This window comes from Astatotilapia calliptera, chromosome 11 (assembly GCF_964374335.1).
Source record: "Astatotilapia calliptera chromosome 11, fAstCal68.1, whole genome shotgun sequence".
NCBI lineage: Eukaryota > Metazoa > Chordata > Actinopteri > Cichliformes > Cichlidae > Astatotilapia > Astatotilapia calliptera.
Window position 1 is genome coordinate 17,190,712 of NC_137432.1, and position 144,179 is coordinate 17,334,890.

The 144,179-nt window shown below is 40.5% G+C and overlaps 2 protein-coding genes and 2 long non-coding RNA genes across 7 annotated transcripts in view; 2 read left to right on the plus strand and 2 right to left on the minus strand.

Annotated features, from left to right (window-relative positions):
• Positions 1 to 450: 450 nt before the first annotated feature.
• On the plus strand, positions 451 to 85,469 carry me1 (malic enzyme 1, NADP(+)-dependent, cytosolic). 2 transcript variants are annotated; one of them, XM_026183894.2, is made up of 14 exons: positions 451 to 728; positions 26,967 to 27,100; positions 32,651 to 32,800; positions 64,209 to 64,284; positions 66,372 to 66,533; positions 72,898 to 73,001; positions 81,586 to 81,695; positions 83,379 to 83,476; positions 83,781 to 83,894; positions 84,014 to 84,119; positions 84,262 to 84,404; positions 84,506 to 84,679; positions 84,776 to 84,874; positions 84,965 to 85,469. In XM_026183894.2, exons 1-14 carry the CDS (start codon positions 600 to 602, stop codon positions 85,130 to 85,132), a joined length of 1,767 nt encoding a protein of 588 aa, XP_026039679.1. In that variant the 5' UTR covers positions 451 to 599; the 3' UTR covers positions 85,133 to 85,469. The 2 variants fall into 2 exon arrangements, with proteins under 2 accessions (XP_026039679.1, XP_080163982.1); XM_080307856.1 differs by lacking the exon at positions 451 to 728 and adding an exon at positions 9,996 to 10,016.
• LOC145431780 (uncharacterized) lies at positions 55,620 to 58,561 on the minus strand. Of its 2 annotated transcripts, XR_013912076.1 has the most exons (5): positions 58,424 to 58,561; positions 57,940 to 57,975; positions 57,429 to 57,581; positions 56,974 to 57,064; positions 55,620 to 56,370 (listed from the first exon to the last, which is right to left on the minus strand). It is a non-coding gene; the product is annotated as an uncharacterized LOC145431780 (long non-coding RNA). The 2 variants fall into 2 exon arrangements; XR_013912075.1 differs by lacking the exon at positions 58,424 to 58,561 and having other exon boundaries at positions 57,940 to 58,078.
• A 30,803-nt stretch (positions 85,470 to 116,272) lies between the features above and the next one.
• Positions 116,273 to 125,253, plus strand: LOC113032692 (uncharacterized). 2 transcript variants are annotated; one of them, XR_013912077.1, is made up of 4 exons: positions 116,273 to 116,637; positions 117,392 to 117,498; positions 123,394 to 123,478; positions 124,723 to 125,253. It is a non-coding gene; the product is annotated as an uncharacterized LOC113032692 (long non-coding RNA). The 2 variants fall into 2 exon arrangements; XR_003273918.2 differs by lacking the exon at positions 123,394 to 123,478 and having other exon boundaries at positions 116,280 to 116,637.
• Positions 125,254 to 142,276: 17,023 nt separating this feature from the next.
• The window catches only part of prdm13 (PR domain containing 13), a 6,742-nt gene continuing 4,839 nt past the window's right edge, over positions 142,277 to 144,179 (minus strand). The window contains exon 4 of the mRNA XM_026185948.2: positions 142,277 to 144,179. This exon is cut by the window's right edge and continues 839 nt beyond it. Coding sequence (XP_026041733.1) covers positions 143,529 to 144,179 — 651 coding nt within the window. The 3' untranslated portion in view covers positions 142,277 to 143,528.

Below are 144,179 nucleotides of genomic sequence, written 5' to 3' on the forward strand. Positions count from 1 at the left end.
ACAACGACCAGGACAGAGAGCCCGGGGATCGAACCGGCGACCTTCCGGTTACAGATGCGATTTCCAACCCCCTGAGCCACGGTCACAAGTGCATTTATCATTTAAACCACGTGCAAATAATAACTACTTATATGAACTGTTTTGCCTGAACTCTATGGCTAATGTATTCTTTACAAAAGGGGAGGTATATCTAACCTTTTTACTGATTTATAAAGAAATGGTCGCATGACTATATGGCTACATTAATAACCTTGCAGTCTTTCCTTAAATAGCCTAATATCGCCTTTATACATAGTCTTAAGATGTGTCACTACGCCAGTTATAAGGGATTACATGATGTCTTCTTATGAGAGTCTGTAACTTTGTTCATGTAACCTGGTAACGGTTGCCAGGTCAGGTAACACGGAGGCACTTTGCTCATAACGAGACCTTCGGTTAATTACGATAAAACACTGATAAAAGAGACTTTGGCTCTTGTTGGGCTGAGAGATTCCCCGAGCGGCAGACGTGAAGACCAGATCTCTGCGGCTGGACCTGCGCATCCACTTGTTGAGTAAACAGCAGTTCACGGGGCTCGCTCTATTTAAAGCGACAACAACATGACACACGGACTAGTCAGACGAGAGTCAGTGGAAACGGAGATGCACAGGTCCGAGGACAAGGGGAAGAACTTCGTTCACACCAAGAAGAGGGGCTACGATGTGACGCGAAACCCCCACCTGAACAAGGTGAGCGCTCGTGCCCCGCGCGCGAGGTTTCAGTTTTCCTGAATGAACAAGGTTAACAAGTTAGCTGATGCCTTCGGGGGCTACGGGAAATATTAGCACCCTAAATACAGCGGGAAAGTTCATTCTCAAAAATCGATATGAACGGGGCGAGGAAACACGGCAACTTATTATTATTATTATTATTATTATTATTATTATTATTATTATTATTATTATTATTATTATTATTTTATTGTGGCAGTGATTTGGTACAAACCCACAACGACTTTTTGGTATTGAGTAATCAAGCTGCTAATATAAAGTTTCACACCTAGCTTAATTGTTTTCTACAATTCGTGTGTCGTTGTTATTTTACTACAAAAGCTCCAGTGTATTTGATATATTTATTTAGTCATATAACAATCTTCGTGATGTGACAGGACCCATGTCGGAGCCATAGGCGAGTAAGTGAATGTAACAGCGGCTAGGCGCTTTAGGTATCAGCTTTAGACGCGGTTATATTTAGATTTAAAGAGACCAAAGGCTTCGCTTACACGGAGAGCCTGGCCTTTTGTTATACTGCCCTGTCACATATCGCTTTACCCGGACAGCCATGGCGGGATATTGCATATATAAGAGTGACTCAGCTCATCCCATTTACTGTAACACTAAAACGTGATTCAGCACATAGTCACAGAAGCTGACACCAAGTAACGAGACATCAAGTTGAAAGCTTGTTTTTTTCTTCTTTGTTTTAAAGTAAAATGAGGAACAGAAAGCTATTGGAAGTTGCTTACTCTTGAAATAATTTGTGCTGAGTTGCTTCTTTTCAGGTCATGAGAAAAAGGGATGACTTTACATTTTAAAGTTTGAAAAACATACCTAACTCAAGCCTTATGACCACCCTTTTGCTGTATCATCAGTAGGATGTACTTGTGTCCATTCCTCCCATAAACACAGTAAACAATGAGGGTCTGGCAGCTTTTGAGCCTTTCCAGTGTTTTCTCCTGGTGTTTGTGGTGAGATGGGGCCCCAGAGGTCAGGCTGTGATGACAGGATCTCTGTCCATGGTGCTGACTGACCTTCAGAATGACTGGCTAAATTCAGGTTCGCTCTTATGTCAAGTGTGCCCCACAACCACTTGACCTTTTTCAGGCTAATTTTAGAACGCTCTTGCTGTCTGTTTTTTCTCTCTGACCTGTTTTTTCTGGCCTCTCAGTAGACGAATATGTCTGACTCTTGGAAACTATCTGAAAATATTCAAAACAGTAGGCCTATCTGAGGTTGACATCTGGGCTGTTTGGATTTATTTGACCAGAATTACAGATACAATATACATAATACACACTGTAAATACGAACACTGCCTGTTTTCTAAATACAAGCTGCTCCGGGCTGATAAACGTTGCAGTTGGTTTACTGCAGATGAAGGAGATGCCAGCCTGGCAACTGATAAGTGAGATAGTGGAGGTCAAACAGGCCAGTGTGTGTGTGTGTGTGTGTGTGTGTGTGTGTGTGTGTGTGTGTGTGTGTGTGTGTGGTTGTGTGAAGTGAGGGGTGGAGAAATGGTGGCTGCACAGAGGCCTGTTTGTTAGGCAGGTTAATCACTCCACTCCTGATAGCACCTCGCGCTGCATGTCAACCCTGTGTATGTGTGTTTAAGTGTGTATAGAGTGGCTGGGCAAAATGAAATGTGTATACACAAATGCAATATGACTAATAAGAATAAATTATGGCACCTTTTGTAATGTGGGTGTGTCCAGCGAGACTCATAAAGGCCATCCTTTGTTGTGTGGTGGTTGTGAGCTTTGAAATAAAGACACAGATTGATCATGTTAGTCTTCCTTTATAAAAGTCCTGTTTGTATATATGTAACCCTGACTGATCTCTGCATGAATGTCAAACAGTGTTTGATAAAATAAACCAGACTGCTGCAGAGTAAACAGGCAACCTTTGTGTCATTTTATGCAGTGTCATGCTTAGTATGAAATCTGTTCAACTGCAATAAATATACTGACATCCTCCTTGTGACAGCAAGTTATATGGTTTATGGGAAATGCTGTGTTGCACAGCTTAATTATAGATCACTTTACCTGCTAAAGGAATAGAAAGTGACAGTCTAAGGTAAAGAACAGGGATGCCAAACTCATTTACGTTGTGGGCTACATTGTCCAGCCCACATAGATCTTAAGTGTCCTGAACCAGTGAAACTCCCCTTTCTGTCAGTGTAAATAAACTTCACTGAAATAAATGTGTAAAATTATAGGTCATTGCAAAGGATGTCCTGTAATTATAAAATGGGTAATATTTGTGAATTGACAGAATATGTGCTTTAAAAAACAAAACTGTAAAGTCATTGGGGGAAAAAATCATGCATTTCCACAGTAAATTAGCTGATTTCAAAACAAAAACACCATGAAGGGTGAGGGTGGAAACGGTGTCACTAATCTCGGAGTGATGTCACTAGGCTACTTTCATCTCATATTAATGAAATAGTGACTTGATGTATATTGAGATATATATTACTATCGACTGATGTGAAAAAAATTGTCATGAATAGATTTTTCCCTTATTGCCCAGTCTTGTGTTTAGTTTTGATACATAAAGCTGCTCAAGCAGGAAGTGGACACCAAATTTAACAATGCTTGAAAGTCGAACAAAAGTTTAACAATGACACAAAATTAAAAGTAATGGTTCCACCAATGAGTCAACCCCTAGTCTCCACTTTACCTCCTCAAGTGGACTTTGCGAGCAGTTTAAAATGTAATATAAGTCATAATCTTTACATCTATACAAGAAAATACATGACACTAATGAAGCTGTTATGAAGTATGAATTGTAGGGGAAAAACATATTTTTGGAGAAAGTCACCAAGCGACCAGACCCACCCGCCTCCTCTCACCAGTTTCCTGTTTGATACTGTCACTACAAATACAAGCCTAAAAGCCAAAAATACAACTTCAGGAGAAATTAAAGTTATAGCTTTCTACACAAAAAGAAGACGGGGACTGCCAGGATAGCTCCCGAGTGGCAACTTTGGTGCTGTCACTGTTGGCCAGCATGCTGTCTGTGTGCTTTACCAAATAGGCATCAAATATTAACATCAGTCCTGGCAGCAATCGACGTGACCAGGGTGAGTCTTGGTTCAGAAATGCTGATTAAATCAGTGGCTCACAAAGCAAACTCTGTTAATACCACAGACATATTGAGGAGATCTTGTGCTGCATTCAAATTGTCAGCCAATTCATTCAAAAACATTTCCACAAAATAAAAAAAGTGTCAGCCATATTTCCGCAGGTTTTCTAACAACTTTAGCCAACTCTTCCTTATATCCCAGATATTATTGTACAGAAAGAATAAAACCTTAGTGTGTGAAGTGTCCCTGTGTTTTAAATATACTCCTTCTTACAATACTACTTCTATGTACTACTAATATATTACTTACAACCATTACGTGTCCATTGCCAAGTTCTGCACTGTTTCTCAGGGTGTCATTATTACAAACAACATCTTGAACATCCAGTTTCATTTTCTCTTACAAAAAATTGAATTTTATTGGTTGAATTTCTCAGAGAACTAATTTGAAATTGTGTGTGTGAGTGTGTGTGTTTTAACCCTTTCTTTATAGTAAGAGGACTGTCATAGAGACCATTGTGGATGCCTGACCCTGTGTTTAGAGCTGACCCAGTAAACTGTTTGACTCAGTTTACACATGTGGGTCTTAAATGGTCGCAGTGTAGGGGAAGGATCGTAAAGAAGGCTGTCTGTCACTTAGCTTGTGGCACTAGTTTGTCTCTTTAAATAAAGGATATGCAAAGACCTTAAACATAGAAATCCAGGCTAAAGTAACACAGAAACACACTTATCTCCATTTTAAAATAATTTCTCTCTCACACTCTTTGCCTACTGCCCTTGTCTTCTTCTTTCTGCACTCTTTCTTTGCAGTGGTGTCAAGGAGGAATGTAACAAGCAGCCCAGTCCTTTGTTCTTTATTTTACTAGATGGCTTTTCATCTCATTTTAAAGTTAGCCATCCCGAATGAGCTCACAGTTTGTGGCGTTATATTGTTTTGGAAGAAAGAATTAATAAGATTCATTATGTGAACACAAAACTTTCAGAAGCAAGCACTGGCAGAGCCTGCTGTGAATGTACTCAGCACAAACATTTTCTCAGAGAGAACTGTTTGGACAAATGTAAACGTTTCAGTTTTAAAATGTTCTTTGCTTGGTGGTTTGGGGAGAAGATAGGACACAAACGCTCCCATACATCATGGTTATAATCTTGGTTAATCTTAATTGGTGGTTGTATGAGGTCAAAGTAACCTTCCCATCAGCTGTCTAACGTTAACCCAAGCACACAAACGCTCAGGTTAGAGTAATATCAGAAAAGAAAATGATGCAGACAGCTAAACTTTTCTCAGTGCTGTACATGACCCGGGGGTCGAGGAAATTGGAGGAAAATCTAGGAAATGACTGTTAAAGCGTGTTAGTGGCCATACACAGGCGTGCTTCTGTGGTTAAGGCAGTGGCACCTTGTTGCCCTCCTCCTGATTTGAGCAAGCCCTGGGGATGAGGTGTGTTTACCTCCCTCAGCTGGCCTGCTTCACCCCAAACAGGAGACAGTCACTGCACAACCTGTTAATTGATGCTGAGGGGACGTAGCGCTGAAAGCAGCCTGTCCTCACATCGACAGGCTTCGATTTCCTTTTAATCTCCCCATACATGCACGTAAGCCTGCGCAGCTGATGTATGGACATACAAACACACACATGCACACACACGCACAAACACGCACAAACACGGCTTCAACTTACTTCATGGTTAATGTTCTCTCTCCAGAGGTGGAACCGGATATTATAGGTGTGTTTTGTGTGTGCGCACCACGCAATAATGAGATGAAGTGGGGTGCGAGAGGTAGAAAGGGTCCTCTGTGGCAGTGAAGAGAGCGCTGGCCTCGCTCCACAGAAGTTCTCTGTCTCTCTGCTTGAACACACTTAAATGAGGCATCTGTGTGAATCTCAGGCACTCAGTGCGTCTCTCTATGACGCTGGTTCCGTCTGCTGCTGCCTCAAAAAAAAAAAAAAAAAAACACAACCCAAAAAAACACAACAACAACAACTACATCCCTAAAAATGCTCTTAGCGCCTAATCAGGGATGCTGTTCCTAACAGATCCTCATTCATGGGATCTGAACGGTCTTTACCTTGTCTGCATAAAAAAACCATCAACCTTAGCAATAGCAGACTCACAAAGACTTGCATTCAAATACAGTTAGCTTCTGAGAGAGAAATTGTGCGCTAAACTTGACGTAAACCTACACTTATCCCCTCGATTAAACAATAATGTTTTGTTTGTTAAGTTCATTAAGATCACTAACATTCTGCATCATTTGAGCCCATGAATACTGAGCAAAATGGAAAGTCCATGTGGATGCTTCATTTGTAACCACAGCCTCCACATATAATGTTGCAAGATGGCCGCTCAGATGGCTGCTGTTTGCTGCTCGCTCAGATTTGGCGAGCAGCAAACAGCAGTCTATCTGATTGGGCATTGAAGATGTCCTGGTATGCCAAAATGGAAACCTTTCTGATAACCCTCAAGCAACTGGAAGTCATTAAGCTCTCATGTTAGATTTTCTCCCATTTGGCTGTAACTTTGTTTCAGCAAAGGATTTTGTTTTTTCCTTCGCCGGGTTTGCATTTTCCTCAAACTGAGACATAAATAAATTTAGCAACTAACGAACAAATGGCAACAAATAAAAACTGCCTTTAATTCGGAAGTGGGAATATTGCTGCTGTTGTCTGGTTCTAAATCCTCTCCTTTGGGCATTTGTCTTGTGCTTTGGTGTTTGTTCCATTTGAAACATAATGAGCTCCAGCTGCTCTGCATCTATATCAAAACCTGATGAGGTTTTCATAAGCCTGCATGCTCTCTAACTGAGTTGTGTCACAGTTCCTTAAAAGAAAACACAGTAATGACATGGCACTGATTTTAGCCAGTGGAGTCTGGAACTTTGATGGCTGCTGATTCACCGTGCCAGTGAGACACGAGGACAGAGTTTGTTTTCTGCACCGTCACGACTTGGAAAAGTTTCATGCTGACAGTTTGCTGTTTTGGGGAAGCATTAGTGTAATGCTTTGTTTGTGCTGCTAGCCAAGGTTCCCATGGACCTTGGGAATTTTTGTGCATTTATCATTACCATAGCTTTCTAGCACCCACCTATTGTAGAATCAACATTTCACATCCTAGGGGAAATCCTTGAGTGTTTGTGATGATAGTGCATTAGGTTTAAATTAGAGCATTTCATGAGGATCTCTTGATGGAAGCAGGAATGAACAAGGAGTACTTACTGTGTTGCCAAATTCTGACAAATGTTAAGTTTTTGCAACATGAGGAGTTCAGAAGTATGGGAATTGCACTGTTTTGCTTCTGTGGATGAGCAGATTGACGGCACCCAGAGTCAAAGACATAAATAAAAGACAAATAAAGACAGCAATGTTTTCCTAGGATGAAGATGAAGAACTCTTAACATCATTTGATTTCTACTCTAGTACGTTTGTATGGTTTGAGGATAGACGGACACAGGATAAATAACTATGTTCTTATTGGTATTATTATGATAATAATACCACCAAAACAAAAATCCCATAAGCCACAGCTGTAATTTTAGCACTAATTAGCAAATGTTAGCATGCTGAAAAGTTAAACCAAGCAAGATGGTAAATAAGCTGATATTAGTGTTTAGCTCAAGCTAAAGTGTTTTAGATGGCAGAATAAGCTACTAGCTGGGCTGTCTCAGGCTTGTTTCTGCATTTTGTAAGACCCAGATAAACTAAGCTTCCTCTAACCATACACAGTATATCAAAGATGGACATAGCTACTGGTTTACAAAGTCCTGGTTTACAAAGTCCTCTTCTGTATCCAGATTAGCATCATAGCTATCATAACTGTCTTTGCTTCTATATTTTTTTCATTTTAATCCTGATCGTATTGTGTGTGAGAAAGTTTGTTGCGTCAATTTGTGTGTGTGTGTGTGTGTGTGTGTGTATGGGAGGGGGGTGTTACAAGCTGTTTAGTGCCTGTCTGTGGTTAAACTAGGGATGATGTTGTCAGTCAGATTACAAGCCTAAGCACTGAAAATAATACAAGAGTTTCAGTGCTAAACTCCATAGTGAGCAGCTACACTTGTTAATGCGCTTCGCTATGCAGATGTGCGTGTGACATGCATGTGTGTGAGTTGTCCCAGGTGTGGCCAGGTGTTTAAGGTCACATCACGGGTGAACAGACATTCCTCTGATAGACTGGAGTGGATCGGGCAGCGAGAGAGAAAGTGGACCCTCGTTTCCCCTCCAGTGATCACCCCGCTAACCTGAGCTTTACACACTCACACGCACACATGTGTGCACACGCAGGGGCGAACACACATGTCTATGCTGTGCTGTTAACCTGCTGCACCATGAGTGCTTTAATCAGTGTTTTCTCCAGGGCTGGCTCAAATAAACTTCGTGTAACGTGATCAGACTGTCAATTCAACTGTCTGCACGCACACACATACACTTCTCGTGTGTGTTTAACAGCAATTCCTTCCAACTAGCGGTCCCTCCTCAGCTCACTTTTTTATGGGGGGGGGAGGGTGTTTGTGTTACTCATTCACATGAGTGCAACGGAGAAGCCATTAGCTTGTCCCAGACAGAAAGAGGGAGACTGTCTGAGCCTCATCACCCTCCTATGAAGCTCATCCCTCCTCTTTCAGCCTGTCGTTTTCCCCTCGCCTCCTCAATGCTGCTTTTGTCTGTTATATTAGCACGCTGGAGGTCTTGTCATGACTTAACAAAGATGCATCAGAATTTAAGAGTAGTGTTTGGTTTCAGTGTTCTGCAGCTTGTGAGTGTATGACCATTATGTGCAAATGTTTTTTTCCAGAGACAGAAGAGATGGCTATCATTATGACTGATGGCATGCAGACTGACAGGCTCTGTGATGTTGCAGCTTCATGAAAAAGGAGGTGCTTAGTTTTAATGCCCTTCAATCAATAGGGTAAAGGCCTGGTCACGCCTGCAGATAGAGTGGTGAAATTGAGCAGCAAAGTCAGTTGATTCCAAAGGAATTGCTGACTTCGCTCAGCAATCAGTGGGTTTCCTCACAAGGGCAAATCCCTTCATACACAGAACAAACTTGATGACACATAAAGTTTACAAAAACTTTGAGTAATTGTGAAATTTATGTGAATTTCCTAAAATTTATTCCACCCTTGATTAAAAAAAACTATGACATTTTTTTAAATGGAAAGACATGTGTTACCTCTGACATCTGACCATGATATATAGCATTATTGATGACCCAATTTTTTTTTAACTGTATCAGTGTTTTTATAGTAAAGAGAGAGGTTAATTACTTTTAGATTTTTTTTAATTTACTAGAGCAGTAGATTCACAGGTGTTTTTTCCCAAAAACAAAAAATGCAAATTCAGGCAGACACTACAAAGGAAACTCAGATCAATAAATAGACCTTAAAATAAATAAAGAGGACACAAATATATGTGACACAGTGACTCACCCAGAGTATACCGTTCTTGTATTTATGACTGCTTTAATTGACTGTTCACAATCTGCTTTTAAAATATATTTGTTCTTCCTTCTGGGTATTGACGGACGAATTAGACAGTTATTTTAGGACAGACTCTGAAATTGGATTGGCCGTCTGTGGGAGATTTCCTGTTCCATTAAGACAGGTCAGCCATCGGACTCTTCAGTAAGACGTGTCTTATTTGTGTTTTCCTGTCTGCATTAATCAGCTTGAGGGTATTACTTGCTTTTTATGGCAGAAAATAAACAGTACAAATGAAGTTTCATAACAGGAGAGTGGCAACACTTGCAGAGTTGCACATTGCTGTCAAGGCTCATGCTGTCACCCAAACGTGTCCGATGAATGCTGCAGTACTAGCTGAAAGTGAACATTTGGACCACAGAGCTGATTTTCTTAAGGGCCTTGGGCATTTTTCCAGGAACTCTCTGGCTCCTAAGGGACCTGGGCTCTGCAGCATGAAAAGGGCTGTCTCAAGGGAACTGGATGTGTTTAAGGAACTCTGCATGTCTGCTGCCTCCACCCACTTTAAGGCTGCCCTCCTTAGGTCAATAGCGGCTCCGCTTTCAAGACTGTTTGACCAACATGTCTCTGCATTCGCAAGTTGGCACCTCCTGATTTAAGGAACTCTGCTTTTGCATATTTGCTTGAGATGGAGGATTTAAGACGACCTTGTTGATCAGTCTCAGAACTCAGGGTTGCTCGGCGGAGTACATGACCCATCAAAGTAAGGAGTGACTCAGAGCTCAGAATTTGTCTGCAGATTTGGGCAAGAGAAATATGTTACTTTACTCCATTTTTAAAAGCTGTGCAATACAGTCCGGTGAAGCCAGTGGAATTAAAAATTAAATTAAAATCGCATATTGCATATGAGAGCATAAGGGTGGGAATGGATGTTTGTATCTGTGTGTGCCTGTTTGTCTGTGTCTATATGTCAGGTCGGGTATCAGACGCCACCTCTTTGGGGACATCCCAGGTCCTCCAAGGTATGGAGGCCTATCTCCCCCACCACTTCCCCTACCAGTGACAGATGCCCTCAGACATCGGTGCGTTGGTGGTTCTTTGTGTCCGGGGATACACCGGTACACACCGGCTCACTCCTTGGTGGCTGCTTATCGGGGCCTGCAGCCTGGGGCTCACTCGGGCCACTTCGGGGGTGGGGTGCCCTCGGCCTCTCTGCCTGGGGCTCGGTCACTCTGGCACAGCTGGTTGCCGGCGGAGCTCACGGGCACTGCAACCCCTCCTGGCTTCTGCTCCGCGGCTGCTGAGTGACCCCTCATCTGGGACTCTCGTCAGCTCCTTCTGGGATAGTGGCACAGCTGCCCCTCTGTTGGTCTTCCGTGGTCTCTTGTGTTCTGGGGGCCTCTGGATGTCTGGAGTCTTGATCTCCTCCATACCTGCTTCATGCCCTGGTGGACGGGGCAGTGGCTCCCCCACACCCTCTAGCAGATCATTACATGAAGGAACCTTTTAAATACAAGCGTGCTCATGCTCACAGGTGTACACACGGGTGCTCACACACACAAACTACACCCTTTTTGGCTCCTACCTCAAAGCACACTGTGCACTGTCGATCTTACGTGCTGCACAATAATGTTTAATATTTAGTATTTATTATTATTTATTATTATATTCCCATATATCATCGTGATGTTGTTTATTCTATTGCTCTCGTTTTCTTCTGCTAGTTTTCTTTTTTCATTCTCAACAGGTGAAATTAAAAAAGTATCTACTATTAGAAAGAAAAAAAAGAAAAAAGAATTACATTAAAATCGAAATATCCAAGGAACCACAAGTAAGCCAGCAGTCGCTGACATAGTACTATGGGGATTTTAAGTTTTCTGAAAGAGTCTGAAAACCTGCATTCTCTTTAGTAGCCAGCGGTGGGTGACTCCCCTGGTTGCAGAAATATTTCCAGTTGTATAGTTTTTTTTTTCCTTCTTACTAGTAGTTTTATTTGAGCACATAAAACCCATACCCAGTGCAAAGTTGCCATTACCCTGCCATTGTCCTTTAGATTAAGGTTTTGATATTAAGTAATGCAACAATTGTTATATGTTTTATATTTTAAAAAAATAAAAATAAAAATCATGGCAGGCATCATGGTTCTATGGGTTTCATTGTGATTTTTACCAAGCACATAACAAACAATCCAATTCTAGCTTATGTCAACAATTTAAGAACATTTTCACATAATAAACTTCTGGTTGTGTAGTGAGGCCTCCACCTGTGTCCATTAATTCCTCATTTTCTTTTCTCAGTCTGCTTTTTCCTCATTGCTTTTCTTTGACAGTATTATTAACAACATGTGGCTAAAATGTTGATATAGAAATCACTAGTTAGCTTTCTGATGGATGCATTTGGGCCACTGAACAAAGTTCGATTGCTAATGAGCAGATCTGATTAGGTGCACATGCATGCCTGACATGGCACATTTGCTGCAAGGTATTTTTTAGGAAAAGCTTAGTCAGGCTGTAAGATCCTGAGAGGAGACAGCTGGGCGCTGATGTGTGCGTTTTGTCTTCCTCCTGAGAGGAAAGGATGGATTTAAAGGGCTTTATTCAGAGGGTAATCCTCTTGAACTCTGCTATGGCTTCCAGTTTAGCAGGAAACAGATGGGGGTATCTGGCCTTTGCTTAGAAACTCAAATGGTAAAGAAAGCTGGTAATGCTCTCTCTACCTTCACACTGAATACAGACATTCAAAAGTGAGAACTTAGATGGGCATAAAAATGACACTGCAGTCTTTAATTTTGGACATTCGCATCTACAACATCAGGTGTTAAAGGTAGTATTTGTTCAAGTCACTGCTCAGTTTTATAAGGCATTGTACAGTCTTTATTTCCACACACTTGCTGCTATGCTCTACAAGTTATGAACTGTCCTTTGGTGTGTTTTAAATTATGTCCATCACCTACACCTTGCTGCAGATTGTCCTGTTGCTTTGATGGAACATGGACAAATAGTGGATGTAAATTTTAGACACGAGCTATAAATTCTAAGCATAGCTGACAGCTGAAAGTAGAGAATTATGAGATACTTTACTTTTTAAACCCAGTCCCACATTTATCTAAAAAGATGTGTATTTTATGTATGTTTAAAAAAGACATTATTGTGTCATACAGGTAGGTTCAAGGGTATTTGGACAGTGAAATTTCTTATTTTTTTGTAATTTTGGGTCTGTACACCAGCACAGCATATTTAAGATTAAGCAGCGATAGAAGTGCAAACTTTCATCTTTAATGCAAATGGTTTACAAACATTTTTTGCATTAACTGTTTAGGAATTACAGCTATCTTTATGTATAGTTCCACATTTTCAGAGGCTCAAAAGTAATTGAACAAACTAACATTATTTTATGAATAATTGTTGTTTTTTAATAATTAGATAGAAACCCTTTTCATTTGTTCTGGACTTCTGCCTGAGGTCTAGCTCGCATCACCAAATCTTCCCTTGAGAAGCTCTGCAAGCCTTCCCTGCAGTCACCTTCAGTTGCTGCTTGTTTGTTAGTCTCACTGCCTTCAGTTTTATCTTCAGCTGAAAGTCCTGCTCTGTGAGGTGCTGGTTACTAGTAACTGGGTGCTGTCCAAACAGTTTGGCAGCTTTTGGCTGAACCTGAGCAGATTGTACAGGTCTGTACACTTCAGAAAACTTCACATCATCAATAAACTAGTGGCCCAGTTCCTCTGGAAGCCATACGTGGCCATGCCATAACACTGCCTCCCCCATGTTTGAAAGATGGTGTGGTATGCTTTAGATCATGAGCTGTTCCTCTCCTTCTCCATACTTTTCTCTTCTCTGCTACAAAGTCATCATGGTTTCATCTATTTTTTTTTCAGAGTTGTGCAGGTTTTATTAGAAGTTTGTTGGGCTTTCCTGTTTCCAGTTGTGGCACAGGGGTCATATAGTTTGTTATTAAGGTGTCTCTTGATTGTGGGCAATTATACTCTTGCTTCCTTGAAAGTGTTCTTGATTTGGTTAGATGTTGTGACGTTGTTTTTCTGAACCATATGAATAACTTTGTCATCATGCACTTTAATTGTCTTCTCTGGTTGTTCAGACCCTTTGGTGCTGCTGAGCAGATCAGTGCATTCCTTGTTTTTAACAATGTAGCAGACTGCTGATTTGAAGGGGTTTTTTTTAGGACCAACATCAACTATATTATGTATGTGATTTTTTTCAACCTGTAAGTTGTAGAAGCTGCCTGTTGTGATTGGGTCCATTCTGTATATTTTGTGGATATACATGGCTCATTGGTCTAGGGGTACAAGTGGTCCCGGGTTCAAATCCCAGACAAGCCTAGCTGAAACTGAGGTAAAATTCTACCTCTCTACCCTGAACAGCTGTAGAAACAAAGATCCTGATAATGGTGTTGTTGGTGAATTAAACTGGGAAAGACAGAACAAAAGGACTGCTGTTCTTGTAAAACCTTAACTTGGTCTAAATTGAAATTTTTATGTAAAATGTCATAAATTTAAACACCACAGAAACCAGAAACAATGAGCTAACTGAGTAAAGTGAGTCTAAATAAAATTTCTGAAATGTAGGAAATGTTACTTCATTTAAAAATAAAAAGGATGTCAACAATTAATTTTTGTGTAGTTTGTGTATTATGTACAGATATAATGTAAAGTGCGCTCAATTTTTGTAAAATTAAAAAAAAAAACGTACAAAACCAAAGAAAGTACCTTACATAAGCCTTATTATGTCCTGCTAAATTAAGCACCTGCAAAGGGATTATAAATATTGTGGTACAGGTCTTATTGGTCTAGGGGTGTGATGAGCACCCCGTGGAACAGTCAGGACTGAAGTGAATCCTGTGTAGAGTCTGTGGAAATCTCTTCCCTCGGCTGTCGAGTATTTTCACAGACACCCAAACAGGAAAAAAATACAATGAGCAGCAGAAACATAAATGTCTTTTCTCTTCACTTTCATGTGGTCAACTTTATGGCACTTGGAGCAAACAATTGTGTTAACATGAAGTGCTCACATAGGATTGATCATGACTATTTGTAATGAAAATTCTACTAAAAGAGGAAACCCCTAACATAGTGTTCACCATACTCAAGATCCTTCTGGAGAGTTTCAGTATTTCCCTCACTATGCCAAGTTGACACATTTTACCTTTCACTTTTCTTACATGGACTCAAATTCATGCACATGCACTCGTTCATACATGCACACACATTCAAGCTTAAATTTCTGCAAGATTTTCCATCCATCAGTGTTACACCTGCAAGTGCAAGGCAGAAGCCATAAATACACTTCCCATTTACACTCTGTGTACTTTTTTATAACCATTTAAGAAACCCTTCACTTTTACTTTTCAGAGGGAGGAAACACTTTAGTGGTCCTCGGGGTGGCCTTTATAAAATGCAGGAAAAGACTGTTACACCTGCTATGTGCTTAACAGAAACCCACTCCTATTTATTGAAGTCCACGGTCGGTCCAGTTAGCCTATAATTATCTGCCATGTGTGGAGTTCTGAAATGAACGAGTGAGCTTTAACTCCACACAGACATCTCTGACCTTTGCCATCACATTCCTGCCTCAGACTTGTTAACTGTCTCCCTGTCCTTTGTTTACTGAGACTAACAGTTTAGCTTGACTGAAGCAAATGTCTAACCACACAGGCTTTTGATGCACTGTGTACATTCTCCAAAATGTACAGGCATTTTAGTAGCTGTTTCCCCCCCCCCTAAACCCAGTGAACATGTGCTAACCTTGTGTCAGTCAAAGTGTTTATGCTTCCCTTCATTTCAGTGGATTCTTTGATTGATTTTTTTTCTTTTGTTTTTCCGAAGCCACACAGGTAATTACAGCTCCTCAGTCAGTCCACTGTCTGAAACAACTTATTTTGGAGCTTTTTAAAACGTACTTTTGGGGCAACGCCAGTCTTCTAATCCAGATTATTTTAAGAGGCATGTTTTAGAGACACATTTAACACATGATGCAGGTTACTGATATGTGCTGCTGCTTATATCAGTGATGAAACAAACATGGACTTATTGGAATTGAGTTAAATAGCAGCACAGACTTCCAGGATTCACCGGCATGCTTTGTTTTTAGAACAGGCCACTTTCAGCCCTTTTCAGTTTTTGCTCGTGTGTGTTCTAGAAGGACTTTTTGTATATTCACCCACAGCTGAGAATAGTCCTCAGCAAATAAGCATTTTTGTCCAGTTTGAGCAATGTGTAGTTAAAAATTCAGCCGGTTTCACAGATGCTTGTTAAAAATTGTTTCTTAAAAAGCAAACTGTAAAGTGCAGACAGTCCTTTTTGAGGACATCTACCAAGGTTTAGTGAGGATCAGGGTGTGGCGTGGTTTTCAGACACAGCTTAGGTCACATTTCTCTAAGAGCAGGCCTTTGTTTCAGGATGCAAGGTTTTCTAATATTGCTGGTGTTTCCACTTGATTGCTGATGCTTATAGAATTTATATGGAAAAGGATGACTCCCCTGGCCATTTTGAACAATGGGTGCAGTGATGCAAGTAGCCTTGCTTCCTCAGAATCAGGAAAGGTATTCTTGTGAAGTATGTTTCCAGTATCCAGCAGGTTTAGGTTTACACTGAGACCTACATCACTTTCCCTTTCTGAAACCCTAGACCATTTATATGCCAACTCCATATGGAGTTTAAATGATGTTCATGCTCTAAAACAGACACACATGCATACACAGACTGCTTGCTTTTTCTAAGACACGCATAGATAAGAAAGAGGAGTCAGATGGGAGGTAAGAGAGAAATTATGAGTGAGGAGGAGGAATGTTTCTAATATTTTTAAAGGAGCCTAGAGTTACAGGGAAAAGGTCATCAGTAGAGTATAAGGGGTCATTATTTGTGTTGGCCAAGAACCAGTCAGTGCACACCTCAATCCAAATTTATGGTTGCTGTATGATTTGCAGTTAAAATGCACAGAGTGAGCAAAAACACACATGCATGCACACGGTGGCATGAATGAATGCATTCATTTAGCCCTTCACTCCTTCTTTCTCTTTTCCTTCTCTTTCATCCCTCATCAATCACACACTTACGCTCTTACAGTGGTGTAAAATATACACAAGAACACCATCACACACCTCTACAGTGCCCCACAGGTTGTTGGCTGTGCACTGCTAGATGCTGAAGACTGCACTATGAAAGGGTATTAACACTTGTTTTTGTTCTCTTTTTCCACCTACTTCCTTTCCAGCTCTAATACTTAAGATCAAAGCTACAGACTACTGTTGAAGTTATAGTGATTAATGCCACAAAGCTTGGAAAAAAAGCTAAATCAGAGAAAGAATGCAGGGCTCACACATTATGTATACGTGTTAGTGAGCCTGCCTAATTTCTTTTAGCTTATTGTCTTCAGTGTAAGTACCATAGGGACAACAGCCAAAGCAAGCTAACAGATTAACATTTAGCAAGATGTCTGCTGAAAATGACTGAAAGAAAGTTACATAAAACTATAGTTTACAAAATGCAAAATACAAAATACATCTTGTCACATTCCTGGGTCTGTTGACCCAGCGTTTTAAGCTTTAGTTTATTTTAATGTTGATGTTTAAGTTCATTACGTTAGCTAAGTTCATTTGTTTTTTAGATTCCTCTTGTGTTTTCTTCCCCTGTATTTAAGTTTCCTTCACCCTTTATGTGCTTCATGCTGCTTGTCTTATGTTATCACGTTCGTGTTATGTCTGCTTTCCATTCTGTTTCCTGTTTTATTGTGAAAGTCCTTGTCCTATGTACGGTGTGTCTAGTTTTGCTTCCCCCGTCTCGTTAGGTCTGATTTGTCCCAGCTGTGGTCCCACCTGTTCCCATCCCCTCATTATCTCTCTGTGTACTTAAGTGCTCTGTCCTCCTTTGTTCAGTGTCAGGTCGTCTGTTGGGCTCCATGCTCCATGCTCCATGCTCCATGCTCCATGCTCCATGCTCCATGCTCCATGCTCCATGCTCCATGCTCCATGCTCCATGCTCCATGCTCCTTTTTAGTTTCGCCAGTTTAGATTACTGTTTATTCTCATCTTTGTTTGCCCCATGTATTATTTTGTGTTTCTCTATCAGCCATATTAAACGACTTGCTTTTTGTTAATTCAAGTTATTTACGCTTATCTTGGTGTCTGCATTTTGGGCCCTTTTTCGTCATCCATACAGTCTGCCTCCCACAGACTGTGACAGAATGACCTGACCATGTTGGACCCAGCGAACATTTATTTCAGTGACTTTTTTTGAATTTAAGATTCGTGTTCCGCAACTTCGCGGACTTTGGATTATTTCCTGTGCAGGGAAGCAGGAGGAGGAGAAGGAGGCTATTCAGGCTCAGCTGACCCAGATAGCCATGGCTAACCCAAGATTTTTGGATTTTCTTTTTGCCTGAGGATATAAAGAACTCTGAAACCCTAGACCATTTATGAGCCAACTCCATATGGAGTTTAAATGATGATCATGCTCTAAAACAGACACACATACATACACAGACTACTTGCTTTTTCTAAGATATGCATAGATAAGAAAGAGGAGTCAGATGGGAGGTAAGAGAGAAATTATGAGTGAGGAGGAGGAATGTTTGTAATATTTTTAAAGGGACTGGAGTTTGGATTTTTATATCAAAATTTGCCCCATGACAGCCTAAGGATGCTTTTGCCACTAACAAGCAGAAGTTTGATGAGTTCAGTTCTGCTTACAGCTCAGCTTATTATAAAATTTCTTTCTCTTTTCCTACGTGGCAGCACCAGAGAGAGGCTGAGCTGAGTGTGTCGGTGGTGGTGGTGGTTAGCTTTGCTGTTATATAACAATCCTGGTCGGCTGACTGATCACAGACTTAAATAGCTGCGACTACTGGCCCATTACATCCAGTGAGCCAGTCACCCCACCAGCCAAACGCTGGCTGCCCCAGCACTCTGCCTTTGACCTCATAAAACAGCAGCCGTGCCCCCTACGTTCTTTCTTTCTTTTCCCGCTCTTTTCCTTGTTTTTGTCACTTTTCCTTGTTTTTCTAATCTTTGGATTCTATCTGCTAATCCCAGCTATGATAACAATGGGATAAATCTGTCATTCCACTGGGATATCTACTGTCTTACCCCCACCAGCTGTTTTCACAGCGTCTAGACATACATGCCGCTATTGATTAAACAAGAGGATGGCACGATGATGACAATGACAATGACAATGACAATGACGACGTCATGCGGCGTGGTTCTTCTCTTGTGGCGAGATTAAACTGACTCACTGCTCATGTTTTTGGGCCTCAAAACCAGGTCTTAGGACAGTTTTGAGTGTGGTGTGTGTGCTTGTGAAGTACGTACAAAACCCTGTGCACATTGTCTGCACAAGCTGTACGTGCTTATGATGATTTTACTTAAATTTGCATTAAAAATCACTATTTCTTTATAGTGTGTGTGTGTATGTGTGTGTTTCTAAACACTGCAACTGTGATGGAGGAAAAGGAGGCGTATGACTCAGTCTTTCCCTCAGCTGTTAGCCAGAGTCTCCCCCGGTGTGGGTCACAGTCAGCCAACCGAATGAACTCATCAGGACGCTTCCCGTGATAGCAAGTTTCTAATTCAGTTTCAGCTGACTCTTGATATTTACCAGTCTCCTGCATGTGTTTTGGAGTCTGAATGGGATTACTCGGCACGTCTGGGGCACATATTGTATTCAGGTTCAGGAATTGAGATGTCTACGTGGGTATTTCTTAAGCTTCAAGGCAACTTTTTTTTTTTTATGCAAGGAAAAGAAACATTGTTTTTGGCTTAGCAGACACATTGACATAGTTAACTAAGGTCCTACTTGCTACTGTAGGCTTCACATCTAACTGTATGAGTCTAAGCTGCATTGTGGGGCGCACACGTGGCAGTAATAGAGGGGTAGAGTAGATGGCGCTGGTGGTGGTGTTTATGGGAACAACCTCAGCAGTCCTCTGTTCCCTGTTTGGTCAGCTGCAGCGAGATCGCTGGTCTGAGGAGCTCTGACATCACCAGCCGAAGTGAATCCAGATCCACTGGTCTATGGTGTAATAGCAGTGTGGGTGAACTTAACCGCTGTAGATGACTTTCTCACAGTGCCGTTTAATGTTACGCAAATGTTACCCCCCTCTGCAGTTTTATTTCAGGTCTATTCAAAGTCAACTTTTGTATTGCCAGCCATTTAAAAAGGGTGTCTTCTTTTTGCCAGGATAAAGTTTTTCTGCTTTTTGCTTTCCAAGTTGTGAAATATATCCTACCACTCTCGCCCACTCACTCACTAAAATGCTAGCAGGGTTCAGGGAAGCAAACCATCCAGCCCAGAACTCTCTAAAAGAAGGAGTTCTGTAAGGGAAACCAGACAAGTTATTGAATGCTTTTCTTGCATTAAAATAATAATTTAGAGAATTTTGAAATTAGTCGATTTGATATTATTATGAGTAAATGCAAATGCGTTTTTTAAATAATGATGTTGTTTATTACAGGACAAAAGCTATCCAAACCTACCTAAGTAATTGTCCCCCTTGTGAAGTATTTATTTATTTCATTTTTTTAGTAAGCTAAATTCAAATAGGATCAGTTAGGTTTGGATAGCTTTTTCCCTTGATAAATAAAATCATAATTTAAAAACTGCATTTTGTGATCTTAACCATCTAAGTGTAACAAATAAGAAAACTTGAAAGGGCCAAATACTTTTTAACAGCACCGTAGTCTCTGAGACAGTCTTTTAAAAGGATTTGAAACTCTACTTTTCAATGACTTGTGGCAAATGAAATGTTATTGACATGTTTAAAATAGCTCCAGTATTTATTTTATTAAAGGGTCAAATAGTGCCAAAACATCAAACCTTTGAGGATCCTGAATACATGCAATTAAAAGATTACTTGATTCCCAGCCCAACCCTCAGATTAGAGACTTACTGTACTTATGACTTGCAAATCAAGCTTACTCTGCCTTAGTTTTCTTTTAAAGACATGCATTAACACCCCATAAACCTCTTTGCCTTTATAGCTTTACAGTGTATATGATGTGGTTTACCTGTTATTATGTACAAACCCTTTTCTGCTCTATTTTTTTTTCACTCTACATTTGCAGCTCTCATAAATACTGCTGAATCATTGCAACAGCAAGAAAAACATTTTTTTTAAAAGGCAGAAAAAAGGATGCAACAGATGGATGAGAGGAAGTGGGGTTAAGATGTCTATCACTATACACCACCTTCATCCAGCAGTTTATGCTGTGCTATGTGCTAAACATGTTGTACATGAAGGCCATGTTGTGTATTGCCTTGGCTCTCCCACACTCCCTCTCCCACACAGCCCTGAATAGAGAAGTGCTCTGTGACCACACACATCTCTGCCAGGTCTTATCTCAGTGCCAAACATTTGAGCCCTTTCCCTGTCGAAGGCCTGTGGGCTTTTGTCCCCCTGTCTGATCTGTGATTGTGGTTGAGAGAGGCTCAATGGGGAAAGGCCTCCGTTTCGTGCTAGGCTCTGGTCACTTTCAATAGGGGCTGTCTCTGCAAGAGAAACATTGAAGCTCAGGGAGCACAATAAGAAATGGAGAAAAATGAAACTCAGTCTGTGTGGCTGGCTATTATTTAAAAATAAAACGTGCGTCTATGATATTAAATGGTGTCGGTACTTGCTACAGCAGATCATCAGCCTCCGTCTCAGCCTGTCCCTAGCATCCTCTTCTGACACACCAATCCTCTGCATGTCATCTTTCACTACATTCGTGAATCTTCTCTGTGGCCTTCCTCTTTTTCTCCAGCCTGACAGCTTCATATTTGACAAAAATGCCAGTAAAAACAATAACACCACAGGCATGGTTGTGAGATTGTGTTCCGCTACACTGAAATATGGGAAAGAGCTGGTGGCACTAACCTGTTACTCAAGCAGTCACATTACTAAAAATGCAGCTTTAACCTGTAATGCAAGTTAAATAAGAGAGTTAAAAAGTCTCCCACATGTACAGATGTCAGAAGGGAGAATTGTTTTTCCTTGTTTGTTTGTTTTTCTGATGTCGTTTTTTGGGTTGCTTCCTCGGTGGGCTTGGTTTTTCAGCTCACATTACAGCTAATACAGAGCTCAATTCCTACATGATTATCTGATTTGGTGGATGTGATGGAAGGCTTTGATTTGTTATGTTCTGTTCACTTCAGCAGCCAGAACTCAGTTTCCCCAAAATGAACTACAACATTACATTTACATTATTAATTATATCACATTGTTTCTTTGCGTAACATAACTGGATCTGATGTTTGTTTATACCTCGGAATATAAGTTAGTTCAAATCAAGTTATCCTTGATGACTCTGTTAAGCTTTAAAATGCTTCGCCTGTCCCAGCAGATACAGCCCTTTTATCAGCCCCATGAGGAAACAGTTGTTTCATATCACACTGCATTGAATGCATGACAGTCATATACTTGTTTCACTCATGTTTGTAATTTGTCATCGTGTGCAGGAAATTCCATCATACAGCATTCACTGCATGCTTTTCACAGTGAAATATCAGTGTGAGAAAGTGTTTCTGGACCGTGTTATTGTTGGGATAAGAAGCCCTCTCCTCTCGTGACATTAAAGAATTTCTACATGAAGGAATAGTTGAAGGCTGTATTGAAGGGAGTGGCTTTACTGTCAACCTTAAAAGCTCAATGTTAGACTGAACTCTGTGTGGTAGTGGCCTGAAGGAAATTAAAAGGCTGAGACAGCAGAATGTTTAGGTTTCTAAATCTTCATGCTGAAAAGTTGCACCAAGCCCACCCTTTGAACTCCATAGGAAGAACAGAAAGGCATTTTATCAGCTTCAAAGGACTTGTACTTTCATCTCTGTTGTTTAGCCTTCTGGCATCTAATTAGATGTTTCCTCTATCCACTGAGTGTTTAGGGGTGGGCATGGCACCAGTCCAAGGTTAAGAGCTGGCACTGCCCAGTGGGTAGATTACAGGTTAAGGTTGCTACTGCGGCTTCTGGAACATGAGGCTGCGGGCATCACATGTGTTGGCACAGGGTGCGGGCACTTCAGATGTGGTTAGGGCCATGTGGAAGCTTTCTAGGGTTTATCCCGCCCAGCCCAGTTTAGGGCTCCCGAACAGCAGCAGTGAAACTCAGAAACCTGTGTTTAGACAAACAAACATAGAGATGGTTTGTGTGTATACACAAGTGTCTACGTTTGTCACTGTACTTTCATTTTAAAGAATATAAACCAAGAAAATATAGTGAAGACAAATGTTGATATTTGTTCTATTAAGAATATGTGGATCTTTTGTTAGCATGCTGCGTCATTTAGTTTGAGACTTTCTTACATAATTAACTGAGCTATATATGTGAGTGACGGTTGAAATTCTTCTGCAAACTTTCGGTTGGACTAAAGGAGAGCAATGGTCCACATTTTTCTCCATGTGCAGCTATCTTAACTTTTCCGCTGTTAGATGAAAGCTCAGGCCACCATTCCTTAAATGTATTTACCCTGGCTCGTGTTGAGAGAACGGTCTTCTTTATACATTATTAGGTCGATCGACAAGCATGTTGAGGGAAAGACAAACAAGACGCCAGGACTGAAGAGATTGGCAGTTCTTGTTGTCATGCTGACAACACGGGTGGTGCAGAGTCAATATTCAAGTCATGAGTCAAAAAGATGTCAAATCTGGTGTTAGTGGTTCCCATGCTTTGCCCTGCCAAACTCTCTGAACCATGTACTGCTAATCCTTCTTACCATAAAGCCATCTTATGCACCCCACCCCTGCACTCTTCTTCTGTTGTCCCAAGTGGCTAGGTCTGACCCGGCCGCTAGGTTTTATCTTTAATCATGAAATGATTCTGGAGCACAGTGTTTCCCCTCTCTGGACTGCTGAGCTGCTCGATCCTTTGTCAGGGATGTTAATTGGTCATTTAAGGCCAGACTTAGTGGATGGTATCTGTTTCACATGTGAAACTGGTTGCCTCTGAACCATGTCGGTAATTATTCTTAATGAAGCGTGGCAATGGGCAAGAGCTGTGATATATTGTACAGTGTAAATTCAATATTTGCTTTTTTCTGGTGTATTTTTCTTTTTCTGTTCTTTTCTCTTTAGACCCTGAGACCTAAAGCGAACAGATTAAGACATTATGCGAAAATTATATTTGATGACCTACTTTTTTATATTTAATTTTATTATCCACCTTAGTAAAGTACGCCGTGCACATCTGACTGCAAAGTTTCCTTCCACACTATTATATCTCTGTCTTTTGTTTCCCTGTCTGCGAACTAGACGAGATGTGGCAGTCTCAACTGCTGTTTCAGCCTGAACCATGCTGAAGTAGTCTTCCAGTAGGTGGACAACTGGTTCATGTGCTGCTTTGCAAAGCTCACCAAGGCAGCAGAGCAGAGTAAGGCAAACATTTATCCTATCCCTCCCTGAGCCTGGTTCTGCTACAGGTTTCTTCCTTTTAAAAGGGAGTTTTCCTTCCCACTGTTGCCAAGTGCGGGCTCATAGGTGGCTGTTCCATTATTGGGGCTTTTCTCTGTATTATTTTTGGCTCTGTGATATAAATAAAACTCAAATGAATTGAACTGGATTAAGTATGCCCATTATAAGCTTGCTGGCTGCCATCAACAGCTGCAGTTCAGTGGAGATACATGCACCAGATTCAACACAAGACTATAAGCACAACTGCTCTGTTACTTTCTAACATTGGAAGTTGTGGAGATACAGAAATTCTTTTATTGCTGCCATATAATCTGCATCATACCCCACTGCTTTATAAGTGTCCACAACATGTATTTTGGTCAAAAGACATATGTTGATGTTTTCTCCAGGCTGTTAATAAACTCAATGTTTGATTGCACTTTTCTGGGGCCTCCGTGGTTTGTGACACTGCTCTACATTGATCGATTTCGCGACAAAGTGCATGCAGGAATGGAGTGCATCCTTTATTAATGTCCACAGTGGATAGCATTCCTCGTACTAAAGGAACAATCAGCTTACTTTAGCATGTAAAAAAAGTTCTTTAGAAGTACCAAAAATAGGTGTCGCTGGGTTTAAGTGCACTAATATGTTGGCTCTTTAAAGTACAGTCTCATGACTGATGTGTATCTGTTGTAAACTGAGGTAAAAATAGAACATGCGTATTGTAAATAGCCTGAAATGAACAACAGCAGAAATGTCCTCAGTCAGGACAAGTTTTGGGCGTGTTTGATTTGAGTCATTAAGCAGCCAAAAACATCACTCAGTTAGCATGCAAATGCTGTTTTAAAACCCTTCCTGCACATACAATCTGACAGTGTGAAAGTGAAATCTAATGAGTCTGAGAGCTGTGAAAGCACTGTGAAAGTAGGACGTAAGCGCACAATTGGGCAGGCTAATTACAGAGCTAGACGTGTGCAAATCTGCTCAGTTAATCTGTGCAAGAAAACCATTTCTCCCAAAGGAAGTGTAAGCCAGCGCAAATAAAGCATGTTTCGGCTAATTAAAGGCTCCCGTTTGTCTGTTTATGTGGGTGTGTGTTGAGTGTTTTTTAACTTTAGTGTTCAAATGTGAGTTGTGTCTAAAGCAGCCAGTCCCCAGAGGACACCAGTGTGTGCTGCAGCCAGTGAATCTCAGCTAATGGAGGAACATTGTGAGGAATCTGATTTTATAGGCTCATATTAAGCTCATTTTGCCGTGTGTATTTTAAGACTCTCGCATAGTCTGCTGCTGCAGACATGTCCAGCTGCTGCTCCAAACTCACATAGAGTCTGATGAGAACAGCTGGCTCTCTGAAAAATAGAAAATCTCTTTTGATAATTGGGGAAGGTTGTAATTCAGAACTGCTTCTGTCCTTTTGAGGTCCGTTAAGTACAGGCTACACAGAGCCTCGGCTAACGACGGACGGATTGGGGTGCATAATTCAGTATCTCAAATGACTGATGCCTTGTTTTTCCCTGAGTCAAGTTTAGATTTAGTACTGTCACTAAAAAAAAGAAAACAGATTTATGAGACTTCATGTTTACATGCTGTTAACTTATGTAGTTACATACAGTAATTCCTGCTTGCTGGTAGGTAATTAAGAAAACACAAAATCCTTTTCTTTCAGATCTCCCGCCAAAAAGGGCAAAGGCGTGTCTTTGCTTGTTTCTTTCGCCTCATTACCCAGAATCATTTAGATTAAATCTAAAACCAACAGTTTGGAAACCATCTGCTTTTTTATTCAAATAATGCAAAGCTAATTTGAAGCGTGTCTGTGGTCAGCACTGATGGTTCACGTGACGTCAAAATTGCAGAATTTTATTATTCTGTGTCTCATGCTTTGCTGCTTTTCTTTAGCAGCGGGTCCTGTGATCAAGTGCCTTTTTTTAACAACTTCAGAACCATTTTAACATAACCAGAAACATAAATGTGCCAGAGGTTTGGCAGGGTTGCATGTAAATAGTTGGTGGCCCGGGGATGGAAACCAGCACAGGGACGTTTACAGCCGGGCTTCGCTTCTGTCTTACTAGTCAGCAACAGTAGCTGGCGTGCTGAAGCTGAGGTTTCTGAGGTCGCTGCACTTTTATGGATTGAAAATGCTCGACGTATCATGCCTCACTTGCAGAGAATAGTCAAAGCTGTTCCAGTCTTAAACGTGGGCTTGATGCTTGTTATGGGTTTTTTGGGGACAGCCATCCTTTCAGAGGAGCTGAAGTATCCAAAGTACCCCACCTCTTTCTACTGTCACTTTAAGATGCATTACTTCTCCTGAGTGTGATCAGTCTCTTCTTTGTATGCTCCACTTATGCATGTTTTTCCAGTATTCCAGTTCAGGTCAGGGGGTGAACAAGATAAAAGCCAACGCAGAGGTCAAAGTTGAAACAGGTCATTAGCCTGAGCCCCGTTATGTACGTGGCTTTGTCAGTAAATGTTGACATCACACCAGAATGTGAGTTAGCAGCGGCATATCTGAGAGTGAGGAGCCCGTCTGAGAGCAAGCAGTCAGCCGGAGCTGAGGACAAGTTTAACCCACCTTAACACAAATAAGTGGTGAATGTGTTCCATAAAATATTCATTTATTCACATTTCACAGCAGTATTGCAACACACACCATGATGATTAGTGCTGCTTTAATTGCAGGACATGCAGAAAAACACAAATAATTCTATCATTTAAAGAAAGTAATTAAGGTTGAACCAATCGATCTACACTCATCTGCTGTTTCAAATGTAATCCATTTCAATTTTTCGGTGCTGCAGAAAGCTGCCTCTGCCTCATACACACAGGTTCCCCAGAGTGAGCTCTCTTTTGGATTAGGAACAGCCATCACGGATCATAGCTAAATATCTTAATCCAAAACTAGAAACAGAGACCATGGCATAAAATGTTTTTATATACACAGTATTGCTGTTTAGGGTCAACAGTAACAGTGTAACAGACACGCACAGTGACTGGTAAGTAAATGTTATTGGAAAAGTTGCTGAGGGTAATGAAAAGTGACAGAGGAGCTGAGTCAGACATGAAGCTCACACATAGGGATGCACTGAGACTGATGCATGAGTGTGTGTCTAAATGGTTCTTATGATTCATTTAGAAAATTCCAAAAATGCCTACCTGCCATTAACGGAGAGTCAAATACTAAGAGCTCAGTAAAACAGACTTTTGCATTCCTGTATGCTTACTATACCAGATAGTTGGGACTCAGTCAGTGGTTTCGCCCAGTCTGAAGGTCATGTGTGTGTGTTATTATGATGGCAGACAGTGGATTTTGATTGTGTGTTTATTTTGTGCCTGTGTGTTTGTAGGGCATGGCTTTCTCCCTGGAGGAGCGTCTCCAGGTGGGGATCCACGGCCTGCTGCCTCCCTGCTTCGCCAGTCAGGACATGCAGCTGCTGCGAGTGCTCAAGAACTATGACATGAAGAGAGATGATCTGGACAGGTGAGACTGGCACAGTCTAACACAGATGGGAAATCTCTTCACAGTCAAGCTGCAATGACTTACCCACCTTATCAGCTTCGAATCAGCAGCCCATGAAGGGTTGAATTTCAACTAATCCTCCTAGTGCACGCAGAGAGTTCCACATCTGGAAGCCTTCAAGACACGGAAGGGATTAGTGATCCACCCCTCTAAAGTCCACATCCATCTCCTAACCCCATAGATGTTACCTAACAAACCTGCACGCTATTCTCCCCATCTCTCCTGCCAGATCTTCTTGTTGTCATACCCTCCATGTGGTCCAAATGAAAAGTGCAGACAGTTTTACATGCTTCATTAGACTCAATGCTGTTACCATTGTGCAATGAAAGTGCCATTTGCAAACATTTCAGTTCGAGCTCTTTGATCAGTCAAAGTCATCGTCTGGTTTACTGTTTTGAATTATCTGCAGCGCACTGAATAATATGTGTTTGTGAAGCTTCCCCTTGCTCTAGTTAGCTGTCACTATAATGCTTGTGAGACAGGATTCAGGGTCAGCAGGAATTACTGTAGATAGCTTCTTAACAGCCTCCTCATTTCTCACCATAGCAACAGTGCAGCGTCAGCATATAAAATCAGTTATTACAAGCCTGACATTGCCATTCCCATGCCCTATCGGTGTCATTTACAATCTCTCCGGGACTTGAGCATCTTCCAAACTATGAGTTTTGCTCTCGTAGATCACAGACTGCTTTTGCCTGTCGTTGCTCGAGCATGCTGTGTTTACATACAGTCTGTCCTGTGACTCTGAATCCTTCTTTGGTGTTTAACGCTAGACGTTGTCATTCATTTTTTTATTGAGCATAACTCAAAATGTCATCTTCCCATACTATTTTAATCCCACGTGTGGAATTTGTCTTGGTTTTGAATTTTTTGAAAAAAGAGAAACGGCACTGTGAGCACATGCGTTTGCCATTTGAGATGATGGAGCGACTCGAATGCTTGCTGTGACTGCACCGTCAACACAGGAAATGGATGTTCAAAGCCTTCGCCAAGCACAATACTGCAGGACATAAAATGGTACAGCTGAAGGGGAACTTCACATCCAGTGATGTTGTTAAAAGGCATTAATAGATTTAAAATGAGCCAAGGCTGAGCAGAGCTTGTTGATCACTCATGCTAAGACAGATAAAGGAAGAGATAGATGAGGTCCTAAGTCAGCTGCCCCACTAGGTTGACTTTAAAGGAAACAATGCATCCAATAAGTCAGCAGGGATACTGCTTTATAAAGCAGTGTGTACTGTAAATATTGCTGTTTCCTGGGTGTGGGAGTGTGCTCCCTTTTAAGGTTAAAAATGGATAAAGAATTTTTTCTTAACATTTGCCAGCATCAGATCAAACCATATCACCCCACAGGAAATTATTAGGATTTTCTATGGAGACGTAACTAGTTGTGTGGTTCTGTTTGATGACTGACAGTCACAATTGAAGTCATTAAAATGTTGAAGAAAAATGTAAAATGTCTATTATTGTGCTCAACTGAAGCTACGTGTCGACGCAGTTTCCACCTTTTTTCTCAGCCGTGCCCTTCTTTGTGTTTCGGGATCTCTGTTGATTTTACTCATGAAGACCAGTTTACTTTCAAATCTTTTACTTTTCTCTCAGCCCACCAAAGAAAGAAAGGATTATATTGTGAAAAGTAACAAATGTGATCATCCCATCTCACTTTTGCCTCTCTTTAAATTCCACACACAATGAAACATACAGTGGGGCAAAAAAGTATTTAGTCAGCCACCAATTGTGCAAGTTCCCCCACCTAAAATGATGACAGAGGTCAGTAATTTGCACCAGAGGTACACTTCAACTGTGAGAGACAGAATGTGAAAAGAAAATCCATGAATTCACATGGTAGGATTTGTAAAGAATTTATTCGTAAATTAGGGTGGAAAATAAGTATTTGGTCACCTCAAACATGGAAAATCTCTGGCTCTCACAGACCTGTAACGTCTTCTGTAAGAAGCTTTTCTGTCCCCCACTCGTTACCTGTATGAATGGCACCTGTTTGAACCCATCATCTGTATAAAAGACACCTGTCCACAGCCTCAAACAGTCAGACTCCAAACTCCGCCATGGCCAAGACCAAAGAGCTTTCGAAGGACACCAGGAAAAGTATTGTAGACCTGCACCAGACTGGGAAGAGTGAATCTACAATAGGCAAGCAGCTTGGTGTGAAAAAATCAACTGTGGGAGCAATCATCAGAAAATGGAAGACATACAAGACCACTGATAATCTCCCTCGATCTGGGGCTCCACGCAAGATCTCATCTCGTGGGGTCAAAATGATCATGAGAACGGTGAGCAAAGATCCCAGAACCACACGGGGGGACCTGGTGAATGACCTGCAGAGAGCTGGGACCAAAGTAACAAAGGTCACCATCAGTAACACACTACAACGGCAGGGAATCAAATCCCGCAGTGCCAGACGTGTTCCGCTGCTGAAGCCAGTGCATGTCCAGGCCCGTCTGAAGTTTGCCAGAGAGCACATGGATGATACAGCAGAGGATTGGGAGAATGTCATGTGGTCAGATGAAACCAAAGTAGAACTTTTTGGTATAAACTCAACTCGTCGTGTTTGGAGGACGAAGAATACTGAGTTGCATCCCAAGAACACCATACCTACTGTGAAGCATGGGGGTGGAAACATCATGCTATGGGGCTGTTTTTCTGCCAAGGGGACAGGACGACTGATCCGTGTTAAGGACAGAATAAATGGGGCCATGTATCGTGAGATTTTGAGCCAAAACCTCCTTCCATCAGTGAGAACTTTGAAGATGAAACGAGGCTGGGTCTTCCAACATGACAATGATCCAAAACACACCGCCCGGGCAACAAAGGAGTGGCTCCGTAAGAAGCATTTGAAAGTCCTGGAGTGGCCTAGCCAGTCTCCAGACCTCAACCCCATAGAAAATCTGTGGCGGGAGTTGAAAGTCCGTGTTGCTCGGCGACAGCCCCAAAACATGACTGCTCTCCAGAAGATCTGCATGGAGGAATGGGCCAAAATACCAGCTACTGTGTGTGCAAACCTGGTAAAGACCTATAGTAAACGTTTGACCTCTGTTATTGCCAACAAAGGTTATGTTACAAAGTATTGAGTTGTATTTTTGTTATTGACCAAATACTTATTTCCCACCCTGATTTACGAATAAATTCTTTACAAATCCTACCATGTGGATTCATGGATTTTTTTTTCACATTCTGTCTCTCACAGTTGAAGTGTACCTCTGGTGCAAATTACTGACCTCTGTCATCATTTTAGGTGGGGGAACTTGCACAATCGGTGGCTGACTAAATACTTTTTTGCCCCACTGTACATGGAAATACAGTGTATAAGGCAAAAGCAGAACTTGAGAGTCAATATTTTGCATGAACTTTATTCAACACCTGAACTCTCTGAGGCAGCTTTCTTGTCATTTCTTTAAGTAGTCTTGAGGAATAGTTCACCGGGCTTCTTGAAGGACATTTAAAACTCTTCATTAGCTGCTTTTTGTTCTGTTCTCTGTCAAGATCCAACACTGCTTTAATAATGTCGAGCTCCGGGCTCTGGGGAGGCCCATCCATGACTGACAGTGCTCCATTGTGTGTTTTTCTACCCAGGTATGCTCTTACTGCAGGGCCAGTGGGTTTGTGTTGATGAAAACTGGAGCCAATTAGACACTTTCTAGAAAGCTTTCTAGAAAAGAATAATAATAATAATAATGATAATAACTTTATTGACTCCAGAGGGAAATTTATATATCTGACACAGCTTATCTGCTATTTGCATGAAACTGAAAAACCTGATGAGTGTGAATGATTTTCTGTAACTCTAAAAACTAATTTACATAGCTTTAATCTCAGCCATTGCTTAAATTTTCTTTTAAAAGGAAATCTTTTAATTTCCTTTTTTACAAGTCCATAATTTACTCTCTACTTTTCCCCCTGGCACTGATGTGGGTTCTGTACTGTTCCATAGCAGCTTTTGAAGGTAAAAATAAATATTCACATGTTATCAGCAAATGACATTACTAACGGCTATTTATATGAGTATAAAAACATTTCAGTGTCTTTTAAGTGTGGACCATAGACTGTGTCAGCACACCTGCCAATTAATGAATTGCAGTTGGTAACCTCTGGGTACCAACCGGTCACCCATCATGCAACACCCTCAGGCTGTGGGTGACTTGCTTTAAATTGCAAGGCGATAAAGCAAGTCACCTGGTGGGAAGCAACCTGTCTTCAGTTAGTCAAGGTCAAATTGGACTGACTGCAATCATTCTCAAAGAGATTGGTGAAAGGTTGCCAATGTTTCAACCAGTCTGCTAAGCAGGAAATCATTTTGCAGAAACTGTCACTATTTATGGAGGAATTTCTGTTGCAAATCTGTGAGCTTTTACGTGAAAGTCTGTTGGAATCAGCTCTTCTGGAATTGCAGCTTTTGGCACTTCCAAGTTCTCTTCATTTTCAGCCCTAGAGATTGCCATTAGTATAAACTAGAACAAACCATTCACAACTGTTTTGTCACCATTTCCTTTTCCCTTTAAAAAGACAGACTCTCTTTCTAGTGTTTCAGCAACAGAGACAAGCTTTCATCATGCCACTCTGGCCAGACAAAGAGCCCCAGAGTAACATTTTCCACTCTCTTTTTTTAGTACTGTGAGTTTTGAAGTTTTGAATCTGTCATTTCGCCTGAAACAAATCCATTGAGCAAAAACCCCCAGAAAACCTCAAGGGCAGCTTTTTTTCCTGTAGTTTTTGGTTCTCCTCAGCAGATCATGTTTGCTCAGGTGTCATGGACACGGTTTCATCACTTTGGTTCTTACTGTAGGAAACAGATACATACGGTTTTTGAGTCTTCAGTAAATAACACATTGAAGGCTACATTAATTAAACTTTTTTTAATTATATGATACTGCAAAAGCAAGCCGTTCTATGGTTATATTTGGGTTAATCAATATGAAAACACATCTCTTCAAGAGCAGCTGTCAGCACCGTGCATTGTGCAGGTGCTGTGGCCTAACCTATAGCAGAGAGGCCATGCATGCTTTTTATCATCTCAACAAGAGGCACCCTTGTGCTCTTGACTTCATGGAAACTTCTGTGATCAGGAGTAGAGCCCTTTCAGGCATGCTCTGCTTAATTTGGTTCAAATGCAAACCTTCAGTTCCCAGTAAATCTATAATCACAGTCAAAAGCTTGTGTAGGTTATCTGAGAACTATTTTTTATTCTCTTTATTTGTTTCAGTCATTTGGAACACAAGTAAAAAATTTCTTCACAAATCAGGTTTTAGGGGGAATACTTCTCTTCTTTTCCTTCTTTCTCGTTTTTTTTCAGTAGCTTCAGTTCCTTTAATCTCCCTGGTTTGTGCACTGTTGCAGCCAGGTGAACACAGTGTTCTCTCATCCCTCAGTCTCCTTGATAGTCTCTCGCAAACATCCAGGATTTAACATCTGACTTCAATAAGCTTAGGTTAGCAGCTACCATTTGTCAAGATGCTTAAGATTAACATGCTCTGTTTTCTTCTCTGTCACTCCCAGATATGTGTTCCTAATGGGGCTCCAGGACCACAACGAGAAGCTCTTCTATCGGGTGCTCTTGTCAGACATCGAAAGGTTTATGCCCATCATTTACACCCCCACTGTGGGTCTGGCCTGCCAACAGTATAGCCTCATATTCCAAAGGCCTAGGTGAGTCACTCTCACAGTGTTTTTCTTCCTCTTATATTGTGAAATGGTACATTCCTAAACCAATAAACCCACTTAACATTACATTTATTATCAGCTTATTTCAGGCAATGTTGTTATCCCTCAGTTGGTCTTTTAACACTCAGTTATTAAGTGTTTTATGGTACTGGTTGTTGTGCTCAGTATCAGCCAGTATTTCTTTCTGTCTTTTTCTTACTGCTGGCTGTGTGGCATCTATATTTCACTGCTTCAGGCTGCCCTTTTACACACCGAGTCCCACTGAAAAGAAGTGCTTGGTCACAGGTGTCAGCTAGTAACATACCATAGACTGATGGTATAAGGATAAAGGCAAAATGCAATCTAAATGCACATGGCAGATAGATTATGGTGTTCAAAAAGGATGAGAGATTCACTGGAGAGACAATATGCTAAAAAAGTTGACAGGCAGCAACAATAATATTGTTGAATAGCACAATCTGGGATTTAATCAATTGTGTAGATCATTATTTCACCCAAGGCTAAAAGCCATATAAATGTTCAAGCATGTGTGCCAACAAATGACTGGTTGTACTGTAACAAAACCAGAAGCTCAAAGACTCTTAACCTATGTGTATGCTATGTTGGAACTGGACTCTTTGATGCTATAAAATCTGAAACAAACTTGGAGGTTGCGGTAGGCCTTAAAGTTGTAGTTTGGTTGGACTGCTCAGCTTGAGGCAAAACCGCAGTAAGCTGTTGAAATCAGTCCAGCATTTACCTTGACTGGATCTCTGCTCCTTGCAGACAGACATTCACAGGTTTCCCTTTCTTCTCTACTGTAAACGCACACACGCACATGCACACACATTTCTCTGATTGTATCTGTTTTCTTTCACCTAGGTTCATCTGGTCCAAGTCTCTCACTATCTGACAAATAAATTCCCTGAGCAGCTACTACTAGATATTGAGCTGATACTGCTTTCACTCTCGTTCTGTTTTTCTTGGATCCTTCTCCTTGCATTTAACCTTTTTCAGGTGGTTACAAGTGCTCTGTTTGCTTCCCACTGAAAAAGGCCACCATTTTACTGTCCTCCACAGGCCCTTAACCTCACTTAACTGGAATTATAATTATTGACTCTGTTCAGCCTCAAGCAACCAAGCAATTTTAACTACTAAAATGACAGGAGTGGGGTCATTTATGACAGTTTATATTTTCAAGTGGAATGCTTCTCAATGGCTTTATTTGTGTTTATCAAAGCTCTAGCCATTCTTACAACACATGTTGTAACTGTTCTGTTTTCCATGATTTCAGTCATTTTTAAGGCAAAACAAATTCACTTAATTGACTCCTTTCCATCGGTTGAACTATTTTCATCGTTGCTAATTTAGGTATTAAGTAGCTACCTCTCTGCAGCTGCAAATCTTGTGCTCTTTATCTGTTAGCCATGGTCACTGCAAAACATTACAAGGCAACAGTTAGAAGTAGAAAATTACAATAAAATCCAAATCTGTAATGTACAAAACATATGAATAATTCTTGAGTCATAAAAAACCCCATCACACCAATGGTCCAATCACAAGACTTATGAAAACGTCTGGAATTAGACTAACAAATGCATGGTTGGAAACAGCTTGGCAATTTTAAAATATCACAGTGGCACATGTAAATATGGACCTCGGGTCATAAATGATATCAACTGGTCACTTTAAGGTGAAAGAATTAATAGTATTTATGTAATCCTAAATATAGACATATAAACCTACTCTTTGTTAGTAAACTACTGTCAGGAGCTGTAAAAAAATATAAACCTTCATAATATACATGAATCTTCATCAATGATGACCTTAATCTTAGGAACCTACATTTAGAAAAAAATGTTATCCCAAGTCTAGGCCATCATGGGTGAAAATACAATCATTCTAAGTGACACACAAAAACCATTTGCATATTTCCAAAAGAGACTTTCTTGTCTCCAAAACATAGGGTTAGGGTTTGATATCACTGATAACTAACTAACAGGGTTAACTAAAGGTGACTACTAAAATAGTTTAACAAAGAAGCTGGAGTTAGACAGTTAACCTGATAGAATGGTAAAACTTACGCTGCTCTTACATTACTTCCTTCCATACTTACACATGCTTTGTCCGATGGAGAGATGTGTCCTCAATGTCAACTACAGCCACACGTGCTCCAGAAGTACTTGGTTTGAGTACTCATAATAGTCATTTGCTGAACATGAAATGCTGTACATTGCTCACTTTCAAAGGTCGCCATTTTGGCTGTGCAGTTGGAAGTAAAAGGAAGATATGTTGTCTACACCAATGATTGTGCCAATATAAGCTACCTAGCTAACAGTGCCTGATTGCACTTGAAACCACATATTACATTTATCCTAGAATTGTTATGTGTGTTAAATTGTCACCTTTATTGTAGAACTGTCTAGTTTTATGTGTGGTCAGAAGCACAACATGTACAGCTGATAATCACGCTGCAGTAGCTACCACAACAGTTATAGTCATGTGTTACAAGTGTTACAATCATGTCTTGGAAGCAGCTACTTTCTGCTACTCCAAAGTTACAAAGGGTAACTCCACAAACTTCATTCAGGAGATTACCACAGATACCCTCACTGACATAACCCCATTCACTCAATCTAAGACAACACTAACCTTTCAAAAAGTCTTATTCTACATAGCTACATATGTAGTGTACTAACAGAACTGACCTAAACTGAAACACAGTAATAACCTTAGAAATCAAAGAATGATGTCAGAAGGGGAGTGTATATTTTAAAGATACCAAGTAGCAATGGGGATCTACCAGTATTCCCTGCTATCAGGAATCTGGTCTGCAGCAGCGGGAGAATTTTGCTTTGAGTCCTGGTTTCATACAAACTCTTCGGATTCTTTGGATGAGCTGTGAAACCGCAGTTTTCCAAATTGTGTCCAAACAGTTTTATTTTAAACACTTACCTCTGGTACATTTAAGGTGCTTGGAAACCAAAATTCTCCCAGGCACATAACATTATCCAACATCTTGCTGTTTCCCCATCCTTGCAAAACTATTTGGAAAATATTCCTAGCATGCTTGCCTTCTTCTCACACTGAGCTGCCTGGAGGAGTCATTTTATACACTCCCTCTGTCTCAGAGCAGAGTGAGCCAGAACGTGCTGCCAGAGCCTCCGGGGTTGGGAGCTTGGCCTCTTTGAGTGCGCATCAGTGGGTCGGTTAGCAGAATATACCGGGGACGAATCCGACTGCCTTTAAGAGGCTCTAAGAGATTTGGATTTTCAGCCAGGTTGCTGCTCTGTACTGACATAGCCTGAGAAAAGAACAATGATATCTAGATTGCTGCATTTTAAATCCCATGCTGACTGAAAGACTTGAAGTACTGAAGGACTTCTATAAAACTAATGTCTGTAGTTTTATAGAAGTCCTTCAGCAGAGGTTAAATAAGTGAACAGCATTTGCTATCCCAGTGAGCTTCTTTTTTTTTTATTTTAACAGCTGCAGGTGGTTATATTGCATGATGATCTCATATAATCTGTGGTTCATATAAGTACCCTGAAAAAAGCTGCTGCTGAGGAGAAGTGATGCCTTTTGGAGAAACTTGGGTGATACATGTCCCTTTGCAGATCAAATAAAATTTAAATATGAACACTGATGAATTACTATGTCAACAAGAGGGGAAAAAGGTTTGCCAGAACTTATAATAATGATTGCTGTAAGCAACTAATCCTGGAGTCACACTTGTAAAAATAGTGGTCGAAGACCATGGCATGACCAAAATTACTCCAACTGTGCACAATGAGCTACAATATTGTTGCCTTTGAAGACAGGAGACCAGATCTGGGACAGTTTATGGTTAGTTGCTGTCTTGCTGTCTTGTGAATGGCAAACATAAATCATTTGCGAGGGTGATTTTTCCAGTCTACAAGCTGCAAAAGCATACTATCCATCCACTGGACAGACTTATGGTAACATGGGCTGTGCTTGTTTTAAAGATCCTTTGAATAAACTCTTCTTTCACCTGTTTTCCTCCAGCCCCTCTCCTGTTTTGTCTTTTCTCTGTAATGTTATGGAGCAAAAAGTGGACATCTTAGTTTAATGAACACGTCCTTTGTGTCATATTGAAAAACCACAAGCAAATATGAGTAATAGCATTTTCCATGGACTTGACTGTAAGGAACTACACCACCTTTACAATTTGCTATGTGTTACTGCTGAGGACGCGTGGCCGTCATTTTGGTGTTTGTTTGTTTTTTTCTATGATCCTGAAGGATAAGGTCAGGTTTCAGATTTGTTCTGGGTACATCTGGTGTAAAAATCCATGCTTCTGTTTTTGCTTTTTACTCAAAGGAAATTTGAGAAATCTTCATAATGGATTACTGATGTCACCATGCATCCATGTGTGTGAGTGCATATGTACACGAATGTCTTCTATACTGACCACCCTGGCAGCAGATTAGGTTCTAATCACTGGCATTCAGGTATAAAGACTTTCTGTGTGGAAGCAGGAACCCCTCTTTGTCTCATCTGATTAGCAGCTAATCTACCTCTTGGACTAAACACTCTGACACCAGGACTTGTAGCAGAGGCTCAAAGTTGAACACTATTAACTGTCAAACCAAGGCCTTTTTCACTGATCTTAAGATAGGAGAGAGACAGTCGGACAAAGGAATACATTCACATCATGAGAAGATTTGTGCTTCTGCTTACTTTTGTTGGTTTGTAAGCTTGTGAGCAGATAGTGTTTAGCAGATAATGTTAGCCTGTCTTCATCACACAAAGTTTGTTTCTGTTCTCACCATAAATATAGGTTGTGTACTTTTGTTTGACAGTTGAAAGAGCCCACTTGTGATAAATGAAAATGTTTTTCAGCAGAAACATGATTCCAAGTGTAGTTTGAAAATAATTACCTCTAGCTGAGCCATTTCCAGTGCTCCTGTGACCTCTTTGGTGTGTCTAAAAAAAATCCTCATAGGCCCTTTTACCACTACCAACCGTGCCTTTTCGAGGGGCGCTTGTCATAAACGATACGAACCAATCCATTATCCTGATGGAGATGGAGTGGATTCCACTTTGAGGAGATCTGTATAGTTTTATCTGTCAGAAGCTGGAGGCTTTCTTAAAACTAAGAGGCATTCTTGAAGGCAAGGTGAAGAACCTTTTTTTCTTCTTAGCACCAGTGTGCACCATGTGATATTATATATAGAAACTATTTTTCCTATACATTTAGCCCTTAGGCCCTTTCACTGAGCTCTTTCAAAGATGGATTGTGTTATTATTTTCAATGAACAATGTAAAAATGAGTTTATTGTAATGAAATTATTCTTTTTTTTCACATTTCTTTTTCCTCTGACACTCTCATTTTGACTTAAGTTGGAAGGTAACTGCACTTTTCATCAGTCCTTGATAGCCCAAACTCACTCACACTGAATTTCAACTTAAAAAAGATCTGTCTAGAAGATTTACAAATCGTAAAAGATTTCTGTAGGTAAACCTATCGATCACTAACAGTTGTCCACAGTTGGTTGTGTCACCAAATCTCTGAGTTTCTCATGTGCTTTTGCATTGTGCTCTCGATCAAGAGATTGTTTTTGCCATGACTGGACAGAATGAGGTTAGCAGGGACAGAAGTGGTTTAAAGTATTAAAATGTAAACCTGAAAGCTGAGGTTTGTGTCTTAATTATGCTTTGTGTTTTAAATCTAATTGTGTGTATACATTTTCTTTATAATAAAAACTTCATCACTTCAACAGACCCAAGCTAAGTCTTGAGTGGCTGTTCTTTGATTAAGTCAGAAGTCGAGCTACAGGAGGTTATAATGAAAGGCATCAGCTGAAGACTTAAAGCCGCCCCTAAAGGGACACGTGCTGAATGATGAAGTGTTCCAACATCGCAGATTATGGGCTTTTGAGCTGTGACTTCACATTATTCAGGCCCACACACAGTGTTACACTGCAAGCGTGTGCATTTAGATTGATAAGCATGCAGGACAAATTAAAAAAAAGAACTACATTCTTCTTCTGAATTGTTAATCCACACAGGACTACTGAACCGTGATGAACCACAAGTAAAAGAAATTTCACTTACCCCACATATGTGAGTCTAAGGGAATTTCTTTCAAGATTTTGAGTGATTGCAAGACTTTTAATGATGAATTTATTTACTGCATTTTTTTCTTTTTGGTAGACCATGAGAGAACTCAGAATATGCTTTGTTTGATCGGGAGAAGTAATGAAGAAGTGGGGAGCAGAGAAATGGTTTGGAATTACACTGACCTCATGAAGAAAGTGGCAAACATTTGGAAATAATTCCACTCTGGACTTTGAGGACTTTGTATAACAATATAGAGCTTATGTCCAAGGAAATGTTCAAGCCAGTGAAAGCAAAGAAATTTTCGGACACAGCAGACCTAACTGCTTTTTTCCTGCACTATCCCTTTTTATGATTTCATATACAGTTTAAATACACTTTAGTGTTACAATTTACTGTGTAAACATGGAAAGTAATCAGACTAAATATATCTTTTGAATAACTGTGTGTACTGGACTAAGACTACCTGGCTGAATCGTCTTTGACCTGCATTATCAGGGACCATTGCTAATTTAAACTGCCATAACGTTCCACGACTGAGAGCAGTGTAGCCTGCCTGAAAACCCAGGTGGTTGGATTTGGCCTTTTCTTTTCTTTTTTTCTTTTTTTAGAAAGTATGCTTGCTGTCCTGTGTCTTTAAGAAATGACCATGAAATCATTGTGATATTAAGTTGGGGTTTGGTTTGGCTAATGGCTGTCAGCCTGCCTGGCCAGTTCTGTCCAAGTCTCACCTCAAGTTTGGCTATAGTCTCACACTCTCTGTTGGTTTACATCCAGTCACGGTCTGAACTCACTGCTTTTCAGATTCTGACTTTGTTTAAAAAAAATCTGCTTAAAATGCCCAAATTTCAAACCTCAGAAACTGCTTTGAGCAACATTACACAAACCCAAAGAACAACACACTACTGCCAGTGTATCGTGATATGTCTGAAAATCATCAGCAGTTTTTTGTTCTACACGTTGCTATGTATATAGATGGCATCAGAATAAACTGACATATGGTCAGTTTTTCAGTTCAGTCTCTCAATGCATAACCACCTTCAGTAAAATTATGTGGACATTGACGGCTGCTGGTGTTTACAGTGCTAATATTAGACACAAACTAGTATGAGTAACTGCATTTTGAATAGTGTTGAAACCTGTGCCATATTCAACACAGACAGAGACAGGATGGATCAGGAGATAACAGTAGGTGATGATTTTTCTTTAGCTCTACTATATGATGTGACATTCTCTATGCAGTGTATATGTTTATATGTTCCTAAACAGTTAATGCAATACGTTTGTTAAACCTCTTGAATTAAGGCTGAAAGTCTGCACTTCAATCACATTTTGATGGCTTGGTTTAAAATGAACAGTGTCTTTTCCCAAAAACACAGGAACCACAGTACAGGTGTCTTGCAGGCAATCGTTTTGATTTGAAATAGCAGGTAAATGCAAGTGTTACTGATGATTAGATTAGATGAAACTTTATTAATCCCTCGGGTGGGTTCCTCCAGGAAATTCAGTTTCCAGTAGCAAAGCACCGAAAGAAGTCTTTTGATGATGTCCATCAAAAGACAGCCAGTTCCTAGCTCATCAGTAGTGAAGTGTACACACAGCTCCAAAGGAGCTGAATAAAAAAAATCAATTTCAGTCCGACCTTACTGAAACTGCCAAATGACATATTAGTAAAAGTCCCTATTCTTCTAAACACAAAAATTACAGACCATAGTTGTGTTTGGCATTTATCCCCCCCACATCATCTCCACAGTTCAGATTTTGGCGCAGAGTAGTAATATTTCACCAGCCCACACTGGAAAACACGACTTGCTGACCATCCCCATGAAACTTATCTGATACTCTTTGTAAATCACACTCGGCCTGGTTTGCAGTTTTAAAGCATACCCAGTGGTGCCTTAGCAGCATGCAGCAGAAAATGTATTGAGCATATGTCACACAAACTGAAAGGTCAGATCTTCTCTCACAGCTTTAATGGGAATTTCACAGAGCCTTGGGATGAGAGAAAAAAAATGCAATAATAAATCTGATGACAGTGAGTCAAAGAAGTTGCGCAAATGGCTAAATGCAGCCCAGCTAGAACAAAGTTGATGCAGCTGTCATCTCTTTAAGAAAACGTGATGGAACTATAAAAGTGAAAAGCAGCAGAAGGTGACGAGTTATATACGACGCCTTATGGGATAGCCCGATTTTTCACTGTTGCCCACATCCTCCACTTCTTACTTAGCACTCTGTTTTAACAATGTTATGTTTTCTCTAAGCCTGCTGTCGCAGAGCTCCTATAAACAGACAGACGGCAAACTGAAACAAAACTATATCATTTCTTTATTATACCTGTCAAGACTCAAATGTGTGTGTATTGCTTGGATGCCCAAATAGATGTTGGAGGGGTCCAAAGCTAGTATACGAGGGTTGCCCAGACCTCAGCAGAGTTGATTTACACAGCTGGCTTGCACAAGCCTCACTGTTGTGTAATGTATAATAACAGGTGTGTTATCTAATGCAGTACCTTATCAAGAGCCAACCCATGACGGATTAGATTTGTGGAAATGAGTGGGGTATCTTTATCTATTTCATTACTATTTTCTATATTATTTTCTGAAAATGAAAATGGTCCAAGGAATCTCCACAGCCACACTTCAGAGTGAAAAATGCAGTCAGCTTTAAAATAAGCTTGAATTAAAAATTATACTTAAGATTTTTAATGTTAAGGGTTAAAATACATAGAGAATACACTGTAAACAGACTGGTGTTGTATCTTAGAGGTGGTACATAGAAATCTTTAGCGTCACACATGGGAAAGTGTCTGAGAAGTTTGCTGAATCCACCTTTGTTTCCCCCTGGATTAAATGGAAATTCCAAAGCAAAATTTCCCAGACTCTGAATCCAAGCTCGCCTGCATTTTGTCACCTATAATCTCTGGTGTTCTCTTTCCCATTCTGTTCTGGTATTAAAAAAACAAAAAAAAACAACCCAAAAAAACATGTGACCAAATGGCATGATGCAAACACTGGGACACACCAAACAACATCAGAAGGATAGTGTCACTATATAACTTCAGTCTTGGTCTAATGGAGCTGGATTGAGTCTGCTTGACAGTTTGTGGACAGTACACCACAACTGCCTGTTTGATTTGCTATGATGCGAGTTTTTCCAGGTGTGGCAGAATTTCAGCTACATATACAGTTATTTTTCTGTGTTACCAAGAATTACTCTGTGTACGTCCTGCAACTAAGGATCATGTTTGTCATTTCCTGTCATGGTCTTAAATGACCCATTTTTCTTGAGCAATATATTCTGTTCACAATTGGAAAAAAAACATGTGGGTTATGTGGGCAACTCTATGATGTGTTTACACCCCCTCATATGTCAATAAGCTGTATCCTTTCAAAGATGAGAACAGTTAAACTCAAAGTTTGCCTGCTTGTATTTTGCTTGTCATTGCTAAAGGTCACTGAATTTCATTCATATTCAGTGGTTTGTGGTTGCTACAACTCAGCTAGAATCTTCCTCTGTTGTTGCCCCTTAGTTATTCGGTGTGTACAGAATGGTATGAAATCTTAATTTAGAGCCGTGCAGCTTACGTCTGAAACTGGGTCAGCTTCATTCTGACATGGGACACCCTCCTTACTGATAAGAACTAAGTCAACAGATCAGTCATTAATCACTGCTTTCATATTTGCACTTAGAGAAGACCATTTGTCTTGAAATATGAGATGCTACAATATCTGACACCAATATATTTAAACAGCTCTGCTTCTTATTAGCCAGTTTAGCAGTCTCCTCTGCTTACTGTAGCTAATGGTGAGAAAGCACTAAAGGCTAATTTCTCTCTGTTTTGACAGCTCCATCAGCTCTCAGCTCAACTTTGGCATTGAGCGCTTGTAGACCTGTCAGATATTTGGCCTGAAGTTAGAAATGGAAAATTTGAAGATATCCATCTGCACTTATGGGCCATATTAGTTGTGGAATCAGTCAAACGGCTTCCAAACTTGGATTGCTTTGCACACACAATCACCGTACTGCATTTAAAGTGTGTTATTTGAGAGGATTAGGGAATGCTTTTTGGCTTTAGGTATTTCACTTTCAACTGAGACAGTCAGAACTCAGTTTATTTCAATAAAAAATACATTAATCTGTCCAAACTTTTGTCGCACAGTGGGAAACCTCTCTGTGAGTGTGCAGGAACGTGAACCGCTCTCCATGAACTGTCCCTGTTAGTTCCTGTGGTGCTTGTCCTGGAGAACATAGTATAATGTTAATATAAACACAGCCTTAAATGCAGCTCTTGGGAAATCAAACCATGTCATTTCAAACACTTGTGTTTGCAGAGGGCCTGAACTCACATCTTCCGGTACTTCCAGGCAGTGGGAATTGGAGATGATTCAGTCCATCTGACTGTGGATACAATAATGGATTCTACTAACACTCACGTCTATTAAATGTGTTAAGAATGGTCAAGTGTTAAGAATACATTGATTAAAGAGCATGCTTTGTGCAGCACATACAGAGTTTGGAGGTCTTTAGTGATTACAACAGCTTCATTTCTTTTTTTCAAAGCAAAGTCAAAATTCTCTAAATGATTAGCTTGAGAGTTGATGTCCTGGATATTGTCATCTCAGGCAAAACACAGCTGTAGTTATGAGCACAGAAGCCCCACCCTACCTGCTGTTCAAATATTCTGTTTGGGAAGGTCAACCAATCAGAAGAAAGTTGGCTTAAATGGAGCGGAAACCAGAGCGCTGCACCTCAGTCCAGTAAATAAATAATGATTATTCATTGTTCAGTGTGATTGCTGTAAGAATTATGGTAAGCACTCAAAGGCCCTGTGTAGTGAGCCAGAAACGTACAACAAGATTACTTGACATGAGAGGCAAAGGCATGCTTATTTTTGAGCGCCTAATGAGTCGACGTGCTTCTGCAAACCTGCTGCACAGTTTGTTGCATCTGCTGTTATAATTTATTTGTAGATAAAATAAATACAATAAACCTTGGTTTATCTTGCTCAAGCCTATTTGATCCCAGCCAATGTGTTGTAACACCAAGATGTATACTGTAAATACACATGACATGATTTACTTAGAGTGTATTTTTGCAGAGCTCATTGGAAGTCAATTGCCTGAAACCATCCTGCTGTTTCATACCGTTCATATTTCCTCTGGAGTGTGGCATAGAACACAGAAATGTTGCATAAAGTGTTTGTTATATTGATTGAATTTGTGTATGACATGGGCTATGACAGTGATATACATTCTTGTTAATACTTCAAGTGAGGTGTGTTGGGTTTCAGTGTCTACTTACAGGACACCAAATGCACTTTGACCTTGTGGTTATTACGACTAATCTTAGTAAGTAGTATTGCAGACACCTCACCTCTTCAGCATGCCGTGTGACCTCGGCAGTAACAAGGTTTGACCCCAGGTGACTCCCTTTCTTCCGTTTTAATTATCGGACACTTGAACTCTCCCCTGAACGTTCACTTTGATTTAGGGCTGAGCTCAGTTTCCTTCTTAGAGCATATTAACAGGGCACACATTCTTCTTTTGGGTAGACTTGCTCAAATGCTTCTTTAACACAAGTATAATCCATTCTACAATTCTGTCTGTAGATATGTTAAGTGAAATCAATTATAATCAAAATGTTAGTGACTTGGTTTAATATTTTACCTGTAGTTAAATCACACTGAGCTGAATGCTTCTTTTTATGTGAAATTACACAGAACAAAGATTTTATTATTTTTTAATTAGTTTCATTTAATGTAACCTAAAAGCTTAAGTGCTGCATCAATGTATTCCTTATGTTTTATAGTGAAACAACCCAAAACATCTGATTTTAACATGGGACATTTTAACCACATAATTATTGGTATAACCATGACAAGCAAAAGTATTGCAACTGTGTGCAATGTACTTGCAAACACAATGCTTTGAAATATTTGCTTCAAAGATGGGGATCAAGTCTACAGTCACTGGTAGCCAGTTGCTGTCTTCAAAACAAATTTAGTGCGTGAAGAATAGCACAGTTAGACAGTCTGCTATCAGTTTTCTTTGGAGTGGGATTAAGTTGGCAGTTACATGTAATCTGTTTTTAAAAATAGGGCAATTAACTGTGATAAATTATCCAAAATGTAAATCTGTGGATGTCTGCATGCACAGAAATTCACATTAACTCCTTACACTCAAAATCCAGCCAGAACCTCATAGATTTGAAAAACTAAACCAGGCTGACTTAGACTGATTGCAACATGTTGGCAATCTGTTTTTCGAAATTAGAGTGCAGTTATTTCCAAAAGTTTGACTATCTATCTGAGAGTGACGGCAGTCAGCCCAATTCAGACCGTGACTGGAGACCCGTGGGTGTCCAGAGATTGAAGGTGTTAGATGCTCAACCTCACGGTGGTCACTTAGTTGCTGCAACTGCTTGCAATTAGTCGCAGAATGTGAAAAGAATTCAGTGTCTGACAGTCACTGAGTAACTGCAGTTGTTCAACGAGCCATGCTTAATAACCTCAACAAGCAGAATTTTCCATCCTATTTTTGTTCTAGTTTCCTAAACCAAACCAAGATTTTTTTATTTTTGCCTTAGTCTAACCAAGGTACAAGCAGATACTGAAAATAATAGGCTCATTAAGTCTAAAAAGAAGTTCACATTTACTTGGGTTCAAATGGCACAAACCCATATCTCAGTAGTGAAAGTCAGGATGAACAGCTTTAGTATGCTTATATTGCCTCATGCGTCAGGTGAGCTGCTGCAGAACCACACAATCTCTTATTAACGTTCTCTAAAACCAGACAACCAGGTTTATGAACTATTTGAAGTTTCCAGTTAATTATCAAATGACAGTATGAATTTCACAGCACTGGACTGTCTTTTGGCTGACTTAAAAGCACCAGAGACCATGACTATGGAGAGAAAAACGCACCTTTCATTTAGCATTGACCTGTAATATTTTGTAAAATATACAGTAATGGCTTTACCTTCTCACTTCATGTCACATATTACATGAATTATCTTTGCAGCTCTAAGCCATGAAGAATTGGATACTCTGAAAGTACTTTCCCATCTGGTTAATAGTGAACACAATGGCATCTAGTCTGCCACCACCCCAGACATCCCTAAAATGCAATCCACATTTTTTCTGTGAAAGCCTGAGCATACAATAGGTCATAAATCATTGTCGTTCTATAGAGTGCTCAGTGATTTTAGAGCACTTCTGTCTAAACATCAGTCTGATTTTTCATGAAGCTATTCTTTATTTGAATTTTATATAGTTTAGGCTTCTTGCATACTTCACGTAACACAGTGTTGCTAAGACAGAGAATTTGCAAATAAACACAGTACACTTTGACCAGTTTCTACACTTTTTGGCCATGGCAAAACCAGTTGAATTTGAGTTTGCATCCCACATAAAACGTCATTGGCATGAATCAAATGTCAGGATGTGTGTGAAAAGTAGCAAATGAATGGAAAAGCTGGTTGCACAGGACTGAAACTCATCTAATAACCAGCTGGGTTCATCAGGTCTGTGCCTCTGATTCTTTTAGCAGGGCCTTTGTGCTGGAACAGGATTTTCCTGCTGTTTCTTGCCCTTTTAGTTATGTAAGCTTGGCAGACAAAGAAACTGGACAGTCCTTCACCCGGACAGTTAGAGCAGACGACTGGCTATGAAAGCCCAGATTCTCACACTGGCTGCTTGCTATTTTTGTCACCTGCAGGTTGGCCTTTGTCAGAGATTCCATGTCTTCTTATGTTTTGCCTCAGCACGATATCTGGAGTGATGAAAGGCTGATCAAATTGGCTGAGCTGTGTTCATTTTGGACTTGAGTTTCCTAGCGCTAACCCCCACATGCACAGCTCCCAAGTCGCGAAATCTTCATGACAGATTAGTTATACGAAGCCCCGGCTAACATCAGTGGGCTGCAGTGGAATGAAGCGGGGGCAGCCCCAGTGTCTGAGGCCAAACACTGGAGCTGGTTCTCACTTGTGGGCGAATCAGGCAGCGTGCTGAACACTCTTCATGTGATGGAATCCTGTCAAAGTGTGAGCGTGCCACGGAAAGTGGGAAGCATTAGAAGAGTGCATTGTCTTTGGAGAGTCACAGTGCCTCGAGAGATGGGTTTGAAGAGAAAGGGAAAAAAGAAGGAACTGGAAAGAGAATCCTTCCCATCACATTTCATTTTCGACTCATGAGAGAGGTGCTGAGCAAAAGTTCTGTGCACAGTTCACTTACTGCTATGATAAATTCCTTGAAGAAACACGACAAAACATTTTTTTCTGCTCTAACAACAACCGAGTGGCTGTACTAAGACAGGGAAATAGGAATTGTATTTGTTGAGCTGATTCGAATTTATTCATTATAATTCTAAACTATTCACCCACTGTGTGGATTCCATGTCCTGTTGTTTTTGTGTTTGCAAATTTCTCTTACCCATTCCCAGAGCGCTTTTGCTTTTTTTCCCTGCTTCATTGATGGTCATCATTTCCATTGCAATTAGTTATTTTAAAAGTGGACAGCATTGGCGTCAGCAGCAGCAGGAACATGGTTATTGATTGGGTCTGCCAGACCTGGTCTTCTCACAGTTTTCCTCTTTTGCGCTATTGGATTAGTCAGTTGCTTGGCTGCTCGAGGTGCTGCAGCATAAGGGTGTTATTTTAATACCGACAGCTTCACTCCTTTTGGCCTCACTTACTAAATTGCTCTGGAAATGACCAGTCGACCAAAACAAACAGCATGACCTCAGTTTTTAAGCATTAGAGATGATTTTTTTTTCTGTTTTGCTTTTACAGTATATGGATGCGGTAGTTAACTTACAGCTAAGGACAAAAATACATTTTGTCATAAAATAAAAAAACAATCTCTGCTGTGCAATGCTATTCTCCACAAAAATCTTCTTCTCTTTTCTTAGAAAGCCATTAACTTATTAAATACCTCTCAGCAAAGGAAGCGAGTAAGTCGAAACCGGCAGTTTTGCTCCTTAAGTATTGTGCTGTCTGTCCTTCTCTACAGCTTGTGGTGGTACCACATCCAGTAACAGAAATGCCTCTGTCCGCCTATGAGTGTGCCGTAGAAGATGCTGAACTCACTTACAGAGAAGGACGACTGTCTTTCTGGTCTAATTACAATAGGAGACTGATGTTCAATCCAAATTGAAACATGCAGAAAAATTCAAAACACTGTTATCTTCATGTCACAATCAGGACTGACTGTTTGGTTGACCCTGTGGCGAATGAGAAGCTGGAGGCTCAATTCCCTTTATGTCTCTGTGTTTTCCTCCTTTAATGTTGGTAAACCAAGGTGCAATGGAGGTTTGGTGGTGATTCACTGTGGCATTAAGTGCACACGCCCATGTCAGAAGAGCTACAACTAAAGCAAGTTAAGCAGCTGGAGAGGAGGAAAATGTGTGTGTGGATTTCTGAATGTAATTTGGTTTGTTCAATAACTGCACAGTTCCTCGCTGGATTTTCAAGATGATGGATATGACCCCAGGATATCTGGAGTTGGATCACCATGAAATTTGGAGTCAAAAATTTAAATACCTGCAAAATTGTCATCAGCTGATTTCCTGTTTGGTACTGCCTTAAAATGTTGAAAATGGATGGTAGTCTTTTAGTATTTCAGCATTTAGTCTTGTTTTCATAGTCTCTTGTTTTATTTCTTAACATTACCTTATGTGGAACGGACCATTATATAAATGTAGTGTACTTGGCTTCCACGATACCTTCAAAATATTAACAAATCTGGTCAGTTTTTAAAGGACCAATTTTAATTAGTTGATAGTCCATTAATTTCTTTTCCTGAGTAGACCGGACTCCATATGTCAGTGTATTTGTAGAATATCTTCATTGCTCTGCATCAGTGTAAATCCAGTTTAATTTAAGCTCTGAACTGATTGCGCTGAAATAATAACTCCTTTCATACTGTTATTTTAACAGTTTTTCAAAAAAGCAGTGTTTTTGGTATCCAGTTGCATTACATTTAAATTTGTGGTTCATCTTTGTGTTTTTAACTCTTCATCTCTTGAACCCTTTGGCCAACTGATTAATCTATTCTGATGAAAAAATGGGAAATGGTTTGTTTTTGTTCCTGTGATCGTTTGTTGACCTTCCCAACTTTAATAAAATGATACCTTAAATATCTCAGCCATTGGTCTTTCAGAAATAAATACTCTGTCTTTGAATCTGTTTTGAAAAGCCAACGATATCAAGAGAATTCAAGCACTGAATAAATATTTTCCAGTGAAAAGTGTTTTTGGAGCGCCTTAGCTTTTGTATATTATAGGTTTCCCAATGTGCTAACTGCAGTTTAATGAATGACATGTTCATTCTCAATATGTACCCCAGCTATATAGACCGGGACAGAATTTTCAGGCCCCCTTTTATATTTTCCGAGTGCTTTTAAACAGAACAAGAAACTTTTATGACATCTTCTCAGTTATTTCCATTATTTTACTTTTCATACAAAAACACATTTATTTAACAATATTCAAAAACTACCAGTCATTAGTTCCCTGATGCTAATTGTTAATTGTGTATACTTTTTAATGGCTAGTTTTCAGCATTCTTCTTTTGTGAATCTCTCAAGAGAACAAAGGGGATCCAGAATTGACGGCCTTCTGGCATGGACATTGATCTTTAGATTTTCAGTGGGATCCAAGTTAGGGCTTTGTGCACGTCAGTCAACAAAGTTCTCACTGGCTCTCTGGAGGTAGTTCTGCATGAGAGAGATGTTTCCGCTTGTGTATTGTTAGAAGACAGCGAAGTGATGACCCAGACACAGCTTTGATGCTGACTGCTTGAGGCTTTCTTTCAAAATCTTCACACATCCTTTGTTCTTCACGGTTCCTTCCACCTTGATGAGATTCACAGTTCCAGATGTACTAAAGCGTTCCCACAGCATAATACTCCCACCTCTGTGTTTCACTGTGGCACACAGTTCTTTGGGTTGTATGCCCATTCCTCTGGCAAGAGAGCTCGTATTTGTTTTCTCTTCAGTCCAAAAGATGCACTTCCAGTATGCATATTCTTTCTCCAGGTTTTCCTCATCGTATGTCATTCATGCTCGAAGGTATTTCTTCTGCAGAATTGAAGATTGTCTTTGTCTGTAACCTCGCAGTCATTCCTGTGCAGGGTTCTAGTGAGTGTCTTCTTTGAAAATACAGTCCTAACTTGGCTAAGTTATTCATTCATGTCTTGGCAGTTGTTCTGGGGTCTTTAGACACATATTTTACTAGTTTTCCGGCTTTCCAGAATCTTTGAAATCTCGGGCTTCCCACCTCTGCCAGTTTTGTTATGTACTGTGTGGGTCGCTTTATGATACTCCAATTCTTGACACTTGGAAATGCTGTAGGAACCTTGTATCCATCTCCTGTTTTTTGAGCATCAACGATTCTTTTTCTCAAATCTAAACAGATTCTTTTGTTTTTGGCATGATGTCTTATTTACTGACAGTTCCAAAACTTGCTAAAGTTTTTGTTTTTTTGTTTTTTTACTGTGTAAAGAGAAGCTGCTTTGAGCACAGCAGTGGTTTGTGGTACAGTATGGCTCAGTAAAAAGGTTAGTTTGTCAAGGGACAAATAGTACTGATCCTGGTATTTTTTGTTTATTTCTGAAATAATTCTGTTATTGGGTGCAAAGAAAAATAATGTATGCTTTCTAAAGAAAAGTAATATGCTGAGAAATGTTTGAAATTCGTGGGAAAGATGTTAGAAAAAAACTTTAACAAACATTTAAAATTTTATGCAGGGGGGCTAATAATTTTGTCCTCATCTGTGTATGGAGGATGCAAGTCATTGGTAATTAAGTGCATATGCAGCACCACTACAGTATGTGAAGGTGAAATGGAATTATGTCATTTAATGAGCTAAATGTGTTTTCCTTCTGTACCTCCCAGTGTGAATCTGTTGGTATGCAGTTACTGCTATGCAACTTAGATACCTATTCTCATTACATAACCCTTAAGCTTTTGCATGTCAGTGATCTCAAGCAGCTCAGTACTAAATTGCATGACTAGCCTTCTAGTCATGCGATTTACAGTCTTTTGTATATAAAAATAAGCATCTAAAAACTAAAATAAAATTGGTATAGGCTCTAGCAACCCCAAGTTGGATAAGCAGTCTAGAAATTTATGGAATGCCATTTTGACCTGGTGCCATTTGTTTTTATCACAACTTTGGTTAAATACCAAATACAATTTTTGGTGAGCCCAGAATTTTCCATGATGCATATGCATATTACATTATGCACCTACTAGACAGTGTACACAGTTAAGGAAGGATCAGCTAGACTAAAATTCTAAAATATTGTGTATTATTATTTTTTTATCTTGTGGCCTAGAGACAGCAAAATAAATGCTAAAAAAGGTGGGGTCAGAAGTGAAACATAAGATTCGGTTTACATAGAGTTCTTTTAAAACTGTGCCCAATTTGTAAAACCTAACTTTAATCTCTAATTATTCTTTAATACCTTTTAAATAAACTTCTAATTGTTAAATGAATCAGTAGCCTTTATGCTGTGTGTTGTGTGTGTTTGAAGGCTCTGCCAAGAAAATCTCGTTAATTTAGTTTTGAAGTGAAAAACCTGAAGTCATACAGTCACCACTGGATCCTCTCGACTGAATGGACATTTACCTCCTGACTCTGGGCAAAGTCACACTAATAACATGCAGGCGCCATTCAGCTTCAGTTAGACTCTTCAAAGGAGTTTTTAAAATCAAGAACTAAATCCTGTCATATTGTTTTTCCTCAGTCGCCAGAGACAAACCATAAAAAAGTTTTTCATGCTAGATTTGTTGCTTAATTAGTTGTCAAATTCTCATATTGCGCGGCTGTGACCTTTAACATTGTTTTCACACTCTTTCTCAGTGATTTGTGTCCATTGTGTCAGTTGAACCTTGCTAACTGAGGGCGTCCAGCACAGTGAAGATTAAGGTTACACAGCGGGAGAGAAGAATGGTGGCTGGTTTGGTGTGGACACGGGTCAAAGATTGGAGGTTGCTTTTCTCGTGGGGTTCTGGTGTGTTTTGGGGTCATGGTGAAGAAAGCAGCTTTCCCTCCCGACGGCGTCCAGCAGCCACAATCCCTGGGGTGTGTTTTGTATGGGGCTGCAGGTCAGCCGTTGGGTTGTTTCGGCCCATCAGGTTGTTTTCTTTACCTTCTGTGTTCACTCCACACTCTTACACTGGAGGAGCCAGACGTGGCTGCTCAATGCTTTGTGGCTGTCCTCTCATCTAGAAAATAGGGCGTCTGGTACTCATTGTGGTTATTATATGAGCAGCAGCTAGACACATGCACACACACAAACAGGCACATTAAAAAGCAAACTTTAAAAAAATGGAATATTGAAATCATTTAGTAGAAGCCAAAGCATCAATCCGAGGATGAAAATGTGCCTCTTAACCAGAGATATTTACTCCAGTGGTTGGGAATGGGCCTAAAGATTGTTCAACTACTGTGAAAATATTTTTTAAATGTTGTTTACTTACTGCTTCAGGTGTTACACCTAAACAACAGGAATTTATATTGTTGGAAAAACTACCCATTAAATAAGAATTGAAGTTATAGTTGCCAAGTTATTGTTAATCTTTTGGTGAAAACAATTGCTAAAGTTGCTTAGCTAAAAGTTAGCTAAAAGTTGGAGGAACCGTTAGGTAAAAAGTTAGAGGAAACATTTAATTGTTAAGCTTTAAATTGATAAGATAGATGGCCAGAATGGTTAACTTAAAGTAGGGAACAAACATACATTAGGGGTGATCTTAGCTGTAGCTAGTCACCTACTGAACGGAAGGTTGGTGGTTCGATCCCTGGCTCCTCTAGTCTGCATGTCAAGTATCCCTGGGCAAGATACTAACCCCAAGTTGCTTTCCGATGCATTCATCGGAGTATGAATGTCTGAATTAGGATCACTCAGTTTAGAGGAAGTGCTTGTAAAATTGGGTGTGATTGGGTGAATATGGCATGTTGTATAGAGTGCTTTGAGTACTCCAAAAGAGTAGAAAAGCGCTATATAAGAATCAGTCCATTTAGCATTAATAGTGAAATAGCTAGATAAAATGAATAAAAGAGTAAAAAAGGGTACGCTGGTTATTCCTCAGCTGGAAATTATGGTAGAAAGACTAAATGTAGATAAGAATAAACATTAAAACTCCAGACTACATAAAACTTTCTATGAAAGGTTGATATAAATATGTATGAGCTATTCAAATAGGAAACGAATATAACAAAAAATGTGGTATAAATACACAGAATAAATAACTGCTGAAAGGTTTAGTTGCAAGACATTTTGAATTCATCTGACAGAGCAGCAGATTTACTTCTTACAAAGAAAGTTTGAAATCATTGTTGTAGGAAAAACAATATCAGTGTTGGCCACAAATCTTTATGGCCAAGAAATTATGCGGTTCACCTTATTTTTTCTTGTTAGCTAAGCAACGATCAAACTATCAGAGGGTGGAATTTTCCTTTACCCTCAACCCAAATCGGAACCTATAACTAGCAGCAATGACTTCATTCTGCAACAATGTTCTCACACAAATATGCAAGACACACTCTTTTCCCTTTTGTTTGTGTGTTGATGTCCACTGCACACACAGTTTACAGTACTGTTCCCTGATCTGTGGGTGAAAGGCTTCATATCGTACACAACTCCCTTACAGCTACCATATATTGACAGTGACTCATCCAGCTTGGTTTGTTCATGTAAAATCAGTGTTCCAGATGTATTATCCTAGATAGACAGTGATGATGGATTTAAAACACTATGACTTGTGACATTATGAGATACATTTATTTACTATTCTATGAGCTGTAATCCTGATTAAGCTCAAAGGAGTGGCTCAGGTCATGAGGTCTACAGCTCCCCGGAAAGTACAAAGTGTCAGAAAATTAGTATTGGAGGAAGAGAAATAATGAAAAACATGAACCTGAAATGTTTTTGGTAATATTCAGGTTGACAGAGGTTAGGAATTACTGCCGGCCAGCCTGTCTGCTTTGATTCATTGTATGAAATTGTTTTCCAACAGTCATATTTTGAGGTCAACCTTTCAGCTCCATCACCTCTCTTTTCCCAAAAATTCATCATAATGCTGTTGCTGGCAGTGGCTCATGTCCTTCTGGCCTCGCATAAACACACACAGCAGGCCACTCCTTCTCCTCGCTCTTGTCCTGATCCCTACAGCCCCTTACAGCTGCAGACATTTTGCAGACTCTCTTAATGCGCTGCTTTTGAACCGGCTCTTAAGCATTTTTGTGCATAGATGTGCAGATGCGTGCAGATGTGCGTCAGAAGAGTTAAAACTTTTTGAATGCCAGATGTCTGTGGCCATGTGACCTTTATTTGACCTCCAGGCCTCTTTTTATTAGAGGAACCACTGCACTTTTTAAAGGCTTTGCAACAGGCAGTGTCTTAGGTCATTCATGCTGTTTGTTTTATTTAGAGCCTGACTGATTTATTATTTGTGTATCTGTTGTCCAATAAACTTTCTTTTTCCTGGACATAATGCAGAAACTCATCCATCAATCCAGGCCGCCTGTCACTGAAGCAGTTAAACAACTTCTAAGTGACAGGGTGCCTGGGGTGTATGACAGTTGTCCTGCTTTTTTTTAATGCTCTGGATGTTGTGGGGCTGTCCTGGCTGATGTTTCTTTCCAATATGACATGGAGGTCATGGCTGATAGGCTATGCTGTAACTTCAGGGGGATCTCACTCCTCACCCTCTCTGGGAAGCTCCCAGATACTGGAGAGGAGAATCTGTCCAATTAGGTGAACTAAGATTCAAGAGGAAGAATGTGTTTTTTGTTCTGGTTGTAGAACTCTATATCAGCTCTTTGTCCTCTTCATGATTATTAAGGGTGCATGGGAGTTTGATGATGTCATTCTTTTGGCTTCATCAGGTGGTGACTTCTAGCTTACACTGGGGCAGTCTGTAGCTGAGAAACGTGAAATGGTAAGAATGAGAACTACCAACTCCAGGTCTGAGGTTTTCAGCTGGTATACACTGAAAAAAATATGTTGTTGGATTTACTTAATTCAATGGTGGACATTTGTTGCACACAGATGTTTTGCTTTGGAAGCAACTTAAACAATTGAGTTAAATTAACACAATTTATTCATGTTCAATAAACCTGTGCAATTTGTGTTGATAAAATGTGACTTAAACATGTTTTGATGAAGTAATTTGAGCTCTTGGAATATTTTAATCCTTCACAATTTTTTCACGTTATCCCAACACGATTCAATAACTTTTACCCAATACTACTTGGTCACTTAAATACTATATGTTATCTTCAAATTACATTTTGCTATTATATTCTAGTATCAAATACACAATTTTCAAATGGAGGCCTTATAACAGATTGTATTGTTCTCTTCCAAGATGGTTGCTGGCATCCACCAGTAACCTTTCAAAACAACATGTCTAATTTCACTGCAGTAGGTAAAGAATTAAACTGACATTACTCCTCTACTGAATCTATATAAATCAACAGTTAAATAATGTCAGTTCTTCCGTGTTCTCTGGAATCAATCGCAGCAAAGAAATTAGACTGTTTCTTTTGAAAAATGTTGGGAAAGAACAAATCAAAACATTCTATTTAAGGCCTCTGACATCAAGATTCAGTTAAACAACAATTATAACTAAACAATTTGAGGTAATGTTAGTTTCCATTAACATTAAATTAGGTTACTGAATTGGCAAACACCTTCCTATTAACACTACCCATTTTACCCCAATAACTAAAGAAATTAGCACTTGCAGGTCAAAAACTTTATTCAAGAGACGCAAAAATAACATTGATACAGTGACTGTCAAAAATTACAGCACTGATCATACTGTGACATCTTGGTTCAAAACAGCACACTTAGAAATATTCAACGTTCTTTACTTCAACTGAATGAAACTGAAAATACCATTTCACACGACCCATATGGGATATTTAGACTGTATAACTGTTCACGCTACATCTCTTCACTAGTAAAAGAAAGAAAAAATACAAAGAGAAATTTAAAAATGCTGCCAAACAGACAAACAGAACTTGTACAGAGCAAAAGGAAAAACAAACAACAACAAAAAACAGCTCGTCCTCATGGCAGTTGCAGAGTATATAAAAATGAACCCTGCGATCCGTTCCTGGAATTGAGCTTCAAAAATGCAGCAGAACAAGTGTGAGATTTAAATGTCCTCTCACCTAGAGCTGGTCACCTCACATGCATAACAGTGAGCTTCGTTGCAGGAGCAGTTTTGTCTTAGTTGTGAGCTTTTCTTGAGAGCTGAGTTGCATCCAACTCCATTACCACCCATTGAATCACCTCAAAAGTGTAGCAGAGTTGTGATGGGTAACTCATGTTGAAGGAATAAAAAAGGTCCAAACAGCATGGCTACTGCAAAGGTCACGTTATCCAGATCTTGAAGAACAACATCAGAAAAGTCATTGCCTGGCGCATCTCTGGAGACAGATGTTCATTGTGGTTTTCTCAATCTGTGCAGTGGCCTCAGTCAAGTCCTGGTTAAACACAAAACATTTCTTTAAGATTCCTTTTTAAACTCATCTCTTTTGAATCTACCAGTTCTAATGTTAGAGTAATTTAAACCAATGCAAGCAACATAGTAAATAGCTATAGCCAAAGAGTGGCCTGCCATGCTGCCATTCATGGTCTAACAGAGTTTCTAAGAGAGGGTCAAAAACATAATAATTTCAAATGCTTTACATTAGTTTTTGTTAGAAAGACACCGGCCCATCAGAAATCCAGGCTATGTCACTCAGAAGATGTTAGAATTTAGACTTTCAGCCCCACAATTTGGTTAGCTGTTGGTCAGTTGGTCTTTTTTTTTTTTTTTTCAAACAAAAGCTAATGTAAATACTGGTGGGATTTTCCTTTGTTCATTAGAATGACAAATTTAAAGTTTTTTCACACTGATGTGACCCCTAATACAGGGGTGGGGGTGGGGCCTCAAGGGCCGGCGGCCGAGTTCACTGCCAGGCCTCATGTGAACTTCAAATTATTAAAGAGGACTACTGATCCTAACCAGTCCAATGAGGATCAAGTGGATAACTAAATGCATTTTTAAAGGTTGCAAATCCACAATCTACTCATAAAACACTCACCATGAACTCCTGCACCAAGATGTTGCAATTGTCTTTCACACAGATGCGGAGCACTTTGATGAGGGACTCCGAGCATTAATGTCATCCTTGACTATTATAACAAAGAAAACAGAGATTTGTGAACTTTTCAGTAGCACAGAAGAAAATGATCCCAGACAAAAACTCTTGACTTTTTAAACCAGTCAACATGCAACACCAGCATCTACAAAGCAATATCAAAAGTTCCTGTTTGACATCAACTTTATGGATATATAGTTTCCAGAACATTTATTTTTAAAAAAAGATAATTTTTTCTCAGTGGGCCAGTAAATGCATGACGAAAATTATGGCATCCTTTTAGTGGAATCAGTACTCACAGGTAATAGTTGACTGTTTCAATGGATGTAGCATAAAAATTTTACTGACCTAATGCAATACATATACACTTTGTAGTTAAAGAATTTTAAAGTTCTTACTGTCATAATGGCAGCTACATCCTTTAGCTTTGTGCCCTGTTCCCCCGATCACTTTGCAAACACTTTCAGCAGACTGTCAGAGAGAAACTCAGCTCCGTCAGAAACCTTGACTGTAAAGGCATGGTTGGGATGCACTGGAATGCTGCATTTTATCTGAAATGACATAAAATTATTTTGAAATAACAGCAGGCACTGTGCTTGGTTAATCAGTAATGTTTTGTTGAATAAAAACTGTGTTTCCAGATCTTATGGGATTAAAAAAAATCCAAAGATGTTTGTTTCTGATTTGCAACCCAACAACCCACAAGTTACAACCTCATTTCAGTTCAAGTGTGCATTAATGCGAGTCCAGTAATCACCTTTCTGGCAATACATACAGGTATAAGTTAAACCTATGGCAGATTTTGGATTTCTCAGTTGTATTAATAGGGTGAGTATGCATGCACCTAATAATTATAAAAAACCCATTATAATTAAGTTACAGAAACGAAAATAGAATATACTTTCTTACCATAACACCTTGAACCCACAATCCATCAGCTGACTCCTGGTGAAATGCAGAATAGAGGTCGTCTCTCAATGTGCAGCAAAAAAAACAAAAACAAAAACAAAAGGACAGCAGGTGAGGCCAGGAGGGGTAGGGATGTAAGCTAGCATAATGCCGCTGATGATATTAGCTAAAGCTGTTCAATGTCCAAAATCTCACTAACACCACGGTGCAGTAAATACACAATGTAACTGAAGAGTCAGTTGGCAAATCTATTCACACAGAAAACCAAATTATGTTATGAGTGCCTCGTAATTAGGTTTAATGTGATATTACGGCTCTTGTGCCAAAGACAAATTCAAATGAAAAAGCGCCAATTCTTTGACAACAGATAAAACAGCAAATAAGCTAACGGCTCTTTTTTAGCATGTTACATGGCGACACTCTAGACGTTTAACTACATTTGGCTGAAATATGGTAAATATTAATTCAAAAAATCAAGACATACCAAAAACGTAGAGTTGGCTGCTCGACTTGACTGAGATGGATGCCTTTTTTAAACCACGATCCAAAGCCCGCGAGATGAAATCACGCGTGGTTTCACGAGATTTAACGTTGCTATCTTATTGACTTACTTCACCTGAACATGATATGAACAATTTAATACACCCTTTCTGCATATCATGTAGTTTTTACACTATATAGTTACATTTAACTTTAAAACATGAGGCAATTGTGTTAAATACATGCAAGATGCTTACATAAATCCAAGAGATGGCCAGTCCCTTTTTTTCAGTGTAGGGTGGAGTGCTCACAGAGTTGGGTGTGACTGAGTTTTAATACATTGGGGTCTTGCTCAAAAAACATTTAAGAAAAATATGTATGACATTTTTGACATTTTACTTTCTTGCAAACGTATGGTCTCTTAATGTCAGCTTTTGCCATGCTACACAACAAAACACTACTGTCTACACTTGAAGTATCTGCTTCATGGAGTAGTTGCACTGCTGTATAGTAAATCCAATAGTCATGTTTAAAGGTGAGCCCTGTGTGTAGTGGCTATAAAATAAAACAAAGCAAAAAGCCTGAAAACAACAAGTTCAAAAAAGCGTTTTGTGTATGAGCCCGGCCTCCTCGATAACAGATTAAGAAGGACACGTGGAGAGCCAGGAGAGCCGCGGGACTACTGATGTTGTTTACCACTCAGCCTTAACACCTGGCTTTCCTTTGCCTGTGTCTCCCACGGCGTGGGTTTTATTAACAACTTTGATGCCTTCTGGGAGAGGAGGCATCTTTTTGGGGCAGACGGGCTCCACCTCAACGCCTGGGGACGCCGTTTGCTGTCCGCCAATTTGGCATTTGGCGTACAACACTCCCGCACATCGCCACTGTCTGCCACTGACTGATGTTCCCCTGGTCCCAGCTCCTATATTTGTTCCACTTTTAACAGTAATACACAAAACTCTGGACTAGGACCTTTCTCTCCCACAGTCAACACAATACCCGTCATAATCACAAACAGAGAGCAACAGAATTATCATAAATCCAGTAACTCCAAAAACATTAATAACCTCCGGCCTCTTCAAAAATATCAACATCCATCCAACTCTATTGTCAATAATCCACCAGTCTCAATCAGTATGGCACTTTTAAATGTACGCTCTCTGTCGAACAAGTCTTTTATTATTAATGATTTAATTTTAGATAATAAACTTGACTGTTTATTTTTAACTGAAACATGGCTGGGTTCGGATGCACCAGTTGTTCTCACTGAGGCCTCCCCACCAAATTTTAGTTTCTCTTTTTCTATTAGAAGTGGTAAGAGAGGTGGTGGGACTGCATCTTTAGCCAACAACACACTCACCACCAAACAAATTCTATTTGATCATTTTACCACTTTTGAATTCCATGCTATTGTTTTCAGCAGCCCTCCAGTTTTATCTGTCACAATTTATAGACCACCTAAAGACAGCGCTGCTTTTATCAAGGAATTCTCAGAATTTTTAACAAACATACATTCAAAATATAATATGATAATTTTAACCGGTGATTTTAACCTGCACATAGATAATCCTTCTGACCCTGCAGCAAAAGAATTCTTAAACATTCTTCACTGTTTGGATTTTATCCAGCACGTCACGCAGCCGACTCACAACAGAGGACACACTCTGGACCTGGTCATCACCCATGGGCTGTCCACCAGCGTGTCCTCTGTTGTTGACTTGGCTGTCTCTGACCACTACTGTGTGTTTTTTAACATCACCGGTTTTATTCAGTGGAAGACCTCAGTGCGAACTGTGAGGAGGCGCTATCTAACCTCTGAAGTGGCTGCAAATTTTACCAGGGTTTTAGTCAAATGCCCCCCTGTGATTTTACCTGCACCCTGCGATTTGATTTTTAGTTATTTCAACAGCAAACTGAAGAAAAGCCTTGACTCCGTTGCTCCACTCACCACCAAAAAGATTAACGTAAAACATGCATCACCCTGGAGAAACGAAGAAGTCAAAAAACTCAAAAGAAATTGCAGGGCAGCAGAAAGGAGATGGAGGAAAAATAAAAATACTATCAACCATCAAATATTTTCCGAGCAACTTAAAATGTACAATAATACACTAAGGAAGTCAAGAAATTCATACTTCGCCAAAATAATCAGTATTAACAAAAATAATCCCAAGGTCCTCTTTTCCACCATAGATCATTTATTTAACCCTGATTTTAAAACCTCCAAAAGAACCCCCACAGACTCGCTCTGTGAGCAGTTTGCAGACCACTTCAGGGGAAAGATCAGCGCCATCAGATCTGATATTTTATCTAATCGCGATATGATTGTAAACACATCTGAGGCCTCGATTGTACCTGAGGAGACACTGGACAGCTTTGCCCTGGTTAATGCTGAGAACCTTCAGAAGGTTTTCTCCACAGTGAGACCCACCACATGTCCTTTAGATCCAATCCCTTCTTCACTCTTTAAAACACTTTATGGATTTTTTGAGGCTGAGCTTTTATGCATGATGAATTGCTCTCTTCAGTTGGGTGTCTTCCCTGCTGCCTTTAAAACGGCGGTGGTGAGGCCCCTTCTGAAGAAGAGCAATTTGGATTGTAATGATTTTAATAACTACAGACCTGTATCCAACTTACCATTTTTAAGTAAAGTCTTAGAAAAACTTGTTTTTACTCAGATTACTGATTTTCTCAATGATAGACAGATCCTGGAGATATTCCAGTCTGGATTTAGGGTGAACCACAGCACAGAGACGGCTCTCCTAAAGGTTTTAAATGATCTTAGATGTAACTGGGACTCCCAAAAGCTCTCAGTCCTGGTGCTACTGGATCTAAGCGCAGCCTTTGATACAGTAGACCACGCTATTCTTTTAAACAGACTGAAACACATGGTGGGCCTCTCTGGTGCTGTACACAACTGGTTCACTTCATATCTCTCTGACAGAACTTTTATGGTGAGTATGGATACATGCTCCTCTAAGATCCATAAAATGACATGTGGTGTGCCTCAAGGGTCGGTTCTAGGCCCTGTACTTTTTAATTTGTATATGCTCCCTCTCGGCAGTGTCATCAGGAGGCATGGAGTGAACTTCCACAGTTACGCTGATGACACGCAGCTGTACATCTCCGTGTCTCCTGATGACACCAGACCAATGGATGCCCTTTTTAACTGTATCTTGGATATAAGATCTTGGATGGCAGAAAACTTTTTACAGCTTAACCAGGACAAAACTGAAGTTTTAATTGTCGGTCCTGAGGCTCAGAGAGAGAAACTCAGAGGCATTTTCACTATGTCCTTCGCTACAAGTGAAAAACCTGGGTGTTATTTTTGACTCTGAGCTTGGTTTTATCCCACATGTTAAACATGTAACCAAAATTGGATTTTATCATCTAAAAAATATAGCCAGAGTCCGCCCTATTCTCTCTCGGGCCAACACGGAGATGCTGATGCATGCTTTTATTACCAGTCGCATTGATTACTGTAATGCCCTGCTCTCTGGTCTTCCTAAGAAGAATATTTCAACTTTACAACTCTTGCAAAACTCGGCAGCTCGTGTGCTGACGAAGACCAGAGGGCGGGCCCACATTACACCGGTTTTAGAATCGCTGCACTGGCTCCCCGTGTGTTTCAGGAACGATTTTAAAGTTCTTTTATTGGTTTTTAAATGTCTTAATGGTCTTGGGCCTTCTTATCTCTCAGATCTGCTTTTACCATACGAACCCTCGCGGACCCTGAGGTCCTCTGGTACTGGCCTTTTGATTGTCCCTAAAGTCAGGACACATACTCACGGAGAGGCAGCTTTTCAGTGGTATGGTCCTCGTCTGTGGAACAGCCTGCCGGAGGAGCTCAGGGCCGCAGAGAACGTACATGTTTTTAAGAACAGGCTCAAGACCCACCTTTTTAATTTAGCTTTTACTTAGCGTTTATTTATTTTATGCTTATTTATTCTATCCTGTTATTCTATTATTAATTTAGGATTTACCTAATATTTTTTGATTTTATTCTTATTCATTTTTTAATCTTCTTACTCTATTTATATTTATATTGTATCCTGTTCTTATTTATTTTATCATTTTACCCTGTATATATCGTATTGCGTCATATCTCCAGTGTTTCCTCGGAGGGCGCTCTCTGCACCGGGGCTGTTATTGACCGTGGCTGCTGGGTCTCTGGGGTCCTCTCAGCCTGGTTGGGGGGCTCCTTGGCCTCCCTCCTGCTGTGTGCCCAGCCCGGAGGCTGCGGTCTGTGACCGGCTCCCGGTGCAGACGGCTCCCTGTTATAATGTTTCCTCACTTGGCTCATGCGAGCCCAGCCCAATTTTTACTCTTTAAGTGTGCGCGTGTGTGTATGTGTGTGTGGGTGGGGGTGGGGGGATATATGTGTATTGAGAGTGTGGGGAGTGAGTTGGAGGGTGGGGTGGGCTGCTTTTAACTATGTAAAGCACTTTGTGCTACATTTTTTCTGTATGAAAAGTGCTTTATAAATAAATATTGATTGATTGATTGATAAGCATCTCTTCCATTTAAATGTGGTCATCGCATGATCAGCTACCCTGCTCAAACCAAACACACACATCTTAATTCAGAAGTGGCTAAAGTTCATCCTAAAAGCTGATGGTTTGGTTTAAAAGATTTGCTATTGAGCATGTGGTTTTAAAGCTGTTTAAATTGAATCCATTTTGCTCATTTCCAGGACTCTGCTAGAGTACCTTTGATTCACAATTCAAAATATTGCATATTTATCTTATACTCTGCCACTTTGCCACTAACCCAACCTTCCTCTTATTGGCTGTCCCTGAGTCTGAGCTTTGTCCTCACAGATAGTACCAGAGTATTACACTAACTGATTCACAATTAGTATTACGCTCATTATTTGAAGATGGATCTATCTGTTTATCTACCTGTCTGCCTATAAATAAAACATAGATAGATACATAGATAGAGTTTTAAAGTTTATTTTAAAATAAGGAAAACTATATCGAGTGCACTTAATTAAAGCATCTGTTTCAAGGCTGTTCACATGTGGGATATCCACTGAATTTTTAATATAATCTTTTCTGCTGTGTTTTTTTCCTGCCATATCACAGCCTTTTTTTTATTTGACACTTTTATGTCTTTCTCTTCATCTCACTCTGTTTTTTCTTAGATTTAACAGCGTCTCATACTGTTTGCATTTTCCTCCTGGTTTCCACCATAAGCACTGATCTGGGATGCTTTTTTTCATTTTATGAGCCGATCCTTATAAATAGTGATGTTTTTACTGTTGTTGGCATACGAGGGAGGTTTTGCCCTTACATACTATAACCAGATGGGTCAGTAAAATAGGAAAGGTACTATAGTGGGACCCCACACACTGAGGAGATCTCTTTATCCTTGTCCTGGAGCAAAGGACATTGATGTAAGTGAGAAAAAAACAAAGACGGAGGTTTGGTAAGGGAGGTAGGGTTGGGTGGGTTAGGTGGACTAAGATCAGTGAATATTTGGGGTCCAAAGCAAAGTCCCTGAAGAAGCCCTGGGCTTAACATTACTCCAATACTCAACATAGTTTTGTTCAGAAGAAAGGAAGCAGAAATGAAATAGCGGTTCACTTCAAACAGTTACTGAGGTAAAGATTTCAGGCTCGTTCTTTAAGCACAAAGTGTTGATGTGTTGCCATTCTTTTGCCAAGACTTTCTTAGTGACATTTTGCTTTGATAGAGCAGAAAGGTCAAAGTTAAAGACTGAGAAAGAGGATTTTCTGGTTAACTGTCTAATATCTAAAAATGTAAAATGTCTGCTTTTCTCTGTTCTAGGGGGCTGTTTATCACTATTCACGACCGTGGTCACATTGCTTCAATACTACAGAACTGGCCAGAAAAGGACATAAGGGTAAATAACTCAAACATAAGGTCAGCAGTGATAGAGTCATAAAAACACTGATGCAAAAATTATGTAATTATTTTTGGTGATCTTTGGCTCAGGTCTATTTTTCTGATGTCTTGTGGTCACCTGCTGTCATGTGTTCCAGATAGAGAAAAAGTCTGGTACGATTGTTATTATATTCTTTTGTTCGCACACAACGAGACCGGGGAAAGCAAAACTGAAAACACTAAGACTATCAAAGTAAAACAGGAAACACAAGAGATGCGCAGAGACACAGACTGACACTGAAACAATCTGAAGCACAGACATGAAAACATCCTTCTACTAGACGTGACACAAGGAACACAGGGGAAGCACAGAGACAGAAACCAAGAGACCAGAAACTATAAATAACAATGAAATCAGAGACTATTAATGATAATTCAGAACATAAAATGCTGGGTCACAGACCCAGGGCCATGTCAGTTTGAAATGCATGGAGATTTACAGCATAGCAAAAAACCACTACTTTCAAATGTGTAGTGCTTGTGTGCTGTGTTAACACTAAGGGGTGTGAAAACAGAAAGAGAGTAGTGCTGTAGTGTTGTGGTGATTGATGTAGAACAAGCTAATGGGTGGTGTGTTTAACTTTACTCAACTTGAAAGCCGGCGAAGTGATTACCAGCTGGACGGAAGAATACTGGTGACTGAAATAAGGCAAGATGTGAAATATTTACGAGGTATGGAAATGTGCATGACCATGTGTCAGCTACATTGTGTTTTATATGGAGATTTCATGATGAATGAAAGATGGGACTTGACATTATTACATGACAGAGTTGTGAAGCTGGGAAGTATTGGCTTTGGTCCTTTTATGCAATTAAATAAATACTGACTGTTTGCTAATGCAAAGAAAATAAAATACTGAACTGTTTACTAAAATATACTGAAGGTGTTTCTTTTAAAAATAAGACCATATACAAACCATAAGATGGTGATATTTAATGGTGAGATGCATGATTATCCATTTAATACAGTATGACTACACTAAATATTTCAAGATGATTAGAGGGGCTCTCTCTAAATCCAGTAGTCTCTGGGGCTTGGAAGACTTTGGCATTGATTCCCTTGACCCGTCTTACTGGCCAATTTCCCAAAAACCTCAACTATTTCTTTAATCTTGTGTATAGCACAACTATGTGCAAGTCATAATCTAGCCATATTTAGAATGACGACACCAGAAGGCATTCTTGGCATGTCAAATATACCTGCAGCCTCAGCCACCTGTTCGCAGCTGTCAACAGCAGGGCATTTACCTCGGCACTGACATGCCGCCTCTCGTTGTCAGGGTGGTCTTATGATAAGCTCGCCTAATATGCCCTACTTTAACAGAGGGCACGCTGGAGCCAAGGTAGCCATCCACTGACAGGACTTGGCTGCTTTTCTGTCACATATTAACAAGTGATAGAAAAAACAAGCTGCTAATGGTATTTAGTAAGGGTGCTGTGGATTTTAAATTCAGAAAGCTAGCGGCACTCTTTAAACATTCAGATTATGGGAGAAAAAGGCTGTTAAATCCTTGGGCCAGAGTTTTCTGCGTCATAGCAATGCTGGAAAAAAGAACTGAAGAAAAAAAGAAAAACAGAAAAACGCTCCAAATTAGGAACATTTTGCATTAAACTGTTCTGCTGCTGATATTAAACATTACACAACTGTTTTATATATAGATATATATACTGTGGAAACAACCCACTGAGAAACTTATCTCTTAATAAGTAAAGTGACTTGTGAGTGGAAAGCCAGGTGGTGTAGGAGTGCCTGGCTCACTCTGAGGAAAAAAACATGTTTTCTGGTAGTGGGGTGGACTTGTATTGATGAAGAAATTTGGAGTTGAAACAAAATAAGGTGAAGCAAAGTCATTTATTTAATCAGATTTAATGTGGCTAGCAAGAATCTGATATCCCCAATACGGGAAAAAAAGGTTTGAGTGATTTCTTCTAACCAGAATGTAGCTGAACCACGCACAGATTTTTAATAAAAATAATAAGATAATAAGATCTCTGGTGTGACCTCTGTATGCTGTTTTTATGGCTGACAGTTTACTCTATTAACAGGCTGTGTGCGTGACGGATGGAGAGAGGATCCTCGGGCTGGGGGACCTCGGCTGCAATGGCATGGGAATCCCAGTTGGCAAGCTGGCCCTTTACACAGCCTGTGGAGGTATGCCACCACAGCAGTGCCTACCTGTCATGCTGGACGTTGGAACAGACAATGAGGTAAGAGCTGAGCTCTGAATATGACTGAGTCCCTACAGCAGCATCTTTTCTATCTTTTCTGGTACTTTTATAATACTCTACTGAATTGAAAAGAACTTAAACAAACAGACAGACATGTTGATTTGTGAGCTTTAGAGGTACTGCGAGGTGCATTTTGTAACCTTTGAGAGAGATATTTAGTATTAAACCCTAAGCAGTGCAAAATATGGCACACTTGGCTGTCTACATGGTTATGATGAAGAATGACTTCTGTATCACGGGCTCATTAAGTTGTTGTCTCTTGAAGTATCTTGTATCTCTTTAGAAGTATTTGACCTCTTGAAGTTGTTTTCGTTTGTGGCCATGGTGAAAAACGTCTTTTAAACTTCTCTCCCGTGTCATTTATCCATAAAGCCCAAGATTGTTCACGTTGGTCCAACAGTGTGGGGCTTTTACAGATTAAATTAAGGTATGTTTTTTTCAGGCACTAATTCAATAAAATAGCCTTGGGCTAGAGCGGTTAATCCCCCCATTGGTGGGCAAGACTAGAAGTCAGCCGAGAAAGGAAAACAAATCTCACACTTTACAACCAGGAAATACCCTGCCAGTTGGGAAAGCACCTTTCCTCTTTGCCAGTTTGTGGGAGTAGCAGCCAACAGAGCTGTAGTCATCCATCTATGGACCCTGTTCTGCATGTCAGCAGCTCTGAAAGACGATGCAAACCGGGCATGGAGCACGAATAGTCTTCGTGTGCTTCTATATATACACAACTTTTGGCCTTGGCTAAGGGCGTGGCACACTCAGATGCTTGTGTGCCCAGCACAGCTGAGATCCATCCGTCAGTAGATATCCTTCATTTTTCCAAGACCATCTTTGGATGACTCAGTCCTGGGCTTTAGTTTCATTCCAAGCAGATGTCTCAAGTGGATTAAGGATGAGACGTTTCAAAGAGTAGTGGAGTGCGCAAATAAAGTGTAGGAAGAAATATTAAGCAGCAGGAAGAAATTCAAAGAGCAGTAAGACTGGACAGAGGCCAAGAAAACCTTTGAGAACATGCAGGTGATGTCTTCTTTGATGAACTGTAGACAACATTTTCTCAGTGCAGTCGTCATCAGAGAATTTAGGCTCACAGCAAAAATCCCCTGTATAAGAACAACAAAAACACTGCTCTCTTCCTAGAAACCTCATAAAAAAAATATTACATTAGTCTTTTTCCTGCCATTCTAACTGGAATAAGTCATTCTTCCAAGTCCTGCACCTCAGTTCTTTATCTTTATAAGCCTGCTCTACCTTTTGACCTTTTCCCGTACTGTCATCGCTACAGACTCTAGTTTTCCACATTGAATCTTCTGCTCTGTTTAAGTGATGTTATTTTAGGGTGATAATACTGTCTGCGGATCTTTGGGTACATGACAGCAGTTTTAGACATTTATGGGCATCACAGCACAGCTTTAACAGGTCTTTATAGAATGTCTTGATCCATACTTGCTCTTATCCCAGAGTGTCTTTTTACCTCATTCCAAAACAGTGACACAGTTTTTTGACTGCTTAAGTATGTGCCATCTTATAAAGTTCTTGTAGTACAGTGCTAATCTCAGTTCAGTTGGATGTTGATTATTTCAGAGATGCTTTGTTAGCTTGTACAAAGAGGAGAACTCAACATATCTCATATTTATATGTTCAGACTATTTTTATGTTTAAGATTGAAGGCCTTATGAAACAGATGGATTTTTTTTTGAGTGTTGCTGCTCCATGTTGAGTCACATACACTGATAAATGTATTGCTTTTTCAAGTGACTTCACCACCACTGAATATTAGATTTATATTAATCTTCTTAAATCTTGAAAAGGAGCTCAAGAGTCTTTCTTTGTCAGCACATTCCTTTAATGTTGTGTTAGATATAAGATTTACTATACATGTCTGACACTCACAAACATACAGATATATATTTCTGCTGCTCATTCAACCTATGCATAGCTGTACAAGAGCTTTTGCTGTGGTCTGCCTGGCCATGGGTGACTTCCATTTTTCTGTTATTCTAAAGAGATGACAGAATAAATGAGACGTAATAGGATAAATACACTGCTATGTGAGTGTGTACATGTGTGGTTCTTCAGGACCAGTTTGATATGGAAGGGAGGCTTGCCTGCTGCCACTGGTAACTCGCTTCACTCTGCAGGAATGATGGGAGCAGATGGAGGTGGAAGGCTATGTGGTAGTGGTAGCACTAGCTAATTATTAAAATGGCTGTTATTATGGGATTATGTGTGTCCTTGAGTGGATGTAGGGGTAGAGAGAGGCAGGCATCCATCCAAACAGTCAAGAATGCAGGCCCCCACAAGCTAGACATACCTCTGTTTTTTCTTTAAACCAAAAGTTCACATTTTGTGACACTGACTTATTTTCTTTCATGCCAAGAGTTAGATGAAAAGATTGCTGCCACTGTAAGGCCAGCAGCTTTACTGTTTAGCATAGCTTAGCAAAACCAAAGCACGTCTCTGTCCAGAGGTAACACAGTCAACTCACACCACTCCAACACCTTACATGGTAATCCGTACCAGCGTGTAAATTTGGTGTTTTAATCTGTTTCCACCTTTTCTGCTTGAGCTAAGCTAACCAGCCTCTGACTATAGCTCCATATTTGTCTTGATAACAAACATCAGAGTGGCTTAGACTACTGTGGGGCGTAGTTCTTCTTCCCTTATCTCCTTTCACTTATTTAATCATTAGTTATTATTAATCTCTGGCTCTCTTCCACAGTACGTCTTTTGTCCTGTCTCAGTCCCCTCACCCCCAAACTGGTCATGGCAGACGGCTGAGCCTGGTTCGGTTGGAGGTTTCTCCTTCCCACTGTCTCCAAGTGCATGAGGATAGGGGGCTGTCTGATATTTGGACTTTCTTGTTAATACTGTATTCCACAATACAAAGCATCTTGAAGCAACTGTTGTTGTGATTTGAATGCTTTATAAATAAAACTGAATTTAACTAACATTATATTGATAGTTTCACCTTATGAGAGGTGCTGAATCTAGCTATTTTGGTGGGCAGCTAAAAACCCTAGGCGGGTGAAAAAATTGTGAGTGAAAAAAAGACCAGAGGTTAGAGCAGCCAACTAGTATGGTGGAGGTTTCCTGTAGCATCCCTGAGATGAGTGCTTTTTGTATATAATCCACGACACAAATAAGGATTGTAAAACAACCTACAAATATTAAGAACCCTATTATTAAGAACTGGAAGCCAAGACTTTTTCGAGTGTTTTTTTGCAATGTTTTTTCCACAAACTCTCAAGTTTTCAAACTGTCCCAACATCTCCCTCTGTATATCTGTATGTCTCTGAGCTTCTGTACAGCAAAATCATTGAAGCAACACGATTGTAAACTCATGTCTTCACCACGGCGCAGCGTACCAGTTTACAAAAATCGAGAGGTGCACGATTGGCCGAAGCACAAAGATTGTGGCGCGCAACACAGAATGTGATGCCAAATTCGGCACACGACACGGCGAGCACAATGGCTCCATTATTTATGTGTTGCAGCTGTATGTTGCTTTCTTTGGACTGAAGGACAGCAGTCACTGCAGGAATTAGAATGCACTTTTATTCTTTATATGTTAGATTTAGTTGGCCTGGTGGTGTGCTGGTTAGCACTGACATCTCACAGCAGTGCTGGTTGTAATCAAAACTGGAGTCTTTCTGTGTGAGGTTTGCATTTTGTCTATGTACTCCAGCTTCTTCTCACAGTCCCAAGACTTCCCCCAGTTAAGTGGTGATTCTAAAATGGCTGTAGGTGTGAGCGACTGTTATGATAGCTTGGCGACCAGTCGAGTGTGTACCCTGCCCTTACCCTAGAACAGATGGGATAGGCTCCAGCACCCTCTGTGACCCTGAACTTAAAAAGTGTTTAAGATAATGGATGGATTGCGAGGAAGTGTTGAGCCCGCTCCTCCTAATAACTAGAACTGGACTAGTTTATGAGCATGCTTTGTAGCTATCTTGCTATTAGTTTTTAAGCAGCACATGTGTGAGCTGTGTAAACTATAGTGAGACCCGGCAATAAAATATCTGTATCTGGACAGTTCTTATTGCTTTCTCGCACAGAGAAGATGCGAACAAAGCAGCTTGAGCTTGCAGGGAGAGGGTTTCAGAAACAGATACACAGCATGAAGGAAAGTAAACAGTTTCTCCAGTAGTCTCATTTTTTTTTTCTCTGCTTCACCCTGTTATCTCCCCTGATTGTGTCTGTCTGTCTGTTTCTGGGTCTGACTCATGCTGAAATGAGAGTGTGATGTCATCCTGAACAATATGCTGTTTGTGCGAGTCCTGGGTGGGCTATCAGACTTCAGCGCTTGGGTGTCTTCTGGCTCAGACAGGTAGAAGATGTGCAGTGTTAATGTTCAGTTTTGTTTCACCTCTTATTCAAAGTTTAATGTTGTATGCGACACGTAAATAAACTCAACTAGGCACAACAAGTCATTTGAATATAGATCTATATTATTATCTTGAAGTTGAAGTCTTTAGTGTGGAAACGAGTGAAATAGGAGCTCCTGTGTCTCACAAGCACAGACTGTAAAGCCATACACGAGGACTAATCCCCTCTGAGAGAAGAGGGCCTGCGCAGCACAAAGGACAGCTTAGCCAATCAGCAGCAGATAATCTGGGACAGAAAGACAACTCATGTCAACAGTTCAGCACAGTGTCAACGGGGTCAGAACACTTGAAAATCACTCACGACTTCTTCTCTTTCACCTTAAAAAGCAGGGGTTTGATTTTTTTGCAGTTACTAAATGAACTGAGTGACACAAAAAACTTTTGCTGCTCCCTCGGATATCAGGGATATCAGAACTCTTGTGGGACCACATGAAAATGTTTTGCTTGTTTTGGTTACAGTTGAACTTGGCCACCACTGCCAGGAAATGACTTGTCAACTTCAAATAAATATTGTCTTAAATAAGCTTTTTGAGCTGTTCTTGGACATGGTGACTATTGACCCTGCCATGGAAAGGTGGCTTCTCCCTTCTCCAAGCCGCGTTGATCGTAGTGCCACCCTTTAATTATCCATTTCCATAAGTAAAGGTCGTCTGTCCCAGCGAGGCATGACTGCACTGTGGAGCAGTTCCCCCAAATTTGGACATCACAAATGAAGTCAGTGTTTATAGAGTGCAGCACGAGTAGATTTAGCTAGAAATTGTTTTTTGTATTATTAGACACTGCATGTGACAGGTGCACCATGCTGGAGGATGAAAGACCTGAATTTGTGCTTCAGGTTGTGTTCTGAAAACACTTGTTATCACAGGATATTATTATTACAAATGTCTTAAATTTTAGTTCTCTTCACCCATCATTATCTATCATCTGAAGCAGGTTGTAGATCAAGCCAGAATGGTGGTGGGTGTAACTCAGGCTTAAGTAAGCAAAACTAGATAGCTATCGTTTGCTGGACGACGAGATACAAAAAACAAACCATTAATGATAAAACGGTTTCTCACTGTCGCCATCTTGGTATTGAAATAGACTTCACAAATGGGGGAAACAAGACCATGAAAACAAGGACATTGCAAGCTGAAAAGTCGTTACCCAATAAGCAATTTTTTTTTAATCTTATTTTGTATCGAAACACATTTTGTCATGTTTGTTCTTAAAAAGTACTACTTTACACATTTACTTGATCATTTACAAAATGAACTTCATGACCTGAAAACTTGCAACTGAGCTCATGAATTCTCCTGAAGAGTGTTTACAGAGGTTTTCCTGCCAATTAATTTTTGTGTGTGCACACACGAAAATCAGCTTTGTCACGGACATGAGAGCAATTGTAATTTGTTTCCTCCATCCCTGACCATGTCAGATTTCAGGTGAAATATGCCCTGATGCATCAAAGCAGACTTTGTGGGCACTCTGTCACTCTAGTGAGGAATTTTGGTTCACCTAACAAACAACAGTGTCCCCCTCGCTCCCCGTCTCTTAAACACACACTTGCTTTTATCACTTCACTCAAAGGTCAAAGGTCAATCCTTCATTTCCTCAGCCTGAAGGGTCCCTTTGACTGTTTAGTTGCTGTACATTTAGAAAACAGTTTTTTTTTATAGCTCACGCAGTCACACGTTTACATTCTTAGTTTCATTTGTCTCTACCATCAGTTGTTATCTTTCATTGTAAATGATGGAAAAGTGGAAATTTTTAATTGGATTCACTTTACAATCTTTAGTTAGAAAAAACCCCAAAACTACTGCATAGTTTGACAAAGAATAGGGTAAAAAAAATAGGCAATATCTCTGCTTCTGCAGTATCAGTTTAGGAGTGCTATTTTGCATAGCTTCAGTCTTCCTAGGATTTTTACCTTCCTCTCTCATGTGTTGCCCTTTCCTCTCCTTCCTGTGATTTTACAGGCTCTGCTGAAAGACCCTCTCTACATTGGACTGAGACATAAGAGAGTGCGAGGCCAGGCCTACGATGACCTGCTGGATGAATTTATGAAGGCTGTATCAGACAGGTATGGTCATATTTACCTTCAATTTATTATTTGCCCACTTCCTCTTTGGGGCCTGCTATCGCCATTTCAGTGCGCTGCGCTCTTAAAGGGAAAACGTTAAGCAGTTTAGCATGGTCGGTGCATGCTTTACCATGCAGCCAAATTTCATGGGGTTCAGGGGTCTGGAATTTGAGTCACATTGATTCACCTTCTTTGAACTTTTCTGAAGTTTAGGTTGCTAAGAAATATTCATCAAAACTCTTGCTTACTGGCTGAGTGGTAGCATTGGCTTATTGAGAAGTGATCAGAGAGTCAGTGAAGCTTTTTATTTTATTGGCATGTTTCTTTCAGACAGATGACTGAAACCAGCTGACTAGCTATTGAGTAGGCAGCAACTATTCTGGACCTGTCCACAAACATTTGTTTCTTATTAATAAATCAAGATCGAGCTCTTTTCTTTCAAGGATAAAGGGAAAGCTTTGTTGTTTGTCATAAACTGGTTTATACTAAATGGTTGGAGAATGTGACAAAGAATGTGAAAGACGCTCACACAACTGGTGGAGACCTCTGGTTTGTGGAGGAATGTGCCTTTTCTGTGTGTTTACCCCAGTAATCCAGTGCAGGGAAAGTATCTGGTCGTGTTATTCCCAATCAAAGAGAATTTGTAATTGAGATCTGTGATGTCATGTTGACATGCAAAACCTTATTAGTGGTTAGCTTTGGCTTCTTTCACTTGGAGCCACAGTAAGGCACTGAACTATTTAGTGTCTTATATGGTCACTTACTTGATTTGTATTATCAGAGCTAAAGTTTATTGCTTTTCTGACCTAAAATTATTGTGGACGTGCTATTGCTTCTTGTTGGGACTGGTACCTCCTGTGTTTACTGGAGTCTCAGACATGTCTGTGTACCATGGAGCCATTACAACCACACACACACACACACGGCTGGTAGAGCCTCATCCTAACCCAGGGAGGCTGGAGTCCAGAGGGAGAAGTCTGGGTCTGGGCCTCCTCCAGCTGGCAACAGCAAGCCACGACTCTAATAACCGGGTAGCTTCCCAACTACAGGGAACAGCAATGCTTTTTCCCCAAAGGAGCCAGATTGGCGGAAAATGAATAATTATGGGCTCAGAGATTCAATGAATGATTACAGCTCTGCAGTCTTTTAAGTAATATTCATGTTTAGTTTTCTAAGAAACTAAACGTGAACTAAAATACTCCAGATTGACTCATCATCAATAAGAAGAAGTCTTTTTAATCCGCTGTTTCAGAAATACTTCTTAGTTCGAAGGCAAATGGTTGGTGATGCAACCCGCTGTTTGATTTCAGGCCAGACTCCCAACTCCACAAAAGAATCAGGTTCAGTGGTGCTTTTGTCTGCTAGCAGAAATGAAAGTAATTATCTCATAATCTCATTGCTGCTGCACACACCCACAGCACAGGGTAAGCCACAGCTCTGCCGAGGTTCGGAAACTTTGAACTTCACATTTCTGCGCAGCATTTTGATAATTTACTTCAAACTTAGAAATCCACTTTCATTTCATTGCAACCGTCATTGCAGCGCTACAGGTTTTTTCCTTAAAAAGCTGGAAAATGATTTAAACTTTTTTAGACTCAAGTAAAAAAAGAATACCATTTTAAAAATGGCCATAAAAAGACCAAAACATAGGCTACCAGATTTAAATTTCTCTGCTTTCTACTTAAAGGTCAGCTCCTTTTGAACTACTGTGATTATTCAGGTACTGCTGTTACTTTTAGATGGCTACCTGCATACTCTGGTGTACCCTGGATTTCTTCCACTGTGTCAAAACAGTGCATCTCAATTTAAATATTAGTCCCACAGAGCCAAGTTTGGGGCAGACATCTTTTCTGTTGGATTTGTTAAGAATTATCTCAACTTTTTAGGTTGTTCTGTCTGTGGGTCATAGCCGCGTCCCATCACCAGTGGTGACCACCAGCACAAGGCCACGTGGGGTTGACACAAAAGAGTATCTTTGCCCTTTGTGCAAGTTTGTGGTCTATTGTGAAATCACAGTTGTCCACAGTGGTCTGAATGAGAAAGTTATCCAAACCCAGAGAGGTCACAATAAAGTGTTCATTACTTTAAAAGATAGATTTGGGCAAAAATAATAATAAATAAATAAAAATCAGATGAAGCCAGTGAGATAAACAAGTAAATGGAAATTGTTTGATTTAGATGCCATCTGTGCCATTTTAGTATTAGACACAGGAATTCAAAAAGGAAAGGCCTAAAGTAAGCTGTATTCAAGAATTCAGTCCTGTACTGGACCAACACACTGAGATGATAATGAATTATATTAAATAATGTATAATTAATATAACAGATAGCCGACTGAAATACTCAATTCAATTCAATTTTATTTATATAGCGCCAAATCACAACAAAAGTCGCCTCAAGGTGCTTCATAGATACAGAGAAAAACCCAACAATCATATGACCCCCTATGAGCAAGCACTTTGGCGACAGTGGGAAGGAAAAACTCCCTTTTAACAGGAAGAAACCTCCGGCAGAACCAGGCTCGGGGAGGGGTGGGGCCATCTGCTGTGATTGGTTGGGGTGAGAGAAGGAAGACAGGATAAAAGACATGCTGTGGAAGAGAGACAGAGGTTAATAACAGATATGATTCAATGCAATGCACACACATCCACATCTGCTTTGTGTTGTCACTGACGCTGTTCTTGCTGCCGCTGTCCTTACCTGATGTTTTTCACATATGCTTAGAGTGAGAGGAGATCCCAGAACAGAGCCATACAGCCAAGCATAAATTATTGCAAATGGGGAAAACAATTTTCCTTTGATTGTTTCAGTTAGGGTGACAATAATCAGATAAAAGTCAGTTTATGGAAAGTAAAAACAGACTAATAACCAGAAGGCATGGATCGTAGGAGGGGGAGAAAGACAATGGATAGGCCAAAAGTATTTGAGCTCGATTTGGAGACCTGCAAGGTGTGCCCAAAAAAGTTTTAGGGCCCTACCTGGAGACTCCTGTATGAAGAAACCATGCAGAGAGCTGAAAGAGGAGAAATCAAAAACACCTTAGGTGAATAAATTTCATTAAAAGACCCTTGGAGGCCAAAGTACTCTCTGACATACTATATAGTGTTGTTCATTTCATAGGAAGGGCTGTGTTATATTTTACAGAAATAGACTTAAGGGTATTTCATGGATAATTCTGACTAGCATGCAAAAACTATAGAAGTGCAATCAAATGTATTAAAATTTTTGAAATGAGAGACTAAGGAACAGCCAGACAGACTGATGGATGTATATATGGATAAAAGGACCAACAGAGGAAAAGAGAAAGAATGCAGAATGTGCCTTTTTTTTAATGACGGCTCAGGGATTTGAGGAAATAATGTGTGCTGAGAGATGCTTGCTCTCTGGAGAGTGAGAAGGGGCTGGGAATTTATTAAGGCCTCAGCCACAAACCCCTGTAGGGACGGAGGGAGCAGACAGCCGTGTGTGTGTACACAAACACACGTGTATGTACACTGGTTCGACAGCTGTGTTTGGACAGAGCACCGTTGTCCGTGACCTTCTTTGCTGAGGTCCACCTTGGCTCTTGCAGCCATCATGAATGCACCAAAAGAAGTTCAAATCTTCTCCTCTGATTTCAGTCTCCCCCTCCTCGACCAGTGCGAGCATAAATGACTTCCACCTACTTCCTCTTAGTGGAGAGTCAAGTTTCATTAAGTCTCAGATGAAGCCAGATCACATTTCCTGTGGGAGCTGGGTCACTCGTTAACTCCTCAGAAATACAGACATAACACCAAACGTCTGAGTGATTCGCCACATGGGAATGCGTCTGTCGGCTCTTGTCTCTCTTTTTTTATATACTGTCAAACATTAATATTATTGTCGTAAGCACTTACTCTCAATATATTAGACTGCTTTCGCAGTAAGTGCCAAGAGACTATAAAATCTGAAAACAATGAGCCTGAGAGTCTTTCCTTTTCTTTTTCTGACAACATTTTGTCACAAATCACAGGGAAAAGGAGGTTTTAAGTAAAAATAGGACCTATTTTTTTCTAATCCACTAGCTCAGATTCCTGTCCCATGAAAGGAAAGCTTGGGCTGTAGGCTTTACTGCCTGTGTGGTTGTTTCCTGTTTTTATACATTTAAATTGACTAAAACACCTGCTTTCACATGATCATTTATATTGTTGAATTGGAGGATGAATGATTGGCTTACACTAAAAGCTAGCACTAATATAGCAGAATCTTCAAATAAGCTTTGAAAACCAGTTTTCTCAGTCAGCATCAGAAACCTCTAAGAGCATAATCAAGGAATAAAAGAGACAACCAGTGGTGTAGGATAAGGATGGTATATAAAATTTGAGGGCTGATGACTGTCCTTTGCTTAGTCTTACAGTTGAAAATGATGTATTGGTTTAAATAAAACAGTAACTTTCATATGAAACTCTATACCAGACTAAACAATGACTATGTGCCACAAGTTGCTGTTAGCTACTGTTCTGGTTCATGGTGTTAAAGTCCATCTTTTGTATACAGTCTTTGGTTTCAGCCATAGGAGAATTGACACTTTTCACTGTCTTGTTTTACATTCTTAAACAGCTGTTTGATTTTTCCTACCCTCTGTCCCATTTTGAGGGCTTTCCCACGAGGCCCTTTCTGGTACTCAGAAACTCTGTGAACAGACACCGCTGTTGACAATGCAAGGCTCCAAGACCAAACGTGACCTTTCACCCCTATCCAGAGAAAAAAAAAGTCACTGTTTTATATAATGTAGATGAGCATCAAGTCGCAAAACCTCCCAGCAAGTCCTGTTCTTCATTTTGAATTGTAAGGTTCTTACGCACTACATTTCAGCATTTCAAAGCTGAACTTTAAAGCAATAGTAAATGCAAGAAACATATAAATTATTTTACAGTATATTAGTAGGATTCATAATTATACTTCATACAAATAACTGTAAAACTAAATGACACTGAGATATTATCAACGTTACATTGACCCTTTTTTCTGTGTTGTTACCCAGGCACAGCGCTTTAAGTGTTTAAAAAAGTACACATTAATTAAAACAACATGTGAGTTGCCCTCAAATACCAGCTTTTTCACTCCTTGTTCTCAGCATTTACTACTCTCCTGTTTCTTTTTACGGCTCTTTGTTCCAGTGCTGATGCCCACTGACTGTTTCATTGATGGTGTTACTTAAGTTTAAAGTGGACTTGAATGACTGATTAATTTAATTGCTGCCAACCCATAACAACCGATGGCACAGGATCCACAGTGGAACCTTCTGTTTAAACGTCTGCATTTTGTTTTTGTACAATTACGGCTCATTCTGCGTTAGCACAGCCTGTGCACCTCTCCCCAGTTGTGCTCAGAGATTAATGCATTTTTCACAGCACAGTCAGGAGTATGGCGAATGTTTTTTCATCTTTTGGGTGGGCCTGGGCTTGGTTAGGTTTCTGCCCTTGATACTTTAAAGCAGACATAAAAGCAAATCCTGCTTCTTTGTCCAGTTTTTTTCCTCACTTTTTCAATTCAGTTGGAAAAGCAGTACATTGTCAGGTTTCAGCAGGTCATCAAGAAAAAAAAACAGATTTTCACAAACGGCCTCCAATGTGAGCTGTGTTTTAAGCAAGGCACACAAATATATGCTGTCAGAAACACTTCCCCTATCTTTATTGGAGCAGGAAGATGCTCGTTTCTTTCTGCCACAACCACAGAGAGTCAGTCTGTAGTTTATGGTCAGTGAATGCACATAAATATGCGTGTGTTTCCAGCTTAGTCATTCTGAAATATCTCTCAAAAGACCTGTCTTGAATTCAGATCTTGAATCCAGATCTGTCAGCGCTTTGACGGTTTTGCTGAGAATAGTTGCATTGAGTGAGCACTATTATCCCCTCACAGAGGACTACGCTCCCTCTGCTCTACGTGAACTGGTGTGACCTCTCCGGCAGAGAGTTACACCAAACCGTACCAGAGGGCGCTGTGCTGGCGATTGGGCAAGGCCACATCTATCCTCGCCCGTCGCCTGTCTCCTTTTTCCTGAAGCCCAAACACAATGAAAAGTTTATAGCTGCCTTCTTGGCCTCATTATCCCTCCTCTTTGCACAGGCTCTCAGTGCTTTAATGCTGCTCACTGCTTTATAGAAAACACATTTCTCTCTTCAGCACTGCTGTAGTCTTGGCAGTAAGTCAGCTACACTGTCAGTCTCTACACAAGACATTGGTGGCTGCAGCGAGGATTAACACTGACCAAGGAATGGCACTCTCTCACAAGGACATCAGGTTTTATTACAGCTGAACTCAGGTTGCTTCTCATGCGTTCTTTTACAGCCTCGCTTCCGCTCAGCTCCATCCTCCGCCGTCCTCCAAATCTAAGCAGTTTAGCAGCCACTGGAACAAGTGGGAAACAGCTTTAGTGAGACGTCTGCGTAACAGCGCAGACAATCTCACACCTTTGTGGTCCGAGATGGGAGTTTTATGAAATGACTGAAAAGGGAGAGAAAAAAGAAAGTGAGGAACTTGGATTTTAAAATGTCTGGCCTCTCTCTCTGCTCAGTTCACTGACAGGGCTGCAGGTGTTAGAAGAGACTCGCTCTGTTTGCTTGGCCTGTCCCCAATTTCCTCCATCACTCAGTTGCTGAAACATGAGCTCTGCTTTTCATACGGGTTTCGGACAAGCTCACCCTTTCCTAATGTTCCTATGGTCTTGAAACTGACTTAGAGCACAAGCAATTCTCTGCTGTTCTTGAATACTCTTAGAGAGTCGCATAACTTAAAGCACTTTGATGCAGTAATCTCACACATCTTTTGTTAATGTGAGAGTTTCAAAGTCTGCTGCAGGGTCTTACTTGTAACGTTACTTAGTGCGAGGCTTTTCTTCAAAGAGAAAAAGCTGCATGTTTGGAGCTAGTGGACATTCATGGATAGCAGCTACTAGCTTCATGTGCTACTGCTTCACAATCATTACTATAGATTCCAGCTGTCTTCATTAAAACACCATTACAAAATAAAATAGAATGGCAAAGCTCTCAGCTCTCTACCTGCGACTGTATACATCTGTATCTGTTTTAGTCTTCTTCCTCACAGAAGAACGGGGCAAAGCGAATGTCTGGGAGCAAATAAAAACACAGCTATTTACAGTGTGTGCTTAGGTAAGAGTGCCATCTCATTTAAAAATTCAGGAATCTGTGTTTAGGCAGGTGTGTGGTTTCTTGTTTTTTCACTTTTATGACATCGATTCATGCGATGTAACTCAAAGTTGGTGGGCTTGTTGCATTTGAGCCCAAGGAGTCTGAAGTTTTTTGGATGAGAGATGTGCTTTTTTTTTTGCTTTTTTAAGAGAGTATAATTTGGTGTAAATTATTTAAAGACTGTATTTTACATAAAATGCTTAAAAAAGAAAGGATTAAGAGCCATTGTGACAGCTGTTTCTTACAAAATTAGAGAAGTTCGTGATTCTTGACTACAGAGCTATATCCTTGAAATTTCAGCATAGATGGACTTTTTAGCACTAGCTGGACCATCTAGAGCTGTCAATAAAGTTCAGCTTTGAATGCAGCATCATTCACCCAGTTTACTAAGTGATAAACACAGAGGAAACTCAGAATAAGAAATTGAACGTAATACTTCTTCTTCTTTTGGCTGCTCCCTTTAGGGGTCACCAAAGCGGCTTGTCCGCTAGTCAACAGAACCGGTGGTGTTCATTGTTAACCAGTGTATGGAAATCTTATTCTTCATGATCTGTATGTCTGCTTTAGTAAAGATTTTAGGGTAGATGCCCATCCTGATGCAAACCTCCACATTGTTACAGGCCTGGGCTCAATACTGCTGTAGGAGTACACTGGCTTGTAGCCCCTCATGGTTGGGTTAGGAACTGATGCTTAATGGAAACCAAGAATTTAAATACTAATTAAACTGGTACAAAAACCCTAGAAAACTAAAGAGGATCAGAACTCAAATAACATAGCAATAATGAAATATAAGCAGAAATAAAAAATTAACATAAAAATAATCCAAAGTGTCAAAGACGGGTAACACTTTAAAAAAAGAAAACAAGCTCGAGTATGCTGATAACAAACACCAGGCCAAGCTTTCCTTCTCCTACATCTGCAAACCTTTTTCTGCTCTCCAAAAATCAGGAAATCCCTGAAAGACATGGAAACTTTCATTTGGCTGCTTTATCTTGTTTACAGATGTGAAATGCTGGGCTGATGTTTGGTTGGTTGTTTAAAGTTTTTTGTAGGAGCTCATAAGCTCCGGCTCCTGTGTTGATTGCATGTGATAGGCGGTCCGAGCCCAACACTGCTCGGTGTTCTTTTGCTCCGATCTCACCTTTTTTGTGACTTTTATTGGATGTTTGACCTCTCTCACTGAAGCTCATTGTGACCAGCTGTTGTACATTTTACAAAGCAGTGCTCTTCTGTAAGCTGAGACCTTCAATCAGTTGTTAACTTTTTGCCGAGCACCTCCCTCTGGAGTGAAAAAAATGCTCTTTGTACACGTGTGGGCTGAATTTGAGATGTTAAGATAGCGACTCTCCTTCCCCTGCTCCTTTTCATCCTCCGTTTTGGCTCAGCCTGATGTAATGCGGCTCTTGTGTTCACAGGTATGGAATGGACTGCCTGATTCAGTTTGAAGATTTTGCCAATGTGAACGCTTTCCGCCTATTGAGCAAGTACCGCAACAAGTACTGCACATTCAACGATGACATCCAAGGTAACACACGCACACAAGGATGGATAAACCAGTTGTCAGTACAGCTGATAAAAAGCTGAGGAAAAACACCAGATGTCAAAACCAAACTGCCCTTCAGCTCTTGTATTTTTTAACTTTCCAAAAGTTTTCCCTGTGACTTTTTCATTAGCATCCTTAATAACCAGCCCTAAGAAGACTAAAAAACACTTAAGTTAATGACAGCTTTCCTGCTATGTAAAAAGTGGGCAGCTTTTTTTTTTAGCTGTAGGTACATTTCTACTGCTGAAGGGAATGTTACTGCAGAGTCACAGTCTCTACTTTTACATCACTGAGGGCAGCTAATTGCACATGAAAAACAGTCAGACTTTATAAGGATAGTAAACTCCTACTTTAACTTCAGGTTTTATACTGAATACAGTAAAAAAAAAAAATTAAGTCAATAGGAATAAAAACAAGCAGTAACAATAATCAGTCAGCACTGAAGTTTGCTCCTGGAATATCTGCTCACATTCTGCTCTACTTACAGCCTCTTTGGATTCTGTAAGGTGTTGTTAAAAAAATTCAGTTACATTTCAATTCAATTGTATCTTTTTTCTATAGTGCAGAATCACAACAGCAGTTGCCTCAAGGTGTAAAAACCCAGTATACAATACAATACACAATAATACAGAGAACCCCAACAATCAGATGGCCCTTTATGAGCAAGCACTTGTGACAGTGGGAAGGAAAAACTCCTTTTTAACATGAAGAAACCACCAGCAGAACCAGGCTCAGGGAGGGGCTGCCATCTGCTGCTACCAGTTGGGGATGAGGAGAGAGGGACATAACAAAAGACACGCTGTCAAACCGACCCAGAGATTAATAATAACTAATAATTAAATGCAGAGTGATGTATAAATACAATAGAGTGAAAAGAGGTTAGTAAAGTAGAACTAAGCGTCAGCCTAGGCCTATAGAAATGTGACTACGCTTGGGTTCAGGGTCGCCTGATCCAGCGCTAACTAGAAGCTTAGGCTTAAAAGCAAAGTTTTAAGCCTAAGCTGAAAAGTAGAGAGGGTGTCTGTGTCTCAAATCCAAACTGGGATCTGGTTCCACAGAAGAGGGGCCTGAAAGCTGAAGCCTCTGCCTCCCATTCTACTTTCAAATACCCAAGAACCACAAGTAAGCCCGCAGTCTGGGAGAGGAGTGCTTTATGGGGTGATATGTTACTATGAGGTCTTTAAGATAAGCTGAGTCCTGATAAGAATGAGTCAGAAAATCTCAAAAATAGTTATTAGATTCTATTTAAAAATGTCTCTCAAAGCAGAGTTCTCCTGGCCTCTGAGCAGCAGACTCAGGTTAGCAGTCTACCCTCATACATGCCTCTGCTGACTTATGTTGAGAGTCTTGTCACTTGCTTGGCTTTGCAGTCAAAATGATGCAGTGTCCCCAGAAAGTTAAATGCACACCTCACCTCTCAATATCTGGGCTCTATACCACTTTGGTGTCCTGCAATAGCTCATACTTTAGTTATCATTCAGCTAAGATTGGATGACACATGACGTGATCATGTGACAGGCTCGCATACAAAGTCTCTTATCCCATGTGTCCCGCTTGGTTATGGAATCATGTTTCTATCACACAGAATGTAAAACTGGTAAAAAAAAAAATCCTGTGAAGCTGCATTATCTCCAAGCACTAAAGTTCCTCTGTCTTAATCTGCAGGTACTGCTGCAGTAGCAGTAGCAGGACTACTGGCCGCCCTTCGCATCACCAAAAGCAAAATGAGTGACCATACCGTCGTGTTCCAAGGAGCAGGAGAGGTGAGTGCAAAATTCATTCTGAAGAAGAGACTTGTTAATGCTGACAGAACATACCTAATTCTGCTGTAAAAAGAGAGCACCAGCACTCTGACTAGTGAACAGTACAGTGATTTCATTACCATTAATCAAACTGTTCTCAATCCTCTTCACCACAGTTAGCAGCACTTTCTAACACAAAGAAGACATTACGGTTTAATATTCTTTTGTGAGGTTGATGCGATTTTATGGCAGGATTAGTCATGTGAAACTAAATCTGCCAATCAGCTCCCACCATCCTACTGTTATCCTTTCTGTCTGCTCACAGGCAGCGATGGGGATTGCTGAACTGATCACCATGGCCATGGTGAAGGAGGGGCTCTCCAAAGAGGAGTGCATGAGAAAGATCTGGATGGTTGATTCTAAAGGTCTCATTGTCAAGGTACCTTACTTAACCTGCAAACATCTGTTATAAACATGCATATTTAACTCAGACCCATTTTTTTTTCTGTTCTCTGACGTTTCTACTAATAACTGAATACCTTTAATTTTCATTCTTAGGGTCGGGACCACCTGACTCATGAGAAAGAGAGTTTCGCACATGAGCACCCACAGATGAAGAAACTGGAGGATGTGGTGCGGGAACTGAAACCTACAGCTATCATAGGTAAAACATTGTATGATGTTATCTGTCACCAATGCATTTGTAGACTACAGTGAGAATGTGAGGTCATTTTGAATATGCTGAAAATGAAGACTAAAACAACTAAAAGTTGCCAAATGGAATAAACAGCACATTACTGTCCCAGGTGTGGCAGCTGTTGCTGGAGCCTTCTCTGAGCAGATCATCAGGGACATGGCCTCGTTCAATGAACGCCCCATCATCTTTGCCCTCAGCAACCCGACCAGCAAAGCTGAATGTACTGCTGAACAGTGCTATACATTCACAGAGGTGCTGAAGACTGTGCATCCCAATGCGTGTCCAATTTGAAGGATCATCCCTAATGAAAACAGGCATTGTAAATACTTTATAAATACTTTTCTGTGATGCAGGGGCGTGGCATTTTTGCCAGTGGTAGTCCATTTGATCCTGTGACACTGCCTGATGGGAGGACCTTCTACCCAGGTCAGGGAAACAATGCCTACATCTTCCCTGGTGTGGGCTTGGGCGTCACTGCCTGCTCATTGCCGCACATTACTGAGGAAATATTCCTCATTGCAGCAGAGGTGAAACATTCACTCACACAGTCTATAGTCTATATGCATCCTTTTCAATTTGTTGTGCTCTCTGTTAGTACCTGCTCTTTCTTTGCTTTGAAACAGGCTCTTGCTCAGCTGGTGACTGAGGAGCACCTAGCAGAGGGAAGACTGTATCCTCCTCTCAGCACCATCAGGGATGTCTCTTTCAAACTGGCAGTCAAGGTGAGCTCAGCAGATGCACACAGTGCAGGAGATACATCTTGTCATATCTGGGTGCAGTTATATGAAACAATGAAAACCTATGTGTTACAGATCATGGAGTTTGCCTACAAGCACAACATGGCCACACTTCGCCCTGAACCGTCCGACAAAGGAGCCTATATACGCTCGCTGTCCTACAGCTGTGACTATGATGACTTTGTTGTTGACTCGTACCGCTGGCCTGAGGACAGCATGAGTGTGCAGTCATGCAAACTTTAATGCACTGGATATAGAGACCAGGCAAACCCTGGGAAGGCATGGTGACTACTGATGTGCACTGTCATCATCAAGATGTGATGTTGGGATATGAGAGAAGCTCTGTTTAGAATTTTCTTATTGATATGCGTTACTGTGAAATAAGTGACGACAACACATAAATATTGAAAAGCGCTGGAATTTTTTAAAAAAGTACTGGAAGACAAAGCAGTCATGAAGTGTTGTACCAAAGGCATCTTTTCACAATAATCTGAGGAAAGTCTGTAACATGATGTTGCATTATGACTGTACCAGTGGAAATCAAAAAATTCTTTCTCAAATAAACATTGTTTGATTAATATTTTCCATGTTCAGTGATCACATTTGTACTGACAAAAGGGCAAAGATGGACAGAGACTTTGAATAAAACCTTCACTGAGTTTTGTAGAGAATCGCTGTGTAAAAGGTCCTGCCACTGAACGATATGGTGCTCTGCCTCCCTCTAGGGGCCACCTTATGTCATTGCAGTGGAACAGGGAGCTTAAACATATCTTGGCTTTTGAATCACCTTTCTCTATGTATGTTTTTAGTAATGTAATTTGAGCTGAAAACCCGTTTGGCGCATATTTGTTAATAGCAAATTCAAACAAAGAAATGCATTCACAAACTGTGTCACGCAGAAAAAAAGAGGCACACATGTATCAAAGAGAGCCAAATTCAATCCAAATATTTTATTGTCCAGCTGTGATTTGCTGTCCTTCTGGTGCCTTTTGAATTAAATTGAGGAGGATTTTACATGAATTAATTAATCAATCACTCGCCAGACAGTCAGTACCAGAGGCCATGGTGAGCCCACTGCCAATCCCAGTCTGAAATCAATAAAGAAACAACCAGACCAGTCAGCATCCAGTGTTCAGCGTCTCGCCCGGGGCAAAAAAACTGAGAGACAATCTTTATTAAAAAAACAAAAATTTCCCCTTACACTTTCACTGTTCCAGCCTCCATTTAAAATCCCCAAATCTGCCCTGGGCAACCACTGCTCTGACCTGAGGATCAATATGTCTCAATGTCAACACCATCCAGTTATTAGTTGTGGCTGTGCGAGCCCCAGAAGCTATAAAACTAACACATAATTGACTTTTGTAAGGCTGTGTTTGGTTTGTAGGCAGATAAAAGGATTAACATCTTCTTATTGCCAGACAGTCTAACAGAGAGTTGTAGCACTCAAAAAGAATTCAGAGCTGAAAACAGAGAATTCCACAACATCAAAGAATAACAAAAAGTTTATCTTCCAAGGGGGAAAAAAAACATTTTTGAAACCTTATTTTAGAACAAATGAAGTCGGTGATTCAAAATAACCGACCAAATGTTTTTTCTGAGGTTAAAAAGTGAAGAGTTGCTACTAGAAGGTGTTTGATAAAGACTGTAAAAAGACATGGGAAGGATTTCAAGTTCCTCTTTCAAAATTAATTAAACCGGTCATTTCTTTAATTAAATTACCTTTTTGTTGTTTAGATTTTCCCCAAAAACGTGTCTCTCCATGCCCTAAAAAGGCTTAGATTTACCCCTTTGTATGTGCAGGTCTGTCAATATGCAAATTAGTCCACAGGACAGTCTCAGCCAACCCCTCTACTACTTCCCAGGACCTCTTTATCAAACAGCCACTAATGTGTCATTAAAGGCAAGTAAATCCTGTTCCTGATGCAGTTCAAAGGTGTAAATGTTCATCAGTGGTGCTGCTGACTGCTTATTTTACTCAAGATGTGTCTTCACAAACATAAAAGCACAATATGGAAATTTTAACATGGTTAAAATTTTTAAGGATATAATTCAACCTTAGAATCGCACAAGCAGAACACACCAGTAATTCCATGAGTTATGTGCAAAATGCCGAATGTTAACAGCACTTCCTATTATTGAGGAAGAAACCCTTTATCCTCATTGTCAGGTTCAAATGTATTCATCTAGCAAGACGGTCTATTGTTTCAGTTTTTGATCTCATTGCATCATTTCTTTATTGATTAGAACCCAGTAACAACATTTAGATAACATTTCCTCCTTTTTAAAAAATGTAATATTTCTATTAGCTATCCTTTAGCTATTTAACTATTTAGCTAGTGTTTTAGTATCTCAATTCAAACAATATACAACTTATTTATATTTATACTGTTTATTCATTACTTTTACGTATCTTTAAGCATTTTTAACAAATACTTTTACCTACTATTACACTTTTGAACTGTTTTAGCTTTAGCTCTATATTTTTAGCATGTGTTACCATGAGCTAACAAAACTGATGCTTTCGCTGTCCGTTACTTTTAGCTGTTATAGCTCTTTTTTATTACTGGTAGCTAGCTGAACTGTTTATTTATATTTCAGCAGCTTTCACTGTATTTCTGTTACTTTTAGCCATTTCAGAATTTCTAAGATAAGCTTGGGTACTGTAAACGATTTGAGCTATTTTACTTCATGCAGCTACAACCATTCTTTAACCTTCTAGGACCTGGTGTCCACATATGAGGACATCACATTTTGGGTTATTTAGACCAAAATACTCAATTTTGCTATACAAGGGCCTGATATCCACTTACGGGGACATTATACTGCTACTGTCCTATTGAAATTTTAAACGAATATCCTCATATGTGGCTCTCATTTTTCTTAGAAACAAAAATCATGTTAAAAAAATCAGGTAATTCTTTGTTTTTACATTCATCATGTCCCAATCAGTCCAAATATCAAAAAGAAATTAAAAATGCATGCCATGAAAGAGTTTGGGTCTTAGGAGGTTAAGGTAAACCTGAGACTTTTAGCTAACAGATTTAACAGTTCTTCATTACTTTGAGGTAACTAGTTGATTTCCACATTGAGAAATAGACACAGAGATTTTATAGCTGGTGAAATATAATTATTTATTTATTTAGTTTGAACTTTATTCTGTTTGTGCTCCTTTACTTCCTTTCCATGTTTGCTTCACCCTGCAGCCCTCTCTAGCACCTTGCTGGTCACATGGTAACAGGCAGCTGTAACCCGACATCCTTTTGACCTTGTTTACAGTCTCATGTTAAATGGCACCTTGCTAAGACCTTTTGATCAGTGCCAATCAGTAAAGACCCCCAGGGGAAAGTCGCCCGCGTGAGTCTGTCTACCCATCCTCCCACTCGCCTGTCTGACATTTTATCAAAACAACCTCCCCCATCTGCACATCCACCAGGCCGCACAACTGGTCAGAATAACTTTCATTCCTCACAGGACATGCAATTTCTCCTATTTGTCTGAGTTTGTCTCCACAGTTCAGTCAGCCTTGGACTTTAATGACAATATAAAGAAATTTTTTTGTGAGTTTTTAGATGCCTGTGCATCAGCAGAGATCGCCTGATGCTGTGAAACAGTCTCCAGGGCTTAAACACCAGCCTTTACTATTCTGTGTTTATACACTTTTTTAAAAAAAATGCTCTTGCTCAGGTGATGTTGTGCCAGCAGAGGGCGCTTTTATTCACTGTTCAAGCAGAGCTCGATAAAAGGCCTTAAATGTCACCACAGTGCATCTTTTATATTTCCAACCAAGCAGCACCTTCTCTACTGTCATTTCCCCTTACATCTACTGCAACTTGTGTAGCTAATGCATGAAGATAATGACTACTATACGTACAGTAATAACCCCCAAAAACGAAGTCCTCCATGATTTTCACCACCTACGTCTAAAAAAAGAATGAAGAGATTCCTTCATTGCACCAGCTCGAGGGCAGTGGTGGAGATGGTGTTATCCAGTTTAATAATCATCGACAGTATGTGGAAAACAACTGGTTAATATTGCCTAAATAGAATACATCACTTAATATCTTATTGATTCTGAACAATATTTTATTATATTAAAGTATGTTTTGAGTACTTTACCATAGAATGGAAAGATTTTTCTAAATAAATATATATCAAATAACAGAAGCTATTTTTCGCGTGTCATCACCTCTCTATCAACTGTAATTTTTAAGGTTTAGATGATTTTTTTTTTTTTAAATGTTAAATCGAATTATTTGGTAGGTAAGACACTGCATGACCTCACAGCTCAAAGTGGATACTGAAGAAAACAAATTCTCTAGGCATCTTTTTCTATTGCCAAAATTTGATTTGTCTGTAAGTACATTGTATAAAACCCCAAGTCATTCACAAACTTATAAGCCTTGGCAAGAAAATAAAGTATTTAGAAGAAGGTTTTGTAAAACCTGTTTGTGTAACCTGTTTGTGTATCAGCTAGCAACATCTGCTATGTGAATTCTAAAGCAGCTCTGTTGTCATCTGGACAGCAGTTTACACTTCAAGGATTCTGTTTGCACCACTATGCCACTTTTTGTTCTTCCTCAATAAAGGTGGCTGCATTAAAAATTGAAATGTATTGATTGTGAAGTACCACCGCTAAATAAGAACAGGACGCAACCAACATGCAGCTTTTCTGTCCTTTTGAATTAACCTTGCTCAGCGTGTGAAAGGATCACCGCACAAAAGCTCGCAACAAAATGAAAATAAAATTCTTCATTTGCTATAACTTTGTGTTTATCTTCACAACAACGTTAAACTTCTTCAACAAATATCAACGTTTCCTACCTGTGACTGTGTCACAAAAGGATTGTAGCGACAGAAATCTGCATCTTGATGTGTGGACAGTAGACACCAGATTGGCACACTCGGCCTTAGTTTAGTAGCTAAAACTTAATTAACCTCCTGCAATCACGACAAAAACAACCCCTTTTGTGATGCAAGTCAACACAAGTTGCTACCAAAACCGACTTTTATTTTCTCAGCAAATTCGGTGCCCTACCTAGCTGGTAGTAGACTGAATGAGGACCGTTATCAAGGAACCTCTGCTCAGCAGCTCCCTACCGTTCAGCCATCCTTGTGAGTGATTCTGTGACTAATTCGGAGGGACGTCTCTGTTTCGCAGACAGTTCGTGAGGCCTGCACGTCGCACAGGTTTTAGCCTGAGAGGCAGTGGTGGGCGCAGGTTTCCGACAGCCTGTTGTTTCTCGGGCGGGTACCACGCGCAGATACCAAGCAGGAGCGCCAACGCCTTGACAACCTTTCCATAATTAGATGAGGCCTTGCGCTCAGCGTGGGCATTCTCGCACTGAAATCTAACATGACATGTGTGATCACGACCCAAAGTCGTGTTTAATTAATTTTTGTTGCAACACAGGGTGCGCAGACATCATTCCCTGCAGCTCTCGCCACCAAACAAAACAGTGTTCTACTAAAATAGGCCACATTGTAGCATTTGTGAACAATTACGTGAACGTTTACCGAGTTCAACCTGCTCTTTAGACAAAAATCAACAAGTGATAGGTCCAAATGTGCGGTTTATCATTGATCATTGTTCAGTGTTTTACAAATTCAAGAGGAGGAAAATGTTTTAACCTACTTCTGTAAAGTCTCTCTACAGCGCCTTTAGCTCTTAAGCATGTCTTTGCCGCCTTTTGAATGTCGGCACATGCTAGCCAGGCTTGTGCTTATTATTTTGCTGCAAGCTCCAGATGGATCAACACATGCTGAAAATATTACAAGCAAGACATTTGCATGTGACCTAAATCACTCACTAAATCACTTCTGCTCCACCATGCAAAACGAGTCAGTCCAAAGACACCCTTATAAAGGTCCTGGATTAGAACATTGCATTAACTGAGATTTTCAGTACTGAGAAAAATAAAAATTAGTGAGGCAATTGGCAGTTTTTCCTTCCTGTCAGCTTAGACATGGTCATACTATACTACAGAGGTGTGGACTCGAGTCACATGACTTGGACTCGAGTCAGACTCGAGTCATTAATTTTATGACTTTAGACTTGACTTGAAAAAATGTTCTAAGACTTGTGACTTGACTTGGACTTTTACACCAATGACCTGGGACTTGAATTGGACTTGAACCGGTTTACTTGAAAAGACTTGATATTTCACCCCAAATATAAAATTTAACATACATATTATATAGAGATTGAAAAAGTGACGTCATTCAGGGGTAAAACCGCAAAGGATTCTGGGAACTCGTGGCAAGAGGTACTAGCGCACGCAGGCTTTCAATTGAAATCAGTCACACAGCGATAAAAAGAAACACAAAAATGGCAAGAAGCTGTTGTATTATTAACTGCAATAGCCGGTCGCATGACAGCCACGGGAAGCCGACGGGTAAAGAGATCGGTTGTTATCGGATTACGTCGTTGAAGAGAAATTGTTCGAGCCATGTTTCCGAAGTAACAAAGACGCGACTGGATTGCAGCCATTCAAAGACCAAATATAACGTCCCAGAACACTCCAGCTCACAGGTTAGTCTGCTCCAAGCATTTACACGAAGGTCAGTGTTTTTTAGTAGTTAACACGTCATTTTCATAACATAATTGGTGATATAGGTTACAAGCAAGTCTGGTGCTCAACAGAAATTGTCGCGCTATGCTCCTTTGTTTATTGTGCATAAATGGTGAATTGTCCTGACACAATTTTGCGTTTCGCTTCTGTTATTACCATGGTACATTGACAAAAACATATACTTTTATTCACAGGGTAAAACAGTTTTGTTTGTATCACTAATTGCCAGAGGTGGGACCAAGTCATTGTTTTGCAAGTCTCAAGTAAGTCTCAAGTCTTTATCCTCAAGTCACAAGTCAAGTCTCAAGTAATGTCATGCAAGTCAGAGTCGAGTCTCAAGTCACTGGTGTAAAAGTCCAAGTAAAGTCACAAGTCTGAAATTTTGAATTTCAAGTCCTTTCGAGTCTTTAAAAAAAAACGAAAAAATTATGTTGCAGTTATGCTAAATGTAAATATTAGACCATGTAATTTTTAAATCTGTGTTTTTCTCAACACATGACGAAATAGTGAACGTAGAAAATATATACAAATTGTGAAATTACACCTCTATACAATGCAGCTCAATTAAACCTAGCTCCTAGAATAATTTTCACCGACAGTTCTGAGATAAGCTGCATGTTATTCTTGGATGCGGTTGTAGGACCGGCTTTAAAATCGCATGACAAAAATATCATACATATTAAAAAAAACTGCATCACCAACGTAGCCTGGAAAACATTTGCTAGTTAGATGAAGTCAGCTATCTCATCGTAGCATATTTATATGCATATTTATAATCATATGGTTCTTGGAGTGAGTGCATACACTCATGAAGTTTAGTAACTTCAGGTCACTGCAACAAGCCCAGGTACAGTTTACCGACGGATGGGTGCAGGACCTTGAAATGCACCGTGTAGAAAGTAAAGACCATCGTACGTATCATAAGTTTACCAGTCTCACAAATCGTCGTCATAAATACACATTCGTTAACCGTTTATTAATAGGACCTTTGAGCTCAATGGTAATTAATTAGTAGTGGAAATAATTTCTGGTTCGCATTACAGAAATGTAGCAGTGACAATAATATTGTATGCTGTAATCGTACTGGGCAATTGGTGATACAAAAAAACTGTTTTACCCTGTGAATAAAAGTATATGTTTTTGTCAGTGTACCATAATAACAGAAGCAAAACGCAAAATTGTGTCAGGACAATTCACCATTTATGCACAATAAACAAAGGAGCATAGCGCGACAATTTCTGTTCAGCGCCAGACTTGCTTGTAACCTATATCACCAATTATGTTATGAAAATGACGTGTTAACTACTAAAAAACACTGACCTTCGTGTAAATGCTTGGAGCAGACTAACCTGTGAGCTGGAGTGTTCTGGGACGTTATATTTGGTCTTTGAATGGCTGCAATCCAGTCGCCTGTTTGTCACTTCGGAAACATGGCTCGAACAATTTCTCTTCAACGACGTAATCCGATAACAACCGATCTCTTTACCCGTCGGCTTCCCGTGGCTGTCATGCGACCGGCTATTGCAGTTAATAATACAACAGCTTCTTGCCATTTTTGTGTTTCTTTTTATCGCTGTGTGACTGATTTCAATTGAAAGCCTGCGTGCGCTAGTACCTCTTGCCACGAGTTCCCAGAATCCTTTGCGGTTTTACCCCTGAATGACGTCACATTTTCAATCTCTATATACACTCAACAAAAATATAAACGCAACACCTTTGTTACTGCTCCCATTCCCCATGGGATGGACGTAGAGACCTAAAATTCATTCCAGATACACAATATAACCATCCCTCCCGAACAGAGGTCACAAATCAGTCCAAATGTGTGGTAGTGGGCACATCTGCTATATTGAGATAATCCATCCCACCTCACAGGTGTGCCACATCAGGATGCTGATCTGACATCATGAGTAGTGCACAGGTGTACCTCAGACTGCCCACAACAAAAGGCCACCCTGGAATGTGCAGTTTTTTGCACTATTGGGGGTCTGGGGACCCAGAACCGGTCAGTATCTGGTGTGACCACCATTTGCCTCATGCAGTGCAACACATCGTCGCATGGAGTCTATCAGATTGTCAATTGTGGCCTGTGGAATGTTGGTCCACTCCACTTCAATGGCTGTGCGAGGTTGTTGGATATTCGTGGGAACTGGTACACGCTGTCGTATACGCCGGTCAAGCACATCCCGAACATGCTCAATGGGTGACATGTCCGGTGAGTATGCTGGCCATGCAAGAACTGGGACATTCTCAGCTGCCATCTGCCCTGAACAATGTGAACCATGATTCATCCGTGAAGCGCACACCTCTCCAACGTGCCAGACGCCATCGAATGTGAGCACTTGCCCACACAAGTCTGTTACAGCGACGAGCTGGAGTCAGGTCAAGACCCCGATGAGGACGACGGGCATGCAGTTGAGCGTCCCTGAGACGGTTTCTGACAGTTTGTGCAGAAATTGTTTGGTTGTGCAAACCAATTGTTCCAGCAGCTGTCTGGGTGGCTGGTCTCAGACGATCTTGGAGGTGAACCTGCTGGATGTGGAGGTCCTGGGCTGGTGTGGTTACACGAGGTCTGCGGTTGTGAGGCCGGTTGGATGTGCTGCCATATTCTCTGAAACGCCTGTGGAGACGGCTTATGGTTGAGAAATGAACATTCAATGCACGGGCAACAGATCTGGTTGACATTCCTGCTGTCAGCATGCCAATTGCACGCTCCCTCATTGCTTGTGGCATCTGTGGCATTTTGCTGTGAGACAAAACTGCACATTCCAGGGTGGCCTTTTGTTGTGGGCAGTCTGAGGTACACCTGTGCACTACTCATGATGTCAGATCAGCATCCTGATGTGGCACACCTGTGAGGTGGGATGGATTATCTCAATATAGCAGATGTGCCTACTACCACACATTTGGACTGATTTGTGACCACGGTTTGGGAGGGATGGTTATATTGTGTATCTGGAATGAATTTTAGGTCTCTACGTCCATCCCATGGGGAATGGGAGCAGTAACAAAGGTGTTGCGTTTATATTTTTGTTGAGTGTAATATGTATGTTAAATTTTATATTTGGGGTGAAATACCAAGTCTTTTCAAGTAAACCGGTTCAAGTCCAATTCAAGTCCCAAGTCATTGGTGTAAAAGTCCAAGTCAAGTCACAAGTCTTAGAACATTTTTTCAAGTCAAGTCTAAAGTCATAAAATTAATGACTCGAGTCTGACTCGAGTCCAAGTCATGTGACTCGAGTCCACACCTCTGCCAATTGCCCAGTGCGATTACAGCATACAATATTATTGTCACTGCTACATTTCTGTAACGCGTACCAGAAATTATTTCCACTACTAATTAATTACCATTGAGCTCAAAGGTCCTATTAATAAACGGTTAACGAATGTGTATTTATGAAGACGATTTGTGAGACTGGTAAACTTATGATACGTACGATGGTCTTTACTTTCTACACGGTGCATTTCAAGGTCCTGCACCCATCCGTCGGTAAACTGTACCTGGGCTTGTTGCAGTGACCTGAAGTTACTAAACTTCATGAGTGTATGCACTCACTCCAAGAACCATATGATTATAAATATGCATATAAATATGCTACGATGAGATAGCTGACTTCATCTAACTAGCAAATGTTGTCCAGACTACGTTGGTGATGCAGTTTTTTTTAATATGTATGATATTTTTGTCATGCGATTTTAAAGCCGGTCCTACAACCGCATCCAAGAATAACATGCAGCTTATCTCAGAACCGTCGGTGAAAATTATTCTAGGAGCTAGGTTTAATTGAGCTGCATTGTATAGAGGTGCAATTTCACAATTTGTGTATATTTTCTACGTTCACTATTTCGTCATGTGTTGAGAAAAACACAGATTAAAAAATTACATGGTCTAATATTTACATTTAGCATAACTGCAACATAATTTTTTCGTTTTTTTTTAAAGACTCGAAAGGACTTGAAATTCAAAATTTCAGACTTGTGACTTTACTTGGACTTTTACACCAGTGACTTGAGACTCGACTCTGACTTGCCTGACATTACTTGAGACTTGACTTGTGACTTGAGGATAAAGACTTGAGACTTACTTGAGACTTGCAAAACAATGACTTGGTCCCACCTCTGCTATACTATATTGCATATAATGTGATAACTGAAATGACACTAATACAAATGATTAAATAAACAGATAAAAGAAACACATGGAGACCTATATAACCTACAGAGAATTTAGAGCGCATCTTGGAAATTCAAGAAATATAGTTTAGGTTTGAATGATTTTTGTAAATGTTTGAAGCTATAATTTGAAGTATAATTTGAATTTGAAGTTAAGTGTAACGGTATTATGTGATATACAGTGGGGCAAAAAAGTATTTAGTCAGCCACCGATTGTGCAAGTTCCCCCACTTAAAATGATGACAGAGGTCAGTAATTTGCACCAGAGGTACACTTCAACTGTGAGAGACAGAATGTGAAAATAAAATCCATGAATTCACATGGTAGGATTTGTAAAGAATTTATTCGTAAATTAGGGTGGAAAATAAGTATTTGGTCAATAACAAAAATACAACTCAATACTTTGTAACATAACCTTTGTTGGCAATAACAGAGGTCAAACGTTTACTATAGGTCTTTACCAGGTTTGCACACACAGTAGCTGGTATTTTGGCCCATTCCTCCATGCAGATCTTCTCGAGAGCAGTGATGTTTTGGGGCTGTCGCCGAGCAACACGGACTTTCAACTCCCGCCACAGATTTTCTATCCGGTTGTTCAGTCTGACGTCACTAGCCATGTCTGGGTCTAAACTCCGCTGCAGGTCCATATATCAAACGATCACTATGGCATTACTGAGAGTTGAAAAACTGTCTAAAGTCTTTCATCTTTAATAAAATGATCAGCGTTCTGCTCTACCAGGTGTAACAATTGAGTTTAACATCCAGGCATCCATGAAAACGGAATTTATGACATTTAACGGAGTTAGAAGTTAGCAGGGAGTTAGCTCGCTAGCTTCTATCTAAATACAATATAGCATGTCCTGACTGCGGGGTTTTGGAAACAAATTAAAACGTACAGCTCTGCTATCACTTCCAACATAAATGAAGACAGAAAACTAAACAGCAGTGACGTTTGTAGGGTTACTGAAGTTGGGCTAGCTGGTATATAATGATGTGCTGCTTGACCGCTAGCGACACAGCTATGTTAGCATAATATAAACAAGCTAACTTTTTTTCCACTCGATAAAAGTTAACGTGAGTGTTGTCGGTGGTCAGGAACAAATGTAATCGCATGGCAGGATGCTGTAAAAGGACCAAACTTCAGCCAGGAGAACAACTGAGATAATCCATCCACAATACGAGGTTAGTCATTCATATACTGCTGCATGGGCTGGGCTGTAGTTACATCCTAAGGTTTTAAAAACTGAGCTTAAATAAATGATTAGCGGTAATAAAAGCCGAGGGAGGTCAACAGTGATCACTGACTGTTTTAGGAGCTTTTTGAGATCAAATAGAAAAAAATACGTAACATTAAACATGTTAACAACACAAAAGCCATATTAAACGCAGACTACTTTAGACCCGGAAGTAGGATTCGTCGCGTCATCACTGAACAACCGGATGGGGTTGAGGTCTGGAGACTGGCTAGGCCACTCCAGGACTTTCAAATGCTTCTTACGGAGCCACTCCTTTGTTGCCCGGGCGGTGTGTTTTGGATCATTGTCATGTTGGAAGACCCAGCCTCGTTTCATCTTCAAAGTTCTCACTGATGGAAGGAGGTTTTGGCTCAAAATCTCACGATACATGGCCCCATTCATTCTGTCCTTAACACGGATCAGTCGTCCTGTCCCCTTGGCAGAAAAACAGCCCCATAGCATGATGTTTCCACCCCCATGCTTCACAGTAGGTATGGTGTTCTTGGGATGCAACTCAGTATTCTTCTTCCTCCAAACACGACAAGTTGAGTTTATACCAAAAAGTTCTACTTTGGTTTCATCTGACCACATGACATTCTCCCAATCCTCTGCTGTATCATCCATGTGCTCTCTGGCAAACTTCAGACGGGCCTGGACATGCACTGGCTTCAGCAGCGGAACACGTCTGGCACTGCGGGATTTGATTCCCTGCCGTTGTAGTGTGTTACTGATGGTGACCTTTGTTACCTTGGTCCCAGCTCTCTGCAGGTCATTCACCAGGTCCCCCCGTGTGGTTCTGGGATCTTTGCTCACCGTTCTCATGATCATTTTGACCCCACGGGATGAGATCTTGCGTGGAGCCCCAGATCGAGGGAGATTATCAGTGGTCTTGTATGTCTTCCATTTTCTGATGATTGCTCCCACAGTTGATTTTTTCACACCAAGCTGCTTGCCTATTGTAGATTCACTCTTCCCAGTCTGGTGCAGGTCTACAATACTTTTCCTGGTGTCCTTCGAAAGCTCTTTGGTCTTGGCCATGGCGGAGTTTGGAGTCTGACTGTTTGAGGCTGTGGACAGGTGTCTTTTATACAGATGATGAGTTCAAACAGGTGCCATCCATACAGGTAACGAGTGGGGGACAGAAAAGCGTCTTACAGAAGACGTTACAGGTCTGTGAGAGCCAGAGATTTTCCTTGTTTGAGGTGACCAAATACTTATTTTCCACCTTGATTTACGAATAAATTCTTTACAAATCTTACCATGTGAATTCATGGATTTTTTTTTTCACATTCTGTCTCTCACAGTTGAAGTGTACCTCTGGTGCAAATTACTGACCTCTGTCATCATTTTAAGTGGGGGAACTTGCACAATCGGTGGCTGACTAAATACTTTTTTGCCCCACTGTATGTTAATGTGTGTGTTAAAACGTTACTGGTGTGCCTTATTGTATCTACATGTAAGAACATGTAGGTCTATGTAATATCAAAAACTAAATTATTTTGTTGTCTCTATGGCCTACAAATTTAAACCTTATTAAAGTTTATTAAAGTTACGGGCTTTTCTGCTTACTGTCTGCCCACTGACTGACTGGCAGGTATGGTAGATACTTTGAGTTAGTAAACTGGACCTTTCAGTTGGGTTGGGATTTTGGCCTCTTGTCAGGATAAGCAAGGCAAATGAAATCTAAACATAGACATAATCTAAATCTTGCCAAAGTAAAGCGATCGCTCTCCTTTCATCTCACACAGTGCTGTCACAAAGTTCCTCGCCTGTTTGGATTCATCCTTTACCGCCACGTTATTGCCATCTTGTGGCCACAGTCAGCTATTGTCCCTGAAAGCTCTGCTCGTTCCGTGTTCATAGGAAAATGTAGCTGTCTCTGTGTTACAGCCGAGTCCATATACCATCGCATTGACTTGAGTTGGTTGGCTGGGAAATCTGTTTTCTGGTGGTTTGGGCATTGTGGATAAATCTCTGTTCTTTCACAGATGGTTTGGGGCGCATGCGATCAGTTATGATTGGCACTTTTATTTGAAAACACAGCTAGCATTAGCAAGTAAAGGAAAGTCAGTGATTTAGCATCACAAGAAGATGAAGTATAAAAAAGCTGTTAATAACTCCTTTAGTACATTAGCAAGAAACGCTCTGACAATGATGGAGAGAGGACAGCGTCTCTGAACAAGATGATAATAAAACAGGCAACGTAAAGCAGCAATATTAATACATTTAACACTGATAAGGATCATTTTCCAGCTAAATAATTATTTTCATATTTGATATTTTATGCATAATTTTCCAGTAATGCAGTTTTATACCTAATGAGGTGTTTTCATGGGGTTTTATTGCTTCTTTTCTTAAAGGAATGGTTTGAAACATTCCTCCACCACCTAGCACTGTCAGCTAATAGTAAATAATTTTTGGTGATATAGTAGATATTTATTCAACTATAGAAGTAATAATATTTTACAATTCTTCAGCCAGGAAGGTGTGCAGAGAGGTGACGATGTCCATGTAGAGCACAGGCAAGCAGCACGAATGGTATTTTTTAATCCAATTCCGTTTATCTGGTTGAATAGTGGAGGAAAATGTTTGTGTGTGTGTGTGTGTAAGGGGGGGTTGTTTATTATCGTTTTGTACTAAGAACCTGTCCAAGAAGACTAAGTTCCAGTATTGGTGATTGAATGATTGAAATACTAGTATTATACCTGTAAATTACTCCTGGTTATTAGCAGGTATCTTTGGAAGTGCGTTGCTAACCTAGCTTACTAGCATTAGCTGAAAAATTAGCTTCAAGTGTCAAAGTCATGTCATTTCTGGCTCCAAAAATAACAACATGATGATAAACATAAAGGAAAAGTTCAAAATGACAATTCACAAAGCACTGGGTGATGACACAGTGGCCACATCCATCATTTATATACAGTCTATGGTATGGAACCGCTCCAAAATAAATCAAAGTGATCAACAAAGAAAGCTGAGCCCACCATCACACTTGATGCACTCATGACCAGTAAGAGAGCATTGATACTAAGCCTGAATAAACACGATGGCACAATACTGGCTGATTCCCATTTACCATGCATGCGTTTTAAGATAATAACATGCATGTATTTGCAACAATAGCCTGCGCTATTGTCTTCTCCATCTTCATTAATTCTGTAATTGTTTGCTGCCAGTGATTTACTGCCAAGTTTTGTGAACATCAAAGCGTTTTTTCTATTTTCTAAAACCAGACATAACCCATTAAATTAACATGCATATTGCATCTTGAGCTCAATAAGTTGCCTAATTAATTGTGAAGCAACAACAGCTTCTGGTTATTCTGACTATAGAACCCAGTTTGTCCCTCGTAGCTTGTGTGGTCGTGGTGTGTGTCTCCATCTTGCCACACATATGTTCAGTGCGTATTTGTGTGTGCTGCTGAGAGTAAATGAGGACAGCGAGGTGTATGTGATGGTAATGCAGCTTCCAGTGCCCATTAATAACCAGGTTCCCTTTGATGTGGCCGCCGTGAGCGAGGTGGCCTCTGTTTTTGCATCAGTTGCGGCATGTAAATCCACTTGCTGTGTTACCTCCTTAACTGCTCGAGGATCTAAGTTTGTCCACCTGGTGGGTAATTTAAAGAACCTACCTACAAAGGCTGTATTATTTTTTTTAAGTCAATATGTCACAATGGGCACGGTGGTTAGCACTGTTGCCGCACAGCAAGAAGGTCCTGAGTTCAATTCCACCATCAGGCCGGGGTCTTTCTGTGTGGAGTTTGCATGTTCTCCCCGTGTTTGCGTGGGTTCTCTTCGGGTACTCCGGCTTCCTCCCACCGTCCAAAGACATGCACTTAGTGGGGATAGGTTAATTGGTTAATCCAAATTGCCCATAGGTGTGAATGTGCGAGTGAATGTGAGTGCGAATGGTTGTCTGTCTCTGTGTGTTGGCCCTGTGACAGACTGGCGACCTGTCCAGGGTGTACCCCGCCTCTCGCCCTATGACAGCTGGGATAGGCTCCAGCGCCCCCCGCGACCCTGAAAAGGATAAGCGGATGCAAATGCGAATATGTCACAATGTTGAATAGCAAACCACTGTTACACGACTCTGAGAGTGTAGTATGAAGGTTTAAAGAAGATTCAGGCCATTTGTTTCACGTGAAACTTCTAATGGCTGCATTTGAATTGTGTCCAGTAATTTAGCATAATATTTTAACACCAAAATCAGATCATCATATTTAATCTCAGTTGAAGCATCAGAAACATAAGCTTGTATGTGTTATTGTTATTATTATATCAACTTGACAAGCTGACAATCAGTATGTGAGGTATTTCATTATAAAGTTGCTGCAATATAAATTTCTCAAAACATGCAGCTTGAATAACCATTTTTACACCCCAAAGGTGGCTGAAATTAATCATCCACTGTGCTGGTCATTGAATGTCTCACAGGCTTGTGAACAACACCTGATCGGGCTCTTGACCTTCCGCTGAATGCTTTCAGGCACAAATCTCAATCCAAATACTCTGACAAAGTTGCCCTGGTCAGAATATTTCATGACAGAAAATAACTGTGAGCAGAATAGCTCAATCAATGAAATCTGTGGACAACACCGACTGAGTGCTTGTGTCCCTGTCTTGGTGTAATCATACTGCGTGCGTGTGTGGGTGTATGTCCATATTCTGCTGGCTGCATATGGGTGGATAGCTCATTATCTATTGTGGGCAGGCACAATGGCTTGGAGGCCAGGCCACGCTGGCCCAATAGCCCTGAACACAATACCTGTAAACAGCATTGAAAACACGGCCTAGCATGACCATGTTGTCTCACAATGACAACGCTGATGAATAGGGAGGTGGGCTTTTAAAACGAAAGGCTTTATGTGTTGAAGGTGGAAGCATGTTCCATAAATGAATGGCTGCAGCAGTGAAACTGATGACTGATTTTCAAACTGTAGTTTGTATCACACTGCACTGACAACTAACATAAACAACCACTGTATGACTTTAACAGATGTGCTAACAAAACGTAATGCAGAATCAGGTGCCATTCACCGTGGATGCTATGAATCAGCTCACTAGCATTAAGCTCCCGCTGAGTTGACTGAGCAATGTGGCCCTAATATGAGCGTCCTGGTACTAAAATCAGAACTAGAACAGTTCTGTGGGGTCTTTTGAATGACAAGTGTTGAACTGTCCATCATACAGGTCATTGAGTGTATGTCTCTACACTTTGATCTTTAAGGATGTTAAAAACAACAAGAGAAATCAAGTCAGTCTGTATGAAGATCTTTGCATTACATGCGCTTCATTGCATGTGGGCTAAGTAACATTAATCCAGTCAAATAAAAGACTAGTCAACATACAAGTTTTGCCTGCTATTTCAGTCGTTGCACGCCCACCGCATATTCACGAGCTCCCCGTCAACCCGCTGGCTTCCATTACGCTCAGTCGGATGTAATGGACCTAATTCTTTTGACGTTCTCTTTAAGTGAGTTTTGCAATCAGCCTCACCTCGCTTTCCCTTTCTGTCTTTGTACTCTCTTAATGTATCTCTTTGTCTCTGTAACCAAGTGGCTCCTCTGTTCTGATTTGTCCTCGTTTCTACAGTGCACTTTCATTCAAGGCAACTGGCTGGTTACTGTAGTATCTGACATCTCGTGGATGCTGCTGCTCAGCTGTTGAGCTTCACGGTCACACTGTCTTGAATGTCCGTGAAATGGACTGTGGATGTTCAAAGAAAACTAATGAAGCAGTGGTGAAAATAAACAGGTTCACAGTCGCAGTGATCCAGCTCTGTTCAGTATGACCTGAAACTAGTCATCGAGCATATAATCTCATCAGGAAAGTGTTTACTTGAGGGCATGGATTGAGTGAGCCAAGGGCTGTTTTCACATGGACTTGTACATAACTGGAAGTCTTTTTGCAACTACAGGAGTTGCCCCCTGCTGGTGACGAAAGGTTTAAGGTACTTTCATAATAGCCTTTCTTTACAGACCTGGAAGCAGCATACATCAGCCTTCTACTGTCTACGGATTTAAGGGCGCCATTAAGAAAAACAACAAAAAACCCCAAAACAGGTGTAATAGTGGGATAATGGCATCATCTGACATTTTCTGTGGCTTTTGAGGAACTTTTAGAAGTATTTGGAAAAAATAAGGCTTGGAGATTGTGTTCATTAAGAATAAATTGGCAAGATTTGATCAAAAAGACCTTAAGAGTGTCGTCCTCCGGAATACAACTTTATCCTTCATTTGTGACTTCACCTCTGACTTCGAGTGCCATGTAACTAAGAGTAAATTAGTGCAAAAACATTTAGAAACATTAACATGAAGTAATGGTGTTCTGTATGACTTTATCAGTCTCTCACATCATTGTGGAGGAATTTTGACCCACTCTTCTTGACAACATTGCTCTGCTGTGATTGGGATTATTACCATGTCATGACTCAGTTTTAGCTCAGCTTTAGCTGTCATACTCACATTTAACTCCAGAACACTTTAGTGTACAGAGGAGCTCACGATCAACCCAATGACTGCAAGGTGCCCAGGTCTTGTGGCCCACCCCAAACCTTTAAACCTAACATATTGCTTTGCATTGTGGCCGGACGTCTTCACTTTTGTCTCACCCGTCCCAAGGACATTATTCAAGGAGTCTTGTTTGTTCAGATGCAACTTTGCAAATCTAAATCATGCTGAACTGTTCTTTAGAGAGATGAGGCTTTCTCCTTGTTTCTTTGAGGAAACAAGATCCGTCTGATCTTGGAGTGAGGTTACTGGAGTGAGTTTCCAACTCCTGGAAGGCTGGCAACCGTTTTATATGTTTTCCATTTGTGAATAATCTTTCTCACTGCACTAATGGAGTTCAAACTGTTTAGAAATTGTCTTAAAAAGTCAAAGATTGATGGGCAGCAACTATTGCTTATCTAAACTCATTGCTCATATCTTTCTTCCTTAACAAACTGCCAAATCCTCTGCTTATGTTAGGGGTGGTTATGTTGCAGCACCTGGCGGCTATTTACCCTCTTAATTCCTATTCCAATGGAAGCATTACTAAGCTTTTTATTTACTGCATTTTGGCTCAATTTTTGCTAAATAAATAATAACACAGTGCATATATATCAAGTTTTGTAGGTTATCTGCGGTTGTATTGTCACATGACTGTATCTTAAAAAAGGACACAGACTTTACAACCAACTCACCTCATAGGGCTAATGGTATTTATTTTAGTGGCTAACTGTTTCGTAAGGTAGTGAGTTTAGCTAGATTACCTTATCGACATGCTCACTTTAGATTACCTCTGTGACCCACAGGAAGCATTCCCTCATCTTGGTCTGTTGACCAGCCCTACTTCAGCCACAGACATGCCTCTTGCTGCTCATGGGGATGCCTTCCAGATGTTCTTTAGTCCACATCTTCGTCAACTGAAAACCAGGGGAGATCACCATGGGACCATCATGTGTCTCACCATGCTAGACTTTCTGGGTCAGTCTAGCTGTCTTCCTCTCTCTGCCTCTGCTCTTTCAGTCCCCTGAGGCCATCAAAGGCTGGTGAGCAAAGCCACATGACCTGGGGCTATGGGTAAACTCAGGCAGGTCTTGGGCCCAGAGTTGCCGCCTCAGATTTGCAGCTACTTGGTCTGAAGTGCCTCTGTGACGGGCCTGGATGTGATTGGATCCGAGTAGCACTAATCCACGGTGCTGGTTGGGGCGGGTTAGGACTCTGGTGTCCCATTAACTTTGTCCTGGAGAATCATAAGGTTACAATTTCAAGAGTGTGGACTAGCCTTGGGTAATGTGAGCTGAAGGACCACAGCGCAGAGATCCTTTTAAGACTACCAGGGAGCAGAAGAGCTATTAGAGTATCAGAATGACAGACAGAAAGAGGCGAGAGGGTTGGGACGTGGAAGCAGAAGCGGAAGCACAGCAGAAAAACATTCACAGCAACTTCTGCACTGGTCATTCATGGCACAGGGTGGGTTTGAGCTTTCACTAGGGTTCAGTTAAGTTTTTATGTAATTAATCATAATTGCACCAAAACAGCACCGAAAATATTTGTCTGAGTTTTAGAGGTTTTGCACAGACATCTTTTGTAAAGACGAAGGAGCTCACACAAACTGTGGAAGGAGTCTTGAAGTCTTTTTCTTTCGTTATAGTGACAACATCACTGAACAGAAGTAACCTGTTACGAGAAAATCCCCTTCATTGAAAATGTAAGTCAAAGCGTCATTTAAAAAAACTATTCAATGCAGAAAATTACTATTAGAGAATATAGGTACACTTAAATATTACATTTTCTCCTTTTTTTTCTTTTACAGTGACATCCCACCCATAGAAAAAATTGCCTTTCACCTTTGTAGCCATGTATAGTCATGTGGATTCATCTAATATGTCCGAGTTTTAAAGTAGCTGTCAAAAAAACGAGCTCACCAAATCAATGAATGAGCATGAACTTGATCATTAATCAGGTCAGAGCTGGATATCCTTAAAGTGACACAAATATAACAGGGTATGGTGGGAAAGTATGGAAGCATGTGCTTTCTTTTTTTCATTTTTTTAGATTTGCTTCTTTTAACCACATCTCCTGCTAACAACAGGAGCTTTGCAGGTGCATAGCTTACTATCGGAAGATTATTATTATTATTATTATTAATTCGGGTCTTTTCTCGGTCCAAAGTGCTTACCTTCAAGACAAACCTATACCCTGTGGGCTTCACTGCTCAAATTAAAGCTAGTCTAGTCAGGCTCAGATATGTCCTGAGGAAATGTCCCTGTTAGAGTCTGTTTTTTTTTTTTCTGTTTGAGGGTTCCAGCTATCTGATATTAATTGGGTCCCTTCCCATCCCACTTTATTGAACATGACACTCGAAACAGGCCTCATCTTTAAATCCAACACTATGAAGGTAGATGAAAAAAGGTAATTAAAATGAAATTATTCACCAGTTAATTTGGTAATTATGGTAAATTAGCCGGCACGTGTACAAGTGTGAAAAGTATGGCAGGCCAAATGAGCGTGACACTGTGACCTGTTTCAGCCTGCAGGCGGCAAATAGATATTTAGGAGCCACGGTTTCTTAGCACGTAATACACATGACAACTGTGTCTGTGCATGTGTGTGTTTATCTCCAACACTATTATCTAATCACAAATGTGTTTAATACAAGCCATGGTTCTCTATCTGGTCTTTCTTACTAATTACTCAAAATCTTTCAAACAAACAATTCTAAAGAGACAAATCTGTTAACAACTGTGTGCAGCTTCTAATTTGTTCATCTATAAGCTACCTAAACATGCACTAGCATGCACCTAAATCAACAGTGTTGGTGAGGGAGATGTATCATGGGTAATGTAGGACCCACTGTTTGACAAGGAAGACGTTGTATGACGTTGTGTGACATACTGGTTTGTGGTTCTGCAACTTGGAGTAAATTAGTGCAAAAACATTTAGAAACATTAACATGAAGTAATGGTGTTCTGTATGACTTTATCAGTCTCTCACATCATTGTGGAGGAATTTTGACCCACTCTTCTTGACAACATTGCTCCCATCACAGCAGATTTGCTGCTGTGATGGGAGCAATGTGTTCTGTGTTCTGCAACATTTTGCAGAATCATATTGATCTCAAGTTCTGTCAGAGGTTGCTAGTAATCTCTGTCCTTTGGCCTTGGTGCCTCTGTGCAGAGGACACGGAGAGACACCAGTCCTCCTTTAAAGAGGACTAAAGTCTTCATTTGGAAGTGGCCAAGTTGAAGCTTTATCAGTTAGTCAGCTGTGATCTGTGTGGTTTTTTAGGGGCTTTGTTTTCACTTGCTCCTTTAATGTGTTTTCACTCCTTTGCCATCACTTTCACTCGGTGGTTTGGACAAAGCACTAAAAATTAAAAATCCTAACCCTTAGTAATATTAACCCTTAGTGAGTGTATTCAAATCTAATGCCAATAAGTTCTTAATACAAAATCCACAGCCTTTAAGTGTCTTAAAGTCTTTGTTATTGATTTTCGCAGTAAAACTACCTGCCGTGAGAGAGCGTAGTGGCACTCGTGCTGTTCTCTCTTCCAGACTTAACAGCTTTCGTATGGCTCAGAGGTTATTGAAGGGATGACTATTACATGCCTCACTTCCCTGCTGTAATAAGCAATGTGAAACAGTCACAGACAAGCCGACCATCCAAATGAAAATCTGTACGAAAAGAAAATCCAGCATATTAATTCCTGCTGGTGATTTTGGTCTTTTGTTCATCTGAGGTTTCTGTTTATTCTTCACATGTCAAAAGAACAAGCAGACGGGTGTAGTTACCGCATTTGAAGTGAATAAAGTGAGTATTTTCTTCCAGTCTGTGAGAAGACCTGAGAAACAAGAAATCAACCATAACTGTATGTCCTGTTAGGGCACAGCCAGCATTATCCCTGCTGTGGAGATCTGAGGCAGCAAGAACACCGAGTGTGACACCAGCAATGCTGAGAAGAAGATGAATCCTGCTTTCTGGGCTGTAGCCTTTTGTTCGTCTACCAGTTTCCTCCTTCCTTTACATTCAAAGGCTTTGAGATGCAGTATATCAATTAAAGCGCTTCTTCGGTCCCCTGAGGGGATGTCAGGAGTTCAGGTCTGAATGTTTGGCAAGAAGGGTGATTTGGCATGGCAGAAAGGCTATTAGCTGGGCTAAATGGTCAGAAAGATTCCCCGTAGCTGCAACCCCCCCTCAAATCCTCACAGGAACCACATATACGTCTACACACAATTACAGCCCACCTCAGATGTCTCTCACCTTTGTGACACCTACAAACTACCTTTTCCAGAAGTACTGCAAGATTAATTGTGAAAATCTCTGTGTACGGTCAAAAGTGTCTGAATTTGCCCTTGTTGAGTTTCCAGTTTTCTCCACTGGAAAATTTTGTTGTAGCACAAACCTTGAAGCGGTGGTGGGCTTTATTTGCAGTTAGATAAAAGAAGACTTGTATCCCAAGACCGCAGTGTGACCTCCTTCATAGCTCATGAATTGATTTTATTCAGAAGTGGAGAATTAGCAAGTCAGTATATTCCGATTGTTGGAAAGGTTCTTTGAGAAAGCAGAAAAATAATCAAAACAGCCCATTTATCCTCCAGTCTCTCAGTTCTTAAGCAATTTGTACATGTCACTATACAATTTTATACTATAATGTGCTTCAGTGCCACAAGGTCATTTGCATTACATAAAGCTAACCATGTTTGCACTTCAGTAAGAATAACATCAGGTGTTTCTGTGCTAGAGGTATGAGTTATAGCAGGGATGCAGTGCCGGTTTGCCACCTTAGCCATCACCAGTTTGTCTGTCTGTATCTGGAAGTTCCACAGGATCTTAGCTCAGTCATTCTCAACCATGCTAGGGGGCATCTCCCATTTTAACCTCAGGACTTTCAGGCACAGATGTTTCTGTATACTATGCCCTGCCTGTTAGCATTTTGCACCGTGCTGTTATGTGCTGGATTGTCTCAAGAACATCTCTACACAGCCTGCACCGGGGCATTAGTCTGGTGCGATAGGCCCCAACCTCTATGGATCTTGTACTTAGAGCTTGTTCCTGTGCTGCCATGATTAGTGCCTCTATGTCACAGAGGTGTCTTCAGTACAGCTTTGTCCAGCCACTGGTAGGATTTCTGGATGTCAGCCACTTCCAGATAGAAGATAGAGAAGTAGCTGACATATGGTATAATAAACTTTGGATAGAGGGAACTCAGGAATAAAATAATAAATAAACTAATCCGCATATAGCAGTATTTTAAAGGTGTACGCACTTTAGCTAATGTTGCTGCTCTATAGTTATGCTAAAGAGCCGTGTGAAATACTCAAGGTACTCAAGGTTAATGATTCCACTTACTGTTCTTACTGTAAATGTAATCCTGAAAAACACTTACTAGGTTGACTCTCAGTGGAACAACAGACTGGTAAAATAACAGTGAAGTGTATTACATAGGTAGGGCTACTATTAGTTAGCACACGTTTAGCTTAGTTTGCTAGCACTATTGACCCCCAATCTAGAAGATGTTTTCCCTGCACATTTTTAAAAATATAGCTCTTATTATTATGAAGAAGATATTTTTAAACTCTGAGCGATTTCTAGCTTAGCATCAAGAGTACAATATCAATAAAATGGCTGTTTCATGAAAGTGGGTTTCATAGAGATTCATTCTACTACAATTTATTGAGTAGTTTATATAAATAGTAAAACTGTGAACTCAGACGCGGGGGTTCATATTTGGTTTCTCTAACCATTCAGTTGTGTTATCTGTTGTTTTTCACTTTGGCTTTTCCCACCAAATTACTTGGTTAGATTTAGATATGGAAGGATTGTAGTTAAAACTAAAACACAACACTGCCTTGCTGTCAAATAAAGGCTTAAAATGACTAAATGTACAAAAATTGCATTATTACAAAAAAGTAACATTTGGTAATCATTAAAGTACATGAAACACAAAATGCATGTGAGACCATAAGGAGAACACAATTATTTCAAAAAAGCTGTAATTTATGATATATGTAGACATAACAGACATACATAACACAATATTATAATTTTGAAAATAATTACTTTTATTAAGCAAAGTATTTCTATTGTGTAAATACTACCAAATGCTACTAAAATGTAACTAGTTATGAGTTAATTAGCAGTGGTTTTTCCTAAGTGTTGGAAATATAAATCACATGTAATATGTAATTTAAAACCTCGGCAAAAATATACTAAATATGAAAAAATAAAAATATATACTATATATTTTATATATAAAATATATGTTTGATGAAGCCTGACAGAAAGCAGAAGCTGCATCACCTCTCACAGAAAAATGCCAAAGTCATCGGCTCTGGATCACCACTAAATTCTGCAAGAATTATGGATTAATTCAATTAATTTGGACTTTGTGCCAATAGTGTGAACAGCCTGATGTGATTTATCATCAGAGCATCACTGTCATCCAGTCAGCTCCTCTAAGGAGCCAATTAGAATGATTAGACACAGGTTGCCAAGCAGGTTAAAGTTAGTCTCAATTGCAACACATTGTTTGACATTCCTGCCAGGGGAGAAAAAAACTCGGGAACCAATTATAATAACAAGAATATTACCTCAGGACGACAGTGGACATAAAGAAGTAGTCTTTCTGTGACTCTGTTCTGCTTGATTTATTTGGCTTGCCAAGGCCAAGATATTCAAAAACAGTAGTTATAGCCTTAAGCAGTCTTATTAATTCATAATCCAAAAGAAAAAAAAAGACTGGGAGAATACAAGAGGCACGGCAATAGGAAGACGTTTCCTTGAACATGCACTTGAATCCAGTCCGCTGCGCTTTTGCGTAGCACAGTATGCCTGTCTGAGCTCACAAGCCAATCCTCCCTCCAGGTTTGAAAACTGCACTGGCCTTTTACAGTCCCCAGGGCAACGCATTCATATTGCGGGCGAGCCGCATATTAGACACATATGGTGCCGAAACAGATTTAAGAAATAAGCTGTCATCAAATAATCAAATCATTCATGTTTCACAGAGCAATAATGGAGGTATGTGAGCAAATACGTCTGGAACCTTTCCTAGTGGGATGCCTTTGTGTGTGCTTGGTGTGCCTGTGGACAAAGGCTTGTTACCGTCTCTCCTTCTCCTCTTACTTTTCAGGGCCACACACAACCCAGAGAAGTTTCTCCATTTACTGTCTTACTTTGATTCTATACTATTAAGCACTTGTGATCTTTTGCCAGTGCTTAGCAATCCTTAAATCCTGGCCAGGGTTACCAAATCATTGTCATTCTCTTTACTATTTCAAACACACTTATGGAGATGAAAGATAAAGGTATAAACACTGCTTTTCAAGCCAAGAGGCAGAGCCACAATAGCTCACGACATAAAAGACTGCAACTGTTGGGTGAATGAGTGTTTTTTTCTTGCAGTCGGAAGCAGCAGTCAACACTTTTGCTGCTGATAAGCTGACTGCTGATCAATTCCCACTGGTCCAAATAGGCATACAAATTAATTAGCTGGAGCCTTGGCCAAGCAGTGGCTGTATATGATGCACACTATGCAAGCACTAGAAAAGACAAGCCGTGCTCCCTGTACCCTGTCTGCACTCATCGCATCAGCGTCAACAGATCGCAGCATCCTCGCCGAGAAAACAAGCCGGCGCTGAGGAGAAGGGAAGGGAAAAAGAAAAAAAACAGCACCACTCCGCCCACCAAACCCCAGGCTCTGCTTTTTTTAAACCCACGCCTCCGCTTCTGCCTGTGCCCCGCCTCGGCTGCTGCGCCGCACCCCCCCTCCACCCCACATAGCCCACCCTCCACTCTCAACCCAAGGCCATCCGTCCAGGCTGTGCATGACAGCTCGCTACATCCCCTGCCACAAATGTTTTCCCAAAGCATCCACTTCTGTGACCCTATCAGCAGATAAAAAAAAAAAAAACCTCCCCACAAACCTCTGATGAAGTGTGCCTCTTACTTTTTTTGAATGTGTCAACAATTTCTGGCTGGCTGGTCAGACACCACGTCCTGGCGATGTCTGCTGTGTCTTTGCCACCGCGTGCATGCCCATGTGTGTGTGGGGGGGGGTTGTGTTTGTGGTTGCTTATGTAGATTTGAATATATTTACGTTCTTTGCGCTGCTTTTTCTTCTCTTCCTGCATGGAGCAGAGGGAAAAAGGCCATGTCATTCTTCCACAACTTAATCAGGGGCTACACACAGGAGAGGGCTGCTGCAGCATGGACCTCCCTGATCATGTTAATGAGGTCCCCTGGCTATGTAGTCATTGAAGTATAATTGACTTGTTCGTCTCTTATCTTGCTAATAGACACTCTGACCCAGAGCACGTTTATTTCGCTATGAGAAATGTCAAGAAGGATTGGAAGTTTCTTCAGTGTGCCCATTAAAACTGAAGGCATGCCACCCTGTCTCCAGCCGGCCAGGGCTGCCATTGGCTCCCTGCCTCATTATGCAGATGCCAAACGTAAATAAATGATTTACTACCCCCACCATTCTCCCCTCACCTACTCTCACCCTGTCCCTCTTCCCAAACTCCAGTTTTCTCTCTTCTCCCAGAGAAGGAAAAGGAGGACAGGATGGAGGGAGGGAAGGAAGGGAAAAGAGGAAAACGCAAAACCATCCAGTAAGCACCAAAACAATTTGCCTCTGCAGAGCAAAATAAATAATGCAAAGGTAGTAATTATAATAAGACATGTCCCCGACTTGAAAACCTGACGAAGCGCATTGATGTTGTTACAGCTGTGTATGTCTCCTGGCTTTCAGGACCTATCAGAATCAAACAGGGCTCTGTGTAATGTGGAGAGACCAAGAGGCAAGATGCGTAAGCGGGCGCCGGGCAAGGATGAACCAGTGACTGTGGTCACACGCTCGTGGATATGAGGGGGAACATCTGTGCATATCAGCAGCCTACCCTATCCCTGCATGTCCACCATGCCTTCTTGGGCCAGTCGCAGAGTCACAGAGAAAATGCTTTTGGTCACAAAACATTGTTTGCCAAAATCCATCTTCCATAAAGAAATCTAGTTCCAGCACGCCACACCTTCCCCTCTCATGAAAGGACTCCTGCTCTAAGAGGTTCTTTTTGTAATCTAAAGTACATCTGTAAAGAACATGTATGCATTCTTCCAAAAAACAGACACTACAGTATGTTATTCAAATAACTTAATAAATCAATAATATTAATAATGATAAAATAAAGTGTGAGGGGACTTTCAGCTTTTTAACAGCATCTTTAATGACTGCTCTGCAGCTGCAAAAGATAAGAGAGCCCAGGCTCTTTTAGAAAGCAGACAAAGATGTTGAATACTTGTTATTGCTTGAGTAACTTTATTGTTTTGCAGTGAAATACTTGGGAAACATGTAACATCTGCTAATCTGACAAACAGGAACAAGAAAAAAGAGCGTGCCATTATTACCTGAGAAGTTACAATAGATCTTCAGCATGTAGCCTGAATAAATCCAGTCCTTTGAGAAACATTACATGAAGCCGTGCGTGCTGTGTACACAATAGAGCTCAATTTTCAGATATGATAGAAACAGATATGATTAAAATTTGAATGCAAATTACATTTTTAAAAACTGCGCAATTGCGGTTTTTGGTGTGTTTAAATGGCCATTCGTGCTCTATATTAAACGAATTACCAGGGATGCACAGAAATGCACAGAAATGCTGAGCCTGTATTGATACCAATGTTTAAAATGAGCAAATGTCAGGTAAGGAATACTGATATTTTACCAACATTTTTTTTAAGTTTATTGTGTTGTTTTTCTACTTTGTTCCAGGTTCCAGCTTCAGTAAAATAAATGACGTGTTTTAAAGTCACAGTAATTTTTAATTTATAACAGGACAAAAAACTCAACTGATACACCTGAATAGTAGTGTAATATTGGCCAGTATATCAGTGTATCCTTAATTACTGATACACACTTAATTTAGTGTAATAGGGATCATTGCTGATTCTTTTTTCTTTTCTTTTCTTTTTTTACAAGCGATTAACACATGATCAGCTTCTGCATGTCATTTTATCATCTGTATAAAATGTTCATATTTGTCATTTATTTACTGTTTTTTGTGCAGTTTTCTGCTCTATCCTAAGCCATGCCACAATGTAAGCAGATGTACTGTTTTTGCTTGTGTGCATATACTCAAGTTCAACTTGCATGACATGTAATACAATCGACAATCCAAAAGTTTCACATGGAATATTAGTTTTATTGATGTATGAATGACTGCAGATAGCAGAAGCCTCAAAGAGAACTGTACATGTTTTCAGCACGTAACCGAAAGAAAACGATCACAGCTGTCTACCTCCCGTCATATTTGCAGAAGGCTAACCAGCATCATTCTGTCATTTCTCCTTATTAGCACACATTAATGAGTTGACTGTGGCTGTGTTATGCACCCCCTGAAATTTAGTATTTTCTGATCAGCCTTCGTGTGATCGCGGCACTACCTCTGCCTTGACTCGGAGACATCATTATAATAATTACCACAAGCCCTAGTTGTTACAGGCAAATAATTCTGCTGGGTCCTTTTTTTTTATACCCCCACATTTTTCCTTCTTCATCCTTCCTTTTTTCTCCCCCCCTCTCTCTCTCTCTTTTTTTTTTTTTTTTTTGCTGCTGCTTCACAGTGGAGGGGAAAATTACATTTTTTTACCAAGCCTTTCTGTTGTCTGTATTGTGACAGCGGTCATACTCCATCACATAGCCCCTCTCTCAGCTACGAGTATCCCACAATCGGAGTAATGGTGAACACACACACACACACAATCCAAGCAGAGCAAACAGCGTATTAACCATGTAGTCTCATCCCACCTTTAGCTCGTGAATAGAAGAATGGGTTTAGTTCAATAGCTGCCTTTCATTTGCATTCATCTCAATGGTGATCATTTTTAATTAAATGAGTTTTGATTGAGGCGATCCAATTAATCTTTTGCAGGATTTTGCGTCGCCTCTTTTTCTTCGTCCCGGGAAGACAAAATCAGAATCTATCATTTGGCGATTTATGTTTAAAGCAGAAAATCTTGCTTTTGTGTCACACACTGCCCTCTGACCGGCACAGAAAACATGGTCGAAGCGTCTCTGGAGCTGCAGATCTTTTGACCTTTGAAGATGTGGTGCTGATGCGTGAACAGTTTGAGGTGCTGCAGGTATGAGGAGTTTGGAAATTCCAGTGGCTCACCTACATCAAGCTTCCTCCCAACCTCTAAGATCCTTAATGTTTTCTGAAAAATAACAACCAATGACAACAAAGGAAGAAGAAGAAAAAAGAAAGACTGCCAGCACTGCTTCAGCCTGCAAAGAATTTAAATGTAAATTATTTTTTCTTCCTCTCCTCCATGTCTCCGCTCTTACTGGTCAACATTATCATCTTTATTTATTACATTTTTTTTCCTCAGTGATCAGCGTGTCTGCACCAATTGATAGCAGTGCAATAACAAACCTAATTAACATAGCTTTTATTTTTCAAAATGATTTTTGATTAAGCACTAAAAACTGCACTTTGTCACTGTGCTGAAGTGTGCTTGAGTGTTAGCTTGCGTGCAACATTTCTGAAGTGCCATTGTCCTTCCTCACTTGTTGTGCGCCATACTAACTCTCTATTTAACGCGTGAACAATTAGGACAGATGCGATTAATACAAAATGGATAAAGGAGAACTGGTGAAAAGAAAAGCATAAAGAAAACTGGGACAACAGTGGCATAATATTTGCTGATAAACACATTATATGGGCCTGAATATCAGCAACCACTTCACACACACACACACACACACACACACACACACACACACACACACACACACACACACACACACACACACACACACACCCATGGATCCATGACCACAGGAGACACTGAAGTGTATGTTTTCTGTCAAATGCATAAAACATACGAACTCTATGGTCCTACTCTTAATTTTTCAGCTGTAATTTTGGTGGGAGAGCCTGATTTTGGGGGTGGGCTAAAAAATGGAGAGTCATTTTTTTCCACTCTGTAATTAGGTATTCATCCTAAGACCACACTGGTCACTATCTGCATTCTTCTTCTCTAATTAGCACAAATTGAGCAATTTGTTTCTCCTTTTAAACCCCAAATCATCCTCTAATCTGCAAGTCATTTACATTCAGAGGAGTGATGGAAAATGACACCGATGGGCGTCCTTCTGCAGCTCTTCATTACACAAGTACATCTGAATTAAATTACAAAGTGCTGCTGATAATTGATGGAGAGGTAAAGGTGCTCACTAGGGCACTTTTTCATTCACGATAACAATACGTTCCCCAAATACCGTTTCTTTATGTTGATATTTGTTGCCTCTCTAACTACAAAATAAACGCTACATACTAATCCTAAATTCTCCATCAACACCGCACTTATAACTTATGTATGTATATGTATATTGTCACTTTGATTTCCAGGTTTTCCACCATGTTAAACAGATAATGTGATATGCTTCACAAAGTCAGCTGTTTCTCTCCTTTTCCACACTTTCAACTTGTTTTCATCTGTTGACAAAACTGTGCAGGTTCTATTAGAGGTTTTTCTGGCAAAGTGTCAAAGTGTCATCTGTCCTTTCAGTTTTTCAGTATAACCAGCTGTTAACATGGGCTGGAATGATCTGGAACAGCCTTTTGATTTTGTGTTATTCAACCTCTGCATGAAAATTATGGAGGTCTACTAAGTAGTGATGTAGCGTTTAAGTCAGCTAAACTGGTTAGTTTGCAGTATTGTGGTGAAATTTACAATAATGTACCATATTGGACTGGTTTACACCAAAGGTAGTAAGAATTCATTTACATTTAAGATGATGATGCTGATTAGATTCACTCACTGAATTCTATACTTATACTATCCTAATAGTGTCTAGGTGTAGGAAAATCAGCCATTCATATAATGCTTAGAAGACTTTATCTACCTACATCCAGGTTGGGCAGGGCTCAGGTCTTGACCAGGGTTGCCCCTGCCTCCTGTTCCAGCCAGCACACCTGTCTCTCATCAATTCATTACCCTTTGGCTGCATCAAGAATCCTTGACTGCAACCCAAGAAATCTCTGAGTTGTTTAATCTGAAAAGGAAGATCTTACCAGAAAAACCAAGCTGGCCATCGATCATAAAACCTGTGAATCCTCTGCCAATCTAATCTCCGATGTCACCACCACCTGGAAACTTCATCTGCCTTCTCCATCTGCAAGTTCCCAAGGAAAATAGATCCTCCAGTGTCCCCCCAGTTACAGGCAACAGTGTTAGCCACTCCACCACGATGCTGTCCAGCAGCTCTTTGGACCTTTTATTGTGAGTTTTCTGTGAACTTTCTAAACACAAATTCATCACTTGGAATTACTCCAGATTTTATGTCTGCTTAATTTGTCATGGAATAATGGAGGATCGTGCTCACCTGGAAATTAAATTTCTCTTTAGTCATTTGTCCAAATGTTTTTGAAAATGTCTATGTCTAAAAAAAAGTTCTATAATTCCTAGAAAGTGCAAGTCTATTTCAAAAACCTTTGAATTAAAGCTGAAAGTCTGCTCTTTAATCACTCCTTAATTATTTGACTTAAAGTCCACTGTGGGTGTGTACACAAGTAAAACTACAAAAGCTGCATTTTGTCAACAAAACATATGAACATATCTTTAAGTATTACTACAGAATATGAAGTATATTTGTATAGAAATAGACATACTGAATGCTCTAGTTGTCAAGCTAACAGGCACAAGTCATTAGTGAGCTCCCTTTGGATTTCTCCTTCTTGATCCATGTATCCATCTAGGAACCATTAGATACACAGCTGCTCAGCGAACGTTAATAATCAAGTGTGTAGTTACTTTTGGACACTTGCAAGTCCATGACTATGTGTTAAAGGGCTGTAGCTTCCGCATAGTATTGCCTATCTTCATGGGAAAATGCTCAAATTAAAGCAAAAACTCAGCACTTCTAAGATTCAATTTATTCATATAGCTCCAAATCACAAAAACAGTCACCCCGAGGTGCTGTATATTGCAAGATAAAAACCCTACAATAGCGCATTATCTCTTCTATTTCATTCAGAACAAAAAATGTGTGACTGGTTGGATTTCTGCATGGAGTGTCTGCAAACCCGAGATGAGCTGACTGTATGGAGGATAGCACCATGTTCAGACATCGCCATGGCACGGGTATGTACATATCGCCATTCAGAACCATTTAAACTGCAATCCAGCAGCAGAATCACCAAAACGTACGCAATGTGTGTTTAAAGAAGACAACTATCAGTATAATCCATTTACTTTACTCAAAAATGTATTTTTCATCATCCTTTAACTCTCACTCCTTTACATTCTTATATTTAACTAACAGCTAGCTACCTGGTATTTATACCTGTATAACTGGTATTTAACTTTTACCAACTCATTTCATTTTAAAGATTTTTAATGGAAGAAAAACATGGATGGCAGGTTATTGTTGGCACCAATCAAGTAACCTTGAGTACTGGGTTTTTCTGGCTTTTGTCTATCTAAGAAAGTATTATTCTGTTACTAAAAGGAATGATGAGTGCTGCCTCTTACCTCGATTTAACCATAACTCCATCCAAGTCTGTGGGCACTGAAAAACTGAGCCAAACTGAAGGTGACATAGTTGTTCATTTCCAAAGATGCAGTATATGAGTAAACCGAATGGAAGTGTGTGTGTGTGTGTGTGTGTGTGTGTGTGTGTGTGTGTGTGTGTGTGTGTGTGTGTGTGTGTGTGTGTGTGTGTGTGTGTGTGTGTGAGAGCGAGATAGTGACCTTTGCCCTGTTATTGACAACCACAGAATATTGCCACTGGTGCCTGTAATCACTATCTGTACTGTCCGGAAGGAAAGTGTGTGTCTGTTTCTCTTTGTGCATCTGTGTTAGTGTGTTTTCATTTGTGCACAGATTATAACTGAGGGAGTGCACGTGTCCTTGAGTGTGCGTGTGTGTAGGTAGTGTGTGAGCGGCAGCGTGTGTGGAACATGTGTTGGCGTTCTCAGAGGAACAGCAGGGCTCTAATAAGGACTAGTCCTGGATGGCAGCTGGTAAACTCTGTCCTCAGAATAGGTGTCCTTTATTCACGCACAAAGGAATGCAAATTAGTCCCAGCGCCGAGTGGACACTGAGAACTGATCCACATGGCGTGCACGATCACTCTCGAACATGCATTGAGAATTGCACCGCAATGCAAGTTCCCGCAATCGAAAGACAAAACAGGCACAGCCAACGACAAGGCCCACCCGCACAGCTGTTTTGTTAGTTCGTGTGCAAATGCGTGTGTGTGAGAGAGAGAGTGTGCGCGACTGTGAGTCTAAGCACGTGCGGTGACCAGGGGTCACTTTCTGCTTTGGCAACAAAAAAGTCTGGTAGAAGTCTCAAGAGCTCAAACCACACCCACACACAATTAAAGCACTTCATTTTAAAACTCCACCTGAGAGATGAAGCTTGGAGTACCTACTGGTGACCCCCTCATTGCGCTCGTGTTATTTTTCAGATTCCTCTCAGTGCCTTTGTGTCACAACAGCGGCGCTAAGATGAATATCTTTTATCGGTTCAAACAATAAAGCTTTAGCCCTTCAGCTTGATTTTCAAGTTCATATCCATATGAGGTGTGCACCGTACTGGCAGGTCAAATGATGCCATTATTCCGGGAGCTTTCAAAAATTTTAATTTATACTAGAATTTGCCACTGTGTTGCAGTAATGTAAGTCCTCGTGGTGTATGTCAAGAAGCCAAGGCCTTGAAAACAAGTTCATTGGTTAAGAGGGAATGCATAGATATGTGCTTACATAATGGGAAATGAGCTCTTGAAACCACATACATTGTGTTATTGTACGAGTTGTGAGTGTACTTCAAGACTCATTATGAAAATATGAGGCGTCCATTCAGGAAACTGTATTAGATTTCAGAATGGCATATTACCAGAGCTTCAACAGGGCTATGTTATTGAGATGTGCTTAAACGTTTCCTTAAAGCTCCACTCACCCACATTTTATATAGATAATAGATAAAATCACCACGCATGCGATGAGCAGGATCACTTGGAAAGATTAACCCTTAGTTCCAGTACTGTGCAGAAGTCTTGAGTCACCCTTCATTTCTCTCGATTTTGCTTTGAATTTCTTGTCATTTTTTCAAGTGGTCCTTAGATGTGTTCCCTCATCTTTCAAAGTTTTTCTTTGGACATTGGTTGCTTTTTCACTCACTTTAAGTCAAAGGCTTATACTTCTGTATATTTACAATTTCTGTTATCTGTTTGTTGAGCCACTTATCACTACCCTATAAACAAGTCAACTCTAAATTGTATCTTTATGCACTGTGTTATTATCAGCCCATTTCCTCAGTTGAATCTATAATCAATCAAAAGTAACATTTTTGTACCTACAAAATGATTCCCGAGGAGTGTTTTGCAACTTCCTAGGGCAATATTTTGGTCTTCAGCTCATATTAGCCCAAATTTTATTTCCCATTCATGTTTAAAAGTAAACGGCAATGATTGATAAGGTGCAGGCTAATAACAGTGTAAGCAGCGCTAGCCTTACAAATGTTTGGAGGGTTTGCAATTCTCAATAAAAAGGAATCCCCAAACCTACACTGCGTAAAACAATGAATTACTGAATATTAATGTGTCTACACGTCTGCTCCATATCAGCAACTTTAACATGTTAGCTTAATAACTTTAACCCACAACTTTTTATGACTTTTTTTTTCAAAGAGTACTGTTCCAGGCCTGTTAGTCAGCAGCTTATTTCCTCAAAAAAGAAGTAATAAAGTCTCTTCCTCTGTGACGAATTATCCATCAACAATGGAAACAATAAACAGTTACCAGTTTTGGTGGGAGAACTCATCTTGATAGAATCTTTGATGTTGACCCATAGGCTAAAGTCAAAGTCACAGTCAAGGCAATTCTGTCATTTTGGTCCCTGCATGAGAACTATCACACTCCAGGTGTTAGGAAGCAGCACAGGAAGCCCATGATAAGAATTTCTATCATGGTGCCATACAGAAAATGATTTCAGCGTCCCAAGACTAGCTTGAATAGATACCCTGTCAGATGCAGCAGTGAAGGTGACCCAGTGAGCTGCCAGTCAGACATCAAAGGGTGCCAGCTGTTTTCTCAAACTGAGGGGGGTGGAAGAGAAGAACGAGTAGGACTGAAGAGGAAGATTGAGATGACACGTCGGATCTCCAGGAGTGTCACTTTGTGTAATGGGTGAGTGGCGGGTATTCATCTGCCTCGAGAGAAAGAGACGGAGAATACTCCACATGGACTTCAATGAGACTTCAGTAATTACTTATTACTGCACATATGGATGAGATGGGGCATGAGAGGACTTGAGGCGCGTGCAGCTCTTCCTCCATCTGAAAACCACCTCCGGGGTGACTTCAAGAACATCCCTATAATGCTCCAAGACAAAAGTCTCATTACAGGTAATTATGGATTGCCTATATCACCGCCTCTCTGCCCCCTCCTCTTTCTCCAAAAGCCTTCTGCCTCACCCTCACTACTTTTATCCTCTCATTCAACAGAAGTAGCAGCCTGGGAGAGGGAAGGAGTGATAGAAAGGGGGGAGGGAAAAGGCTATTACCTGGGAGCAGACGCTGATCATGGCCGCTGACGCTTTACTGCACTTCCATTCATGTGGAGTGGCTCACTTGTGGGCAGCAATTACCGACCAAATGATCCAAACTGGGCCTTGTAATGAAGGGGCTGGACTGACTGAGTGACTAGCTGCACTCTTCTGTGCTTGTGTGCAGAGTATCATCCTATGCTTTTAAACAGATTAGAGCTAGTGGGCTTGAAGGTATAGGTGTAAGCTTTATGCACACTTGTGCATCCTTTGCATGGACTAGCAGTAGTCTGAATTCCCTTTAAAAACACGTATCGGTCAAACTGAGCTCTGTTCTGCACACGTCCCTGCACGCTCGCCCCTGCTCCCCTCACACCATGCAATTGTCAATGTGGAGCTGGTGCAACAGGCAAGGCTGTCATCCACAGATCACAGACAACAACGGCGCCTTCCTCAGCCGCCTTTGAAAATGTCACTGTGGGAACAGCATAATCAACCCCATGTCACCACCAGCTGCTCCATTCGGACCACATTAGAATAAACAACAGGCAGGGAAGAAGCAGAGGTACAAAGAGTGGAGACAAGTGCGTACGGAAAGATGATGGTGCTCCATCTGTGGCCACTGGTGAACAAGGAGGCAGGAAGCACAACTTGAGCCAGTAACTGAAGGGTGGGAGGGGTATAAGGAACCTCTGAAATCCATCTGTGTGATGCATCACAGCCTTCAAGAGCAGAAACTGGTCATGCTATGCTCAGGGAAATCTTTAATTTTGTTTCTCTAATATTGTTCTCAAGATTACAGCACCTTGTGCTGCAGTGCAGGTTCTCCCTCACACTGCTGCCCTTAGTATTGGATACACTTTTTTTTTTCATGTGCAAAAAATGTGTGGGAGCAGTTTACTTGCTACAGCGCCACATTTTCTTTACCAGTTTCTCCTTGGACCAAAAAGAACAAAGAAGCCAAGAGAAAGATGGATGAAAACAAAGAAAGTCCAAGTACCATGACCACAAGAGGTGTAATTGTTCTTTATAATGACAGATTTCAGGCAGGGATATAAAACAACAATGGAGCGTCCTTGGAAAACGCAGGCAGAATATGAATGGAGGTTTTGTCATCCTCTTTGACAAAAGACCAGTACAACCTGTACAGAGGAGGCTGTGCTTCCAATTTCTCCGAGGTCAAATGCATTTCATTGTCAAGCAGGCCAAAATGTAACATGCCGGGATGATGATGGCTCCAAAAGCCCTAAAAGTCCCAAATTGTGCAAGTCATCCTAAACAAACACAGAGGGACAAAAAAAATCCCACCATCGTCTTCTATAGGCAGTAAATTACATTAAATATAGGTTGTGTAATGCATATACTGCTCCCTATTCATCCTGTTTGAAGTGCCCTCTCACTAGCCAAAATCTCTTCTCATCTCCAGTACCTGTGAATTATACAAAATGATGCGTTCGCCATTGATTTCATCAGTCCACTGTAGTCGCTAGTAATCCCATTATAACATGTCTGTTAGTACAATAGCTAGATATGGCCTGAATAAAGGAAGCCTTTCTTTGCCTTGTCAAAGGTAGGCTGTCTTCCAAATTACTTCTTCAGAAGTTAAAAGGCCCACTGCCTAATCAGTCTATTATACCAGACTAATAGATGACCAGTAATTGCAACTAATAACTTATTACTCATCTACACAAATATTCTAATAGCTTGTATTTAGAAGCCAATTTTTTTCAATGGACATAGTGAGAAGGAGGGGGTTCCTATTCAAAAGCCAGACACACAGAAACACAAAGAAATACTCCCACAAAGGAAGCTTAGAAAGCAACCTGTAGCATGTTTTTTCTTCTCTTAGCTGGATTAATATCTAACCTTATTCACAGGGATGTGAAACCTCAGCTCGTCTTCATCTCCAGAGATGTCTAGCACCAGGGCTTTGTTTGGTGCTCGGGCCCCTTTTGAGAGAGAGATAGAGATGGCGCATGGAATTATAAATAATGTCTTCTATCCTCTTCCCCTGCTAACCTGCTAGGCCTCAGACACGGAGCTCAGTGGGGACTAGTGAGGCGGATGCACTGTACGTTATTTGAGCTTCGGAAGCCAGTAGTTCCAACAGGGCTCACGGGTGGAAACGCATTTACTCACAGCCAGGTGGCGAGGAGTTACCCGTGAGACGTAATAACAAAGTGGGTGCGCTACGTGGGACCCACGCTTCTTTTGTTACATTACATTTTGTTACAGGTCATTCTATAAGCAGAACTGAATGCATGAATTTGAAATGCACATTAAAACTAGAAATAAATGTCCACATCATTTATTTCCTGCTACATCAAATGGATGTAACTTAATTTTTGATGATGACCTTTTCTTTTCTTTTCTTTTTTTCTTTTTTTTTTTTTTTTTGAAGGAAAATATTGAACTTTCTGCACTCAGTCCTTTTTATCAGCTGGGGAAAACCTCCATGCTGAGCAATGTCCAATAATGTGTTTGACAGATAAGGGGTGATGCAAATCCAGAAAAGAGCACATCAAATGAATGAAACCTGCGTGAGCATTCAGATGACCTCTTGAAAACCAATGGTAAATGGTAAATGGCCTGCATTTGTATAGCGCTTTTCTAGTCCATAGGACCCCAAAGCGCTTCACACTACATTCAGTCATTCACCCATTCACACACACATTCACACACTGGCGATAGCAAGCTACATTGTAGCCACAGCTGCCCTGGGGCACACTGACAGAGGCGAGGCTGCCGGACACAGGCGCCACCGGGCCCTCTGACCACCACCAATCCAACCTTTGGTTTTGCTGACCTCATTTTGTAGAAGTATGCAAATTTATTCAGAAATAATTCATAATTCATTTGTAATCACTAATCATTAGTTGCTCAGCATGTAAGCATAGTAGTCGCTAGCTAAGTAAGCAGGTCTAGCTAATAAACAAATGACAGAGCAGACACTGTTCAAGTAACATCACATAAAAGATGCACTATTGTTTACCTTCTATGGCATTGAAATACCTTTCAGAAACCAAACTAAGGGATAAAAAATAATAATTTTACCGTAAAAATCTAAATTCATACCTTTTATTTTAGATACTGTCTTTCTAGCTTCATACCGTGTGGACTAAAAGGTCAAAGTATGAAAAAAACTATCTATTAATATAGCCAACTGAGTGTTTGGATCTCTATAAATGTGTTAGTACAGCAGACTACACATAGGCTTCACTTTAGATTTATTAATCTGAATGCTGCATTAGCCAAACTATTACACAGAATAAGAATGTAAGGCAGTGTCGATGTACTGCAAAGTATTTGACTCTTTTTGAATCATCTAACATTCATTAAAGTAGATTCTTTACTAATTACTGAAAAGCACAAAAATGCAGTACTTGTTACTTTACTACATTAATCACCACATCTTAAAAAATATTTTAGCACCACATGTTACATCTTCATCTTATAATCAATGCTAATTGTCAGTAAAAAATAATACTTAACTAGGCCTTTAACCTTTTAATACTGTCACCTAGTCATGCGTCAGTGTAAACCTCTGCAATGGAAATGATTATTAGGTTGGTTTTTTAGAAACTTATATCTGTTGCCACTTTCTAATTCTTCATCAGACTATGTTAATGTCGCAACTATCTTCCTCTAACACCAACACAGAGAGAGAGAGAATTACTGGCTGTTTCTCCAAGCTGCATTTGTGTTTTACACCACATGACAAGCCTACAACACAAGCAGAGAAAGTAGCAAACTGCCAAGAATTAGCTCACAGACAGCTTCAGTTGGCTCTGTTGATCATGTGACTCTTGTCTTTCAGGTTGTAGAAGTTCAAGATTCTCCCGTGATGTCTGTCCCCCCCATCCTTGCAGCAGGCTGCCACTCTGTTAGCTGAGCACAGCGACATCAAGCCAGTATCAACTCTCCATTAAAATTCTATTGCGATTAAAAAGAAGTGTGAAAGACCACAGCATGCATCAGTTCCTTATCTATCAAAAGTTGCAGGTTTAACACGCGCACGATGAGTACATAAATACACACTCGACAGGATTTACGCCTGGGAGGAAGCATCATTAACAAATATGTTTATTAACCGCAACGCATTGAGGACACAATGGGCAGAGTACAATGGGAGTAGTTAAAGGGGCAGGACACACAAAAACCCACTGGGAGTATATAGCCCCCACTGATCAGTGACCTCATCCAGAGTCAGTTTCTCTTTCAAAGGCGGCGAGACCAAAGAGTAGTGGGGCCTTTTCAGCCGTGCAGATAACAAACCAACACCAGACACCCAATAAAGAGACTTCCACTTCATTTAAAAGCAATTAATATTCTTGGCTGGCCGGCGTGATCCCTTTGGTGTGGCAGGTCTGTACACGCCCCCTGCACTGTAATGGAGTTGACTGGTTAACTTTGAGTCTGTGGCCACAGTGCTGGCTGCCCGGGTGAGAGCGCTGATGCGCAGTGTGACACAGTGTTTAGATCGGACTGAATGGGCCTGTCTCACAGCCCAGTGCACTCCAAAGGAGCCTTCACTTCTCCATCTTTTTCTCTATACTATTCTCACTCTTTCCATCTTTAGCTTTTTCCGTCATTCCTTTCCTGTCCTCTTTCTCTTCTCCACGTTGTCTCCAAGTCTATATTGGCTATTGTTTCCTTTTTTCCTCCCTTTCTTCCTTTTTTTTAAAAAACCTCTTCTTAAGTCGCTCTGAATTGGCTTTCAATAGGAGCAAGGGTTTAAATAGTTAGCTTTTGTAATGTTTGGTAATGATTGTCTCCTGGAGATGTGGAAAGAAAAAAAATGTTCATTTAAGCGCGCGCATATCCTAAATCCCTGCACCTAGTGGTACAATAGTTATGTTAAGCTATATTGCATATTTCCAACCATATCCATGATCACATACTGTGTATGGTACCGTTGTAAATAGTGTATTATCTTACTTTTTTTTTGAAAGTTAATTATACTGTATATTGGTGAAGTTTCAATCCATCAGTTTTCTATAACAATTAATCTGTTATGAATCACAGGGAACCTGGATTTTAGAAACTTGTTTCTATTCCCATTTCCTAGTTCTACCTAGTAAAGAGCTGTTTGAAACTGAGAGTTAGCAGATTGCACATTTTCATATTAGTGAGATATTTAATGGTGTGTAAAGGGAAAAACTCCTAAACAGGAAACGACTACAGCATCACAAAGAGGGCAAAAAATGTATTAAATGTAATCAGTCATTTGCAACTTTAGTATGTATGTTTGTTTTTTTTATCTAACTATGCATATAAGGAGAAATAAGCATCATTCTTAACTTGCACAATGTCAGATGAGTGGGAAATATCAGGTTATGTTAGCAGGCATGACTACGGGATTTATTAAAATGTTCTTTACACTTTCACAGATATACAAGCCCACAGATGATGAAAAGTTTGGCTGTTTTGTAACTCATGGTGTGAATACAGCATTAGTCTAAATAGGAAATATTTTCACAAACTAATAAAGTGTACTTGTGCTAGTTTGATGTACTGCTTTACTGGCTTTTTTGACTCGAGTCAGAGTTCATTAGCACATTTCTTCTTCTTTTTTTAGTTCTATTTCTAATTTTAACCAGAACTTGAATCAGAACTATCTACAATGGCATCGGGGCATCTTTACTTAATTAGTACTTAAATCTGTTTGGCAGTTTTATCCAAAATACTGTCAAGCGAGTCCATTTTTCACGTGTTGCATCGTGGCATTGCTTTTAGCAGACAACATGGAGATGTTTGCTCAGTACTGAGAATTGCTGAGGGCTCTGGGTGGCACTATAGAATATGAGCAAGCATAGGGGGAGTAACATGCATGATTTACAGGTAATTTCAAATGTAACCCTAACCCAGGGGTCGGCAACCTGCGGCTCCGGAGCCGCATGTGGCTCTTTAGTCCTTATAGTGCGGCTCCGCGTGGTTTGGGAAAATAAATTTGTTTTTTTAAGTATTTAGCTGAAGTGTATTTTATTTATATTAGTTCTTTTTTAACTTGTAGTTCTAAATTGGAAGATTATTGTGATATTGAAATACAAAAAAATAATATTCTATTATTTTTTTCATCGCTCAAAATAAGCGTCACACTCGCGGAAGCCGGTATACCCGCCAAAACGCCATGCATTTACCAAGACTTTCAACCCCAGATAGGCCAATTATGGATCTTCGGATCCACATTATGTCAGCAGCTGTTCTCCACCGTGAACTATGTTAAAAACAAACACCGCTCACGCCTCACAGATGACAGCTTACAGTCCTGCGTAAAGATGAAAGTGACTTCGTACAGCCCTGATTTGCAGACGCTGTGCGCAGAGGTTCAGGAGCAGAAGTCCCATTGTAAACATGTCACGGCAGACCCGACGATGTTTCCATGAACATGCTTTTCAGCATCTACCACTTTTCACACACGATTGCTGTACGCATACAGCCGGCTACAGCTTTTCAGCTCACAGCCCGACACCCACCAACACAACAGCATAGATGGCACAGACGTTAAGGCGGCGAGGCATGATTGCGGGTGCCGCTCAGGCGCGTCCACCCTGCACCCCACCACACACATTAACCAGGTAAAATACATATTTAGGCAGAATTTTGCAAATATCTATTTTTCATTTTTTTTGCAGCATAGTGCTTTTTTTCCCAATCATTTTGTTAAAAGTCAGGTCAAGGCTCCTAAAGCCCAAAGGCGATATAAGGGTGGCGGCTCACAGCAGTTTTTGTTTGCTACATGGATCATTTTAGTTCCTTTTGTTATATTTCTTTAAGAGTTCAAAATGTGTTAATTACATAAATCAAATGTAATTTTCTCTGTAGGACTTCATGGATTTCACAAGCAACACACCTTAGTTGTTCACACAAAGCATAAAGGTAAAAAACAATATATACAGTGTTATCTTCATTTTAGATGTCAAAAAGTATTTGCGGCTCCCAGAGTTTTCTTTTGTGTGGAAATCGCGTCCTAATGGCTCTTTGGGTGTTAAAGGTTGCTGACCCCTGACCTAACCCCTTTTGCCAGTAATGAAAATTACTTAATAATTATGTCAGTTGTCTCAGTTACTAATTACCTTCTATTGTTTTGGTAGCATTTGCATGCGTGTCATTCTGTCGGTAAACACAAGAGCACAAAATGTTTACTTGAACTCTGATAAAACTGTGTAGGGGTGTGGAGTGGTTTTATATTAACAATCCATTAAAATTTGTCTTACATCCAACAAGGTCTCCAAGGTCAACTCAACGATTTATTGGTTGGAAACTGACCCAAAAAAATCCTTAAAACTTAGAAACAAATTATGGTTATTGAAAGTGTAGTGCGTGTTGTCAACATAAAAAATGTACTGCATAAAAATTTAAAATGTGTCACATTTGACCTCTGACCTCTACCTCAAGGTTGATACATTATTTGGAAGGTTAAAATGATAGATATAGATATTTAAAACTAGCTTTGTCACTCTCACTTCCATTGTTTGCGCTGACAATATATAGGCATACAGGAAATGATATGGGGAATCTAAAGATTACGTGACATTGGACCTTTGACCTCTTCTTCAAGGTCAATAGGGTCAAAGTTTCATAAAGTGTCTTTTATGTATTAAAACTGTGCTTAAAATTCTGCTGTCTTTGTTTTAATTGGCAACATTTATGAAACGATCCTGGTGTTCCTGGATTCTAAATATCACTTTATTGGTCACATTTGACCTCTGCTCTCATTTTCACATTTCACATATACTTTTCTTTCAAGTCAACCCAAACAGGCATTATTTTACTGCACCACAAACTTCTTTACATACATACATACATTAACAAAGAACAAAGAAAACAACTAACAATTAATATGTAGGTAAGAGATGGTGGAGTGAGCTGGCTTGGTGGAAGTTTGAGCTCTCTGAGTGCTTCTTGTTAGTTTATAAAACACACAAATGAAAACCAAATAAACGGAGTAATGCATATCTTTTCACAAGTTAAAGTCTGAATTTTGAAAGAGCTGCTGGAGCAGCGTGCTGAATATGAGCTTATCAAGACATAGCTTGGCGCTGCAAATGCAAACCCATTGACAAGAGTTTACTGTACCGGGAAGACAATATGTTTGAACACTGAGCTCTGAGGAATGTGTTTACTAGGTTTGCTATTTTTTGTGACTACTTGCCTGTAATGTCTTAGGCAGCAGTGTGTTGAACTGCCAGGGCCACCACACAATGTAGCATGGTTTTCAATGCAGAACAGCCAAAGAAATGCAAAACGAAACAAAAGGTCTCCTGCAGCAGTTTACTGTTATTTTCAGTCTGTAAAGTAAACTTGGCACTCACTGGGTACACAACAACACAGCAATGAATGCCCTTGAGGATCGAAGAGAAAGGTTTGCCTTCTGAGACCTTGGCCAGTACTCTAAATGGTAATGACTAGTGCATTAGCAGTCGCCTGGTTGTTTAGTAGGCTGAGGGTAATGAGGAAATCAATGGACCACATTCAACAAATATTTAGAGTCTTTTTTAGGAGTAGAACTTATTCACCCTCAGCTCAGTGAACATTGCCTCGGCAGTCAAATACCATTCACATAAGATTAGTTTGAGCACATTGATATAGCCATGACTTACCACAGATGTTAGATAATATGTTAACTCGTAGTCTCTTATGGACATAAACAGTCTATCGATAGTAACTTGTAGCAGCCTGTGGGCTTCAATTAAATCCAACTATTCACCCGCCAGTTAGTCGATGAGAGCTAGACCTGCTACTTTTGTGGCTCACACTTGTTCCCTGTCTGTTCGATCCATCTTCTTCCACAGCGCAGTCCAGATTGTCACGGTTCAGCCCCATTATTTCCAAAATGTCTTCACTTTGTTTTGGTATAACAGAACTCATTTAGGAGAAGATTTTTTTCTCAGTCAGAATTCACTGAAGAGTTGCTTTATTGTCACAGCATTGACTTTAATGTAGTAATGTAATGCATTACATTTATTAGTTTTTTATTTGTCTTAAAAACCTTCAGTTATCTGCAAGATGAGCAGGTGGAAAGAAAAAAACTCACACAAGCATTTTTCCTGCACACTTATGCTAGCATCACCTGACTTCAGTTCATGTGCAGGAAGGAGTGGTCGAGCAGTTTACCACTGTTGAGGAGTGGCGATGTGGACATTACATTTTTCTCTGTAACATGAAAGGACAAGAGCACAATGGTAAGGTCCAATCTGTGCACTAGCAGAAAACAGCTATCCACTGCTGGCGACACAAGATTGAGTCTCTGCAAGCATCTGCGCAGACAGCATGCTAGCACAAAGCTAGCAAGAACCAGTCAAAAAGCTAAGTGTTTGCTGACACTAGTGGCACTGTAGACTCAATTTCTGCCTCTACCTTTTTCCGACACTGCATCACACACCATGTCAGTGTAATGAGTAGTGCAACAAATAACTTTTCCTGGGTAGTTTTAAAGTAGTGTATAGCATTATTTTTTTAAAGTACCAAGTAGTGTGTAATATCTTATTTATTTTAAATTTAAAATTGGTATTTATTTTAAATTTTAAATACCAATTTTTAATTTTAAATACCAATGCCAACAGTGGTCCACTCACAAATGTGTATATTCAGTTGGGGTCTTGCTCCAAAGTCAGGGCTTAAATCTAGAGGTGACCTCAGAGTTTGGACCTAGATACCATGGTATCATCATCATCATCATCAACTTTATTTATAAAGCACTTTAAAACAACCACAGCTGACACAAAGTGCTGTACATTGGAACTGTAAAATAAAATTACATAAGATATAAATAAAAAACAAATAAAAGAAGAGTGAAATCATTAATTAAATAACTACTGCATTAAAAAAAGAAACTAAGTCTCACTGAGGTTAAAAGCCAAGGAATAAAAGTGGGTTTTAAGGCGTGACCTAGATGGACACAGAAACCATGAGATCACCCACTGGTTTGCAGAAGTCTCACATGGAAAGCCTCAATTTCAGTGCTTTCACTATTTTATTGGGGGGTCAGAATCAGAATCAGGAGTGGATATGGCTATAAAGATGCTGCTTCATTGGCTGAGGACTTATCCACAAATCCTTATCCATTCAGGATACAACACGTTCTCACTCCCATAGCGTAACATTTTACACCAGGTGACAAATCGTCAACATATTACGTTTTCGGGCACCCAACACGTTCCTACATTACGACATCGGAAAACTGAGGACAGGCTAATCTTCCTTTTTGACACTTAGAACAACCACAATTTGCAAAATGGACTTTTTTAGTATCATCTTAAATAAAACTGAGCCTGTGTACTCAGTGGGAAAGTAATTACTGAGTTCGGGCCCAAAATACTTTTTTGCAAGTTTTTTTGCAACCACAGTGATGGTGACAGTCGTTTAAAAAAAGGGCAGGTTTCATTTTAATATTGGATTCACTTTTCAGACCCGAGAACTACTCTATGTCCGTCTTTTATGCTGTCTGTGTTTGGAACATTCCTTTATATCTATTATTACTGTTACACTATCTCTTACCGTACATTACCAAATCTCCATTTGCACTATTTGCCCATTTGCACTACTCTGCCTGGTTTGCACTCAATGTCATTTACTCATTATATTGTATATTGTATAGCTTTCTTGTTATATGTAAAAATTGTATTGTATTTATTTATTTAAATTTTACTTTTTAATTATTTTACTTGCATTTTTAATCACTCTTATATTTAAATGTTCATTTGCTATTTTATCTAGGGATTGAGAGTAACGTAGTTTCTATTCTCTGTATGTCCTGTACATGTGGCAGAATTGACAATAAAGCTGACTTTGACTTTGACTTATTATAACACATTTGTCATTTTACCAATAGTAATTTTAGTTTTTAAGACTTGTGTATTCTCTCTCTTCTGAGACATTCAGGTTTGTGGGTGTGTGCGTATACCAGCAGCTAGTACACTAACAGCAACCTTAGTTTTTTGTGAGCTTGGTGTTCTTCCTACATGCTCTTTATAATCACGTGTGTACGTCTCCTAAGTTTAGTTCATCTGCTCAGGGAGAGAAGGCTGCCAGCAGGACTTCACATCCACTTCATCAGATGTCCATCATGTCAAGGAGGAGCCTTGTGTGTGCACTGATGCTTAACATGCTGAGCATCAAAAGAAGACCACAGTTTATTTGACTTGGTAGCACAGTCAGTCTCACGTAGCCACAATATCTTCACTAAAACCTGTCATTAATGTGTATTTGAAACTTGCACATAAACAGACTCCCGAGCTCACAGAGCTGACTGCTTGATGTGAGAAGACTAAACAATAGGCATTATAGTTTTCAGAAACCTGCGCAAATGAAAATTCATCCTCATTATTCATGACATCAAACGGGGCTGGGGGCCCTGAGCAGGCTCATTTGCAGCTGAATGTGGGAGCCGGTGGAGACAGTGCCCTGTTTAGCATGTGTTTGTGTTGCAGAAGTGGTGGAGGGACAGAGGAGGAGAGGGTACCAGTGGGCCACAGCTGGTGTGCCACAGTCTAAACCTTCTACCTGCTGATATCACAACTGACAAGCTGGGCCGTGATCAGGGATTAATAGTCTCTCTCTGACTTAAGTTGAGGAAGTGGACTCCCACACAGCAGTCTGCCTGCTTGACCGACTGAGCCAAAGTTGTCAGCTTGTTTCACTGGCTGTACATCTCATGCTCGTCCATCTATCCATTTTTCTGATTACAATTTGTGTCCCTCCTTTTACCTCTTTGTGCAACTCCCTACAGATATGTGCGTGCATGTCAACATGCATCATTTTCTTTCTGCGCTCCTTTATGTATGTCTTCTCACATGTGTGTATTTCTTCTCTCTGCAGCTCTGTGAAACCAGCTGTGTGTGTTTACTCTACCTGGTTTACCTGCTCCAGGAGAGCAAGCTGCCTGCAGTCACTCTTTCACTTGACATGCCGGCTGACAGACTCCCGTCATGGCTATGAGGCCTGCTCGTCTGCTACATGATTTTGCAGACATCATTTGTACAGCTAGGTGGTGTGCACACACGATTCTATTTGTTTGATCTCTTTCAAGCTCTGTCTGACCAGTTGTGCATGCTGGCTCTACCTGCTTTCATTTCCTGGTCTACCTGCTCCAGGAGAGCCAGCTGCCAGCAGTAGAGCAGTCAGGCAACATCAGCTCTGTCACGTTGAGAGACTGAGACAAACATTCGCTGTGTCCTTTTCAGAGACATGATTTGTTTTAGCAGCCATGCTTGACAACAAAAAATAACAGTATGCTGAAATATTCAGCTGTGCAGAAAACACACTTCTATTGCTACATGCTTTTTTTTTTTTTAAAAGTCTCAGCAGTGGATTTTTCCCTTTACAGACTGGTGAACATTAAAAAAAACGTGGGCCGTGGCCTTGAAATAACAAAACAGCAACATCACATTATGCTAGTATTTCTTTTTGCCTGTCTGTGCTTGTGGGAAAGGCAGGTGCTTCAGTAAAATAAAATAAATAAAACATTAATGGTATTGAAGAAAAACCTATTTCTTAATATTCGGTAATGAAAGCTGTTGTGTGCTTCATCCAGTGGCTCCTGGAGACCAGGTTGCTCTTTGGTGTCTGTGCTGATTCTGACCCAGTTCCTTGCAGGTTTTATTCGTGCTATTGATTCTCTTTTACACATAACTGAGTGGCTGCCATCATGGAGCTGGATTTGAATGCCATTTGTGTAGGTGTTCCAAGACTACGTGCGTCTAGCGGGGATTTACTTTGTCCTCGATCTGAGCAGAACAGCTACTCAGATCAGATCTTCCGTCGAGAAATCAATAGATGTGTTTTTAAACCGACCTAAAATGTTCAGGGCCAAATTTTGAAACTGCCTCAGATTTTTGAGGCGGACTTCTTGGAGAGGAGTCCTTTATAAACGACACCTGGATTGTGCATCTCTCTCTATTGCCTCCATTATTGTAGGGTTTTTACAATACAATATAAAGCACCTAGAGGCAACCGTTGTTGTGATTTGGCGCTGTATAAATGAAGCCGAACTGAACTGTGATGTTGATGTTGGGATACACATGAAACCACTGGTTCAACGATACTGCACAAAAACTTTGTGTTGATCTGAGTGCCTGCTGCAACCCCCGTATGTTGGAAAGGGATGGAATTTCATTCATGATGACTAAAGAATTGAAGAAAAAAACTTTAAAATATAAATGAAAGGTCTGCCCTGTGAAAATCTTCCAATTACCTTCTCGTGAACAGTATTCATCGGAACTTTTTACTTACTTGAAAATTCCAAAAGTGTTTTCAGAGTTCTGCAATTGTGAATCCACTGAATTGGGATTTAGGCAGACATCGCAAGAAACAATTTTTCAAAACCTGGTCAAATAAAACCAGACATTAGAGAAGGAAAGCTGTATTTTGGGTGTCCTGACACATTAATGAAGGCACACTCACTCAGCCCAATGCTTTGATCGAGCTACCACCTGATAGAGTTATCCTAAAGCACTGCACTTTCCACTGTGACAATAAAAATCTGAAATACACTTAGCATCAAGTCGTTTACGCATCTGTCAGGTCTTACACTGTAGCAAGATTTTGCATGGTGTTTTCAGGGCTTAACACACCCAAGGTGTTCCGGCAGACAGGAAGGCAGGGCAGGTGTGAACAGCTGGTCTTGAGAGACATGATAACAGACCAAAGGAACGCAACAACTGGGGTGAGAGAACGCATAAACCCATTAAAAAAAACACAAAACTGCGAGAGAGATGTTTGTGATTTGAAGAGAAATTTTTAAAAATTCCTTTGCTATTCTCCAAAAAAAATAAGGCAGCCTTGAGATTTTTTAAACTTTATTTTGTTTTTGCCAGTAGGAAAAATCGGGCTCTTCAGTATTGTGTGGGCAAGTTGAACCTGTTATGGTGTGCAACACTGAATATAAGGAAAGGTCAAATAACACACAACAATTTTATTTTTGTAAACTGCTGAAATCATGAATCATAAAAGGGTCAAAGCATAATTTCTGTCTTTCTTTCTACTCGTTTTACTTCTTTCACTCTTATTATTTTTATCTTTAAGAATTATCAGATGCAGTGAAGGACTAGAATTGGTCACATCACATTACCACGTAAGCATACATGTTCAAATTTTATATTGACGCTTCAATGCAAAGCATGTTAGTATTGGGGTTGGCTGTAGCTCTGGTGGTAGAGCAGATCACCAACTAATCAGAAGGTTGGAGCTTTGATCCCCATCTCTTCCCACCTGCATGGCCAAGATACTAACCCCAAGTTCTCTGTCAGAGTGGGAATGTTGGATAGAAAGCACTTACATAGAAAGAGCATAGAGAGCAACTTGTGTAAAGTGCTTTGATACACATAAGAACCAGCCCATTTACCATAGTTTTGCATTACGGCCATGTGGAAGCAACGTAGCTAAAAAAAAAAATTAAAGTTATGTGATCATGAGACATATTAGAGTTCCTTTTTGTTCAGAATAAACCCAATAATGGTAGATTGAGGGGAAAATAGGGGAAGGGGGATTCATCGTGTGGTGATTGTGAACATTCTGGTCAGCTAGTGTAATAGTTGCTGAGATAATTCACATTAAAGACTGTGGCGGTCTGACTGACAGACACTGCTGTCCATAGGGCCCAGTAGTGGCATAGCTAAACATCGTGTGAATTGTTCTTTCAAGAAAACGTCTAGCTCTTGATTAAAATGGTGTGATCTTTTAGTTCTTAAGGCGTTAAAGACTTTATTTTAGTACGTTTTACTTTTTTTTACTACAAGTAACAACAGATGTTTGACTGTTTGTTTGTTACTTGTAGTGTAGCTCTGTAACCTCATGCTAAAAGAGTGCCCTGTAGTTTCTTATTGACTCCAACTTTGACAGTGCTACAGCATAAACTATTAACCAGCTAATAGCCAACCTACTCTTCAGTTCAGTAACGTCCTCTAACATGACTGGAAAGAGGGCACGATCATGGACTGTGGAAAACAGAAGTATGACCTCTGGGCAGCGCTTCTGTCTTACAAATGTTTTTTTTCATGCAAGGATATGAGATGATGCTAGCACGATAGCATGCTAAACTTCAGCAGATATCTCAGCAACTGTTTATTCTTCATAATTATCTGGTGTTCAGTTCATTGTGCTTTTAACTTCCTTTAAACTAGCAGTCTTAAATGTCTATGCAAACTCCTGACAGGCCTGTTAGTTGCCAGGGTGGATGGTCATTTTTAGATAGCCTTCATCCTGGTATTTGCAATCACACTGTATTAACAATTCTCTGACCTTCGATTGTCAGAAGCTGTTGAATAAAAGTGAAATTAATTCAGTCATTCCTGTAAGGGAAAAGCAAAGATAAAGGCACGGAACTTTAAGCTGTTTCAAATTTGTTATCACTGATGCTTTTTAAAGCATTTAAACGCTGCGTTTATTTTGAAAATCCAAAAACAGGTGAGAAATAGACCCTCAAACTTATAATTGAAGATCTCCTCCAAGCAGTGCAGCTAGAGATTTCATTCAACTATCCATTCCAGTCCCTACTTAATAAATATATCCAGTCCAACATCACTTTTATTTCTCTTATGAAAGCAATGGATGGACACAGTCTTTGTGTCCTTGTTGTAATCATACTCTTTTTTTTCTGTACACTTGCCAAGAACGTTCTGTTTGTGTTATGGATGATAACCGGTGCTGAGTTTTGCATTGCTTTATATTCATCCTTTTGCAATGAGAGGGTGCAAAAAAAAAAAAACAATGCACTTCCATTTGAAATGATTAGAGATTTGGAGTCTTCTCTCACCCCCATTCTCTGCGGCCTGCTGGAGCGGGAGGGCTAGTAGGAGGAGTTGGCCGTCCGACTGCGGTCTGGGGTGTGGGGCCTCCCTGCTGCTGCGGAGTCGGGGTGGTCTGCCTCTCCCCACGGCAGGGAAAAGGGTAACACCACCTGGGTCTGGGTGCAATTCCCCCCTCCAGGGGCAAGGGTACCTAGACCCGGTTTGTAGAGTACGCTTGGGGAGTGTGATTGTGTGTACAGCGTCTCTTTATGTCTGTCTCCACGTTGGTTGAGTGTGGAGTGAGTGCATATGAGAGCATGAGGGTGGGAATGGATGTTTGTGTCTGTGTGTGCCTGTATGTCTGTGTCTATATGTCAGGTTGGGTATCAGACGCCACCTCTCTGGGGACACCTCAGGCCCTCCAAGGTTTGGAGGCCTATCTCCACCCACCACCACTTCCCCTGCCGGTGGCGGACTCCCTCAGGTGTCGGTGTGTTGGTGGTTCTTTGTATCTGGGGGTGGGCGTCCGGGTGCACATCGGCTCACTCCTTGGCGGCCGCTTGTCGGGGCCTGGGGCCTGGGGCTCGCTCGGGCCCCTTTGGAGGTGGGGTGCCCCCGGCCTCTCGGCCTGGGGCTCGGTCACTCGGGCGCGGCTGGGGGCCGGCGGGGCTCACGGACGCGTCACTGCAGCTCCCCCTGACTTCTGCTCCGCGGCTGCTGGGCGAGCCCTCATCTGGGACTCTCCTCGGCTCTTGCTGGAACAGTGGCGCGGCTGCCCCTCTGTTGGTCTTCCATGGTCTCTTGTGTTCTGGGGGCCTCTGGATGTCTGGAGTTTTGATCTCCTCCATACCCGCTTCGCGCCCTGGAGGACGGGGCTGTGGCCCCCCCACACTCCCTAGCAGATCATTACATGGAGAAACCTTTGGAATGCAAGCATGCTGATCCACACAGGTATGCACACATGGGTATTCACAGACGCGGACTAAAGCTTTCTTGGCTGCTGCCTCAAAGCACACTGTGCGCTGTCTATCTTGTGTGCTGCACAATATCGTTTATTATTTAGTAAATATTGATATCTATGACTAGCTAGTTTATTGTGATGGTGCTTTGTTTTCTCTATTATTATGTTGCTCTTTGTTGTTTGCTGTCTCCTCTGTTTGTTTTTTTTTGTTTGTTTGTTTTTTTTCTCCATACAGGTGACCCAGGAGTTCTTTTTTTTCTCTCTCTCTTCCCCCCCCTTCTCACCGTCTCTTCTCCCCTTTGGTTTTCTTTCTTTCTCTCCCCCTCTTTCTCTCATTCATTCCCCCTGTCCTATTTATTAAAAAAAAAAAAAAATGACAAAGGATGAACTGAAGCTCTGCCATCACGTAATGTCGCATACTGCTGTTTCTGATGTCATTTAAAAAAAAAGAAAAAAAAAATGATTAAAGATATTTAGATCACTTTTAAATCCATGAGTTTAAAATTGCATGTGTAACTTATTAATGCACAAAACTGCATGTTTAGAAGTTTAGATCAACAACATGGTTGTCGGCAGAGGTAAGCAGTTTAAAAAGGATTCCTAAAATTGGAAGAATGGACTGATGTAATCGAGGACATATATATAATGGAGAAAATGACCTACACTTTGAGACTGAAATCTGATAAACACCGAAAACAGTGGACAAAATGGATAGCCTATAAGACTCACTCAGCCCCATAGGGCAGGGACCTCTCCTCATTGTTGTTGTTTTTTTTTTGTTTTGTTTTGTTTTTGCCCCCTTTTCCCCTCTTCCACAGATTGGGTGTCCTTTATTTTTTTTGGTTTGTTTCTTTTGTGTTCTTTTTTTTTTCGTGTTTTTTGTTTGCATGTACTATAAAATTGGAAAAAGCACAAAATAAAAAGTTAAAAAACAAAAAAAGGATTCCTGTGATCGAGGATACCTGCACCAAGCCTCTAGAAGAGGCTTAGCTGTAGCCTGGAAACAAGTCTGTCTGGAGTGGTGGTCAGCTTCCCAATGAAGGCGAGTTTTGGATCAAATTCTAGGCTGGGAGTCAAACCCCCCAGTCAAACTCTTTTTTTCCCTCACCAGTGTTCCCACTAATGAACGGCACTAATTGATTGAAAACGCTGGTGGGAGGGGATGAGCAAGCGGGGTTTGAGAGAGTGGGGTGGGGGGTGGATTGCAAACAGTGTCTGGATCAGATCCAGACTTATGCGGGGGCCCACAGTAATGAGCCCTGAGTATTGTGGGCTTAAACGGAGGAGGGACAATAATACAGGGTACAGTGAGCACAAGTGAACAGACACATAAAGGGGACATGTGATCCCTCCAGAAGCTGCAGCCCTGCTGAGTTTATTTTTAATTACATTAATTCCTGGAGGTCAAATCATGGTGTGCATTTGTGGCTAAATATAATGAGATTACATGTTCAGTATACATTCTGCTGAGAGTTTCATGTGCCTCACGCTGCCCCGTTGTTCTTCTTGTCTTAAACTATGCAAGTCCCAAGGAACGTAACTGCATCCAAAATAAAATCAGCAGCACAACGCTATGTCTTTATTTTAAAGATAATACACTGCAGCCAAGGGAGCTTTGGTATGCAATCACTAGGATTACAAGAGAAGCGAGTCACCTTCCCCCTTGGAAAAAAAATCTAATTGTATCTCTTGTATGTGCAATAGAATTCTTTCCGCCACTATCCAGGGCTCGTGACCAGCAGGTGAACCAAGATCAAGCACAAATCAAAAGCTTCTCTTTGTTGTTCATTTGTACCTTTACCGTCACGGAGGCCTGACTCACACTCAACCCCACCATCCATTTCACCTCACTAATGGAAAACTCTCCAGAAGCCTAGCACTGCTCCACTTTGGGCAGTTATTAGGTGGATGGAAAGAGTCACAGCTTTCACTCATATCCATTAAAGCATAACACATGGTGCTTGGATTGGAATAGTACTCGCTGATATGGAGCACAAGCATGTCATATTTCTTTCCAACCCGTTACACAGCAGTAAATTGTCATTGTGTAGTGCCAGGCGGGTCAATTTCTTTCTCAAAGAGCACTTTTGCCACAAAAGAGGCAAAAGTGGTCAGAGATGTTGGGGAAAGAAGAGTGTGTTTGGTTTGCTTTGAGGATTGTCTTTAAATGGCAGCGATCTGGTGCAAGACTTCTGATGATTTGTGCACATGCGTTCCTGCATTCAGTGGGAATAGCATTACATTTTCAGGGATTGCATTTTAACATCCAGTAATTACAGTCAGTATTCTCAGTAATGCTCAATATCTTAGGGGTTAGAGACTCTTGATTGGACAGCGAAGTACTTGCCTGGTAGAAGGACAGATAAGCAGAAAAATGACTCTAAAGTTATTATATTCAGATATTTTTCTTGGCTGCTTCTTTTTTTCTTGCCATTGCCTTATGTTAACAAACGTTTTTGCGCAGAGCTCAGAGCACTTCACATAACCTTCAAATTTACTGTCCATCAGCAGGTAGCAGATGGACAGAAAACCTGGTTGCTTGTGAAGCTGAAATGCCTCATTTCCTTTCTCTCGTGTTTACTACACGCTGTGAGGTTTGTAAAGGAACATTAAATCATTTACAGGCAGACTGAGCTCTGCTGCATGCAAAAATAAGGTAACCGCTTTCTTCGCTGTTTGCAAGGAGCAACGTTATTAATGAAAAAAAATAGTTCTTGTAATTACTCTTGCTTTTCGTGGAACTTCACTTTTTTGAACTGCTAATTCATAAACTGCTAATTCTGCTAATTCATATCGCATTTCTGACATTTCTCCTTGTACTGCACTTCGATCCCGGGGTTTTATTCATGTGTGAGGGAACAAAAGAACAGGAGATTGACTGACGGATTGGTGCGGCATCTGCAGCAGGCTATGCAGATGTTTTACAGGTCTATTGTGGTGAAGCGAGAGCTGAGCGTGAAGCTGAGAGTTTGATTTTACTGGTCGATCTACCTTCCTGCCCTCACCTGTGATAGTGACCAAACGAATGAGAGCATGCATAAAAGCAAAATAAATGAAGGTGGCGCGGCTTTCCCTAGGAGATAAAGTGAGGAGCTCAATCAGCTCCAAGCAGACATGCAATGGAGGCAGCTGATGCGGTTCAGCACCTTTAAAAAAAAAAAAAAATCTGTGTAAGTATTAGGAAACATCAAGTAGCATATTAACTGCACCTTAACATCATGTCCAAGCCAAACCTTTTAAACTTTTAAACTGTACCCACACTGAGCTGAGATTACGTTGTTCTCATATGTTGTAAACAGGACACAACGCAGCCTGGAATCATTTTTTATTGTCCTCATTATTTTCTTACTGTCTTACTGTTGAAACATGTTTTCGTTTAGAGACTCTTTATTAATTAATAATAGTCATTCTTTAATGACATTTGCTTGGAGTTTTCCTGTGTGCTGTGTGCTAAGACAAACAGTGTTGGGTTCACACTTCCACAGGTGTGATTGTGGAAGTGTGTGGTTGTCGCTCTGTGTTATGCCTGTGACGGATTGGCAACTTGTTCAGGGTGTACCCGGGATGTGATCTGGAACGGGTTTCAACCCCACTGCAACCTTCCGGGCCATGCTTTAATTTCAAAATGATGGGATGGACTCCAATCAACGGTGCTCGTTTAAAATTAGCAGGAGGAAGTTGGTAAATTAACACGTAGCTCATGACGCATTTTTAAATACCGTGATTTATAAAAGAAAGCCACAACAAATGGATTTTATGTATTACTGAATTTCTGATTGTGATTGCTCTTATACTGGACACTGTCGCTCCTTAACCGAGGGGGACTGTGTGCAGAACAAAGGGGTGTAGCAATGTCCGCCCTGCTAGCAGGAAAAAAACAAACAACAAAAAAAGCTTGCCTCCGTCCAGAGCATCCACACGGGATGAAACCTTCACCCACTCTATGCAGTCGTGGGCCGGAGCAGACCTTTGGCTTTCGTTTAATTTTCGCGAAAAAAAATCCTCCAATTTATTCAATTTTGGGTTTTTTTATGTTTAATTAATTTTACTCGATTTTATTTTCATTTAAATATTGTACGGTTATAAACCATTTCATTAGACGACAGCTACTTTAGAAAATGTCTTTATTGTGGCGCATATACAGAAACAAAATGCCTTCTTTAATGCAGCAAAGAGAATAAAATGCTGCTGACGCATGAATGCAACCGCTTTAACGATCTGCTAATACAATATGTAAAAGTGTGACAAATACAGGGGTCCGCTTTTTTGCTATTTTAATTGTAAATATTTCTAACATACCTTAGCTTACAAAGACGCGGGCCTACTGTCTTCCACCACGCAGGAGACGTCTTTAAACAAGTCCTTTTGGGAAGCCGGGTTTACCCAGCTGAAGTTGAGTGGCATTTTCTCTTCTGCTAGCTACTTGTTTGTTAATTTTTTTATTTATGTATATTTTAAAAAGAAATCCTGCTTTATTGTCACATATATTCTGCTTGTTTTAAGGGCAATATAGGGGCGACTCACTGCGCAGAGGAATTTACGCCCACTTTGAACGCCTCCAAAATCTGAGTAAATACAATAAAATAGATTAATAAATAAAAATGTATTTATTACCGTGTATTAGCTGAAGTTTTATGTCTGAAGTAGCAGATGATTATAAGACACACACACACACACACAGCTTGTTTAAGAAAAAAAATTAAATTAAATTTATTTAAAAAGCAACCGACTCAATGACAGGAGTAAAACATTGTCCGTCGTGGACAAGATCACTTTGAAACGAACGTATACATCACTTCTCCACTGAAATTTGAAATATCATACTTTACAACTTCTTTACATAGGCTATAACTGCACTCAATACATACTCTTTGTCTAGACGTGATTCCTTAAATAAACTGGACGCTATCGGGTGCCTCAGCGAGAGGCGCGCGCCTCGGCAAGAAAGTGCAAGTTTAAGAACAGTGCGCGAGGCGCCGGTGTGTGTGTGTGAGTGAGTGAGTGAGTGAGTGAGTGAGTGAGTGAGTGGGAAGGAGGAGGAGGGTGCGGGTGAGGCTATAGATACAATATTCAAATCAATAATCAGCAGCTAATTAAGCAGCCGTGTCCTGGAGATGAAATGCCCATTGCTGTTTTTTTGTTTGCTTGTTTGTTAAAGTGCAACTGACAGTCCGAGGGAGGGGAAATACAACACTGATCATGTGTCTACATCCCGTGTTAGTGAATGTAACGCTAACCCCTCCTCTGGTGGGCCTTTAGTTAAGAACCAGTTCCAAACATGAAATTAATTGGCGAGGAGGGGGATGTGGGGGATTTTACAAGAGATAGTTTCACACTGCAAACCAAATCAAGGAGATGTGTTTTAGCGTCATATTCAGTCTTGTGAGCTTTTGTTTTTCTTGTGTGACTGAGGTTTGCTTGTTTTGCGCTGCTGCCTTCACGGTTTTGCTGAAATGTGAATATTTTTATTTATTTATTTTTTGAATCGCTGGCAGATGTGTTTTCGTCGGCATCAAAAGGAATGTGGAAAAGAGCGAGGATTGAAATAAAATTCGAAAGCTTCCTCGTTTGTTTTTCACTTTTGTTGTGGTTTGGTTTGCATGGCAAAAAACGCAACGATCATCTTTTTCTTTTTTCTTTATTTGTTTTTTGTTTTTCTTAAAGGGTTTTTAGGGGGTCCGAAGTAGCCGGGAAACGTGAGAAAACTGAATACTAAGCCTAGCTCCCCACTTATTACTGAGATTAACAGCTAGGCTGTGGATTGTGACGTTTATTTCGAGGCCAGAAACATGTTTTCTTCATGTTTGTAGTTCGCGAGCCTTCCAGGCATCTAAAATATAAAAATGCAAGACTTCATACAAGACTAAATGACACGTGTTGCTGTGTACAATATTTAAAGACAATGCCAGTCTTTATGTGGCCGTGAAAACCATCTCAGTCGTTGTTTTTGCTCGACTCCTGGTCGCTCTGGTCATCGGTGAAGCACACGTCCACGTCGCTGTCATTGTCGCTCTTTTGCTCGGCTTCCTCGAACAGACCGCCCGGTTTGTCCTCCAGTTTCTTGACGGTCTGTCCGGGGTGTCTGGACTTGACGTGCCTCTCCAGGTCCCGCCTCCGCACCAGCACCTTTCCGCAGAAGTCACACCTGTAGGGCGTGTTTCCCTCAGCGTGGAGTCGGATGTGTTTGTTCAGGTTGCTGGGATCTCCGAAGGGCCTGAAGCACACCTTGCACTTGAGCGGCTTGTAGCCTGTGTGAGTCCTCATGTGGATTTTCAGGCCGTATTTCCTGGAGTACAGCTTGCCGCAGTAAAGACACAGATGTCCCTTTTTAGGCTTGCCAGAAGTGGTGTTGCTCGTGCTTCCAGCGGGGATGGAATCCAGCCGTGTCCGGTTCTTCTCTGCTGCGATCTCTGACAGCTGTTGTGTGTGCATGGCGATCTCCCGGTCAATGTTCGTGATCGACCCCAGGTCGTGGCTCAGCGAGGGTGCACCAAAGTATGACATGGATTCTGGGTACTTGAGGAGGTTGCTGAAGTGGAATTTCAGCGGATAGTAGGGGGAGCTGTATAAAAGCTCCCCGTTGTA

What these genes read in the sequence shown, in the direction of transcription:
- me1 (XM_026183894.2), top strand. Translation starts at nt 600, where the DNA reads ATGACACACGGACTAGTCAGACGAGAGTCAGTGGAAACGGAGATGCAC. An exon ending in GAAACCCCCACCTGAACAAG is followed by an intron (nt 729 to 26,966) that starts GTGAGCGCTCGT and finishes GTGTGTTTGTAG; the next exon opens with GGCATGGCTTTCTCCCTGGA. An exon ending in CTTTCAAACTGGCAGTCAAG is followed by an intron (nt 84,875 to 84,964) that starts GTGAGCTCAGCA and finishes TATGTGTTACAG; the next exon opens with ATCATGGAGTTTGCCTACAA.